The following is a 144179-nucleotide window of genomic DNA, read 5'->3' on the forward strand; positions in this document are numbered from 1 at the left end:
AGGGAACCTCCACCTTGCTGCACTCGCTGGACAGTGCGTCTAAGGTGTTCAGCCCTACCGGGTTGCCTCCAAACACGTCTCCGACGATTGTCTGGTTGAAGGCATATGTGACACTCACCGGTGAAGAGAATGTGATGCCAATCCTGAGCGGTCCATTCTGCATGTTATTGGACCCATCTGAGCCACGCTGCATCGTGTCGTGTTGCAAAGATGGACCTCGCCATGGACGTCGGGAGTGAAGTTGCGCATCATGCAGCCTACTGCGCACAGTTTGAGTAGTAACACGACGTCCTGTGGCTGCACGAAGAGCATTATTCAACATGGTGGCGTTGCTGTTAGGGTTCCTCCGAGCCATAATCCGTAGCCTCTGGCAGCCTGAGGCATGTCATTGACGGTTCCTGTCTCTCTGTACCGACCGCCTTGTCGTCCTCTGCCAATGGCTCCTCTCGGCCGTTGTCAGTTCTCGTCTCTTGGAGCCGTTACTACTCAGCCAGATAGCTCCTCAGCTGGCATCGCGAGGCTGAGTGCATGCTGTTCCATTCCTCCTACCAAGGAAAAATCCCTGGCTTTACCGGGAGTCGAACCCGGGTCCTCGGCTTGGTCAGGGCTACGGAGTCACACACTCTTCATCATTACTAAATTGTGATCTGAGTCTGTATATGCTCCTGGGTCCCCTTACAATCCAACATCTGGTTTCGGAATCCCTCTCTAATCATTATATAATTCAGCTGGTATATTCTCGTGGTTCCAGGTCTTTTCCAAGTATGGTTTCTCCTCTCGCGAGTTTTGAACGGCGTATTCTCAATTACTAGATGAAATTTAACGCAGAACTCAATTAGCCTTTCTCCTCTCTCATTCCCGCTACCAGACCCATGATCTTCCGTAACTCTGTCTGCTGTTCCTTCCCCAATTACAATGCTCCAATCCCCCTTGATTACTAGATTATCATTTTCCTTTACATACTGTATTACACTTTCAGTGTCCTCATATACTCTATTTCTTCATTGTTTACTTGTGACATTGGCTATTACACCTGAACTATTGTCGTTGGCGTTAATTTGCTGTTGACTCCGATGAGGATACCCTATTGGCAGTAACTCACTATCTGCTCTACTATACTATTCATAACGAATCCTACTCCCACTATACCTTTTTCTACTGTTGTTGATATTACCATACATTCGTCTGACCAGAAATCCTTACTTTCTTTCCATTTCACTTGACTGTCCCCCTACGCTTCAATGAGCTTCTTTTCATATTTTCGCATTCCAACCAGCAGTATGTTACCTTCTCATTGGCTTTTCAATCTTTCTCTCATGGTCACTGTTATATCCTAGCCAGCAATGCCACCCGAGCCCGCTGCCAAAAGGTTGGCAGCGTCAAAGTCCGGACGCCGTCCGCATAAGCAGCGCCAGCGAGACAGGAAATCGCCGCAAGTCTGCGCGCGCCACCGCTGGCTTCTGGGTTCTTAAGCGCTGGAGTCGCGAGCGCTAGGACAGTTCTGTATTCGCCGCTCAGTTGTATACTCGCCACCGAATTGTGTACTTGCTAGTCAGTTGTGTGTTCATAGCAGCCGAGTTGTTGTTTGTCGTCAGCCGACGCTGACCTAGCCGCTCCGACTCGAACTAGACAGATTTCTGTAGACCCGGCGTTCGCTACTGTTTCTGTATCTTCGTTAATAAAGATAAGTACCGACTTTTATTTAATCAGAGTGTTTGGGTTTTCCTCTTTCTGTTCACTGTTCCAGCGGACCGGTCGGCCCGCTATTAAAAGTGTGGCGGTGACTTCGTAAGCCGTTTCTACAGCGAATTCCTTGTCGCTACAAACACCGCCACAAAACTGGCGACGAGGACTTCCGAACTCGTGTGCAGGGCTGGTTCAACTTGTTTCTGGTTATACTAATTATAGCGATTAACTTTTGGGGGCTGGTTTACTTTGTGTTCACTATGTCTGCCGAATTACAACAGTTGATCTTGTTACAGAGTCAGCAAATACAATGTCTGGTGGAAGCAATCGCCAAACAAGCGGCTAATCCTCCAACACAAAAGGAACAAGCACAGGCAGCACCACCTTTCCGTGCTTTTGATGCATCAAGAGAAGAATGGCGAGAATATTTCGCGCAGTTGCAGGCGCACATGACAGTCTACAAAATCACGGGTACTGAGCGGCAGCTTTATTTAATTTCCACTGCAGGCGTGGAAGTCTATCGACTACTTTGTAAGCTGTTCCCGGAATCCAAGCCAGAAGCTTTAGACTATGATGTTGTTGTTAACAAGCTTGCTGAATATTTCGAGTCGCGAGTTCATGTGGCAGCAGCCAGACTCAAGTTCTTCAGATTAAAGAAACTGCCTCATCAATCTAATAAACAGTGGTTAACAGATTTACGGGGCCTCACCCGTCAGTGCCGATTTAATTGTGTGTGTGGAGCTTCCTACAGTGATGTCATGTTACGAGACGCTATTACTCAAAACATTGCAGATTCTCGTATTCGTGCTGCTATCTTAAAGTTGCCTGACCCGTCCTTGGAGACTGTGATGAACATCATTGAAGCCCAAGATACTTTTGACTATGCTGAGTGTGAGTTAGATCAGCCATGTATTTCTCAAATTGCCTGTGCTAAGGAAGTTATGTCACGCCCGCGGCCCCGCCGGCAGAGTCAGACTGTAAACACTAGCCGGCCGCGTCATGTTAAACACATTCGTCAGCCGCGTGTGCAAAATGATAGAGTTAAGTCTTGCCCTAAGTGTGTTCTTGCTCATCCTCGTGAACGTTGCCCGTTGAGAAACGCGGTTTGTCACTTTTGTCATAGGAAAGGACACATCCAGACTGTTTTTTTTCGTAAACGCAAGAACAATTCTAGTGCTGCCCAGCCCATGGATATTCATGTTCTTCAAAGCCAGCCCGCCCAGAAGGTCGCGTTTAAAGATTCTTCCACGGTTCGTGTGGGTAATAAACTTGTTCGCAATAAGCCACCCACCCAGCCCTCTGCTATGCGACCCAAGCGTAATTCAAACGCTGTAAAAAGTAATGTACAGACTGCCAGTGAAGCGGGAGTTGTTGTTCCACCAGCCCAACCCACGAGTTGTCGTAAGCAGCGAACACGCGCTAAACGCGCTGATTTTGTGTCTTCCGCCTCCACTGCACCGATCCAGAGACAGTGTAATAAACTATTTGTGAAGCTACGCATCCAGGATATGACCTTCAATTTTCAATTAGACACTGGTGCGTCTGTGACTCTCATAAATAGTGCTACGTATGCGGCTATCGGCCGCCCTAAACTTTCAGCGGCAAAACATTCTTTGGCTACTTATAGTGGAGAACAAATTCCTGTGTTAGGTGTATGTAGCGTGCCGGCCACATTCCGTGGCAATACAAAAACAGTTTCATTCACAGTGCTCCGCGCTACAGACAGTGTAAACATTTTCGGATTAGACTGTTTTGACTTGTTTGGCCTGTCTATCCAAGACAATGTGTTGCAAATTAATTCTGTTGTTGTTCCTCAAGACAGCATAACCGATTTGTGTAAACGATACAGTGACATATTTAAAGACGAACTAGGTTGTGCTGCGAACTTTGCCGCTCATATTACGTTAAAAGATAATGCTCAGCCTCGATTTTGTCGTGCTCGTCCAGTGCCTCACGCCCTCCGGGCACCTGTAGAAGATGAACTTCGTCGTTGGCAAAACAACGGTGTTATTCAACCCGTTTCAGCGAGCCAGTGGGCTTCTCCCTTAGTTATTACAAAGAAACCGTCTGGCAAGTTACGTTTCTGTGCTGATTTTAAGTCGACAGTTAATCCTCAGACTGTCATTGATTCTTTTCCTTTGCCTAGACCGGACGAGCTGATGGATAAGTTAGGGGAAGCTCGTTTCTTTTCCAAAATTGATCTCCGTGAAGCATATTTGCAATTGCCCCTCGACGAGCAATCACAACAGTATTTTGTCATAAACACGTCGTTGGGGTTGTTCCGTTGTCTGCGTTTGCCTTTTGGTTGTGCGTCAGCTCCAGCTGTTTTTCAGCGTTTTTTGTCACAACTTCTGGCTAATGTGCCATCGTGTTGCAACTATTTAGACGATATTGTTGTGTCCGGTCGGACGCCTGCTGAACATTTCCGTAATTTGGAGTGTTTGTTTAAAGTGTTGTCTCAGGCAGGCCTACGTTGCAACATCGATAAATGTTCATTTTTCCTTACGGAGATGGAGTATCTGGGACATGTTATTAATGCTCAAGGCATTCATCCCTCTCAGTCACATTTAGCAGCTATTCGTGATTTGCCCGCCCCTCGCAATCTGCATGAATTGCAAGCAGTTCTTGGCAAATTGACGTATTACATTAGATTTATACCTAATGCATCACAGATTGCTGCACCGTTGCATCGTCTCCGCCGTAAGAATGTTCCGTTTGTGTGGTCAGCTGATTGCCAATCAGCCTTTCAGCAGCTTAAAGAGGCTTTATTGAATGGTCGTTGTCTGGTCCATTACGACCCTAACAAGCCTCTGGTGTTAGCTTGTGATGCCTCTTCTTTCGGCCTCGGTGCTGTGTTGTCTCACCGAGTCGGTAACATCGAACGTCCTATTGCGTTCGCATCTAAATTGCTCAACAAAGCTCAGAGTAATTATAGCCAATTGGACAAGGAAGCGTTGGCTATTGTGTTCGGTGTCACAAAATTCCATCACTACCTCTATGGTAGACCATTCTATTTAGTAACAGATCACAAGCCCCTGACGTCACTGTTTCATCCGTCTAAACCAGTTCCTCAGCAGACAGCTCAGAGACTACAACGTTGGGCTCTTTTGTTATCTCAATACCAGTATGAGATACTGTATCGCCCTACAGCTCAGCATGCAAACGCTGACGCGCTTTCTAGATTGCCGATTGCTGCGGATGATGTCTTCGATTCCTCTGAAGACTCTTGCCATCAGATTGACGCCGATGAGCATCAATCCCTCCGGGATTTTCCGATTGATTATCGTCAGGTGGCACGTGAGACAGCTACGGATCCTCATCTGAGTTTACTATTACGTTTTGTTCAACGTGGTTGGCCGTCCAAGGCAAAGGACATATCGGATCCTGTGGTTCGTCGCTATCATCCGCAACGTCATCTGTTGTCTGTTTCGCACGGAGTTTTGCTGTTACGCACCGAGAATGACCAGCTTCGTGTAGTGGTTCCCCAAGTGCTCCAATCTAAGGTCCTCGACTTGTTGCATCAAGGTCATTGGGGAGTGGTCCGCACCAAGCAGCTTGCCCGCCGTCATTGTACATGGATCGGCATTGATAAGCAGATTACGCAGATGTCTACAGATTGTTCGACGTGTGCCGAACACCAAGCTGCTCCGCCTCAACGCTATTTTGAGTGGGCACGCCCTGCCGGTCCCTAGCAGCGAGTACATATTGATTTCGCTGGTCCACATTGGAATTCTCGTTGGCTCATCGTGATAGATGCATTTAGTAATTTTCCGTTTGTTGTGCCCATGCAGTCTACAACGTCTGCACAAACTATACAGGCGTTGACTTCAATTTTTTGTATTGAGGGTCTTCCAGAAGTTTTAGTGTCTGACAATGGTCCACAATTTACCTCTGCTGAATTTGAAAGTTTTTGTTCTGCCAATGGCTTTCGCCATGTTCTTACTCCGTCGTGCCACCCTCAACCGAATGGTGCAGCGGAACGTTTTGTACGCACATTCAAGGATCATATGGACCGCCTTCGTGCTACGCACTTCGTCAGCAGGCCCTCATCACGTTCCTGTCGTCGTACCGGACCACGCCACGCGACGGCCCTTCGCCTGCGGAGCTTCTCCACGGCCGTCGTCATCGCACCCTACTACGGTTGTTGCACCCCCCGGATCGACCCGCCGCTTCTGAGCATCGCACGCGTTTTCAGCGCAACGACGCCGTTTTTTTCAGAGTTTATCACGGTCGCCGTCGTTGGGAACGTGGTACCGTGATAAGTGTCCAGGGTCGCGGTTTTTATACTGTTCAAGGTGCTACTGGGGTGTACAGGAGGCATCAGAACCAGTTGCGCCGCGCTGGCCGCCCGGATTCTGCCGCTCGTTCTTTGTCCACAGATTTGGTCCGCGGCGGGTTCCAGCCGCGCCTTCCGACTTCGCTGCCGCCCCCAGGGCAGCAGCAGCAGCCGTCGCCGCTACCACGCCGACAGCCCGTCCCGTTGATGCCTCCCGCGCAGCTTCATCTGGGAGCGCCCCAGGTGGTCGCTCCGGCGCCTGCGGTCCCTCTTCAGTCGCCACCGCCTTCGGAGCTGATGGACGTCGACCCCTCAGCCGGGCCGCCTTCCCAAGCGGTGGCTGTGCAGCCTGTCCTGCAGCCGCTTTTCTTGGGCACCCCCAAGGAGTCTGACACCGCAGCGCCTTGTCCGGCGCCCACTCAGCAGCCGTCGACGCAGCGTCAGGAGACGCTGCCTCTCTTCGTGGGTCCCGACGCCCCGTCGCGTCCAGTACCAGAAGCTGCGCCCCTTGAATAATTCACTATACACGGTGAGTCACGTAAGACGGTAAGACGTAACACCTCTTTTATTTCTTTAAAGTTTGATCCATGTGTCAAATTTTTATACACTTCACACGTTCCACAACATAGTGGTTACCGTGAGATTGATCAATGGAACACGTAACTAACTAACTAACTATCGAAACGAGGTTTTCCACAATTGATAGTTGGTGAGGGGCACGTAATGTTTTGTATGGACAACACCTTGATCTATGGAATCAACCGAGGTATTGAAACAAGAACCTAAAAAAAAACAAAAAAAAAAAAAAATTAGGACCGTATATTTCTCACAGCTGCATTGAACAGCTCTTGTAAGGGCAGTTTCAGTGATATAGCGCCTTTAATATTGACGTTGAAATCTTTTACAATGCGGCCAGAATCGGCTACTGCAGTGCAAAGAAGACCTCTCATGCGAGACTCCGTCTTTATACGCAGCAAGACAGGCCTACGCTACTAACGATGAGGTGAAACCTCCTTTCCTATACGACATAAACACAGGGTCATCTATGGTTCAAATGGCTCTGAGCACTATTTAAACCTAACTAACCTAAGGACAGCACACACATCCATGCCGGAGGCAGGATTCGAAACTGCGACCGTAGCGGTCGCGGGGTTCCAGACTGAAGCGCCTAGAACCACTCGGCCACAGTTCATCTATGGTTTTCGCACATGGTACTATGGCATACACTAGGTTCTGGCGATTAAGATAGAGCTTAGAAGAAATATTTCAAACGTTTGTACGTATCCAAGTTTTGTGGAAATAACAGTTTCGTCAGGCGGTTTTCCATCTTAAGTCTCCTCATTGCTCCTTAATGGTCGGAGCCGATGCAGAAACGCCGCTCAAATTCAAATGGTTCAAATGGCTCTAAGCACTATGGGACTTAACATCTGAGGTCATCAGTCCCCGAAACGCCGCTCGTTCGTACTTTATAATAATAAATAGCCCTATTCATCGAAACAAAGAAACTACTGTTTTAACTTCCTTAGATTTAAAAAATAATAATAACATCTGACCTATCTTTGCCTGGAGACGTCTGAATGCTTCTTGAAGGTAAAACGACTGCTGTCGGACAAATGTTTCTATAAATACCACTCGAAATTGTAACCAGATAGAATACAATTTAAAAAAACTAACAATTTTATTCAGAATTACTGGGAACGTATCACCCATGAAATAAATACTTTTCTTAACGAAACGTATTTTTATACGTTACTTAAGCATTTGCTCAAATTGTTTACCATCGTCCGCGAGGCACATTTTCGGTAGTCATTCGAGAACTAAATGAACCTTTGGACGGACAAAGGCTATATATATTTTTTAATTTACACAATGTATTAATAAATACATAAAATATATCAGGGAGAAAAATGTATGTATATCACATGTTGTTACCATACACCTAGAAGAGTAGTTGCTCGGTTTACTTCAAAGTTCTTGGCCGATTTACTTCAAATTTCCACTCTCATATGAAACAGTGAAGGAAATTAATGAAAAATGAAATGTCTAACAAACGAAACATATCGTGGTAAACTGACTGTAATTCCTGTCACGAGAATAAACTGCAGGAGAAATACCCGTCTTGGAGGTAGATAGCGGGACGAGCGAAAGTCCGAGAATTTGACAGAAATACAATTGCAAACTCGTATCTATTGATTAGCTGCCAGCGTTATATATGCAACGGAACAAAACTGGCCGTGAAGAACCTATTGCCGAACGTAATGGAGGCCATCATTATCACGGGATATGCCCCAGATGGAGATGTATTCATTCCTCGCATTCCGTTGATATCCAGTGATTTAAATATGCCCTTTGATTTGCAGTGATTGCAGCTTTCCGTAAGGCTTGTATTCGCTATGAGTACCAACAAGGCACAGGGCCCATCATTTTGTGTGGCAGATATTAAACATCCCGGGCAACGCTGGGCTCTGCGTCTTGCATGTAGTATTTGCGTGCACATTCAAAAGTGAGTACACTACATAAAGTCCTCTTTCTGTATATTGGAGATGGGTATAGATCTCTTCCCTTGTCTGTAGAAAACATCAATATGTTACTTACATTTCATATGTATGACCAAAAATGCACCAGACGGAAACTCATAATGGCCCCTGTTTTTCAGTCAAACTATTCGAATTCCATGATGGGAGGTACTTAATTCGGATGTGTCAGAAGAACTATGACCATTGCAAACTGTGAGGACGGGGCGTGAGTCGTGCTTGGGTAGCTCAGTTGGTAGAGCACTTGCCCGCGCAAGGCAAAGGTCCCGAGTTCGAGTCTCGGTCCGGCACACATTTTAATCTGCCAGGAAGTTTCATATCAGCGCACACTCCGCTGCAGAGTGAAAGTCTCACTCTGGGAACTGTGACCATTACCGAAAACATAGGCAGTTCACCATGGGCTGATATATAAGGCTATAAGCAAGGGAAAAATCAAAATTTTTCATCCAGGAGTTTCTGTAAACTCGTCTGAGGACAGGAGAGCCGATTGTCACGCACGCGCTGCCATTTCTGCAGTCTAGCGCACTGGCCAACGCTCTCGCTGGAGCAGGCAAAGAATGTAATCGTTCATTCTCTCCAGACAGGCGGCGCGTGTCCACTGCGGTCGTGCTGCCAGCCGGCTGCCACTGTGTTTCTGCACATGGAACATTCTGCACGAGCTCTACCTGTCTCCTACGTTCCAAATTTCGTACTAGCTCTCCTTCATACCATGCTGGATTGGCGCCTGTGGAAGATAGTGTAGCGCTGCAAGGGGTACCAAATTTGTCGTTAAAGTCAGTAAATCACTCAGCGAACAGTATTTTTCAGTACAGGTATTTCGCTCATTCCAAACAAGTGTCGATTCGTAACGTCATCGTCCAGACGCGAGTTGACTGTAATCTGAATCCATTTTAGCAAACTAATATTTACTCTCAGGCGATAAATTTCATTGATTATGAAATACAAATTCTTGAACTTTATTCAGAATCGGAAATGTTTAATTAGTAATTGCATGCCATAATTTATCTGTTTAATAGAAAGGAGTTTTGATTTCTGTATGCATAAAAAAGTGTGAACTTATGTGCAGCTTTTGCTGAGACGAGTTATCACTAAGAGTGCAAAAGTGCGCGTGTACAGTTCGTTCACCTGTGCGATCAATTTTATTTTTATGATTTTGACTCGGATGGAGACAAATCCGGTTCCAGTTAGACTTTATGTGAGATCACGTTATTACAAGAGAGTCGTGTAGCCCATTAGGGAAAACTGAAACTTGCGCGCCCGATTTAAAATACGTTACACGCCAATGCGTAATCGAGCTGTCCTGTAAATCACACAAAATAGTTACAAATGCGCTTTGACTCACTTCACTAAGTTGGAAGTTAATTTTGAGACAAATACTGATTTTGACAAAAAATGAATCGAAAGTTTGTTTAAAATATCGAGGTTCAGTTTTAATTGAGACACGTTTTGATTATGTTGCCTAGCAACACTTTAATGCAGCTTAATTAATTTATCAGAACGATTTACGGCGCAGTAAGTCCCATTACATATACAAAATGCTACACGTGACCGCATGAGAGTATGAGAGTGTTTTTCTTTCCATAAATGCCAATAAACCGGCAGTTTCAAAAGCTACATCACCAACTGTTGGGTAACTTCATTGTATCACTGCGGAACTTATTATATAGTGCCTCTTCATCAAGAGATCTCAAGAAGCCGGGACAAACAAGGAGACGACTAAAAGAAGAGACATCGGTAAAATAGGACATCACTCACAAATGGCTTGTATACAGCCTAGAAGATTGTTTGTAGAATAATTGTGTCGAAAATGAGTCGAAAGTTATATTACAGGCTGCCGCTGTAACGTAATATGGTTTCCCACTCTTCTTTCGCTGCAGTATGCTCCAGCTTTATGATCAGCAATGATGTCGGATGCATTGTGCGTCCCACATCTACACCTACATACACAATGCACAAGCCAGTACCCTGTACCACTACTAGGCGTTTCCTTTCCTGTTCCACTCACAGATAGAGCGAGGGCAAAATGACTGTCTACATGCTTCCGTATGAGCTCTAATCTCTCGTATCTTACCTTCTTGGTTCCTACGAGAAATGTCCGTTGGCAGTAGTAGAACCGTTCTGCAGTAACTTTCTAATGTCGATTCTCTAAATTTTCTCAATAGTGTTCTTCGAAATGGATCTCTTCTTCCCTCCAGGGATTTTCACTTGAGCTCCTGAAGCATCTCCGTAACACTTACGTGCTGATCGAACCTACTGGTAACAAATCTCGCAGCTCGCCTCTGAACTGCTTTGATATTTCCTTTCATTCCGACCTGGTGCGCATCCTAAACACGAGCAGTGCACAAGAACAGGTCGCACCAGCGTCCTATATGCGGTCTCCTTTACAGATAAATCACACTTTACTAAAATTCTCTCAATAAACCGAAGTCGACCATTCACCTTCCCTGCCGCAAGCCTCGAATGATCGTCTCATTTCATATCCCTTCGCAACGTTACGCCCAAACATTTAAACAACGTGACTGTGTCAAGCAGGACACTACTAAAGCGGTCTCTGAACTTTACCGGTTTGTTTTTCCTATTCAGCCTCTGAATAGCACAAATAATGTTGGGAGGGTGGTAAATTCTAGTGAATGGGGAGTTATTACAAATGGAGTCTTACAGAGTTCAATTTTAGGTCCTCTGCTGTTCCTTATTCTTGTAAATGACCTCCCTCTTAATGTTCAGCAAGCGGAACTAGTACTTTTTGCAGATGACACGAGTGTTATAATAAATCCCATTCAAGAAAAAGCAGCTGAAGATATTGTTAAGTATGTCTTTCAAAGAATTATTAAGTGGTTCTCAGAAAATGGTCTCTCCCTTGATTTTTAAAAAACTCACTATATCCAGTTCTGTACACCGAATAGAGTCATACCGACAATTGATGTAACATATGAACAGGGCTCAGTTAACAGGGTAGATTTCTTCTAATTTTTGGGTGTTCACATTGATGACAACTTGAACTGGAAGAAGCATATTACTGAGCTTCTCAAACAACTAAGTTCAGCTTCTTTCGCTCCTCGCATAATCGCTAGACTTGGTAATAAACAGATCAGCCTCCTAACGTACTTTGCATATTTCCACTCAATAATGTATTATGGAATAGTTTTCTGGGGTAACTCACCACTTAGACATAAAGTATTGATTGCACGAAAGAGAGCCGTGAGAATAATTAGTGGTGTTCACCCAAGGACGTCATGTAGGCACCTTTTCAAGGAGTTAGGTATTTTAACTGCACAATCAGAGTACATATATTCGCTAATGAAATTTGTTACAAATAATCCATCTCAGTTCGCGAAGAACAGTGATGCTCATACGTACAACACTAGAGGGAAAAATGACCTTTCCTATGCGTTAGTGAAGCTGTCAGTTGCTGGAAAAGGAGTACATTATTCAGCAACAAAAATCTTTGATCATTTTCCCAACAACATAAAGTGTCTGGCAGGTAGCAGATCAAGTTTTAAATGTAGCTTAAAATCATTTCTTTTGGACAACTCCTTCTACTCCATGGACGAGTTTCTGTTTCAGAAATGGTAAAAAAAAAGATTGTACCGCTAGATGTAGTTGCATATGTAGAACTAAAAATTTCAGTAATACAAATATTAGCACTATTCATGTGTGTATATATGTCTTGTAATTTGACCTGTTCCACATCATATCGATAAAATAATAGGGAAAATGATCTACGGAACAAAACATAACTAAAACTAAACTAAATTAATTTTCATTTTTTCTACATTTAGAGCCAACTACCATTCATAACACCAACTAGAAATTTTGTCTAAGTCATCCCGTGTCATCCTACAGGCTCTCGTCTTCGACACCTTCTCGTTCGCCCCAGAATCATCAGCAGATAACCGCAGATTGCTGGCCACCCTGTCCACAAGGTCAGTTCTATATACAGAAAATGACTGCGGTCCTATCATACTTTCCTGAGGTACTCCTCACGATGCCCTTGTCTCCGATGAACACTCGCCGTCGAGGACAACGTACTGGATTCTATTGCGAGGGCAGTTCAATAAGTAATGCAATACATTTTTTTCTGAAACAGGGGTTGTTTTATTCAGCATTGAAATACACCGGGTTATTCCCCAATCTTTTAGCTACACAACACTATTTTTCAACGTAATCTCCATTCAATGCTACGGCCTTACGCCACCTTGAAATGAGGGCCTGTATGCCTGCACGGTACCATTCTACTGGTCGATGTCGGAGCCAACGTCGTACTGCATCAATAACTTCTTCATCATCCGCGTAGTGCCTCCCACGGATTGCGTCCTTCATTGGGCCAAACATATGGAAATCCGACGGTGCGAGTTCAGGGCTGTAGGGTGCATGAGGAAGAACAGTCCACTGAAGTTTTGTGAGCTCCTCTCGGGTGCGAAGACTTGTGTGAGGTCTTGCGTTGTCATGAAGAAGGAGAAGTTCGTTCAGATTTTTGTGCCTACGAACACGCTGAAGTCGTTTCTTCAATTTCTGAAGAGTAGCACAATACACTTCAGAGTTGATCGTTTGACCATGGGGAAGGACATCGAACAGAATAACACCTTCAGCGTCCCAGAAGACTGTAACCATGACTTTACCGGCTGAGGGTATGGCTTTAAACTTTTTCTTGGTAGGGGAGTGGGTGTGGCGCCACTCCATTGATTGCCGTTTTGTTTCAGGTTCGAAGTGATGAACCCATGTTTCATCGCCTGTAACAATCTTTGACAAGAAATTGTTACCCTCAGCCACATGACGAGCAAGCAATTCCGCACAGATGGTTCTCCTTTGCTCTTTATGGTGTTCGGTTAGACAACGAGGGACCCTCCGGGAACAAACCTTTGAATATCCCAACTGGTGAACAATTGTGACAGCACTACCAACAGAGATGTCAAGTTGAGCACTGAGTTGTTTGATGGTGATCCGTCGATCATCTCGAACGAGTGTGTTCGCACGCTCCGCCATTGCAGGAGTCACAGCTGTGCACGGCCGGCCCGCACGCGGGAGATCAGACAGTCTTGCTTGACCTTGCGGCGATGATGACACACGCTTTGCCCAACGACTCACCGTGCTTTTGTCCACTGCCAGATCGCCGTAGACATTCTGCAAGCGCCTATGAATATCTGAGATGCCCTGGTTTTCCGCCAAAAGAAACTCGATCACTGCCCGTTGTTTGCAACGCACATCCGTTACAGACGCCATTTTAACAGCTCCGTACAGCGCTGCCACCTGTCGGAAGTCAATTAAACTATACGAGACGATGCGGGAATGTTTGAAAATATTCCACAAGAAATTTCCGGTTTTTTCAACCAAAATTGGCCGAGAAAAAAAATGTGTTGCATTACTTATTGAACTGCCCTCGTACTTAAGAAGTCTTCGAGTCACTCATGTATCTGGGAACCTATTCCGTACGCTCGTACCTTCGGTAACAGTCTGCAGTCAGGTTCCGTATCAACTGATTTTCGCACATCTTGGAATATGGAATCTGTCTTTTGCCCTTCAGCCATTGTTCGCAGTATGTCATACGAGAAAAGGACAAACTCTGTTTCACAGGAGCGATGCTTTCTAAAACTGTGCTGATCCCTACATAAGTTTTTTGGTCTCTAGGAAATTTATTATATTCGAACTCAGAATATGTTCAAGCATTCTGCAGAAAACCAATGTTAAGGATATTGGTCTGTAATTTTGCGGGTCCGTCCTTTTACCCTTCTTATGTACAGGAGCCACCTGTTTGGGACTTCGCGTTAGGCTAGAGATTCGTGATAGATGCTGGCTAAATAAGGGACCAATGACGTAGAGTACTCTTTGTAAAACCGTTTTGGGATTCCATCCGTATCTGGCTACTTATTTGTTTTCAACTCTTTTAGTTCTCGCTCTATGCCAGGGATGCTTATTACTGTGTCTTCCTTACGGGACTCTGTGCGGTGGTCAAACGACGGTGTGTTTGTACGATTCGCCTGCGTGAACGATTTCTTAAACGCGGGATTTAAAACTTCGACTTTCGTTTTGTTATCTTCAACTGCCACTGCACTGCGTTCCTTGCTACAATTTCGGCATACTGATTTTGTTGGAACTGAGCGAGGTGGGCAGTGGAAAGACAATGAGCTCATGTTCGAAAGGACATCATTTCAACACCCTGTCCAGCCACCCACTTTTAGGTTTTCTGTGGGTTCCCTATATCGTTTAAAGCAAATACTGTGACTGTTCTACTGAAAAGGACGAAGCCGACTTCCTTCTCCAAACCGAATGTATTCCGTGTCTACTGACCTCGTCATCGGTGGGACTTTAAACCCCCATCTGGCTTCCTTTTTTTTCATTTTATTGGATACCTTGGTGAACTGGTATACTGAGAAAGTCCACCGATGTTTTATAACGGTGTAGCTCAGTCACATTCCGTGTTATGCCCTTAGGATGATCATTGTTGTCTCTCCGTACTTCTGAAGTGTCAAGCGCTAGTAGAAATCCCTGTTTGGGCAGTCATATAGGCCTAGAGATTTTCTGTGATTTCCGTAAATTGAAAAAGGTGAACGCCACAATGTTCCCATCGAAGAGGTCTAGGGTAATTTCCCTCCGTATCCTTCGCCTGTACATGTCTGAGGTCCATCTCTCATAACTTCGTGATCAAGTTATAAAAAAAAAAAAAAAAGCAATTCCTTGTGTGTACACAAAAGTCTTACCCATGCTTATTCCGAATATAAAACTTGCATCTTAGCCAGTGAATTACATCGCAGGCAGTACTAATGACGATAACAGTTTTTATATATTTAGCAGTTAGGTATCACATAGTTCTTCTTCTCTTCTTCTTTTTTTCCTTCTTCTTTTAAAAATAAGACTGATTTCGAATTTGCAAACAGTCCATCTTCAGATCTATTCTTACTACAAAATAACTGCCTTTTATCATGGAAGACAACTTAGCCCTTTAAGTAACGAGTCAGGTTGCAACATTTATATCTCTTAAGATTGACTGTTTGTAAAAGCAAAACAGGTGGCTTTTTTTAATTAAATTTGCCATGCCAGATATCTTTTCTGACAGAAATCTATATCTACATCTACATCTACATGGATACTCTGCAAATCACATTTAAGTGCCTGGCAGAGGGTTCACCAAACCACCTCCATAGTTCTCTATTATTCCAATCTCGTATAGCGCACGGAAAGAATAAATACCTATATCTTTCCGTACGAGCTCCGATTTCCCTTATTTTATCGTGGTTATCGTTCCTCCCAATGTAGGACGGTGTCAACAAAATATTTTCGCATTCGGAGAAGAAAGTTGGTGATTGGAATTTCGTGAGAAGATTCCGTCGCAACGAAAAATGCCTTTCTTTTAATGATGTCCAGCCCAAATCTTGTATCATTTCTGTGACACTCTCTCCCATATTTCGCGATAATACAAAACGTGCTGCCTTTCTTTGTACTTTTTCGAAGTTCTCCGTCAGTCCTATCTGGTAAGGATCCCACATCGCGCAGCAGTATTCTAAAAGAGGACGGACAAGCGTAGTGTAGGCAGTCTCCTTAGTAGATCTATTACATTTTCTAAGTGTCCTGCCAATAAAACGGAGTCTTTGCTTAGCCTTCCTCACAACATTTTCTATGTGTTCCTTCTAATTTAAGTTGTTCGTTATTGCAATACCTGGGTATTTAGTTGAATTTACGGCTTTTAGATTAGACTGATTTATCGTGTAACCGAAGTTTAGCGAGTTCCTTTTAGCACTCATGTGGATGACCTCACACTTTTCGTTATTTAGCATCAACTTCCGCTTTTCGCACCATTCAGAGATCTTTTCTAAATCGTTTTGCAGTTTGTTTTGTCATAAAGAGAACTGCGTATGCTAACGTATGTGGTTTAGGATATCTGTATCTTCAGAATTAGTCACCGTGACGTTCAGCACGTCCACAGCATTTCCACTCCAGCGACGTGACTGGACTGAACCGTCTCAGCTGATAGTTTCCCGGTTTTCTCCCGGGTCGCCCTTGTTTGTCCTCTTTTATCCGGAAGGCATCTCAGATCTGCCGTATCTTCCGTCCCCCTCGCTGGTTCCGGCAGATCTGGCGGTCGTTCTCCGTGCTGCTGACATTCTGTTCTTTTATCAGCTCCGTGAAGTGCCCTCGGTTTCGGCGCTGGCCGCCCCGCCAGTTTTAAAATGAAGTCGACGTCCGCCGCCAGTGTTCTGGCGCCAGTCTGGCGCGCCCTGTTTACGGCAGTGGACCGTTGTTTGGAGCCCTGCTACCGCAGCGTTTGATGACACCTTCTGCTACGAGCACAAAGAACAAAGAAACACAAGCCGTCCGACAGAGATCTTCGGATGGAAGACACTATCTACAATGAAGTACTGCGCCAAACTATTTCATCTTCCCCACCCCGAAAACATTCCAACTTCACTGAAAACGTAGGCGTCGTATAGAATGATTTCCGAAACTCAGTGAAGAAGTGAAACATTACAGTAAATCTAGGGAAATGTAATGCGATTGGGAAGAAAGTTGGGTGTGCTGCTACCACGGCAACGCAAAAAAAAAAAAAAAAAAAAAAAAAAAAAAAAAAAAAATATGCTAGATACAAACAAGGGTCTCTAAAATCTAATCGCAACTTCTGCACATAGCCCAGCCCCACAGCCGCGGTCCCTATCGCAAGTTTATGTGATGGCACTCGACTATGAGGTAGCTGGTTCGATTCCTCCTGGTGCAAAAATTTCGTTGCTAGTATTCGACAGAGAAGAGAAGATAGGTTATGCCGTAAGTTTCCCCATCATCAGACTCTACACCCCAGTCGTCGGTTAAATTCCAGACATCGCATCAGTTTCGCGAACACTGAGGGCATGTTGATGGTATGTCCGTCGGATGGACACGTTACAGTCGCTGTCACACTAGACAGCTACACTTTCTTTCTTTCTTTAGTTTTGGTTTCGCGCAGCAAAGACAGCCAACAGCAGTTACATAAGCGTCAATGAACATAATTCCAATTTTCACAGTAGAACAATGAAAAGAGGTCGGTGTAGAAACGTAAGTTCTTAATACAAAAAAAACACTAAAACACTAAAAGACAAACACCATACAACCAGTAGTAGTGACAACAGTTCCAAGTTAACATTAGTATAATAGGCACAACAAGCACAATGATAAGAATTCTAAGTGGAAAAATACGTTCGTTACAAAAATTTTTAAAAGCCCAAAATTACAGACTCAGGACTCGAACAGGGCCGGTTCCGACAGCTACACTTAGTATACCTAACTCGTAAACCTCTCGAGCGACGTCAGTCATAAATAGCATGTACCCGGCGGCAACCCACATGAGTTGTTGATACACTACATGTTTGAACGTCCTTCAGCAGTTGAGGGAAGACGAGAGAAGACTTCAGGATCTGTTTGTGCAAATCATTTACCGAAAAATATACGAGGAGCGCCATTGACACACTGGAGACAATACAAATTCATATGTGTCCAAGTTACTAAATGCTCGTCTTTTCGTTGCTTACAAATTGTGGCAACAATTCCTAATAACGGAGTTCGCATCTAGAACGTTCAGTCAAGATCGTCCAAAAGTTCCCAACCCAATTGAAGTCTGCTTGCCCTGCAGCTGCGGGACAGATGACACTAGTAGATGGTACAGGGGTGTGAACAGAAGGCTTTACAAAGTGATATGATTCCAAGGTGATCAGATACGTGTGTACTTCCCATGTCTCGTCTCAGCAGAACGTTAGCCGTTGAATCATCGAAATACGTTCAGTTCCCGAATGAGATCCCTGAACATTCCTCAACAAAGCAGTGGCCTAGGTAGAGTTCGTATATTTTTAGTATGATGAAGTATTATTATTTCCACTTTCGTCCTAATTTTACTCTCATAATTGATAATGTAATGATGTGTAATGAGAAAACAATATTTCATTTGTAAAGAAAAATGTTTGTGATAAAACTATTTGCTAAATATTCAAAGACTGTTTAACATTACAGAACTTCCAGAACTTTTAGAAGTGGTGAATGCAAAGTCACTGAGAATAAATGATGGAAAGCTGCTCCTTCTTCCTGTGTCATCGCCTTCTGTCGTTAGGACCTCAAGCTGAGTAGATGTTAAGTTTCGTAGTTGCAAATATATTTCATCGATAAAGGTTATTTAGATCTATCTATTGGTCGGCTATGTTATTGCTGCAAGCCACTACCTTTTCTCTTAATCATTTATGTTGTGATTTTCACATGCTGCAGGAAGAAGCAAGCAAGGTTGGCAGCGGATTGTTTGGACACGAACAATAGGACATAAGTACTGTCCTTTTGTTAACTGCTTTTCAGCTGAGTGCTTGAATCTTCCTGAGATATTTATTCCAATTCTTTCTCGACTGTATGCAATATTTTGCAATTAAAACAGAATAGATGTGATAGGTTTCCGTTTCCGAACAATGACGTTTGCCAGCTTACTCAGTGGCCTAATACCACGCGGATCTGCAAATAAACTACGCGAGGATATATTTCTATAACGTAAATTCTTGTACAAAAGCAGGGAACTTTCACGTGACGCACCACATCGTGCGCTTCGTAGTAACATTACCCACACTCGACAGAGGTTGCCTTCATTCGCGGCTGTTCTGTTGTACTGTTGTTGTTGTTGTGGTCTTCAGTCCTGAGACTGGTTTGATGCAGCTATCCATGCTACTCTCCTGTGCAAACTTCTTCATCTCCCAGTACCTACTGCAACCTACATCCTTCTGAATCTGCTTAGTGTATTCATCTCTTGGTCTCCCTCTACGATTTTTATCCTCCACGCTGCCCTCCAATACTAAATAGGTGATCCCTTGGTGCCTTAGAATATGCCCTACCAACTGATCCCTTCTTCTAGTCAAGTTGCGCCACAAATTTCTCTTCTCCCCAGTTCTGTTCAATACCTCCTCTTTAGTTAGGTGATCTACCCATCTAATCTTCAGCATTCTTCTGTAGCACCACATTTCGAAAGCTTCTATTCTCTTCTTGTCTAAACTATTTATCGTCCACGTTTCACTTCCATACATGGCTACACCCTGTACAAATACTTTCAGAAACGACTTCCCGACACTTAAATCTATATTCGATGTTAAAAAATTTCTCTTCTTCAGAAACGCTTTCCTTGCCATTGCCAGTCTACATTTTATATCCTCTCTACTTCGATCATCATCAGTTATTTTGCTCCCCAAATAGCAAAACTCCTTTACTACTTTAAGCGTCTCATTTCCTAATCTAATTCCCTCACATCACCCGATTTAATTCGACCACATTCCATTATCCTCGTTTTGCTTTTGTTAATGTTCATCTTATATCCTCCTTTCAAGATGCTATCCATTCCATTCAACTGCTCTTCCAAGTCCTTTGCTGTCTCTCACAGAATTACAATGTCAGCGGCGAACCTCAAAGTTTTTATTTCTTCCCCATGGATTTTAATACCTACTCCGAATTTTTCTTTTGTTTCCTTCACTGCTTGCTCAATATACAAATTGAATAACATCGGGGAGAGGCTACAACCCTGTCTTACTCCCTTCCCAACCACTGCTTCCATTTCATACCCCTCGACTCTTATAACTGCCATCTGGTTTCTGTACAAATTGTAAATAGCCCTTCGCTCCCTGTATTTTACCCCTGCCACCTTTAGAATTTGGAAGAGAGCATTCCAGTCAACAATGTCAAAAGCTTTCTCTAAGTCTACAAATGCTAGAAACGTAGGTTTGCCTTTCCTTAATCTTTCTTCTAAGATAAGTCGTGAGGTCAGTATTGCCTCACGTGTTCCAGTATTTCTATGGAATCCAAACTGATCTTCCCCGAAGTTGGCTTCTGCTAGTTTTTTCATTCGTCTGTAAAGAATTCGTGTTAGTATTTTGCAGCTGTGACTTATTAAACTGATAGTTCGGTAATTTTCACATCTGTCAACACCTGCTTTCTTTGGGATTGGAATTATTATATTCTTCTTGAAGTCTGAGAGTATTTCGCCTATTTCATACATCTTGCTCACCAGATGGTAGAGTTTTGTCAGGACTGGCTCTCCCAAGGCCGTCAGTAGTTCCAATGGAATGTTGTCTACTCCGGGGGCCTTGTTTCGACTGAGGTCTTTCAGTGCTCTGTCAAACTCTTCTCGCAGTATCGTATCTCCCATTTCATCTTCATCTACATCCTCTTCCATTTCCATAATACTCTCCTCAAGTACATCGCCCTTGTATAGACCCTCTATATACTCCTTCCACCTTTCTGCTTTCCCTTCTTTGCTTAGAACTGGGTTTCCATCTGAGCTCTTGATGTTCATACAAGTGGTTCTCTTATCTCCAAAGTTCTCTTTAATTTTCCTGTAGGCAGTATCTATCTTACCCCTAGTGAGATAAGCCTCTACATCCTTACATTTGTCCTCTAGCCATCCCTGCTTAGCCATTTTGCATTTCCTGTCGATCTCATTTTTGAAACGTTTGTATTCCTTTTTGCCTGCCTCATTTACTGCATTTTTATATTTTCTCCTTTCATCAATGAAATTCAATATTTCTTCTGTTACCCAAGGATTTCTACTAGCCCTCGTCTTTTTACCTACTAGGTCCTCTGCTGCCTTCACTACTTCATCCCTCAAAGCTACCCATTCTTCTTCTATTGTATTTCTTTCCCCCATTCCTGTCAATTGTTCCGTTATGCTCCCCCTGAAACTCTGTACAACCTCTGGTTCTTTCAGTTTATCCAGGTCCCATCTCCTTAAATTCCCACCTTTTTGCAGTTTCTTCAGTTTTAATCTACAGGTCATAACCAATAGATTGTGGTCAGAGTCCACATCTGCCCCTGGAAATGTCTTACAATTTAAAACCTGGTTCCTAAATCTCTGTCTTACCATTATATAATCTATCTGATACCTTTTAGTATCTCCAGGGTTCTTCCATGTATACAATCTTCTTTCATGATTCTTAAACCAAGTGTTAGCTATGATTAAGTTATGCTCTGTGCAAAATTCTACCAGGCGACTTCCTCTTTCATTTCTTAGCCCCAATCCATATTCACCTACTATGTTTCCTCCTCTCCCTTTACCTACTATCGAATTCCAGTCACCCATGACTATTAAATTTTCGTCACCCTTCACTATCTGAATAATTTCTTTTATTTCATCATATATTTCTTCAATTTCTTCGTCATCTGCAGAGCTAGTTGGCATATAAACTTGTACCACTGTAGTAGGTGTGGGCTTCGTATCTACCTTGGCCACAATAATGCGTTCACTATGCTGTTTGTAGTAGCTTACCCGCATTCCTATTTTCCTATTCATTATTAAACCTACTCCTGCATTACCCCTATTTGATTTTGTGTTTATAACCCTGTAGTCACCTGACCAGAAGTCTTGTTCCTCCTGCCAGCGAACTTCACTAATTCCCACTATATCTAACTTTAACCTATCCATTTCCGTTTTTAAATTTTCTAACCTACCTGTCCCATTAAGTTATCTGACATTCCACGCTCCGATCCGTAGAACGCCAGTTTTCTTTCTCCTGATAACGACATCAACTTGAGTAGTCCCCGCCCGGAGATCCGAATGGGGGACTATTTTACCTCCGGAATATTTTACGCAAGAGGACGTCATCATCATTTAATCATACAGTAAAGCTGCATGCCCTCGGGAAAAAATTATGACCGTAGTTTCCCCTTGCTTTCAGCCGTTCGCAGTACCAGCACAGCGAGGCCGTTTTGGTTATTGTTACAAGGCCAGATCAGTCAATCATACAGACTGTTGCCCTTGCAACTACTGAAAAGGCTGCTGCCCCTCTTCAGGAACCACACGTTAGTCTGGCCTCTCAACAGATACCCCTCCATTGTGGTTGCACCTACGGTACGGCCATCTGTATCGCTGAGGCACGCAAGCCTCCCCACCAACGGCAGGATCCATGGTTCATGGGGTAAGCTGCTTTGCTGCACCCAGAATATCTACTTCTATGTTTCTCATCTTCGCAGTTGTTCTTGGTTGGAATTCAGGATTATCTACGCCGTCTCCTTTGCTGAAGGAGTTTCGGAAAACCGTGTTTAATAACTCTGCTTTAGTAGCACTGTCATCAATGACTTCAGCGTTGTTATCGCGTAGTGAAGGTATTGTTTGCGTCTTGCCACTGGTGTGCGTTATATATGACCAGAATCTCTTTGGGTTTTCTGCCAGATTCCGAGACAGACTTTCGTTATGGAAATTATTAAAAGGATGTCGCTAATTCTCAAATACTGGATGAATATAGTCTGGATATCTGCACATTGAGAGGTACACTGGGTCAAGATGTAAAGAGTTCCTAACTGTAGTAGTTGTACTAGCGTGTTAAATCTTTTAAGGACTATACCCCTTAATGAGTGGTTTATGACAGCATTTTAAATTTTTAAATTTGGTCAATAATTATATGAAACGCTGAAAATGAAATTTTTTGCTGTCCCTGGCAAAGTTGCGTACACAATTTGAAAAGATTAGACGCTTGGAGGGAAATATGAGAACTGTTAAAAAGTAACGTGCAGGGCGTGGAAAGGGAAATGGTATGTTTAATGACATCTTTTCGCAGTGAACGACAAAGAGAAACAAATAGAACTGAGAGTGCTGCTGATGAAGTCTACAAATCGACATGGTTTGCGTTTAACAATATGGGCTTCCTGCAGAATAAATTCCGCTAAAAAAAAGGCCCATATTACAATTCAGCTTTAAAGTCAGACGTTAATTTTGCACTGCAGCACTGTTTCCTGCGTTTTAAACGAGAGGTCGTCCACCGGCCTCGCTTCCTCCTTTTCTTCTCGGATGATCAGCTTCTAGCAGTAAACTAAATACTGCACATGGGACGACTGCTAAACCATCTTCTTCTATCATTATATCGGCCAGTGAAATTGTAACTAAAACAGTATTTTATGACAGCAACAGAATGGGAACAAGCTCGACTAGTTATCACAGCCAACTGCGATTCCACATGGCCGAATACCTTGACCACAACCCCCTTAATGTTATTTGGTTTGTGGGGTGCTCAACAGTGCGGTCATCAACGCCCGTACACATTCCCAATCTGTACAGGATCCATTCTAGCCACTTCCATGACTAATGATGTAATGATGAGGACAACACAAACATCCAGTCCCCGGGGAGAGAAGATCTCCAACCTGGCCGGAAATCGAACCCGGGATCCAGAGCTAGCTACGCTAGCCACTAGACCATGAGCTGCGGACACCACAAGCCCTTGGTTTGATGTCGACGAAAGGCCGAAAGCCAATGTGTTGGCGACCAACGTTCGGCCAAAGCCTTTGGCTGTAATTTGTTGGCTTTTGTTGGCCTAGTGTGTATGGGCCTTTAGTAGTATAGATTGCGGTGTGTTGGTGATACAGAGTTGCTTCAGAATATCCTTCCATAGTTTTGATTGCTGCTGAGTGACATAATTCTGGGGATATTGAGCCTGTTGTGGTCTGTTATTGTGGGTACCAAAATTGTTGCTATTAGTTGTTCCACTGTCATTAGGAACAGAAGTCGCTAAAAGCATTAGAAGCTTGCTGGGTGGTTTGCTCGTTGGTGAGACAGTCACAAGGGGATCGCGCCTACATGTCATCACCGATTTCGTCCAAATTTAAGGCAGATTCAGAGCCTGGCCAGAAATGAGAGTGGCAGAAGTGGGAGCTCCAGATGGTGAAGAGTTTAGAAAAACTAGCATTCTGGCGCGAGTCGAGTGAGAGATGGGACGTTTCCGTTAGCGCCAATTCCAGGAAGCAGTTGGCGCAGCGGAAAGAGTGCAGAACAGTCATCTCGGGGTCGTGGTGTCGAGTCCATACGTGAAAACTTTTTTTCAGTTTTTACGTTACTGCAAATAAACCGAAATAATGTTCAATGTATAGTATTTATTACATCTTACAAAAGGCACCAAAGAGAAGGGAAAGGAAAATTTAAAACTGGAAACAAATTTCCAGGAATAAATTATAGTCGTACCTGAGAACTTCGTACATGAAATTAAGTAACTTTATTATTTTAGTTGATGATGTACACGTGCTGGGGAATCAGGTATGCCGGCCGTTGTGGTCGATAGGTACTGGGCGCTTCAGTCCAGAACTGCGCTGCTGCTACAGTCGCAGGTTCGAATCCTGCCTCGGGTATGAATGTGTGTGATGTCCTTAGACTAGTTAGGTTTAAGTAGTTCTAAGTCTAGGGGACTGATGGCCTCAGATGTTAAGTCCCATAGTGCTTAGAGCTATTGAAACCATTTGAATCAGATATTTTCTCAGGACCTTGGACAGGTCATAAGCACCGCATTTTTAGAATTACGCGGTTGTTTTAAAGGTTCTACAGAAAACAAACTTGGTTTACTTTCGTAAATGGTTCGCTCTCACGGCATAATTTTTTTGCAAACCATGCCTAACCCACCATCTCGCCAAATACTGGCGAGGATAGCTCGTGACGTACAGTGGAAGGTATTCGGCGCAGGCTTCTCTAGACGTGATTTCTTTTTCTCTCTTGGTGACATAGGAGCAACTTTTAAGCTTTTTAATCAAATAAAAATAGACATCGTACGGTTGCACTAGCGGAGTGCATTTAGAGAGCACTATTTTAATACTGCCAGATGAGAGTCCTTCTCCATCTTGAAAAATATCTTCGTATAACGGCGGATTTGTTTGTATTCCCTACGAGCCAAAAATGCTACTTTTTCTAACCGCTTCGTCATCTGAAGCTCTCATCTGTGTCACTTTTCTACCCAAGCCCGGCATATGCCGTAAATCTGAACGAACTCGATGCTGAGGAATAGGCGTGGTCCCCCATGTCAGGGTGATGAGTGCAACTGTTAGTCCCTCGAATGGTTTTACCCCTAACTTTCCACACTCGTCAGGAGGTTAGAAAACGTTTATAATCATCTGCAGCAGTAAGCCATAATAAACTGAGTGTTCGAGAGGGGGTCATGTAGCATCGCGGCTTTGTAGATGAGCGGTTTTTGTAGTATCATTTTCGGCGAATCTCTGAAACCTTAGCGAAAGGGTAGCAAATGTCGCCACTCTCCAGTCTAGCAACCACTCCCCGCACCAGTCAAAAACCACTTCTCGTTCCAACCAGTTTTCTGACAAGCCGCAAACCCGTATGTCTACTACAGTTCATGTACAGTAACACTTCATATACAGTAACACATACAACACTGTAGATTTATCTGGGTTAGAGGCTGAGTTAGCTCTGAGTCCACCAAGGCAACGTGTTGCGCTCTGCATGTCCATAATTCCCACCCCTCTCGTAATCTCCACCAAATATCCAACCTACATGTATTGTAATGTGTGTTTCATAAAAATAAAAGTCCACGTGATTACACTGACGCCTTGTTTCCGGTATATTCACTGTGGAAGTTAAGCATATTGTTGCGGTTTTCAATGGTACGTCGTTCAGTAGCGAATGCGTCCGAGCGCAGTATTTTTGCTGTATCGCATCTGCCACAGCAGAACTGGCGCCAGCTCCGAAATGTACGCACTGCGAAGTGGCGCCAGCGGCCGCCTGCCAGTCCCAGGGGCAATCGGTCGGGGGGACAGACGGACAGACCGACAGAGCGCCGGACCGAATTTCATTCGCGTGTCGGACGCTGCTTTCAGTTCAGCTCTGACAGCTTTATGGCCCCGGCATAAATTCCTGACCCGCCCCCGCGTTCCTTACTGCACAAAGGGGGCGACGAATGGCGCCGTGAATTTTCGTAAATTTTCATCTCAAGGGAGGTTATCAGAGAAGTCCAGGGTGGAGCGTGAAAGGGAAATGAGAGCGACCGGAGCGAATGTTCGCTGGACCGTCCTTGCAGAGACAAAGCTCTCGCCTAAATAGCACATTCATGAAACGAAATAAAAAGGCCTATTTATTCGGGTAACTTTGTGAAAGAAGCAGTTGTTGGAAAATACTCGTATTTGAAATGGTGGGGAGGGGGAGGGAGCAGGGGATGGGGGGGGGGGGGGGGGAGGATATTGGAAGCCGTCTTAAATTACAACTCTTAATGCTTTGTGTGTTCAAGCTGCTTCTGCTGCAGCTAGTGAAACAACGTTAATTCTAGCCACTGTATACAAAGGACATCACCGACACGGCAAAGCACAACTTGATAGTACACCGGGTTATCCTTATCATACGTAAACATGAAAGCTAAGGGACAAGTTAAGGGCGTTGTAATGGAAGTCAGATCGGTTTTTAACAGTGTTCAGAAGTAGAATCCATGAACAAATACTTACGACGCAGAGTGAAGTCAAGCGACATTCTGCGTTTGCAGACCATTTAAAAGAAAGCAGACACCAGCCACCCAAGATCGAGTGTCTTCAAATCCTGCACCAAGCCTCAAAAGACAAAAAGATAAACCTTCTAGAGCAAGTTGAATAGTAAAGCATTTGCATTCACATAAAGAGTTAGTCCATAAAGATGGGCTGATTACCAGAAAGCAAACCAATTTCGACTCTATTCTACAAGAGTTTAAAATGTTTATCTGAGTAGCATCCTGTTTCAAGAACACGTATCTTAAGAAGCATGCATAATCAACTTTATAAACGTTTCCAACAATGTTTATACTGCTGAGTAAGAAGTCTCCCTATGTCTTGTATCTTGTAAGAACTTTACACGAGATAACTGTGGCAGCTTAACTATGAGACAATGTACTACATTAAATTTCGTTTCACAACCCCTACAATTTTATTTTAATCATTTCACTGTTACTGGTAACACCGTTTCACGCATAACTGTTATTTTGTTTATGCAGGCACGTATTTTAACGGATAATCCACATTAATACACTCGACAGTCGCTTGACGAGAAAAGAGTGGCAGCAATGCTTGCCCTAAAAAGTGGATTCTTACGTAAAGAGCTATACGCACATTAACTTTATTATTTAAATTCCAAAATTAGGATTCCTTTTTAAAAGTAAGTTTTTAAGAAAGTATAGGCAATTGTATCAATTTGTCGCACTATTTTTGAAGAAATATTAAGGATACGTACAAGAGCGCCACCTAGGGAAGATTACCTAGTCAACCGACAGCACAAATGTTATGTAGTTTGCATGCGAACTTGCTGGACTGCAACGAATTATGGCTCGTAGTTTCAAAACTTCTAAGTGTGGTCCTATGCATGCACTTCTTTGTCTACTGACGCCCATGTGTGTAAGGCACATACAAGAGTCCCCAAACGCAAATTTTGCAGTATGTTGAAAATTTCTGATGATGCCCCAAAAGGAAGAAAGGCATCAATAACAGTATTATTTCCCCTACAACTAACACTGTTTTCTCTCGAAATACTACGGATGGTTCCTGTACCAGATACGCCGTGGAGTGGGAATAATTGTAAAATTTTTGTTGATTCTAAAGTTGGACGAGATAAGCGAAAAGTTATTTGTCTCCAACAGCAGCGAAAAGTTATTTGTCTCCAACCGCAATTTAGTTTTACTCGTTACAAACAGTGGTTACTTACAATAACTCTGCTCTTAGCACAATCTGATTTTACTCTTAAACTGAGCAAGTATCAAACCAACGTTGACAATGGAAGATACAATTAAAGGATAGTTGCTACTTACCATATAGCAAAGATGCTGAGTCGCAGACAGGCACAACAAAAAGACTGTCAAACAAAACTTTCGTCTAAACCGGCCTCATCAGAATTAGACAAAACACACACACATACCACTATGTCCTTTCTGTGCAGCTCGCTGACGCAAGGTAAAAGAAAGTAAATTCCACTTCGAGTTAAGTCAGTAATTTAGACATCATATTCAAACACATGAAAAGCGAATTGCTCAGATTTCGCATAGAGCTACCGCGTACTGTGAAAACTCATCTCTGCTCCAAGACGACAGAAGACCGCAAGTAGACACGACCCAGGTTGTCAACGAGGCACTGTGCAAGCTGCTGGTAGCTGCGAAATGGTGTGGGCTGTGTTTACATGGAATGGACTGAGTCCTCTGGTCCAATTGCACGGATCATTGACTGGAAATGGTTATGTTCGGCTAATTGGAGACAATCTGCAGCCATTCATGGACGTCATGTCCCCAAATAACGATGGAATTTTTATGGATGGCAATGTCACCGAGCTATAGTTGTTTGCGACTGATTTGGAGAACATTCTGGACAATTCGAGCGGATGATTTGACCATCCATCGAACATTTGTGAGACTTAATCGAGAGGTCAATTCGTGCACAAAAATCTCCACAGGCGACACTTTCGCAGTTATGGACGGCTATAGAGGCTATAGCTCAGTATTTCTGCAGGGGACTTCCAACGATTTGTTGAGCCCATGCCATGCGGAGTTGCTGCACTGCACCAGACAAAAGAAGGTCTGACACGATATCAGGAAGTGTCCCACGGCTTTTTTCACTTCAGCGTAGTACCAACGACCGAGAACGGCCACAATTGTTTCTAAAACTAGGAGAAAAGGCAAAAAACTTACCCCTTTCTGCAGTCGCGAAGCACGTTTAACCTAGACGAAGTTCATTCTGAATTGAAGCCATGTTTTCTTTTTTTTTCTATTGGTCGATTTGTCCACATCTTGCATTAGTCGAACTCATTGGCTGAGGAAACGTTGCCCAGTATTATACAGACATAAATCCCATAAATCTGACTTGGAATCTTATAAAGACACAAGATGCGCTGTCATCGTATGCCAAGCATATAGCTCACAGAGATTTAAAAAGGAAAAAGAAAGAAACACCGTTGGCCAGTGTGTCAGTAGAACACCGGAGACAAGATCACGTTACGAAAGTGACTGCTGTTTCCTGGATGACAGATGCTTCGAAGGGCGATGAATACAGTAACAGAATTCGGCTTGGACTGTAGCAACGAGTGGTCAACGTCGAGACTGCAACAACCGACGACATTTCCAGGATCCAAATGACGAAGATCGTCGCTTTAGAAGTTCACCTGTACGCTTAGCACTTTCAAAAATACTATTGTTGTTATCTCCCTTTTTTTTACCACTCTTAAACACACGATAGAGAACATACGTCATCCTGTTGCGTAATATGCACCATAGAGCAATTCGAAACGGCTCGTCATTCCAGTCCTTCCACTTCATCTAATGAGAGTTGCGAGTGGTCCTTCTTCTGTTTGCAGTGCCATTAACAGAAACGGAGCACTTCAAGAAGATTGCAGAGCCCCCCGCAGAGATAACGGCCGTCGAAAGGAGATTCAGTCCGGCTGCGTACGATTTTTGGGCCTTCTTATTGCATCACGAACAAGAATATCAGTGGGGCGGCGTGGAAAACGGCCACATTTTCGCGGCGAGATTCCACTGCATTTTCAAGTCTGCCCGAACTCTCGAAAAAATCAGTGGTTCATTCCTATTACGCTAATCTGCAGGTTACACAAACATCTTTGATTCCGAATATTCTCTGACAAACCTCGATGACCATATACAGCCACTGTCACTAAAATACATCATTGCTAAGTTATTCCAATGCCTGTCACCTAAATGTTTTATTCATAGCCTTTATTCACTGCTCTTCGTCAGTCTATTTATTTTTCTCATCGCACAGTGTTCCACTGATCATCATTTTACAACCTTTTTAAAATAAGCCTAAACAAGAAGCTGCCTTATATTTATCTCAGTTTAAAGAAGCAATATAGAAATCTTCTGATTTATTATTTTGACTGTAACAAGTGTTAAAGAAAACAATGTAAACAAAAATTAAAATTAAATCTTTTTCTTGAGGGGTAAATCTTGACACCTGTAATTATATGAATAAGATTCAAGAATAAACTACACTGGTGTCCATAATTAAAGCAACAAACCGCTATTTCCTCGTCTTTTGTCTAATTCATGGACATACAAACTCAACAGTTTTCCGAGTAATCTTGATTCCCCTAGATTAAAAATAGTGGGCTCATAAAATTTATAAAGCATACGAGAGCTTCTCAAAATAGTTCAAATGGCTCCAAGCACTATGGGACTTAACATCTGAGGTCATCAGTCCCTTAGACTTAGAACTACTTAAACCTAACTAACCTAAGGACATCACACACATCCATGCCCGAGGCAGAATTCGAACCTGCGACCGCAGCAGCAGCGCGGTTTCAGACTGAAGCGCCTAGAACCGCTCTGGCACAGCTGCCGGCCGAGAGCTTATGTTGCAGTAGTTTCACAACAGGTGGCAATGATTATCAATCCACGACTACGGCATCATCAGGTATAGTAATAGTTGTTAAATATACAGGCTGAGTCAGCTGCCACTATCGATGTCGTTTCAAGCAACACGCAATGTTATATCTGACCTTCAAAAACCACGCGCGAGGTTTTCGCATTCTCTCGCTCGCTATGTGCAGCCTATTTGTCATGCAGAAAAAATGAACAGGATCTTTTTGTAGGTACTGGGATGCATTTTCGCTGAAAGCCACTGTTACACCTCCACTCTCACGCTCATACCTCACCTGTCAAGATTTCTCGTATGTTGCGCGTGGCACTCCTATCACTGTACAGAAATTTCCGACTACAAGTATTCAAGGTATTAGACCCTTTTTGATCTCTTTTGACTGAGCTATTACGCCGCCAACATATTATGATATTCCGATAACTTTATTAATTTAAACGTGCCCGTGAGGGTAATGAAAGAAAAACAACTTCTGTAAACATTGCGCTAAGACTAATTACGTTGACAGTACCAGCCAAACATAACCCTTACAAGTTCATTTGTTTCGTAGTCAGAAAGCCTGACGGATAAAACGATATAATTGTTTATTTTATGCTGTTAAATTCCCAACTTAGGTAAAATTTACACAAACGTCAATTGTACAGTTTCGTAGTGTTCGACTAAACCGGAGACATAATAAGACCAGTCAATCAAGATCAAGAAAGGTCGAATGTGGAAAATACTTAGTGCAGTCGTGAATTTTTGTACAGTGGTAGGATGGAGTGTCATGATCAAAATGCTAGTAATGCTGACGGTTGGGGGCTAAGCGAGGGAGTAAGGATGCCTTTGAAGGTCGCTTTTGTACGTTTTTCTTGAGTAACTCTTAAATTATGGCCCCTACCAAAAACGTATCCCAATACAAAATGTAACTACATTAAATTTCCTACAAACAGTTGCTGTTCATTTTTTCAGTAGCACTAGTAGCTTGCGTGTATCGAGCGAAAGAATATGACGATCTCGTGCGTGGTTTTTGAAGGTCGCAAAGAATAACACCGGTAGGGGCAGCTGCACCACCGTGTATAAGACAAAGATAAGCTTAGCACCACTTTATACATAGGCGTCGACACTAAGTGAAATGAAATTACGTGTTTACATAGAATGCCGTAAAACCTGTGGTCATCATGGAAACCGAAAGTCACAATTCCTCCCACTTGCTAAACGTGGTGCTGGCCGCCGAGCCCGAGCGGTTCTAGGCGCTTCAGTCAGGAACCGCGCTGCCTCGGGCGTGGATGCGAGATGTCCTTAGGTTAGTTAGGTTTAAGTAGTTCTAAGTCTAGGGGACTGATGACCTCAGATGTTAAGTCCCATAGTGCTTAGAGCCATTTGAACCATGTTTCCTGCACGTGGTAAAACATGTAGCTAAAACACCGAGAAAGACTGAAATCAAACATTTCGTCGACGCCAGAAAGTTGGTTACGTGGTACTTCAAACTTTGTGTTTGTATCAGACCAGGATTCCAACCTTGTATGCTTCCATTCTTGAAATGAACAAATGAAAACAGACAGGAACCACAAGTAATAAATTTTGATTTTAAAAATGTATTCAAGCATGCAAATGCCACAGGAATATTTGAGCCGAGCACCCTCAGAATGATACTGAAAGAATCAGCCCTTTAAGATTACTGAAACCAAGCATGGCATCAGTGATTGACAGAATTTTTATATGTTGTAGGCCTATATCGAATGCTGTTGCACATAATTATGAAGTATCCCATGTTTCTCTAAACCAGCACTCCTCTTTGTAAATAAGGTGAGCAAATAATGTGGAGAATTATAGACCAGTATATTTCGTGTCCGATTATTGTATTATTCTAGAGCATATGCTAAGCACCAACAATATGATGTCGTTAGAAAAAAAAATCTCTCCTAGAATTAGCAAACCTTGGGAAACACAGCTCGCTTCTTTGGCTTCTGATATATTGCGATCAGTAGATGCTGGTGTACATGTTAATCCAGTTTTCCAAGTTTTCATAAAGACATCCATCACCGTACTATTTCGTCTACTAATAATCAAGATAAGACCGCACCATGTGACTTAGAAACTATTAGATCAGTAATATCTTTATGGAACGCAGCACATATATAGATAGTGAGTATTTAACAGAATGTAAAATAATACTGGATTTGCGCAGAACTGGTCATATTCTAGACATGTACAAACGACGTATTCACAGGTTCAGCATGACTCAAAAATTTTTCGCTGTTCGCTGTTTATCGTATCAGCGTGTCTTGAGTTGTCTTGAGCCTTGCTTCCATTATCAAATGCAATGTCAGAGTTGTCTTTCTCGTGAATTCTGTTACCCCAGGCCAAAATTTTCGTTACAGCCTTTATTTGCGATTTTATATACCTGCAAATCTATTTCAACGTACCATGTAATCATTTTTCACCTCTAAGCATTTCTCGTAACATTGCAGTGGCTTTTTCAGCCCCTCTGCACAGAGGTTCTACGTCTGGGTGTTTGAAACAACCAACAACGGCCGTCTTGAGTTCCCCGTCATCTTCAAGCCTTTGTCCACCAAACCCGGACAACAGTTTCAGGGATGCTAATTTTTGATGCCACCTCGAAGTTTTGTGTGTGTTTAGCAGTACACAGCAGCTGATTGTTGACTCACATTCCATGAAACCATCAAAAGAACGACACTTTAATCACGAAAAACGGTAGCCGTCATTTTACGACTCGACATAACCTTCTCTTTTCGACTCTGGCACAGGTGAATTGTGTCACTGCACAGATTGTTGCGCTGCTGTACAATATCCACATCTCACTGTCGGTAACAAGGTGAGAGAAACATTTTTCACAATGCTTATCCGCTCGGCATTCTTTGCTCTTTGTGTAAAACTTTTCGGCATCCATCTTGCATAACATTTGCTATAAGCAAGTCTTGGCTGTCATGTAAATACCGGAGCGTCCAAAATCAAATTCGTGAGGCAGAACACCACTGATACATCGATCAGATCGCAGTTTCTGGTTGATTTTGAAATGATTCCATCGTTCCGGATACTGGGCCAGCCACTCTCCTCTTCGACTCTCACCACTTTTACAGCAACTTTTTAAAATATCGACAACATGTCTAGCGTTCCATTATCTTACTGTCAACTCAACATCTAATGAACTTAAGCAGATGTTAGTCGTTTTACAAACAAAAACCAAATTACGCCATACACTTCGCAAGCGACGGAATGAATAGTTGCTTAGGTCATTGACGTTTGCTTTCCCATCATCATACGCCTTCTGAACCAAAACAATAGCTATGTGGCTTCATAGGTAATCAAAAAATGACATTGCATTCGTGCAACTTTGTTCTGAGCCGCCAAAATTTACATATGAGTAAGCAGTCCTCGCTTCTCGAATATACTTCGTATAAATGAGTTGTGGAGCATCTCTACTGACCTCATTGTCATTGATGCTTCCATCGCTCCTTAAAATACTGACTGTCGTGACTACTATGAAATGATATACTAGCGTATATGGAGGAAGCAACATAAAGAAGATGAGATGCTGCTAATAGTAATTACAGTAAGAATTTTGGCATTTACGAGGCGGACAGTTATCAAAAAGCATATACTGAAATGGTCACCGACCAGTTCGTAACAAAGTGAAACAGTAGATTAATGCTAGACACCATCTGCTCTAAAAGAGACACACATAGTTCTTGAAAGGAAGAAGATTATTCTGCGCGTAATTTCTCTGAAAGAAGTTACGCCGTTTTGGGTTGAGTTAAAAGGCGATCAGAGCAAGACGCTGCAGAGAAACAGTTCAGCAGATAAGAATGATTTTACACTACCACATATTCCAGCCAGTAATAAAATGAAGGCGGACATCCCATTAATAGAGTAAATTTTACATGATGTGTTAAATTTTACGCAATGCCTGTTAAATTACACTACCGGTTTAGCATCAGTAGAGATACATCTTCATTAGGTGATGAATATAAAAAAAGTACATTGTGTCTCTTCGTTACGTGAAGCTCACGTCCGAGAATTTACGATAATCCAGTTTATAGTGTATTCTAATGGATAAGAAGTAGGCTTTATTCATAGTATAACAAGAATCTGTCCAAAATGTGAAAATAGGACGCAATAATGTGCTTCATCTAGTACATCAGCTATGCTCGTCCGAATTGTAACATGGTAACGTGTCTTGTAGTAGATATCATGGGATACCTTATTATGGTAGAAGTTCTAGTAAGGCTGGTAAGCGTCTGATCTCTCAGAATTAAGTTCCAACGTAATTCGTCCCAAAGAATAATGGCATAAAACTGAGGGATAGGGAGGAGACATAGCGGAAAACTTTAAGTCATCAACTGTGTATGCATCACGTGTCATAACAGTGGCTGCAGTTATATAGGTATGGTAGTATTTCTACTTAGGTTGGTGAGTGTCTGATCTCCCCAAAATTGCCGTTAATGAGCAGACGAAGTCCTGCAGAAGTCTGCTATCCAATATTGATTGTCTACGTACATAATATTTACGCTACTCACACACTTTACTGCTGCATCCCTACAGGACACTGTTACTCTTTGTCGTTGTTCCTGTTTTCGTTAGACTTTTTTATTTACTTCCGTTCTCAATTGACGTAACTGGACATTTTTAATAAATTTTCTTGTGTGCTCTTCAGTACTATGGATGCGCTATACGCTTGTTGGTTCTAAAAATAGTGCAATACAGCATACAAAAAATTTATGTTATTAGGTAATTTTTTTGAGTGTTACATCATCTTGGTGTTTTAAAGTTTTTGTTTCGAACTATGTATGTCTTAAAAATAAAAAATCCTAATGTCTATGTAACTCGTAGTAGTGCGTAAATTAGATGCACTGTAAAGCCAGTCCCCGCCTTTTTCGTCACAAGCAGCATCAGTTCGGTCCGAGACTCGCGCTAGCACCACCTTGCACACGTGGCTCGTAATACCGACCCATCAGTGCTGGTTACGCTGGCGCTGAGCACAATTCTATGCTATGAAGGGTGGGGTAAGACATTCGAGGCTCTACTGTACCTATCTGTCGAAGTTAAGACATGTACATAGGTGCCCAAAATTAAAGTAACAAACCACTATTTCCCCATCCTGTGTCTAATTCACGATATAATTACACAAACTGTCAACAGATATCCGTACGATCGCGTTCTCCGTGGAAGGCGGCATTCCGCTCAACAGACAATCTTACTGACGATGACGTCACCTATCAAACAGGGTAGAGTTTGCCATGTAGTCCCACATTCACAGTCACTGTCTACACAGTCACAGACGGTGCAATCTGGTACAGCGAAGACGCCTACCAGATTCTGCAGTGGAGATCCATAGGAAGATTGGCAGCAGGACAGTCGTAAACTTATGTGGCCCGAAGGTTTAATGTGAATCGTTCTGTTGTTTCTCGGATGTGGCGACAATTTATAGCAACCGAAACAGTACATCGAAGAACAGGGCAGGGCCAATCATGTGATATCAGAAAAAGAGGACCATTTTTTGTCTGCAAGAGCACGACGGTACTACGGCCTTAATACCTTACGGCTACTAGCATCTGACCTAGCAGTATCCAATGGACGTGTTGTATCGAGGCGAACGGTGCACAGAAGGCTTCGGCAGAGTGACCTTTATTGCAAGAGACCTGCCATATGGGTACTGGATGGTCGAACAGTGGACCACTGTTCTTTTCATGGATGAGTCCCGATTTGGTCTGGAGAGAGATTCTCGACACATCCGCATCTGGAGGGAACGTGGAACACGATTTCGGGACCCAAACGAATGTGGGAAGAGACCGATATCGAGGAGGATCCCTAATGGTGTGGACAGGAATCATGTTGACCACTCGAAATTTTACGTGTGACTCGGCTAGCTTTAACTGCTCTTAGGTATCTTGACGATGTCTTAGGACCTCATGTGCGGCTGTTGCGAGGTGGTGTGGGCCCAGACTTCGTACTGATGGATGATAATGCTCGACCTCATAGGGCACGGGCGGTTGACGTTTTGCTCACTCTCCCGATTTGAATCCCTTAGGGCTGCGCGGAGTGGCCTCACGGTTAGAGGCGCCATGTCATGGAGTGCGCGGCCCTCCCGCCGGAGGTTCGAGTCCTCCCTCGGGCATGGGTGTGTGTGTGTGTGTGTGTGTGTGTGTGTGTGTGTGTGTGTTGTTCTTAGCATAAGTTAGTTTAACTTAGTGTGTAAGTCTAGGGACCAATGTCCTCTGCAGTTTGGTCCCTTACGAATTCACACACACACACGCACACACACGAGCACAGTAACCAGTTGTCGGAATGTGTCTGAAAACACGTTAAGTTGAAAAAAAATATTATTTTGTCTACCGTCATGCATATTGCAGTTGTTTACTTTCTGTAGTATTTACTTTACTATCGCCTGCAAATACTGATTTGTGGCAAAATAATTCAACCTTGCCGAATTTTCGTTTTTTGCTTTAGTATGAGACACCAGTGTAATAGAGAAACCTAACTCTGTCGCCTATTCAGCGGCAGAAAAACTACCCATTTTAAAATTGTGGGCATTTCTCTAGGTAATAAGATTTTACCCACAGCTCCTATTTTCTCAGCAACTGTTTTATATACTTCAGAATAAAATTCAGTGTGCATCAGAATACGATGTTCACACACGCATAAGAAAGTAAAATTTGAGTATGCAGTAATACGAGTACTAAAATTATGGCATGCAAATGATATGAGCTTGTCCGAGCTGAGATACACTATGTGATCAAAAGTATCCGGACACGTGGCTGAAAATGACTTACAAGTTCGAGGTGCCCTCCATCGGTAATGCTGGAATGCAGCCTTGATGACAGCTTCCACTCTCGCAGGCATACGTTCAGTCAGGTGCTGGAAGGTTTCTTGGGGAATGGCAGCCCATTCTTCACGGAGTGCTGCACTGAGGAGAGGTATCGATGTCGATCGGTGAGGCCTGGCACGAAGTCGGGGTTCCAAAACATCGCAGAGGTGTTCTATAGGATTCAGGTCAGGACTCTGTGCAGGCCAGTCCATTACGGGGATGTCATTGTCATGTAACCACTCCGCCACAGGCCGTGCATTACGAATAGTTGCTTGATCGTGTTGAAAGATGCAATCGCCATCCCCGAATTTCTCTTACACAGTGGGAAGCAAGAACGTGCTTAAAACATCAATGTAGGCCTGTAGCCGGCTGGTGTGGCCGAGCGGTTCTAGACGCCTCAGTCTGAAACCGCGCGACCGCTACGGTCGCAGGCTCGAATCCTGCCTCGGGCATGGATGTGTGTAATGTCCTTAGGTTAGTTAGGTTTAAGTAGTTCTAATTTCTAGGGGACTGATGACCTCAGCAATTAAGTCCCATAGTGCTCAGAGCCATTTGAACCATTTGGAGGCCTGTACTGTGATAGTGCCACGCAAAACAACAAGGGGTGCAAGCCCCCTCCATGAAAAATACAACACCATAACACCACTGCCTCAAAATTTTACTGTTGGCACTGCACATGCTGGCAGATGACGTTCACTGGGCATTCGCCAAACCCACAGCCTGCCATCGGATCGCCACATTGTGTACCATGATTCGTCAGTCCACACAACGTTATTCCACTGTTCAATTATGCAATTTTTACGTTCTATACACCAAGCGAAGCGTCGTCTGGCATTTACCCGAGTGATGTGTGGATTATGAGCAGCCGCTCGACCATGAAATCCAAGTTTTCTCACTTCCCGCCTAGCTGTCATAGAACTTGCAGTGGATCCTGATGCTGTTTGGAATTCCTGCGTGATGGTCTGGGTACATGTCTGCCTATTACACATTACTAGCCTCTTCAACTGTCGGCGGTCTCTGTCAATCAACAGACGAAGTTGGCCTGTACACTTTTGTGCTGTACGTGTCCCTTCACGTTTCCACTTCACTATCACATCGGAAACAGTGGACGTAGGGACGTTTAGGAATGTGGAAACCTCGCATACGGACTTATAACACAAGTGACACCCAATCACCTGACCACGTTCGAAGTCCGTGAGTTCCACAGAACAGCCCACTCTGATCTCTCATGATGTCTAATGAATACTGAGGTCGTTGATATGGAGTACCTGGTAGCAGGTGGTAGCACAAGGCACCTAATATGAAAAACGTATGTTTTTGGGTGTGTCCGGATACTTTTGATCACATAGTGTAGTTATTAGCGATGAGACACATGAATAGATCAACAAATTCTTAAATTCCGATTGCGGAATTATGATACATCCAAAAATGACATCATCACTAAGTACCATAAGTTCCTTATGTGGACGATGTAACCAAGAGGAGATTTGGTAGCGTCACGTGGGTGAAAACAGTTAAATTCTACTAAGTGATACCAGTATCAACAGTGTTATGCACCTGTGGATGTTAGGCACCAACACCAAAATGGGATGCAAGAGCAGTTGAGTGAATGCAATGGTGCCACGAAGGACTCTTCGTTTGAACATTAAATTCGCCTTACATCTAAAATATAAAGATACAAATAAATGACCGAAGTTCAGAATAATGTAAGTTAAATGTGAATCTGAAATGTTAAATATGATGTTGAGACTGAAAGCATAGGACGTGAAGAAAGCTACAACAACACCCGCAAACCAGAAAAGAGGTCACAGAGAAACATGTTTAAGAAAGAGCGGGTATCATCGGAAACTGTTCTTATTTTATAAACACTTGCCAGAGATGAGGTAAAATGGGAGTCTTAAAAGAAAAAGTGGCAGCCAAAGTCAGTTTATTTTTGATCAGAAGTTTATTTTAATGATTCCTTCTGTTGAGATCATTTACTCCTTGTGATCACCACTCTCACACAGCATCGGTCAGCTGACTCCGTTGGATCGGGTACATTTTCACTTGCAACTTTTTTGTATAATCGCTTAAAAATAAATGCTTTTCCTTATTTTCGTATTAGCTTTTGGTACAAATATGGGTGTTTTGCAGCGCTGGCCCTCTCATTCCATATTACCCTAAAATTAATCCGTCCTGTTATTTGAACCTTTGATAAACGCAAACAAAGTATAGTCGTTCATTATCTGTACTCGCTCAACAATGAAGAGATCGAGTAACAACAGCTCTAATCGTTCAGCCAAGGTGTTTCGCCACATGTGATTACTGAAATTAAAACGACCGTGGTAACCAATAATCTTGCCTCCCTGTCGTTTGCGATAAAAACCCACGTAACGCACGCCTCACATCGCTAGATATGTGTCAGTGGTGTAGTGAGCATTCGAGCGTGATCGGAAGATAAAATGAATTATCGAAATTTCATAAATGGCGTACTGTCAAAGAGCTGCTGTTGTGAGTAGTATGAGGACTGCCAAAATTTATCGGGGTTTGGTTCAACATAGACGAACAGATAGTCAAATTTGATATTCCAGTGCATACTGCACTGCAGAGCAATTGGGTAAATCCCACGACAGTAGCGGCCAGAATTAATGAATTATTGGGTATCATAATTTGCAATTTCAAAATCTCCAGAGATGAAGCAATTATCTACCCTATCAGAACTTAAATAAAATCTAATTAGACTTGACGTAATATCAGCCAGCAGTAAGTTGTTAATGTAGAGAAAAGGTTAAGCTTTGCAGTTCGCGAAACGTAAAAAAGTACACTACTGGCCATCAAAATTGCTACACCAAGAAGAAATGCAGATGATAAACGGGTATTCATTGGACAAATATATTATAATAGAACTGACATGTGATTACATTTTCACGCAATTTGGGTGCATAGATCCTGCGAAATCAGTACCCAGAACAACCACCTCTGGCCGTAATAACGGCCTTGATGCGCCTGGGCATCGAGTCAAACAGAGCTTGGATGGCGTGTACAGGTACAGCTGCCCATGCAGCTTCCACACGATACCACAGTTCATCAAGAGTAGTGACTTGCGTATTGTGACGAGCCAGTTGCTCGGCCACCATTGACCAGACGTTATCAATTGGTGAGAGATCTGGAGAATGTGCTGGCCAGGGCAGCAGTCGAACGTTTTCTGTGTCCAGAAAGGCCTGTACAGGACCTGCAACATGCGGTCGTGCATTATCCTGCTGAAATGTAGGGTTTCGCAGGGATCGAATGAAGGGTAGAGCCACGGGTCGTAACACATCTGAAATGTAACGTCCACCGTTCAAAGTGCCGTCAGTGCGAGCAAGAGGTGACCGAGACGTGTAACCAATGGCACCCCATATCATCACGCTGGGTGATAACGCCAGTTTGGCGATGACGAGTACACGCTTCCAATGTGCGCCAAACACGGATGCGACCATCTTGATGCTGTAAACAGAACCTGGATTCATCCGAAAAAATGACTTTTTGCCATTCGTGCACCCAGGTTCGTCGTTGAGTACACCATCGCGGGCGCTCCTGTCTGTGATGCAGCGTCAAGGGCAACCGCAGCCATGGTCTCCGAGCTGATAGTCCATGCCGCTGCAAACGTCGTCGAACTGTTCGTGCAGATGGTTGTATCTTGCAAACGTCCCCATCTGTTGACTCAGGGATCGAGACGTGTCTGCACGATCCCTTACAGCCATGCGGATAAGATGCCTGTCCTCTCGGCTGCTAGTGATACGAGGCCGTTGGGACCCAGCACGGCGTTCCGTATTACCCTCCTGAACCCACCGATTCCATATTCTGCTAACAGTCATTGCATCTCGACCAACGGGAGCAGCAATGTCGCGATACGATAAACCGCAATCGCGATAGGCTACAATCCGACCTTTATCAAAGTCGGAAACGTGATGGTACGCATTTCTCCTCTTTACACGAGGCATCACAACAACGTTTCACCAGGCAACGTCGGTCAACTGCTGTTTGTGTATGAGAAATCGGTTGGAAACTTTCCTCATGTCATCACGTTGTAGGTGTCGCCACCGGTGCCAACCTTGTGTGAATGCTCTGAAAAGCTAATCATTTGCATATCACAGCATCTTCTTCCTGTCGGTTAAATTTCGCGTCTGTAGCACGTCATCTTCGTGGTGTAGCAATTTTAATGGCCAGTAGTGTAATAACATGTTACCACACAGTTATTAGGCGTCGATCAATTGATAGGATACTTGAATCGTAATTTCTAAAATCATTGGCCGAAGAGGAACCAAAATATTGGCTATTTGGGTTTGTAGGATCTATGAGTCTGGAGACATACCATCAAACTATAAGAAAAATATCATCTGCGCAATCTAAAATATAGCAAGTGTAGATAAGTATGAGAAATTTCGTAAAGCCAACTTAACACCTTTAACATCCAAGTTCATGACAAGAGTGACATAAGAAGAATAGAGAAGAAAATTGAGAATCTGTTATATGATTGGCTTTTGGAAACGTAAAAACACCCAGAGAGCCATTTCTGACGTTGCGCTATTAAGAGTACTGTGCTACAATCGTAATCTTTGGTTAGCAAGTTTTAGCCCAGAGCCAGCCACTGCACGCCAAACTGCACGCGTGCTCAATGTACCGGCCGCGTTTCAGCCGAAACTTGATCTGTCTCGGAAGTACTCGATACGGAGCGACATTTCATGTGGTAGTGTGATGCGGCACTGTTGCTTTCGGCATTTGAACTCGGTCCGAACAAACCTCGGAAAGTTCAACTGTACCGACCGACCGCCTTGTCATTCTCAGCCGACAGTCATCACTAGTTGCGGATAATGGGTGGGGGGGGGGGGGAGGGGGAGGGGAGGCGGCAGGTGGTCAGCACACCGTTCTCCCAACCGTTGTCAGTCTTCGTGATCGGAGCCGCTACTCCTCGGTCAACTAGCTCCTCAATTGGCCGTACAAGGTTTGGGTGCACCCCACTTGCCAACAGCACTCGGCAGACCCGAATGGTCACCCACACAAGTGCCAGCTATAACGATACAGCCTTTCCCAAAATTCATATCAAATGTCTGATACCACCTTTTGTCATATGTATCCGGATAGTTATCGGACAATTCAGTGCTACCTAAGGCCTTGTATGTGTGTCTTTATATATATCATTCTGTCCTCTTTGATAAAAAAACTTCATATTCATTGCGAAGGCGCGTGGAATGTTCTGGAAGGACGTGCGTTGTCGTTGTTATCGGTGGATTGTTGTCGTTGATAAAATTATGTGCATATACTAAATTAAGGAACTAATCAAAAATTGAAGAAATAAGTCCTTAGCTATAAATAACTAAAGACTGCAGAGATGTTAGCATGAAAAATCAATGCTTCTAATTAACAAAATGGTAATCTAAAAATGCAGTAACAAAAGACCTCACTATCTTGAGAAACAGCTTAAAAGTTGTTACCAAACGATGTATTTTCATTTGTTATTTATTTTTATGTCTTCTTCTGTAATTAATATTCCTTGTACTCGTAATTACATTTCTAATTAACTCCAATTGTTTACATCTCATAGTTTTCCAATTTCCACAATGTGAGGCCTTATTTGTGCATTTTATGTATGTAATCGGATAAAGCACGAGCTCTGTACTACCATTGTATATTAGTAACCAAATCCAAACTGTAATTAATTACTTAACTAAAATAATACAATAAGACACTATTGTAAATAAAGTTCAGAATGATTTTCTTACGGAAAACTAAAGATATTACTATAAAATATTGTCAGTGAATATTGTATTTTATACCTTATTCGGCTGTAACTTCAGCTCCTTTACGTTTTGTAAATTTTAATTGTGACATCAAAATTGTAAAAAATTAATAATGCTTTATTTTGGAAGCTATTGTTAAAATTCTATATAAAGCGATGCAACGATGCTGCGACAAGTCAGTTTTGAAGTTACTTTTGGAAGTCAAAGATATCAGTGAAGTATGTCCGTGTTTTGTTTACGTGATGAGTGTGCAGTTCGGATGTCAATTAATGTGAATAAATTTTGTGAAGCATGAAAATTTCGCATTCATTTATCAATGGACCAGGCAGATGAAACTTAAGTAACATTCAACATGAATCGTTACACAGCCAAACCCGACATTGCTTAACTTCGATGATCTTACGGGAACCCGTGTTACCATTGTGAACAGGACGTTGGCTCTTCCGGCATATGGTTCGGTATTCTTCGAAGTATTTCTCGTTATTTTCTTGTAGTTTAAAGTAAGTGTAAACGAATGGTGGTTATCGCAATGGCACATACACTCAGAATGAGACAGGATAGCGATGCAATGCCACGATCATTTAAATGTGAGAGGGAATTTCAAAGAGAAATATGAAAACTCTCAATGTCTACTGCGCAGCCGCGTCGACGCCAGGCACTTTGTTTGTGTTATAGAATGGCATTAAACCTCAGTGCACAGGGAATTTAAGGATTTATGAAAGACAAAACAAGTTGGAGATCTAGAAAGCCGCAAGGCTACACAGCAAGCCGATCTCAACGTCAATGAAAATCATTGTGTTTGTATTCGTGCATGTTTCTTTGTGGAAACCAATGTGTTTACAGTCCGTTCTATTGTTTCTTAGTTTTAGTTGGCAATCAACTGTAGGGGCCCGTTATCTAAAACAAACTACAAAGTAGGGATCAAAATTGCCAGATCTAGTAAACCTTCCAGCGACTGCGAGTTCATTAAAGAGTGCATTGTTGAGGCAGCGGATTTCGTGACGCCACAGGAGACACAGAAGTTTCCGAAATTAGTCTTTCGTCACAAATAATAACTAGCAGCGTAGCTGTCTTGGTGGCGGACGTCTACACGCAATTAATTGACAACGCCAGCAAGCTCATTGCATTCTCGATCGTTTTGGACGAGACAATCGACATTCCGGACGCAGCACAGATTGTAATTTATGTTCGTAGAGTCGACAGCAATACGCACGTGACACAAGATCTGTTAGATCTGGTACCAAAGAAAGACACAACGAGAGGAATAGGCATGGTGAAAACTGCTGAAGAGGCAGCTGAAGCCTTTGGCTGAACTGAAACATGTTGGTGTCAGTTACCACCGATGGAGCGGCAGCGAAGGGCACAAAATGGACTCGCAGCATTGTTGCGCAAAAAAACAGTGTACAACGATCAACAGACAAATTACTCATCGTTTCCTACATAAGGAAGCACTTTGTGCTAAATTTTCAGGGGTGCAGCGCGTCATGAGACTGGTAGTTTGAATAGTAAATTATATAAAGTCACATCAGATACTACATTTTCAGTTTCAACAGCTTATAATGGAACTACAGGAACTGTATGGAGACGGGATTTAATACTACGAAGTACGTTGATTAAGTAGAGGGCGTGCCTGGAACGATTTTTCGAGTTAACGCCTGCTATTGCTCAACTTATGAAGGAAAAAGGAAAGCAAGAACCAACGTTAGAGGATCCGGAATGGATTGCATACCTCGCACTTTTATATGACTTAACTGCACACTTGATCACCCTCAGTAAGTCATCGCAAGGTGAGAAGCAGTTAATACCTAATTTAATGGGAAATATGGATGCATTTAAAATGAAAATATCATTGTGGATGAGAAAACTTTAAAAAAAAAATCACCGTCCATTTCCCCAAACTCTTTGGTTTTAAAGAGAATGCGAGTTTTGGACAGTTCATTTCGGCATTGGAAGAAGTAGTGGAAACGTTTTCAAATCGTTTTTAAGACACTGCCAACCTCGCATCTGTTTTTGATATGTTTTCAGGACCATTTCTCGTACCTGCTGAGAGCGCCTTTGTTCATTTACAGATGGAACTGATCGATTTGTAGTGTCATTCCCAATTAAAAGACAACTTCTATTACTTTAAAACTGTCCAAGAGTCCTACGAAGATCTTCCTCGGGAAGAGTTTCGACACATCCATAATGAAGTTGCAAAAGTGATATCCATGTTTGAACCAGTCTATATTTGTGAAAGGTTTTTGTCCATAATGAAACTATATGTCACGATTACCTGGCAGTGAGTCGATATTTAGTACCAGTTATCAGTTTTTTTGGGTCTTCAGCGAACCAAAAGTAACTAAATAATGATGAAAATTTTGTTTTGTTTCTCATATATTTTGTTGAGAGTCGAAGCCATGACACTGTCGATAAAAAAGTGCTAGGTAATATTCTTTTTTCTTTTCACATGTCGTTATGATACCTTTTTCCATCTCTAAAGGCATTCGATCGAGACCATTTGTTTTTGCATCATTTTCTATATCTCAGCTGAAATGTTGCAAGGGTCTTACATGGAACTACGTGGTTCGCACAATATTACTGACGTACTGTGGCTGCAGACTTAACTTTTTTTTTATTTTTATGGGTACATGCTCTTTTACCAATAGTCAGGGACAGTGCATGCCAAGGGACCGCCCGCATACCTAGTTTCTGGACAAACCTGCGGTAGCAAGTGAGGTCGCGTTTGTGACACGCGCGCCTTCCTGGGGTGTGTCATCAAAATGACCCGTTACTCGACGTGATGATAGCGTTCGACAACTTAGGAGGCGCCGTATTGATTTTTTCGTATTTCGTGTTTTTTTTATTATTATAACTTGCGTTTCGCTGCAGTGCGCCATTTCAAGGCAATAACGCGTTGAAGATTTATCACTGACAACTCACCCTTGGTAGAGAGTGGGACACATAAAAGTAGCACAGAGACATCAAATGGTTCAAATGGCTCTACGCACTATGGGACTCAACATGGTTCAAATGGCTCTGAGCACTATGGGACTTAACAGCTATGGTCATCAGTCCCCTAGAACTTAGAACTACGTAAACCTAACTAACCTAAGGACAGCACACAACACCCAGCCATCACGAGGCAGAGAAAATCCCTGACCCCGCCGGGAATCGAACCCGGGGACTCAACATCTGAGGTCATTTGTCCCCTAGACTTCGAACTATTTATACTTAACCAACCTAAGGACATCACACACATCCATGCCCGAAGCAGGATTCGAACCTGCGACCGTATCGGCAGCGCGGTTTCGGACTGAAGAGCCTAGAACCGCTCGGCGACAGCGGTCTGCAGACCTTAGTTCCAGGGCACAAAAACACAGTAGAGAAAAGGAAATATAGTACTAACCTGACTATAAAGCACTAAAGCACTCTGTCTTCAGGCCACAAGTGGCCCACTGGGACCATCCGCCCGCTTGTCATCCTCAGTTGAGGATGCGGATAGAAGGGGAGTGTGGTCAGTACACAGCTCTCCCTGTCGTTATGGTTTTCATTGACCGGAGCGGCTTCTATTCGGTCGATTAGTTAGCATCACGAGACTGAGTGCACCCCGAAAAATGGCAACAGCGCATGGCAGCCTGGACGGTCACCCATCCTAGTGCCGGCTATGCCCAACAGCGCTTAACTTCGGTGATCCGTCGAGAACCGGTATATGCACTGCGGCAAGGCCGTTGCCAACCTGACTATAGCAGACACTGAAATCTCTTGGCAGTTTTTGGCCCTGATCAGCAAGTTACTGAAGGCGGCTCAACCTGGACTGCTGGAAGAGCTGCACTCTCATCCGAAATATGCTGCAATTCTTGAAGATTATGAGAGCTGTTGCGATACATCTTAGATTTGAGGGTTCCCCACACAAAAAAGTCGCGCTCTTCACATCTGATCTCTGATCCTGGGGCGCCTTGAGATTTGGATGCCCACCAGACCACACCATTTTTAATCAAATCCTAAACAAGACCAAAATATGTTCAGTAAATAAAAGGCATTTGGAGTTCGAGTCACCATATGTACGCAAAATATAAACGTAGGTATCTTCTTACCTACTATCAGGCCATGGCAGTTGTCAATGGGTGTGCTCAGAGTCTCTAGCATTTTTGTAAGACGTTGCATGAAATTTTAAAACTGTAGAATGATAAACAGTTGTCTGCCAGACGCAATTATTCTATAGGAAACGTTTTTTGGTATATGTGCCATCTGCACAGTTGTACTAAAAGTCCAGCAAAGAGCTTACGAGTGAAACTTCCTGGCAGATTAAAACTGTGTGCCGACCGAGACTTGCGCACACTCCGCTGTAGAGTGAAAATTTCATTCTAGCTTACGAGTGATTTATTAATTTGTTAACAAAAGTATTACGTGCTAAACTTCCTTTCACAGAGGTTAGATATAATTATTATATAGCTTATTTTATGAATATGAATATCCAACTAGAGTCATCTAGATTAAAGCAGTGGTTTTTACCAACTGCAGACATCAAGATCAGTACTACAGTCATCTAGACTTTACACGCCGCAATTAACCCCAAAAAAAGTTTTACTACGTTTTTTTCTGCTGAACACACTCAGTATGATATCGGTCTTTATCTACCTATAGTCAGCGCCTTAAAGAGGTGCACCTCACTCTCTATATGGCGGCTGTGGCGCTGAACATAAATAATAGATCTGAACAACAAATAAAGTATGTGATGATTTATTTCATAAAAGGCGTAGCAACAAGGACAATCAGTGTTAACATTATTATTGTAAAATTACGTTGTTACGATTAACTTGTTAGGCTCCAATTGAAGATACTAGCCACTGCAGGACTTCCCTTCGACTTCCATCTGAAACTTTCGGGGAATAGACGTCAGAATGGAGAAAACGCAAACAGTCCTCTCATATATGACTAGAATACGTTTAGTTTCTGTTAACTTCATTTCATTCTTCATAAAGCTCGATTAAAACTACTCTGTAATTAATGTAATTTTTCTTTGACTTTTGTTGTTGCACGTTGAGTGAATTTAAATAGTGATTGTATTATCGTCTCTCTAAGAAGAACCGAAACCTATTATTAGATTACTGCTATCTCGAAATTTACTAGTACATACTGACAGTATCATAAATTCATGGACACTTAAAGTTCTATAATTCTTTGCAAATATTAGATTCTTTCTTTACACTGTTTCACAGCAAATTACACTTTGTTGTTCTATCGAAATACATTACAAAATGTGTAATCATGATGTTTAACGAAGAAGTAATGGTTTATCAAATAGCAAAATAAATACAATCTTTTTATACACTGAAAAAATTTGCTTTATTGTAAACCACAATACGGAAGCCATACACAATATTCACTTGAAAATGACCATGCATTGATGATCACGGGGTACCTATCCGTTCTCTACAGCGAACCTACGGGCTACCCCGAAGAGAAAAAATTACTGTTAATGGACGCGTAGGCCATGGTCTGTTATCAAATAATCTTGGGAAATTTTTTGTTAGTGAATAGAAGTTACCCATCTGCCTCTTAGAAAATAAACCGAAGAAAATCAAAGATAGAAGACACTAAATCTCTCGCTGCATTTTTACCCAAATACCTCTCTGTCAGCTGCTTGGACAACTTTGTATTGTCTGCTTGGATGTTATTTACTTCACTTGCTATGGTTTTTAACACCTCCTTCATGGTAGCCATTTGTGGTAATAAAAATCCCATCTCCCAGTGGTACTTGTGACACAACTGGCTATATTTAAGAATGGAAGTTGGATTTTTAGCCGCTAGCAGCATTTGAGTCGCACACGTTTCGATGCGGACACCGAGATTACACGGCCTCAGGACCATGCTAGGCTGTGGTGGATGTGACGGCTAGCAGTTAGCGGCAGCTCACTGCGCCACGTGGATGTCCAATGGAGGCCAGGCGGTCAGGCCACGTGGAATTGTCAAAATTCAAATTAACGGATGTGATGTCATGTCCATCATTAGTGCACATTAAGAGACTTCATATACTGTTCACATTTGCGCACCTACAGGTATAGTGAAGGAAGATACGTCAAAGTGTAGATTCTGCCAGTATGTAGATATGAACTGTAATCGACATATGTGTAAAAATTCAGCACCGACAAAGTCTTTTATAACCACAATTCCGAATATCTTTAATAACTTTTATATTATTTAACGCACAAATGAGAGTGAGCACTTAAACTGTAGCTCTGGTGATGCACTTGGATTTAGACACTCACGTTCCTGACACAATTAATTAAGCTGTGAGACGAATTTTAATTGAAAATCGATATAACATCTGATGCAAAATCAGTATGAACGCAGTATGCATTAAGGACGCTGTTTCACACCATAACCAACATTTCGTTCCGGTGTAACCACAAGCGCCAGAACGAAGAGGAAGAATGCAAGACAAGACAAGGCGGTGCGGAGACGTCAGTCAATAGCCCGCTGATAAGGACCACGCCGCCCCAGGAACGACCTCTGCAAGAACTGAACATAAGCGCTGCTTCTGCAAGCCTCGGGGCTCAGATCGGCTCAGTGTACGGACATTAGTGGAACGTATTCGCGGAGCATAGCAGAGAACCTTGCAGAGAGTGCTACGATCCATATCCATTGCCTGTTTGGATTTTATCTATAGCGACGAACATAACTTGTTTGCATGTCGCCCATCGTATGTTGTTACGTTCTTTGGCAGCACGCATCCAAAGTGAAAGTTAAAAGAACATTTCAATGTATAATGCTCACTGTAACAAATAATTAATATGAATTTCCGTTAATTGAATTTCAAAAGGACACTTAATTTTGTGAGGAAAAAGATAATCATGAATTTTGCTATTATAAATGATTATTCAAAGAGTGTGAAATACTATCTGTGGCGGAGGATGTGAAAACCGCCACAGGAGATACGATATGTAGTCAAAACTGACAAAGACTGTACAAGAATTAGTTAAGATATAAACAGGCAATATATTGTAATAGAATTGATTGTATTCTGCACGGACTGAATGGGAGAGGAACCCGTGGCGTTGCACTAGGCTCTTAAGTAGTCTTCATTTGTCATAAGTCGATGATCGACGCCATTTGTAGCTGGGATTGTAAAAGGTGTGTAAAGATTTTAATTGTTTCTGTTAAAATATATTTATCTAGTAAAATTTATTTGTCACAATTACTGCAAAGTTCGCACCGGACATTACCCATTTTATTTAGAAATTTCAGCATTTTATTGGATATCGCTGGTGGTGCGGAGCTGCGCCGCGAGCGAGCAGTCTGCAGCAGCGGCAGATTTAAATATACGATCGCAATAACGACCACGTCCTAAAAAGGGTACAGGTAGAGGTGAACGAAAATAATAAAGTGTTTCTTTTCACAGCATTTCAGACGCAGAATAAAAAGAGATAGTAGATTTTATCTTGTGCATTCACAGGTGGATACAAGCTGCGGCTTTTGTAAATTTTCATTCAAAAAAGTGATAAATTCTTAACATATCATAAAGTGTATTTAAAAATGGATAATTTTCATGAGAGCTTAGCAATATAAAAAAGAAAACATTTTCATATGGTAAAGATAGTCATGCTTCAAAGCTAGTCGGGGTATATCCAGTTAAACAAAAATCCACTGCAACGTGAAAATGTTTGCTAAGTTCGATGGACAATAATATTTTCATTCTTGCACAAACAGCTTTAGTACTTGAATAAAAGTATAACATGAATAATTATTTTGGAATATTCAAAGAAATTCATTTTTATTAATCTGCAACAGAATATTTCATATGTAAAGTAATAATGACAGATGAAAAATTTATTGCAACCTTTCATTTCTCATGTCCATCCATGTATAAGTTAAGTTCAATCTCAACGGTTCCCCAATCAAATTAAACGCAAAAAGCAAAGAAAGTTTAAATCCAGACGGTCAACTAACGAATAATTAAAACAGACAGAATCGCATTAAAGTGCGACTACTCCTTGTAAATCTCCAAGTTAAGTATTATCAAATCTGCTTTATAGAAATAAAACTACTAATGTTACTTGCTTGAATTGTTTGGACGCTGTGCTTCTGCTGAGCCAGACAACGATGGCGCGGCATTTGTACTTGTGTCAGTGCAAATGCAAGGTCAGGAATCTGCTGCTACGCACTCGGCCACTCCGCCCACGTGACGTAATGGCTCCCCTCTTGCCTCAGGCGGTGTGGCCGGCAGCAAATATCAGCACATCCAGAAACTCCGAACTTGCCCTCCAGAGCATTCTTCTCTTGCCCTTCTCATGCTCACCACGTGGAGAGCCGAAGGGTAACAGTCAGCAGCAGTCGTCACAGTAGAGCCTCAGCAGCTCCAGTCGCCCACGTAGGATGGCTCTGTCGGTGATGGAGGACTCAGACCTGGGAGGCCGAGGGATCGCGCCCCGTTGCGGACGACGTCATCCAGAGATCAGAGGCTGGCCGCCCCCCTGCTCCCTGCACACGTGCAGCGCCGAGTTCCGGAACCACCTCGCCACAGTTGTGGCGCGATCGTACAGCAGAGCTTGGGGGTTGATTCAGATGGCTAGTAGGCTCTTGAAATTCATCACTGAATTGGTCGTCGCGGTTGGCCCGCAACTTAAACAACCGGCATTCTCTCTGGTTCAGGATGCAGACAAAATGACGACACGACTGCTTGTCTCGAACCTCTGGGCGCCATTACTTACACTCCTTTTCTTACCTCTCTGACGTAGTCCCTTTGGAGGGGACGACTTTAGTGTTCCTTAATAATTATAAAGTCAGCTTTTCCTAGCCTGTTTCAGCCTCCACACCGAGGTTTCTAGGCGCAACGTAAAGGTTCTTCATAGCACATTAGTGGACTTTGTTGCGCCTGATTAATCCAAACCCGTCTACACATTGCCTGAGAACAACGTCGTAAGCCTACCTCGCAGAACCGTTTGCTTAATAATAACACTGTCAGTACCCACTGTCCGATGTGTCCATGGTACCTTTAATTTCTACCTTGCAGCCATAGCTGCGCCAAATTTTTAAACATTCCCCAAATCTGAGTTTAAAATTACTCGCGGTGCAGCACAGCCAAGCTAGTTGTAACACTCAGAAATATTTCATGTAGGTTCACTGTGGTCTTACACTGAACCACCAAAGAAACTGGTCTAGGTATGCATATTCAAATACAGAGATACGTAAACAGGCAGAATACAGCGCTGCGGTCGGCAACGTTTGTATAAGACAACAAGTGTCTGGCGTAGTTGTTAATTCGGTTAATGCTGCTACAATGGCAGGTTATCAAGATTTAAGTGAGTCTGAACGTGGTGTTATAGTCGGTGCACGAGCAATGAGACACACCATCTCCGAGGTAGCGATAAAGTGGTACGGAAACACCCAACTGGCAACATTCAGAATTCCTCTAAGAACTTCAAAGTAAAAAACTGTAGTTACCGTTCTTATGTTGTAAATATTTCAGTATTAAAAAGAAAACTGAATTTTATCTATTGTGCATTACAAGATAATAACATTATTGTTCGATTATATTGCCGCAAGATATCAACGTTAGTGATCGTATACAAATATCGGTTAACATGCTGCGTGTTTGATTCCTAGGTAATTCCCAAGAATGTTTGCCTATTGAAGCCGTGGGCTCCAAACGATAGATATCGAATGTGCGATTCTAAATCGAGCAGCCGACCCGAGCGGACCGCTGCTCTCTGCACCTGGCGTAGCTGATCGCCGATAGCTCTTCGGAGTGGTCACTAACAAGCTGCAAGAGGCATAGCTGCCGGTGACGCTCTTCTGAGTGCCGCGAACCAGCGCAACCCGCTTACGCTTCGGAACGCTAAGTGGCAGGAGCTTCGGCTCAACACTCCGCAACTTCGGTTGCAAACCCCCCAGCGGGACTCTTCCGTTCCTTGGTCGGGTTTTTCAGTGTCAGGGGCCCGTTCACGTATAACCCTGCGCACTGTAGGCCGCTCTTTTCTACCCGCGCTCTCTTGCGCCGCGCATTGCACTTCGTGCAGATAGATCGTAGGGACTCCCACCTTCCGTAGGATCACAATATACTGCACTCTCGCCGAAAAAAAGCCAAAGTTGTCGTTTCGAAAAGAGCAAAACCGTCGTACACCCCTCCCTAACCAAATAAAACTTCCCTATGCAGGAAAGATGTCGGATCCTTCCTGCATATTCCCACCAGTAACCCGCAGCAAAGCTGCAGCACAAGAGGCGGTGATGGCTGTTCCCGCCAGCATTTCCGTCCCTGTCTCCACCTTCCAAGAGGCAGTTGCCTCGAAGGACCAGCAGACTGCGGATCAGCAACAGCTGATCGAGCTGCTGATGGCGAGAGAACACTCACAAACACAAGACACACAAGCGCCTGCCGCAAACACGAGAGATATGCCCTCGCTCTCACTTCTGGCGGCTCAGGCACCGACGGACTCGGAGCCAGAGATGACAGAAGACCCTAACAACTCCGAAGACGGACCGTGGCAGCAGGTCGGTCCACGACGCAAACAGCCAACAAACACACAAACAAGTGAGTCCACAAACTCACGAGTCAACGGCCGAGTGCTGCTGTCAACTCCGACAACATCGCAAATTAGCAACTCAGGGAACAATACAAACTACCCTGCGACTGCATCACACACAAACAAACAAGCAGCTACGCAGAACCTAGTCATTATACACCAGTCATTATACACAACTACGGAGACCTTAGTTTTCCAAACAAAGAATTTAATACGAAACACAACCCCACAACATTCGACTCAAAACTCACCCGGGACCACGCCACACTGTACGTGGCAAACAAATCAGACTACTCGAATCTGCTGGACTTTCTGAATGAAAGAAAGGTAGAACATTTCACGTACAGGACACTCCTAGAAAAAACACAGCAGTACGTGATCAAGGGGATAGACTCACGAACCCCAATCGAAACGGTACACGAGGAACTCACCGCCCTCGGATGGGAGTGCATTAGTGTAAACCGAATGACAGAGTTCGGCACAGCGAGATCATCTCACAACTACATGGCGGAGGTGGCCGACACGGCCAAGTCCCGCGACCTGTTGAAGTTAATATTATTTCTTCACATGGTCGTCAATGTAGAAATCTACAACAGCCGCCCCCCCTCCCCCCCGACAATGCCACAACTGCCAGCACTTTGCGCACGCGGGTATCCAATGCGATCTCGCTCCTCGCTGCCGCAAATGCGCTGGTGGTCGCACGACACAACAGTGGAAACTCCCCAACACAGCACCACGCAAATGCATCAACTGTGGAGCGGCCCACCCGGCCAACTACAGGGGGTGCATTGCGTATAAAGAAGCTCTGAGGCGCAAATTAGAGAAGCACACCAAAACTACCGCCGCCACAGCTCCGAAACAGCCCCCGCGTCCAGTAAGAAGTGGAATATTCGTCGCTGGAGTGGTCGCTGACTGCCCCAGCAGCGCAGGACGGTCAGAGGAGCCTCAGAGCTCAGGACACGCACAACACCACCAGCACCAGACACACAACCAATACACACAACACCCAACACCACATCGGATACACCACACAACACCAACAACAACACCACCCTACCTCCGAAGATCGCGAACTGCAGCCCACCACAGGCTACAGAAGACACACTAATACAGGGCAAACCACAACGCCAGAGAAGGAGAAGGAGAAACAGGAGGAACGCCGGCCGCTGTGACCGAGCGCCTCTAGGCGCTTCAGTCCGGAACCGCGCTGCTGCTACGGTCGCAGGTTCTTCAAATGGTTCAAATGGCTCGGAGCACTATGGGACTTAACAGCTGTGGTCATCAGTCCCCTAGAACTTAGGACTACTTAAACCTAACTAACTTAAGGACATCACACACATCCATGTCCGAGGCAGGATTCCAACCTGCGACCGTGGCAGTCGCGCGGTTCCGGACTGCGCGCCTAGAACCGCGAGACCACCGCGGCCGGCGGTCGCAGGTTCTAATCCTGCCTCGGGCATGGACGTGTGTGATGTCCTTCGGTTGGTTAGGTTTAAGTAGTTCTAAGTCTAGGGGACAAATGACCTCAGATGTTAAGTCCCATAGTGCTTAGAGCCATCTGAACCATTTTTGAACAGGAGGAACACGACCTCACCACAACAAGCACACAGACAACAGGACACCAATCCTCACGAGCACAGTTCGGACACCAACACAACGACCCACACAACACATCCAATCGTCACTGGAACAGCTGAGACACAAACCAGCCATCACCAGACGCCAACACAAGCCCCAGTGGCCGCCAACACACCCAACAACTCACAGGCCGACACGCCAGACATTATGGAGACATTATTCACTGGACTCACGGCGACCGAAGTAGTCATGAAGATTATGGGGTGTGTCACACAACTCTTCACGCAGTTCATGTCGGGCTCGCTCAACTGGACTAGCATCCAAGCCACTATCATGCCACTACGAGGTGCATTCAAGTTCTAAGGCCTCTGATTTTTTTTCTCCGGACTGGAAAGAGATAGAAACATGCACATTGTTTTAAAATGAGGCCGCGTTCATTGTCAGTACGTCCCAGAGATGGCACCACCGTACGGCAGATGGAATTTTACCGCCAGCGGCGAGAATGAGAACTGTTTTAAATACTTAAAATGGCGACGTTTTCCTTACTTGAACAGCGTGCAATCATTCGTTTTCTGAATTTGCGTGGTGTGAAACCAATTGAAATTCATCGACAGTTGAAGGAGACATGTGGTGATGGAGTTATGGATGTGTCGAAAGTGCGTTCGTGGGTGCGACAGTTTAATGAAGGCAGAACATCGTGTGACAACAAACCGAAACAACCTCGGGCTCGCACAAGCCGGTCTGACGACATGATCGAGAAAGTGGAGAGAATTGTTTTGAACAGATCGCCTCCAGAGCTGGCATTTCTGTGGGTTCTGTGCACACAATCCTGCATGACGACCTGAAAATGCGAAAAGTGTCACCCAGGTGGGTGCCACGAATGCTGACGGACGACCACATGGCTGCCCGTGTGGCATGTTGCCAAGCAATGTTGACGCACAACGACAGCATGAATGGGACTTTCTTTTCGTCGGTTGTGACAATGGATGAGACGTGGATGTCATTTTTCAATCCAGAAACAAAGCGCCAGTCAGCTCAATGGAAGCACACAGATTCACCGCCACCAAAAAAATTTCGGGTAACCGCCAGTGCTGAAAAAATGATGGTGTCCATGTTCTGGGACAGCGAGGGCGTAATCCTTACCCATTGCGTTCCAAAGGGCACTACGGCAACAGGTGCATCCTACGAAAATGTTTTGAAGAACAAATTCCTTCCTGCACTGCAACAAAAACGTCCGGGAAGGGCTGCGCGTGTGCTGTTTCACCGAGACAACGCACCCGCACATCGAGATAACGTTACGCAACAGTTTCTTCGTGATAACAACTTTGAAGTGATTCCTCATGCTCCCTACTCACCTGACCTGGCTCCTAGTGACTTTTGGCTTTTTCGAACAATGAAAGACACTCTCCATGGCCGCACATTCACCAGCCGTGCTGCTATTGCCTCAGTGATTTTCCAGTGGTCAAAACAGACTCCTAAAGAAGCCTTCGCCGCTGCCATGGAAACATGGCGTCAGCGTTGTGAAAAATGTGTACGTCTGCAGGGCGATTACGTCGAGAAGTAACGCCAGTTTCATCGATTTCGGGTGAGTAGTTAATTAGAAAAAAAATCGGAGGCCTCAGAACTTGAATGCACCTCGTATTTACACCACTACATGGATAATCACCACACCAGCCCCGAAACGCAGACGCTAACACAAACTCACAGATCCTGTTTTGGAACGCCAACGGGATCGCAAACAAAAGAGCCGAAATGGTCGCGTTCATGGAGCGAAAGGATATCCGAATCGCCCTAGTCAACGAAACACTGCTTACGCCTCGCAAACAGCTAAACATCCTAGGCTATTGCATTTATCGTACCGACCGAGCGGATGGTAGGAAGGGAGGCGGTACAGCAATCATCATACACAAAGACCTAGAACACACGAACATCGAGCTCACTGAGCTTGAGAGACTAGAGGCCACGGCCGTCAGGGTCAAGTTCAAAGGAGCCAACACCGAACTGGTATCGCTGTACAATCCTCCTACAGACATAGTAATACGCGATATCAGCACAGTTCTCAACAAAGCTGTTTCTCAAGGAGTTCCTTGCGGGTTGGGGGAGTGGCTATGTACGTAAAAAAAACAGTATTCCATTTGAGTCCATAGACGTATCACGACACTGCACTGAACAGATATTTGAATGTTGTGCAGGGGCAGCTGAATTTAGTGAAACTAAACTTCTAATTTTTGTTGTTTATAGGTCCCCTAACTCCGACTTCAGAGTATTTCTGCTCAAGCTAGAGAGGGTTCTTGATTCACTTTGCAGGAAGTGCCAGAAATGAGTTATATGTGGTGACTTCAATATTAATTTTGTATATGATGGTGCAAGAGGAAGGGTGTTGGTAGATCTAAATTCATATGATCTGATGCAGACTGTGTTTTTTTCCAACTAGGGTGCAGGGGAACAGTAGTACAGCCATAGACAATGTTTTTATTCATTCTTCATTACTAGATGGTCGTTCTGTGAGTAGAAGCGTTAATGGCCTTTCAGACCATGATGCACAAATTTTAACACTAAAACGCTTTTGTACTCAAACCAATGTCATATTTAATTACAAACTATGTAGGAAAGTTAATCCAACAGCAATAGAGAGATTTTAAACCTTGTCATGGAACAATAGTGGCAGGATATTTATAGAGCCTATAACATAGATGATAATTGCAATGCTTTCCTTAACACATTTCTCATGCTCTTTGAGAGTTGCTTTCCATTAGAACGTTCTAAATGGGGTACTAGCAGTAATAAGCAGCCCAGGTGGCTGACTAGTGGGATAAGGATATCTTGTAGAACAAAGTGGGAATTATATCAAAATGTTAGAAGTACTCACAATCAAGCTACAGTAGCCCATTACAAACAGTACTGTAAGGTGCTTAAAAATGTTATTAGGAAGGCAAAGAGTATGTGGTATGCAAATAGAATAGCTAATTCACAGGATAAAATTAAAACCATATGGTCAGTTGTGAAGGAAGTGTCTGGTCAGCAGCACAAGGTCGACGATATAAAGTCAGTTCACAGTAAAAATATTTCTGTTACTGATAAATCAGATATATGTACAGTATTTAACAATCATTTTCTGAACATTGTTGGTGAATTAAATAAAAATTTAGTTTCTACAAGAAATCATACAACTTTCTTGCAAATGCCTTTCCGAGATTGATGTCTGAAATATTCCTCTGTGATACAGACAAGAGGTAGACTGAGTCAATAATTAAATCACTGAAGACTAAGGACTCTCATGGTTATGATGGAGTATCTAGCGGAATATTAAAGTACTGTGCTGCCAATTTTAGCCCTGTATTTAACCATATTTGTAATTTTTTCTTTAGGAATGGTTAGTTTTCTGAGCGATTAAAGTACTCAGTAGTAAAGCCGCTTTATAAAAAGGGAGAAAGGGCTAATGTAGATAATTTTAGACCTATTTCTATGCCATTTGTGTTTGCAAAAGTTGTTGAAAAGGCTGTGTATGTAAGGATAATTGATCATTTTATATCACACGATTTGCTATCAAATGTACAGTTCGGCTTTAGAAGTCGTCGTTTGACAAATGAAAATGCTATATTCTCTTTTCTCCATGAGGTACTGGATGGGCTAAACAAAAGGTTTCGAACGCTTGGCATATTTTTTGATTTAACTAAGGCATTTGATTGTGTTGATCATAAAATATTGCTCCAGAAGTTGGACGATTACGGAATACGGGGAGTAGCTCACAATTGGTTCTTCTCTTACTTTACCAACAGGCACCAAAGGTCATTATTCACAATGTTCATAACGGCTGTGATGTGGGTCTGAGTGGGGTACTGTCAAGGAGGGGGGAGGGGCGGGGGTGCCCCAGGAATCAGTGTTGGGGCTTCTCCTGTTCCTTATTTATATAAATTGTATGCCCCCTAGTTTTTACGGGTAACTCTAAAATATTTCTGTTTGCTGATGACACTAGCTTGGTAGTAAAGGATGTTGTGTGCAACATTGGCTCGGTTTCAAATAGTGCAGTACATGGCCCAAGTTCATGGCTTGTAGAAAATAAACTAACGCTAAATCACTGTAAGACTCAGTTTTTACCGTTTCTAACACACAATTCAACAAAACCTGACGTTTTAATTTCACAGAACGAGCATATGATTAGTGAAACTGAACAGTTCAAATTTCTAGGTGATCAGACAGACAGTAAGTTGTTGTGGAAATCTCACGTTCAGGATCTTGTTCAAAGACATAATACTGCCATTTTTACTATTCGAACGGTATCAGAAGTGTGTGATCGTTCGACACGAAAATTAGTCTACTTTGCTAATTTTCATTCGTTTATGTCGTATGGTATTATATTTTGGGGTAACTCTTCCCATTCTAATAGGATATTTTTGGCTCAGAAACGGGGGTTTCGGGCAATAAGTGGTGCAAGTTCACGAATCTCTTGTCGACCCCTGTTCACGAGTATGGGTATTTCGGCATTGGCCTCTCAATATACACTCCTGGAAATGGAAAAAAGAACACATTGACACCGGTGTGTCAGACCCACCATAATTGCTCCGAACACTGCGAGAGGGCTGTACAAGCAATGATCACACGCACGGCACAGCGGACACACCAGCAACCGCGGTGTTGGCCGTCGAATGGCGCTAGCTGCGCAGCATTTGTGCACCGCCGCCGTCAGTGTCAGCCAGTTTGCCGTGGCATACGGAGCTCCATCGCAGTCTTTAACACTGGTAGCATGCCGCGACAGCGTGGACGTGAACCGTATGTGCAGTTGACGGACTTTGAGCGAGGGCGTATAGTGGGTATGCGGGAGGCCGGGTGGACGTACCGCCGAATTGCTCAACACGTGGGGCGTGAAGTCTCCACAGTACATCGATGTTGTCGCCAGTGGTCGGCGGAAGGTGCACGTGCCCGTCGACTTGGGACGGGACCGCAGCGACGCACGGATGCACGCCAAGACCGTAGGATCCTACGCAGTGCCGTAGGGGCCCGCACCGCCACTTCCCAGCAAATTAGGGACACTGTTGCTCCTGGGGTATCGGCGAGGACCATTCGCAACCGTCTCCATGAAGCTGGGCTACGGTCCCGCACACCGTTAGGCCGTCTTCCGCTCACGCCCCAACATCGTGCAGCCCGCCTCCAGTGGTGTCGCGACAGGCGTGAATGGAGGGACGAATGGAGACGTGTCGTCTTCAGCGATGAGAGTCGCTTCTGCCTTGGTGCCAATGATGGTCGTATGTGTGTTTGGCGCCGTGCAGGTGAGCGCCACAATCAGGACTGCATACGACCGAGGCACACAGGGCCAACACCCGGCATCATGGTGTGGGGAGCGATCTCCTGCACTGGCCGTACACCACTGGTGATCGTCGAGGGGACACTGAATAGTGCACGGTACATCCAAACCGTCATCGAACCCATCGTTCTACCATTCCTAGACCGGCAAGGGAACTTGCTGTTCCAACAGGACAATGCACGTCCGCATGTATCCCGTGCCACCCAACGTGCTCTAGAAGGTGTAAGTCAACTACCCTGGCCAGCAAGATCTCCGGATCTGTCCCCCATTGAGCATGTTTGGGACTGGATGAAGCGTCATCTCACGCGGTCTGCACGTCCAGCACGAACGCTGGTCCAACTGAGGCGCCAGGTGGAAATGGCATGGCAAGCCGTTCCACAGGACTACATCCAGCATCTCTACGATCGTCTCCATGGGAGAATAGCAGCCTGCATTGCTGCGAAAGGTGGATATACACTGTACTAGTGCCGACATTGTGCATGCTCTGTTGCCTGTGTCTATGTGCCTGTGGTTCTGTCAGTGTGATCATGTGATGTATCTGACCCCAGGAATGTGTCAATAAAGTTTCCCCTTCCTGGGACAATGAATTCACGGTGTTCTTATTTCAATTTCCAGGAGTGTATATATATTCCTTACTGCAATTTCTTGTTAACAATATTTGCTTATCACCAAGAGTAAGCAGCTTTCACTCGGTTAATACTCGGCACAAATCAAACATGCATTTGGATCGGACTTCCTTAACTCTTGTGCAAAAAGGTGTCCAGTATACTGATGCATCCATTGTCAATAAGCTACCACGCGAATTCAAAAATCTTGGCAGTATTTCACGCGCATTCAAATCCAAACGGAAGAGTTTCCTCATGGGTCACTCCTTCTATTCTGTCGAGGCGTTTCTTGAAAAATTAAGCTGATTCTTATTGTATTGTTGATGACGTTTACTTAAACTTATGGACTGACTTTTTCGGGTTCATAAACATTTATTTTTATCTGTTATTACTTTTATGTTGTAATTTCATGTACTGACACGTTGCATGACGTTGGAGATTTGTTCCTCAATTTGGTCCTACGGAACTTGACGTGTAAGTAAATAAATAAATAGCACCGCGGGTAATCGCCGCTGGAGATCTAACCGCCACTGGAACTCACGAATACGAACCTCCAACGGCAAGACACTACAAGAACACGCACTAGGACAAAATTACAATATACTTGGGCCGGATGTCCCTACGAACGTGCCTACACAGGCCCGATACAGGCCAGACGTGCTAGACATAGCCCTCATCAAGGGCATCACCTGCACATTCAACCTTATGGTTGAAAACGATCTGGACTCAGACCACATGCCTGTAATACTGCATACGGAAGAAACACTGCAGGACGCAGAACCATGCAGGATACTGAACTACAAACGCGCGAATTGGACACTGTTCAAGGAAGCGCTTGGTTGTCGTACTCCTGACACCCACGAAATTAACAACACCCAACAAATCGATGAGGCTGTGGAGGCTCTTACTACTGCCGTCCATGACGCAATGACTGACACCATTCCACGTACATCACCAACACAACACTCGACGGCCCTGCCCCAGGAGATCCTGGGCCTTATCTCAACGAGAAACCGCCTCCGGAGATACTGGCAGGGTACCAGGCGTCAGTTCTATAAACTGCACGTCAACAGACTCGAGGCTATAATACGGGACAAAATACAAACATTTAGAAACGAACAATGGGGACAGAAACTCACTGGGCTAGACACCACACATCTTGGCGTGTGTAGCTAGGCAGACACTTCAGCAGGGAGCAACATTACATTCCCACTCTACAAGGACCAGACGGCCCAGCTTACTCTGCGTCGGAGAATGCAGAGCTTATGGCCACAACACTTGCAGCGTCTTTAATGCCGAATCTGGCTCCTTCAGATCCAGTATTCACACTTGAAACGGACCAGGAGGTTACACGTCTTGTAGCCCAATCCACGCGAGACGAAATTAGACGCACTAGCACAAATGAAATTACACGGGCTATCAAGCATACCGACGTTAGGAAAGCCCCTGGGTCTGATGGCACTCAAAACCGTGTCCTCCAGGGGTTCGCGGATAGAGCCGTAGAATACCTTACACACATAACGAATGCCATCCTAAAACACAAACACTTCCCTGACTTTTGGAAGGCGGCCAAGGTCCCGATGTTCAGGAAGCCAGGGAAAGACCACTCCCTCCCACAAAATTAACGACCCATCAGTGTGCTGTGCTCGCTCAGCAAGATTGTTGAGTAGGTAATATTAAAACGCATCTCTACGCTCTGCATCGTCAATGACACCCTAAGATGGGAGCAATTCGGCTTTAGGAATCACTACACAACAACACAACAACTCCTCCGCGTAGTCGAACATACACTCCTGGAAATGGAAAAAAGAACACATTGACACCGGTGTGTCAGACCCACCATACTTGCTCCGGACACTGCGAGAGGGTTGTACAAGCAATGATCACACGCACGGCACAGCGGACACACCAGGAACCGCGGTGTTGGCCGTCGAATGGCGCTAGCTGCGCAGCATTTGTGCACCGCCGCCGTCAGTGTCAGCCAGTTTGCCGTGGCATACGGAGCTCCATCGCAGTCTTTAACACTGGTAGCATGCCGCGACAGCGTGGACGTGAACCGTATGTGCAGTTGACGGACTTTGAGCGAGGGCGTATAGTGGGCATGCGGGAGGCCAGGTGGACGTACCGCCGAATTGCTCAACACGTGGGGCGTGGGGTCTCCACAGCACATCGATGTTGTCGCCAGTGGTCGGCGGAAGGTGCACGTGCCCGTCGACCTGGGACCGGACCGCAGCGACGCACGGATGCACGCCAAGACCGTAGGATCCTACGCAGTGCCGTAGGGGACCGCACCGCCACTTCCCAGCAAATTTGGGACACTGTTGCTCCTGGGGTATCGGCGAGGACCATTCGCAACCGTCTCCATGAAGCTGGGCTACGGTCCCGCACACCGTTAGGCCGTCTTCCGCTCACGCCCCAACATCGTGCAGCCCGCCTCCAGTGGTGTCGCGACAGGCGTGAATGGAGGGACGAATGGAGACGTGTCGTCTTCAGCGATGAGAGTCGCTTCTGCCTTGGTGCCAATGATGGTCGTTTGCGTGTTTGGCGCCGTGCAGGTGAGCGCCACAATCAGGACTGCATACGACCGAGGCACACAGGGCCAACACCCGGCATCATGGTGTGGGGAGCGATCTCCTACACTGGCCGTACACCACTGGTGATCGTCGAGGGGACACTGAATAGTGCACGGTACATCCAAACCGTCATCGAACCCATCGTTCTACCATTCCTAGACCGGCAAGGGAACTTGCTGTTCCAACAGGACAATGCACGTCCGCATGTATCCCGTGCCACCCAACGTGCTCTAGAAGGTGTAAGTCAACTACCCTGGCCAGCAAGATCTCCGGATCTGTCCCCCATTGAGCATGTTTGGGACTGGATGAAGCGTCGTCTCACGCGGTCTGCACGTCCAGCACGAACGCTGGTCCAACTGAGGCGCCAGGTGGAAATGGCATGGCAAGCCGTTCCACAGGACTACATCCAGCATCTCTACGATCGTCTCCATGGGAGAATAGCAGCCTGCATTGCTGCGAAAGGTGGATATACACTGTACTAGTGCCGACATTGTGCATGCTCTGTTGCCTGTGTCTATGTGCCTGTGGTTCTGTCAGTGTGATCATGTGATGTATCTGACCCCAGGAATGTGTCAATAAAGTTTCCTCTTCCTGGGACAATGAATTCACGGTGTTCTTATTTCAATTTCCAGGAGTGTATAACACACGGCTACAACATGAACAAAGCTTCAGGGGCCATGTTCCTGGACATCGAAAAAGCTTTCGACCGTCTTTGGCACAACGGCCTTATACGCAAACTAAGCGAAGCTGGTTTCCCGGACGGACTCGTACGTCTCATACACTCATATCTCACGAACAGATGTTTCAACACTGACGTGCAGAGCAAACAATCAATACAACACGGTATCCAAGCTGGAGTACCCCAGGGAAGAATCCTAGGGCCCATCTCGTTCAACCTGTACATTAACGACTTCCCAGCAACACAAAAAATGACGTGAGCCATCCACGCGGATGACGCAGCCATCCTTGCGCAAGATTGGAAACCGTCGAACATTAATTCACGAATACAGACGGCACTCAGAACTGCCGAGCCTTGGTTGGAACGATGGCGTATTAAAGTAAACGTCGACAAGTGCGAAGCAGTTCTGCTTACATGCAGACCGAAACTAATGCGCAAACATCAACACAGTAGACAGATAACTGTACATACACGCCCAATACGTTTCCGAGAGAAAGTCAGATATCTCAGTGTCTGGCTGGACCGGAAACTTACATGGGGGGACCACATCGAATACGTTGCCAACAGAGCGCACGCGAGGCTAAAAAACTCTACCCAATGCTCAACAGGGAAAGCACACTGAATAGGAGGGAGTCGAGGTCCATATACATGACACGGATTAGACCTCTGATGACGTACGCAGCTCCCGTCTGGGGATATGCAGCTCCTACACGCCTGCGCCGCCTGTAGATCATACAGAACAAAGTGCTACGAATCATTAGCAATGCTCCACGCTACACACGCACTGTGGATCTGCACAATGAATACCTCCTTGAAACCCTCAAGGAAGTATTCAAAAAACACGCCACACGACTGTACAGGAACTCGAGACACTCGAACAATCCTTTCATCCTTACTCTGGGAAACTATGATCACAACCATAGGTAGAATCCTAAGCGGCCAAAGACACTACTAGCTAGGGCATAACCACCTATGACAAGCTACCATACACCAACAAGCGACAAACGTCGGCAAGCCCCTGCATATCAGCAACGTTGACTGGATATACCAGCTACTATTAAAGACGACCAACAGGCTACAGCAGGGAAACCGAGGAGCTCGCCACTGACGCACAAACAAATCACCAACGTCACCCCACAGTGTGCATCTGATATATGACCTATCGGACACAAAACGATCGTGAAACTGTTACAGTTTGCTGATGCTGACCAAGAGATCAACACCGGAATCCAGCAGCAGCCGCCGAGTAACAGCACCGCACAACATCAAAGGTATCGACATCCATAATACCCACTACTAACAAAACCTACCCTTGCATGACCTGTCGCAGGCAGCAAGAAATCTGCTGCTGCTCTTACTACCCGACCCAACTAACCCAGAGGTTTTTTCCCCTTGGCTCTTGCCTTGGCACTTTTTTTCCTCTGCCCTTCAAACCGCTACCCTTTGTTCGACTTTCGACCCAATCTATCTGCAGATGAGCGCGTATCGATGGTTAACCATAACCAGACGTACGCAAACATCGCTATACCCACATCCTGCGACACCTCACAAACTAACCCTTATGCAGACATGGCAGTAGACCTCTTGAGATGGCCATCATGCCGGTATGGGCGTGGAGGGGCTCCACCTCTTGTTAAAATAAATTCTAAATCGGTCACGCGACTGTGGGGGCGGGCGCTATGAGCATGTTTATCGTGGCCACTACAGCAACAACAAAGGAAGAGCGTTACTAAAATAGCTGTAATTAAAAAGGAAACGACTTACTCGTCTTCAACGTTATCGTCATGAGAAAGTCCATTTGACGTGTATGCTACGGGAAGCATTCCCTTTTTACCGTAACTCTGCCAATGTCACGCAAAAATATGGGTAGAGTGTCACATTTCCGACAAAAATTCAAACTAATTTCTACATTTCATAAGCATGGAATTAGATTCTTCGACTTGAGGTAATCGGCCGAAGAAACGGTAACAATACCATACATCCCGCTCACTACCGTCATAAATCGTTTGGGCTTTCCTAGCATCTCACAAATAATTTGTCATAACGCCCGCCACCACAGTCACGTAATCGATTTAGAATCGCAAGTTCGATATCTATCGTTTGGAGCCCGCGGCTTCGATAGGCAAATATTCTTGGAAATTACCCATTCCTATGTATCGATATTTCGATATATCGCTGTGTGCTCTCCTATACAAGTTTGTTTTGGTTATGGAGTCGTGTTTATACGCGTTGGATGTAGTAGGATTATTTGTTGTGTAAACGAAGTCATACGAAGACTGAGGATGTGCGTTAGTTGTTGATATGGCGTAGTCACACGTTTCACTATATAAATACGTGTTTTTGTCTGAGTGCTTTCCTCAAATTATTTAAATTATGCAAGCTATGGACTCGGCAGAAAGTTCGCAGCAGTGCTCATCTGCCGAAATCGACATGAAAGAGACTACGGAAGAAAATGCCGCAAAGAACATACAGCGGAAAACTCCAGTTTGCCTGATTATCCTAGGAATGGCAGGATCAGGAAAATCAACTCTTGTGCAGAGGCTTACATTGCATTTACATGCGAAGAAGAAGCCTCCCTATGTGATCAATCTCGATCCAGCTTGTCATGAGGTTTCCTATCCAGCAAATATTGGTAAGTTCATCTCTCTACTAGTGTAACGTTGAAATGATTTGTAGTGAAATAAAACTGCATAATTTTTTCTTCAATACGTTTACAAAGAAAAAAAGCATTTTGTGCGATACAGTGTAGTACCAGCTAAAGTGTTTAGTTTGATGAAATATTGATTTATTTTTTCCCCCTTCAACATGCGTGAACATTCTGTGTACTAATAGGTTCTAACAGAATAAATAAATTTAATGGGTAATGTATATCGACATTAGTGTTAGGCCTGCTTAAGCAAATCAAGTTCCATGGAAACAATTTCTACTAGTCCAGAGTAATTGAACGATGTTTTTCATAACTATACGTCAGTCTAGCACCGTAAGTGTTTAACAGTGTAAAAAGAAAAAAAATGAGATTTGTCTCCATTGTTTACTTGTAGATTAAATGGTAGGGTACAGCACCATCAGGATAAGTGTTACACTCATAAGTTTGTAATTTTTCTACACCTTAAGGAGATACAACTTTTTATTACTTGGGTCGTTAGCAATCCATACAGTTTTTTGCAGATACAACCTGTAAACAAAGATAGGCTACATGAAATTTTTTAGTCGCGGGGATGATGTCTCTTGAAAACAGTGTAAAAGTGCACTGAAACTTGTAGTCAGTAACCCACTATTACAAATTATTAAATTGAAGTACTAATCAGTTTTGATCTCAAGGATTTATTAAAAATTAATACTCACATGTCAAAATGGTAACTGGTTTCGATTTTATCAAAAATCATCTTGTGAACAGTTACCAGTGGTGTCCTCCAGCACCTAGTAATGCTCAAGCTGTTGTCTCTGTTCACCATCTGATGAGACTGGTCTGTAGTTGATTTCTGATAAAATAGGAACCAGTTACCATTTTGATGTGTTATTAATTTTTAATAAGTTGGGTTGGGGGTTGTTTTGGGGAAGGAGACCAGACAGCGAGGTCATCGGTCTCATCGGATTAGTGAAGGAAGTCGGCTGTGCCCTTTCAAAGGAACCATCCCGGCATTTGCCTGGAGCGATTTAGGGAAATCACGGAAAACCTAAATCAGGATGTCCGGACGCGGGATTGAACCGTCGTCCTCCCGAATGCGAGTCCAGTGTCTAACCACTGGGCCACCTCGCTCGGTTTTTAATAAGTCTTTGCATTCAAGAGTGATTAGTATCGTAATTATCTGTCAGATCACTATTATTTTCCAGCAATGTTTTCAAAAGTTACTGTTATAACTTATTTCGACAATCCCCCTCCCCCTTACGTTCAGTACATTTTTTGTGTGTTTTGACTTTTTGGACATTAATTCAGAGAAATGCTAGCGCCTCAAGCCATTTTTCAATGTTGTATTTAGTTTTATTCTTTGTTGTATAGATTTGTTATGTTACAATGCCTGACGAAGCAGTTTCGGGTTAACTGCAGTCACTAGCTACAACTCTACAATTGAAAATTAATACTTATTCAGACAAATGTTAATTGTACCTCCTAGTGTAGGATAACGTGACAAGGATGTGAGGGATATTTGAATTAGAAGAGACAGGAAATTTTTAGTGTCCTAATTAATTAGAAAATGAAAACAAGTATGAGTTTGTAAAACAATTCTGGACTTGAGTAATACATACATTACTAATGCTGTATATGTTGGAAACAGCCCATTCAAAACCAAACACTTTGTACCTTACTGGGCATTACAGAAGCATCAGATTCCACCCATCTCCTTTGACCCATGACATCATCAGTGTGGCAGAAATGGCTACTTACAGCATACGCAAAATGACGACAATGATATCACTACATACACATGCCAACGAATGTAAACACAAATAAGAATGGCACAATAACATCTCACTTCAAAAATAAAATGAAACTAATGAAACAACCATGGAAAATTGGGGGTTTAGGGCGGGGACAAGCTAAATAAACAACAATAAAAGAACATCACTCGACCCCAAAACAAAAAATATAAAAAAATTAATTTATAGCAGTCTGCTACACCAACAAAACCACAGGAATCTGACACTTCTCTTGACCTATATAGGTCAGGCGCAGCTGCTGATACCAAAAATCAAGACCTACAAGCCCAAAAAGTGGAATCGGAGATTTCCCTTGATGTATATAGCGCAACCGCAGCTATCGATACCAAAAAACCAACACCTACAACTCCAAAAAATGGAACCAAAGCCCCAACAACTTAAAAACCCAAATACCTCGGATTCACTACACCAATTAAAACCCAAGTGACCAACTGTAAATATATGACACACAAAACATCACAAGTACTATAGAATGAAAAACCTAAATAATAATTACTTACCAATAAAAGCCTCTGGCAACACACACACACACACACACACACACACACACACACACACACAATGCCACATGTACATATCCAGGACCTGAGCCTCCTGCACTCTCGAGAACCTCATGTTCTTGCCACAAACATGACACCTAATAACATATTCAGCAATAAGAACGAACATCTGCAGAAAGTGTGTGACAGTCATCATATCATCACCCATCTCAGAACTTAATGGTATACTCAGGAACTTCACTGCCATATCCATACCTAACAAAAAAGCAGTTGGCATAGTCCATATCAATTCAGGCAGGCTAGAAAAAAATCTTACCTTCATAGTGTCGGATCTTACTGAATTTAGCATACGTTAAAATGAAGGACTAAGTAAGGAAGACGAATTTTTTTGTATTCTCCAAAAAAATTTCTGCTCTGAGGTACAGCCTTCCAAAGATGACATTGCACATACCATTTTGAAGATGTGAATTTTGGAAAAAAAAATTAAAATGCTATATCTCTGGAACAGTTCTAGGTTTGCTGTTTTTTATTAATTTGAAAGATAATTGCTTTATGATTGATTACAAAGAAATCCTGCATTTGGACTTATCTGTCAAAGTTCTTTTACTATAGCATTGTGAACTTTTTTTGTAATTTAGGGGAAAAAAATTTTTTTTTCAAAAATGCCATTCCATAAAATTTTGATTTTTTTCTGTTGATTACTACCATATAGTTTTACATTCCCTGGAAAGGAAATCTTCCACTTTTAGGTTTTATAAACAACTGAAATTTTTACTATACATAAAAACTGTTTTATTACCACATTATCACATAACACGCTCATAAAAATCCAAACCTAGCCTTATTTAAAATAATTTTAGTTTTGAAGGATGAGTAAGAGACTCATTTTTCAAGCATTTTAAATGTTTCCAAAGTGTATGTGAAAGATCCAGTGACTTAAAGGTTTCAATTTATATAACTTCTGTGCACTCTGTTTTGTACTGAAATTAGGCATTCAGTGAACTAAAAATGTGTTCCACTGCTTCAGTATTGTCCTTTGATATAGAGTGATGCCTTGTTGTTGAACCAATAGCAACTAGAGCACATACAATCTTCGAAACATTGTGTACAGGAAGTCAGTACTGATGGCGTTGTGCTGTCCTTCAGCTGGAAACCAATATCCAGTAGATGGTCCATGTGGTAGCATAAAGTTCACCACAATTTTGTTTAACTCATAACTGGTGTCAATAATCTCTGCAGTACACCAGTCACAGTCATACACACTCACCACAAACATCCCCCTTCTCAGATTGTGTATCTGAATATTATCCTGCTGTTCTGAGGTGTTGACTGAACAAACTAAGTTTCTTCTTTCTTGCTCTTTAAAGTGCATGCAATATGAGTTCACCCATCACTTTGAGTCCAAAAATGTGTCTTCTGAATTCATTTCACAGGAGTAGCTTGTTTGGACCCTTCTTCTTTTTTCTGCTCACGGATTTCTTCAATTTCCTCTTTGGAGAAAAGAATGAGGGCTGTGGATGCGTAAGATTTCATGACTCTCGTAAAATCTTCAGCAGTCTGAATTGCAGCTGTATTTGGTCTGGAAAGATTATGTTTTGCAGCATGGTGCTTCAGCAGGCCTCCTATACCATCACAAGGCCCCTTCCCGGGACCCGTAGCACTGTATACACAGTCAGTTGGCACAAGCAACTTACTCAGTCCAAACAGCAGGTAACGATTTTTAAAATGACTAGGAGCACCATCAGAAATAATGATGATCTTCTCTGCCCCTGTTTGCAGTTGAAGAATTTTGCGCATTGCTAGCAAAGCATATGCTGAGTCATGTCCTGTGTCATCACTTATAACTGCAACACTTGTGGTCTTGTTTTGAAAATATGTCACTCCTGTAAAAATTGAACCTGGTCATTACTCCAATGACACCCGTGTACTTCTTGTGGGAGAATTACAGACCAGTTCTCAGCAAAATCACAGTGAAGCACTAAATATAATTCTTCAGCCTTACACACCCTTTCACTTCTGCAATGTGTTGTTGCAATTTCTTCAGATGCTGGTGTGTGACTGCTTTCACTGACCATTTACCAAGTTCATCAATGAAACTGTCAAAGGCAACAGTTTTCTTAATTGGTTTATTTCCCTCCCATGTCGCATATGTAATTTCCGAAGAGTTATCTGCTACACCTTCCAGGCCAAGTTTCTGTAAAGACAGTCCTCCCTTTCCAGGGCATTCACCACATTCTTGAAATGAACAAGTCTCTTGCTTTACATCACAGACTACTAATGACTTCACACGCGCAACTAAGGTGTCATATGTCACATGTTTCAGCAAGTTCTTCAAAGTTACCACACGAAGTTCAAAATTTACATAGTACATACATAAACAGACATCTCTAGGAGGGGTGGAACCACCCATCTAGGTCGTACAGCATAAAATTTTGATCTTCCCATATGTGAAGTTGTATAGTTGCTCTTATAAATTGCAAAAAGTTTCTTTAATACTGTGAGTTATGTACCTCTTCATACTCACAACTTTTTGACCTTCAGCTGTTACAACTATAGTGTCTTTTTTGTTGGCACTCTATTCATTTTCTTCTGAAGATGGAATTTCTATTTTGAAGAGTGTGGTCAGTTTTGCTGTAGTGTATTCATCCTTATCTTCAGTAATTTCTCTGCACTTTCTTGATGCATAGAGCTTATGACTCATCTTCACTGTCCACAGTTTCTTAACAGGACTAACACCTACCTCTGTGGTTGACTGATTCAGGGTATTTAATTCTTCCTCTATTGATGCAAAATCTGCATCATCTGCACCATAGGAGGCTTCACCTTGTTCAGATACTATCACTGTTGTTATTCTGTCAAGACATTTAGAACACAAAAAGTTATCACTGGAAACATCTTCACTTTAAAACAGAGTCTTCAAATAAGAACATTTATTCCCAACCTGAACAAAGTCTGTTGTTTTGTTTGTCTTATACAGGGTGTCCCATTTATCTTGACCACCCTAAATAACTGTTTTTCCAGATGCAAATTACGAAATGTTTCAAGCAAAGGTTCTTTAGCCATCAGGGGCACATCAATCAGCATGATTGCCTTTGATGCAACTTTGTTTTTTACAAAGATGTGAACAGCAGTATGACTTTTTTTAAATGGCACCCTGTAGTTTTTATTTGGTAATTCATTTCCTCTCCTCAAGACCTATTCGAAAATGTATTATCAAAGTGTACCATTCACTGAAACACAATGTTATTAATTACAAAACACAACATTGACATTGATGCTCCCAGCACTTAGTGCTGGTACTCGGGGTAATGGAACACATCCACATGCTGACATTGACAGAGGACAAATGTAAACGTAAGTAGAATGCACACCCATCATTCCGTCAACTATCATCAGTTGAAGAGTTGTATGAGTAGAATGTACACCAACAAAGAGAAGGTAGAAAAGCTACTCGTCTATGGGGAATGTAAGTTAGCAGAACAGTAATTACAATACTGTTTTCTTACATACGGGTACATTTAGTACAGTAGTTTAGTCCTTTTAAATACTGTTGTGTAGAGTGGGCATACAGTAAAGGCTGTCCTTCATACAAACAGCATCGACATAACGTTTCTTTTATTGTTGTTGTTGAAGGTAGGCAAAATGCTATGCAGGTAGCGGAACTGTACAGAGAGCGATATCCTGACGAGAACCCACCTTCCCGATAGATATTTTGTCGTCTTCTTGCGACGCTTCAGGAAACGGGAATTTCAACCCACGACAACGCAATCATCATGGTACTCGCACAGACGAAGCTGCCAGTGTTATTGTACTCACTTCCGTTGCTATGAATCCACATGTGAGCACGCGACAGCTTGAACATGAGATTGGCATTCCTAAAATCAGTGTACAACGTATTCTTACATGTCACCGATTCCATCCTTACCATGTACACCTACATCAAGAATTGCATCGGAATGATTTCCAGAATCGTGTACAGTTCTGTCAGTGGGCACAGCAGCAAATCCTCACCAACCCAAACTTCTTCTCCAATGTTCTATTTACCGATGAATGTTCCTTCTCAAACAAAGGACAGGTAAATACAGGGAACATGCATTATTGTTCCAGCGACAACACACGATGACTTAGATAGGTGGAGCATCAGTGTCGATAGAGAGTTAACGTCTGGTGTGGGATGCTTGATACTACAATTGTTGGTCCTTATTTAATCAATGGTAGTCTAAATGGCACAGTGTATGCCAACTTCCTCAGACGAATTCTTCCACCTCTTTTGGATGAAGTGCCTCTAAGAACCAGATGCTTATGTGGTATCAACATGATGGGTGTCCAGCACATAATGCCTTGTGTGCACGTCATGTTTTGAACCATAGGTATCCTGCCAGATGGATTGGTCGAGGTGGAACAGTTACTTGGCCTGCTAGGTCTCCTGATTTAAATCCTCCGGATCTTATTCTTTGCAGATGCATTAAATATGTTGTCTGTCACAATATTCCAACAACACCAGAGGACATGCAGGAACATATCGTGCTTGCTTGTAATTCTCTTCAGCAGGCGACACTGGAAGCAGTAAATAATTCTTTCATTCAACGAGCTCACCAGTGTATCTTTGTCCATGGTCACCACGTTGAGCACCTTTGAATGTTCTACTCCTGGGCAATGGTACAGGAGAGTCAAAGTCAATTTTTTGTTATGTTTTTACTTGGTTTTCATATGTTTTCTGACAACTCTAGCAAGTGAACAAGTTTGTGATTCCAGGCTCAAAGTCAGTGTTGCGTTATGTAATTAATAACATTGTGTTTCAGTGAATAGTTAATTGTGATACATTTTTGAATAGGTCTTTAGGAGAGGAAATGAATTACTGAATAAAAAATACAGGGTGCCATTTAAAAAAGTCATACCACTATTCATATCTTTGCAAAAAACAAAGCCACAACGAAGGCAGTCATGCTGATTGGTGTCCCCCTGACGGCTAAAGAAAATTTGCTTGAAACATTTTGTAATTTGCATCTGGACAAACAGTTATTTAGGGTGGTGAAGATAAATGGGACACCCTGTATATCACTCTTTTATGGATATGCAAATAGTGAGCACACTTCACTCTCCAGTGGCCCCAGTCAGAAGTCATTTCAAACAGTCCTTTTCACAAAACACGCTGCTACTGTGTCAACTGGCAAATTTCTCACGAAAACACAGAACTCACTGGATGGTCTCAGATTTCTTAGAAGCCTCTTCAGTAAACAAATTAGCACTGAACAAATACAATACAGAAACCTGCAATCAACAACCACGACAAAGAAACTGACAGAAACTACAACAAAGTTTAAGAAATATCTGCAACAATGAAAGTGAAAAGAAATAACTGCAATAAAGAAGTTATTAAGAAATAACTGCAACAAAGACAATAAAAATAAACACTGTAACAAAGAAATTAGTAAGAAACAACTTCAGTGAAAACATACATTACCCTTGAAAGTTGAAAAAATGATTTTTTAAAAATAAAACTCTTTAACTTAAAAGTGGAAGCTCTCCTTTACAGAGAATATAGTACTACATGGTACTAATCTACTAATCAACATAAAAATATCTAACTTTTCAGGATTGGTATTTTTGGGAAAAAAACATTTTTTCTGTAAATTATAAAAAAAATTCAAAAGGCGACAGGAAAAGAACTTTGACAGTTATGTCAAAATGGAGGATACCATTGTAATCATAAAGAAATTATCTTTCAAATATAAATAACTCTAATAAAATATATAGAACTGTTTTAAACAATTTTCCGAAATTCGCATCTTCGGAATGGTGTTCGCAGTGTCATCTTTGGCAGCCTGTATCTTGAGTCAGGAATTTTTTTGGAGAAAACAAAAAATACATGTTTCTTACGTACTCCTGAATTTTAACATATGCTAAATTCAATAACATCCAAGACTATGAATGTAAACCCCCCCCCCCTCCTGCCTGAAGTAATACGGATTATGACAGTTAAAAAAATTTGACTTCTTTCTGCACAACAAACACCAAACTAATCAGATATAACAAAAATGCCAAACACATAAACAGAAAAAAACCTTATTAACTCACTGAAAACACTTCCACAACCCACGTTACCGCACCAGCTACATATTTCAAAACCATGTTAGCATGATGACAACCAAACCCAGTACTACACATTAAACTCAGCATGTTCACATCCACTGCCAAGGGGCACCAGCAGATACAACACAACATCTACAGACACAACCAACTCAAAAACTTCATGCTGTAGTGATGTTGTCACACACCACAACACCGTTACCTCACAGATCTAACCAGACGGGTGGAATTGGACGCTTCCGTTGACCTCCTTACTGTACTAGGTAGTGCAGTGTTTAGGTCAGTGGGCTCTCGGTTTGATGAAATGGGAGTCAAATCCTTTGTCCAATCTTCCAGACTGCACAACATAAGCCTCCAGAAACTGTTAACAGCCTTTGAACTCCACACCTCGACTAAGGTCAGAAGGAGCAGCTTATATACTCCTTGCAGGAATATTTGAATGATGAGTATTTGACTATCCTTCTGTACGTGGACATTATGGTTTAATAATATATTGCTTGCATAATTATTGTCTTCCAGATAGGCAAAAACTAATAGTCATTTCATTTGGAGGCGTCAGACATTTGGGTTCGTGGGAAAAACTTGGCCTGATAAGAATCCATAGAGTGATCTATAGTCACAATTAAGAGATTGTGTAGGCTGCTGTTTAGCACAACCCTCTCTCTTGCACATGGGTATTTGCACAAAAGACCAACATCAGCATGGTATTGTTATGTGGCAACTGCCCCCTCAAACCACCTGTGACTACACCAGGAGATCCAAGTCCATGATTTCAGTGCACCAGCAATTTTTTGTCAGATTTTCTTAGAAAATGACACTGTCTTCTAAAATGTGTCTTATTTTCAAATGAATCATGGTTCCGTAACAACAGACTTATTAGTTGCCACAATAGTAGTTATTACATTGTGTATAAGTCCTATTGAGTGTGAGGAACAGATTTTCAAAAAAAGAGGGGTGTGGAATTATGGAGAATCATCCAATTTATGCTGATTTCTTTTACTCTCATCTAATTGAAACATGCAGTTTCTCCAAGAAGATCTCTCTGTTGTTGGAACATAATGCAACTCTTGGATTGATGCAGGGTGTGGTTTAATTTGGGCCTTCAGTACTGTGTATCACCCTTGACTAATTACATCATCAAAGTAGCAGACATAAATGACTCATCAGAAAGTACAGCATCTGTCATTACTCATCTACTTTACTGTGAGTTGCATGTTAATGATAGATATAGGCATCTTGTATCAGGTGGATGGGGACCAGGGAGGACTCAGGGTATTGTGCCAATCTCTCTAACCAACAAGTTTGAGGTGCTCTCTCTCAGCAAAACTGAGCCAGTGGGATTCAGTTCGCCTGTTTTGGGGAAACCTATTCCATCCAGTGTCAAGAGGAGAGAAACAAAAAAGGGTAAGGCCTATTAATCATCAGCAGTGCAAAAGTAGGGCGAATGGTGGTACCTCTTAGGGAAATGGCAGCAAGGGACACGAAAGGACACCAAGTGCACTCAGAGCGTATGCCTTCAGGCCTCATTCAACATGTTGAAGAGGCTATTCCAGCAGCCATTGAGGGGACAGGGTGCAACAAAATGCAGATTGTGGCACACATTGGAACAAGTGATGCTTGTCATTTCGGCTCCAAGGTCGTGCTTGGGTCATTCCGGCGACTGACAGAGGAGGTTGAGAAGACCAGCCTTGTGCATGGAGTTTCAACAATGCTCACAATTTGCTGCATTGTCCTCAGAACTGATCATGGCCCTTGGTTCTGAGTTAAGTGCAAGGACTGAACCAGAGACTTCTAAGGTTCTGTGACAAGCTAGGCTGTGGCTTCCTGGACGTGCACATAGGGTTGAGAACTGTAGGTTCCCTCTAAATGGGTGAGGTGTGCTCTACACACCTCAGGTAGCTGACTTTGTTTGGGTTGCACACAAAGATGATTTTAGACTAGGTGACACTCCATCCAATGTGTGAGATCGAAAGAAATGCCTCCCAGGTGAGAGTATAAAAATCCTAATGGTAAACTGCTGATGTATTTGCAACAAAGTGCCAAAGTTTAAAGAGCTTGTGAAAAGCAGTGAAGCTCAAATTATACCAGGTAAAAAGTCTGGTTGAAACCTGAAATTGGTAGCAGTGAGATTCATGGGAAAAATTTAAGTTTCTATCGAAAGGACAGGCAAATGGGAAATGGGGGTGGTGTATTTTCCGCAGTTGACAAGAAACTCAAATCCACCAAGATAGAAATTGTAGCTGCATGTTAGATGGTAGAAATTGAAGCTGCGTGTGAGATTGTTTGGTGTGACGCATTATCAAGGATGGGCATAAAATGCTAACTGGATCCTTCTGTCGCCCACCAGACTTGTCTCCTGATGTTACCGAAAACTTTAGAGAAAATCTGAACTAGTATGTAAGTTCTCCAGTCATACTGTAATCATCAGTGGTAGACTTTTATCATCCAACAATTAATTGGGAAAATTACAGTTTTGTTAGTGGTGGACATGATAAGATATTATGTGAAACTTTACAAAATGCATTCTCTGAAAACTACCGAGCACAGTTAGTTAGGAATCCCACTCACGATGGACATGTATTGGATCAAATAGCAACAAATAGACCTGACTCTTTGAGAATGTCCATGTTGAAACTTTCATTAGTGATCATGACACGGTCATGGCAATAATGATTACCGAAGTACAAAGGGCAACTAAACAAAGCAGAAAGGTATATGTTTTCAGTAAACTAGATTTAAAAAATCAGTATTGTCATGTCACGGTGAGGAACTTGAAACTTTCAGCACAGGACAGGAGCACATAGAGGAACTGTGGCTCAAGTTTAAAATAATTATTGACCTCGCACTGGGTAGATATGTGCCCAGTAGAAAAGTCCATAATGGGTGGGAACCTCCATGGTATACAGTCACAGTAAACACACTTCTTAAGGAACAGAGATTGTTGCAAAACAGGTGCAAAACAAATCGTAGGGTTATAGATAGAGACAAGCTGAATGAAATGCATTTACCTGCCAAGAGAGCAATGTGTGATGTGTTCAGTGACTACTGTAGCAGGATACTGTCAAATGATCTTTCACAGAAACCAAAAAAATTCTGGTCATATGTAAAGGCTGTTAGTGGCACTGAAGTTAGTGTCCAGTCTCTAGCGAATGAAACTGGAGCTGAAATTGAGGGTGTTGTTGTTGTGGCCTTCAGTCCAGAGACTGGTTTGATGCGGCCCTCCATGCTTCTCAATGCGCAAGCTTCTTCTTCTCCAAGTAACTATTGCAACCTACATCCTTCTGAATCTGCTTAGTTTATTCATCTCTTGGTCTCACTGTATGATTTTTACTCTCCACACTGCCCTCCAGTACTAAATTTGTGATCCCTTGATGCCTCAGAACATGTCCTACCAACCGATCCCTTCTTCTAGTCAAGTTATGTCACAAATTCCTCTTCTGCCCAATTCTATTCAGTACCTCCTCATTAGTTACTCGATCTACCCATCTAATCTTCAGGATTCTTCTGTAGCACCTTAGAGATTCGAGCGCGCACGGAGGCTTTCCAGCAGTTGTTCTTGCTTTCCAGCAGTTGTTCTTCCCACGAACCATACACAAGTGGAACAGGAAAGGGAGGTAATGAGAGTGGCACGTAAAGTGCCCTCCGCCACACACCGTTGGGTGGCTTGCGGAGTATAAATGTAGATGTAGATTCCAAAAGCTTCTATTCTCTTCTTGTCCGAACTAGTTATCATCCATGTTTCACTTCCATACATGGCTACACTCCATACAAATACTTTCAGAAAAGATTTTCTGATACTTGAATCTGTACTTGATGTTAACAAATTTCTCTTTTTCAAAAAGGCTTTCCTTGCCATTGCCAGTCTACATTTTATATCCTCTCTACTTCGACCATCATCAGTTATTTTGCTCCCCAAATAGCAGAACTCATCTATTACTTTAAGTGTCTCATTTCCTAATCTAATTCCCTCAGCATCACCTAATTTAATATGACTACATTCCATCATCCTTGTTTTGCTTTTGTTGATGTTCATTTTATATCCTCCTTTCAAGACACTGTCCATTCTGTTCAACTGCTCTTCCAGGTCCTTTGCTGTCTCTGACAGAAGTACAGTGCCATCAGCAAACCTCAAGGTTTTTGTTTCTCCTCCTAGGTTATAATTCCTACTCCGGTTTTTTCTTTCGTTATCTTTACTGCTTGCTCAGTATACATACTGAATAACATTGGGGATTGGCTACAACCCTGTCTCACTCCCTTCCCAACCACTGCTTCCCTTTCATGCCCCTAGACTCTTATAAGTGCCATCTGGTTTCCGTACAGATCGTAAATAGCCTTTCGCTCCCTGTATTTGATCCCTGCCACCTTCAGAATTTGAAAGAGAGAGTTCCAACCAACATTGTCGAAAGCCTTCTTTGAGTCTTCAGATGCTAGAAACATAGGTTTGTCTTTCCTTAATCTAAGATAAGTTGTAGTGTCAGTATTGCCTCACATGTTCCAACATTTCTACAGAATCCAAATTGATCTTCACTGAGTTCGGCTTCTACCAGTTTTTCCTTTCACCTGTAAAGAGTTCATGTTAGTATTTTGCAGCAGTGACATATTAAACTGATAGTTCAGTAATTTTCACATCTGTGAACACCTGCTTTCTTTGGGATTGGAATTACTATATTCTTCTTGAAGTCTGCGGGTATTTCACCTGTCTCATACATCTTGCTCACCAGGTGGTGGAGTTTTGTCAGGGCTGGCTCTCCCAAGGCTATCAGTAGCTCAGATGGAATGTTGTCTGCTCCCGGGGCCTTGTTTCGACTTAGGTCTTTCAGTGCTCTGTCAAATGCTTCACACAGTTTCATATCTCCCATTTCATCTTCATCTACATCCTCTTCCATTTCCATAATATTGTCCTCAAGTACATCACCCTTATATAGACACTCTATATACTACTAACACCTTTCTGCTTTCCCTCCTTTGCTTAGAACTGGGTTTCCATCTGAGCTCTTGATATTCATACAAGTGGTTCTCTTTTCTCCAAAGGTCTCTTTAATTTTCCCGTAGGCAGTATCTATTATAGCCCTACTAATATATACCTCTACATCCTTACATTTTCCCCCTAGCCATCACTGCTTAGCCATTTTGCACTTCCTGTCGATCTCATTTTTGAGATGTTTGTATTCCTTTCTGTCTACTTCATTTACTGCATTTTTATATTTTCTCCTTTCATCAATTAAATTCAATATCTCTTCTGTTACCCAAGGATTCCTACTAAGCCGGCCGGAGTGGCCGAGCGGTTAAAGGTGCTACAGTCTGGAACCGCACGACCGCTACGGTCGCAGGCTCGAATCCTGCCTCGGGCATGGATGTGTGTGATGTCCTTAGGTTAGTTAGGTTTAAGTAGTTCTAAGTTCTAGGGGACTTACGACCACAGCAGTTGAGTCCCATAGTGCTCAGAGCCATTTGAACCCTTTTTGATTCCTACTAGCCCTCATCTTTTTACCTGCTTGATCCTCTGCTGCCATCAATATTTCATCTCTCAAAGTTACCCATCCTTCTTCTACTGTATTTCTTTCCCCTGTTCCTGTCAGTCGTTCCCTAATTACTCTCTTTGAAACTCTCTACAACTTCTGGTTCTTTCAGTTTATCCAGATCCCATCTCCTTAAATTCCCATCTTTTCGCAGTTTCTTCAGTTTTAATCTACAGTTCATAGCCGAGAGATTGTGGTCAGAGTCCAAATGTGCCCCTGGAAATATCTTACAATTTAAAATCTGGTTCCTAAATCTCTGGCTTACCATTATATAATCCATCTGAAATCTTCCAGTGTCTCCAGGCCTCGTCGGTGTAGACAACCTTCTTTCATGATTTTTAAACCAAGTGTTAGCTACGATTAATTTATTTCCTGTGCAAAATTCTACCAGGCGGCTTCCTCTTTCATTCGTTATCCCCATTCCACATTCGCCTACAACTTTTCCTTCTCTTCCTTATCCTACTATCAAATTCAAGTCCCCATGACTATTAAATTTTAGTCTCCCTTCACTATCTGAATAATTTCTTTTCTCTCATCATACGTTTCTTCAATCTCTTTGTTGTGTGCAGAGCTACTTGGTATATAAACTTGTACTACTGGTAGGCGTGGGCGTCGTGTCTATCTTGGCTACAATAATGCGTTCACTAAGCTGTTTGTAGTAGCTTACCCGTGCTGTTTGTAGTAGCTTACCCGTGCTCCATTTTTTTATTCATTACTAAACCTGCTCCTGCATTACCCCTATTTGCTTTTGTCTTGATCCTCCTGCAACCAAACTTCACTAATTCCCACTATATCTAACTTCAATCTATCCATTCCTCTTTTTAAATTTTCTAACCTACCTACCCGATTAAGGGATCTGACATTCCACATTCTGATTCATAGAATGCCAGTTTTGTTTCTCCTGATAACGATGTCCTCCTGAATGGTCCCTGCCTGGAGATTCGAATGGGAGACTATTTTACCTCAGGAATATTTTAGCCAAGAGGATGCCATTATCAACCAACCACACAGTAAAGATATATGCCCTCGGGAAAAATTACAGTTGTATTTTCCCCTTTCTTTCAGCAGTTCGCAGCACCAGCACAGCAAGGCTGGTGGTTAATGTTACAAGGCCAGATCAGTCACTCATCCAGACTGTTGCCCCTGCAACTACTGAAAATGTTGCTGCCCCTCCTCAGGTACCACATGTTTGTCTGGCCTCTCAACAGATACCCCTCCCTTGTGGTTGCACCTATTGTACGGCTATCTGTATTGCTGAGGCACGCAAGCCTCCCCACTAGCAGCTAGGTCCATGGTTCATTGGGGTGGGGGGATTTAGGGTATCAAAGCAAAAGCTGGAATTATTAACTCCATTTTCAAATGTTCCTTTATAAAAGAAAACTCATGAGAATTGCCTCAATTTAATCCTCATACCAGTGGAAAGATGAGTGAAATAAGTATAAGTGCCAGTGGCTTTGAGAAACAGCTGAAATCATTGAAATTGAACAAAGCTCCAGGGCCTGATGGAATCCCTGTCAGATTCTTTACTGAATTTGTGGTTGAGTTAGCTCCTCTTCTAACTATAATCTATTGTAGATCCCATGAACAAAAAATAGCGCCAAATTCTTTGAAAAAAGCATAGGGCACACCCACCTACAGGAAGGGTAGTTTAAGTGATCCACAAAACTACTGTCCAACATCCTTGACTTCATTTTGCTGTAGAATATATTCTGAACTCAAATGTAATGAGGTATATTGAACACAATGACCTCCTCAGTGCCAACCAGCATGGATTCCAAAAACACCGATGATGTGAGACCCAACTTGCACTTTTCTCACATGACATACTGAAAGCTTTGGATCAAGGCAGTCAGGTAAATGGAGTATTTCTTGATTTCTGAAAAGCATTTGACTCAGTATATCATCTACACTAACTGTCAAAAGTTTGATCACGTGGGGTGTAAAGTGAAATTTGTAACAGGATTGATGACATTTTGGTAGGGAGGACAGAGCATGTTATCTTGGATGGAGAGTCATCATCAGATGTAGAAATAACTTCAGGTGTACCCCTGGGAAGTGTGTTGGTACTCCTGCTGTTCATATTGTACATTAATGACCTAGCAGACAATATTAATAGCAACATCAGTGTTTTTGCAGATGATGCAGTTTCTGTAATGAAGTACTACCTGAAAGAACCTGCATCAGTATTCAGTCAGATCTTGATAAGATTTCAAAGTGGCACGGAGATTTGGAACTTACTTTAAATGTTCAGAAATGTAAAACTCTGCACTTCACAAAATAAAAAAAACACAGTATCCTATTACTATAACATCAGTGAGTCACTGTTGGAATCAGTCAGCTCATCCAGACACCTGAGTGTAACACTCTGTAGGTATATGAAATGGAATGATCACATAGGCTCGGCCACAGGTAAAGCAGGTGGTTGACTTTGGTTTATTGGCAGAATACTAGAGAAGTAAAATCAGTCTACAAAAGAGACTTCGTATAAATCACTCGTGCAACCAGTTCTAGAATATTGCTCAAGTGTGTGGGACCAGTACCAAATAGAGCTAACAGGGGATATTGAAAGTATATAGAGAAGGGCAACACGAATGGTCACAGGTTTGTTTAATCCACGGGAGAGTGTTACAGAGGTAATGAAAGGACTGAACTGGAAGACTCTTGAAGATAGGTGTAAACTATCCTGACAAAGTGTTAACAAAGTTTCAAGAATTAGCGTTAAATGGTGACTCTAGGAATACACTAAAAATCCCCTATTTATCACTCACATAGAAATAGTGAGAATAAGGTTAAAATAATAACGGCACACACAGAGACATTCAAAGAATTATTCTTCCCACACTCCATACGTGAATGGAATAGGAAGAAGGCTTAATAATTGGTATAATGGGATGTACCCTCTGCCATGCACTTCATAGTGGTTTGCAGAGAATGGATGTAGATGTGGAAATCTAATTTGTGTAACGTACATACCGAAGCAAGCGTTACAGATCACATTTGTTAGCTTCACCTGCTCGTAAGAAACTGTCACCTTTTAACCTAATGTTGACATCAGACTACCCTAAAGATCAGTTTGTCACCACAGCCTACATGCAAAATAATAATAATAATAATAATAATAATAATATTTAAGCAAAAATATTATTGTCAGTGTTTCGTTAACTTTTTGTTTGTGCACGTATGACATCACACACAGAACCATCATGTTGTGGATAAAGCAAAGTATGGTATCTGTGTCTTTCATCTGTTGGTTTATGATAATCTAAGGTAGCCATGTTTGTAGAAAAGAATGCAAACATTCATAATATGTACATAATCACTGTATATCACATTTCTACCCAATTTTGTTTCACTGTAACTAGTGGTGATGCCAGATTCCAGCCTTATGGCTTGGCCAATGGCCAGAATGATTCATTGAGTATGGGACTATGACTCCCTCTAAAATAGCCACAGAAAATGAAAGATAAATAAAAATAAATAAAACAAAATGTAACAGTGGAATGTCAATTTCCAAAACAAATGTAAAAGGTAGTGAACAATTATTCTGTAAGCAAATGGCATTCCATTTTGCTGCCAGAAGTGTTTCCACAAAAAGAACAGCATTGTGATAAAGAAAACAAGAAAAACAAATTAATGTACAAGCCAAACATGATTGTAACCAAGTTGTTTAATAAAAATGAAAAGAACCATATTACGGTAAATGTCACATTGCAACATCAGTAAACCATATATGGCTTGCAGTGATGCCAAATAGCAAGTGTCTTAGTCAGTGAACTTGACATTGTTGCTGGATACAGGTTTGACAGATCTCTGGTTTCCAAGTGACTGGGAACTGCCACCCGCCATCTGTAGGTGTGAACTCAGTGCATGCTTGAGCAACCACTGTGCAGTGCTAAAATGTTGGCTCTCCCAGGGAACGGGGCTATTGTCTTCAGTGCGCAGGTCATGAGAATGGTACAAAACTCAAAGAAAAAGGGAAAAAAGCTTAGAGAGAGTCTGAAAAATTGGATCTCCAACGTCTGTAACTTTACTCACTGTCAGTGTTCAAAATTAAAATGAAAAAATGTCATGTAACTGCTTTTAGCTGCTGATAAAATAGTTTGTTTATACAACCAGTTTTGAGTCATCTGACTATCATCAGGTTCATAAAAGCATTCACAGCATCATGTTACATGAAATATAAAATCATTAAGTGACAAAGCCATGAACAATACACTGTCATCATATCTTAGTACAAACTACATCCAGTGTGTAAAAACTGTGCTATGGAATGTACACATTCATGTTAAATAGATTCACAATGTAACTTATATTACAGTGTGATGGCATTGTATTGTTATTACTTGATGATAACAATTTTATGTTTCACCTAACATGATGCTGTGAATACTTTTAAGAACCTGATGATGAGCAGATGACTGAAACTGGTCATATAAATAAAGCATTATATCAGCAGCTTTTATAAAGAACTATGGGGCACCATCTGCTCGAAATGAAAATGTAACATTTTCCTGCTCATTGTTTCTGTTTAGTGATTTGGTTGCCTGCTCCACAAGAATATTTTAGGCCAATTCTCCATCATGATACCATCACTTTATTTAGGAAGCTCTTTTTCACTGTAAATAGTTGATATTTAGGTAGTTGTAGAGGGATCAGTTAAGTGCTTTATGAAGGTATCACGATTACAGAAATGAAATAATACTACAAATAGAAGATAAATAGCATAATTTAGTTAGTTTGTAAGTCATGCTTGGGGCATGACATAAGATTATTCACATTTCTTGATAAAGCATGCTGAACTACTCCTGCAACCTGAAAACACATCACTGGGTGTGAGGCAATAATGTTTTCCCACTCTTGTAGCTTTTATTGTTGTACCTTGTAGTTTTTCCTGTTCAATGATACATGTTGGTAGGATTTTTATGTGGCTGTGGCAATCAGCTTCCTGGAGTAAATGTCCTGTAAAGGCATACAAAAGCTGTTGCTGTGGTGGAAAATGGTTGCAGCATGCAGTATATTGTGGAAGTGTTAAGAACTAAACCTTCCACAATTTCCAAAACCCTACGAAGGTACAGGGAAACTGGAGGCTATGCAAGGAGTCCAAGTTCAGACCCGAGAAGGACCACATCAGCAAGAGATAACTACTTCTTTCAACTTCAAGTTATCCACAACCATCGCACCACCTTGTTGGGGCATGAAACTGGCTCTACCAAGTTCGAGGAGTGAGTGTTAGTGAAAGAACCGTTCGGAGAAGAGTTCTTGTATGAAGGAGAGATTCATACTATGACTTGGCCTGCTTGTTGCCCTAATCTGGATACTGTTGAGCATGCATGGATAGCAGTTGGGGAGAAGGACCCATCAGCACTATTAAGAGACCTTGCAGGAGTCCTCCCGAAAGCTAGATGATTTCTCTAGAGAACATTGAAGAATTAATCACGAGCATGCCAGAAAGAGTGGATGCTGTTATTGGTACAAGAGTAGGGGATAATACAAGGTTTTGAAGATGCGAAGAGAGGTCTGTGATGTGTAGAAAACTGAAACAGAGGTACATTACCTTCATGAGCTTCATCAAAATTTGCTTCAGATGTGAAGCCAGTCATGTTACTTCTGCATCTGTGGCTTAATTGTTTATAATAATCTGTTTTCATTGCTAAACTTGTAGATGGGACTGAACCACAATATTTTATTATAAAATAGTAGTAGACTAGTGTCATTAAAAGTGTTTGGAATTTAAAATAAAAAGTTTTTAAGAAATTGTATTTTTTGTGCCTGTCGGTGTAGTTACCAATTTTTTTATTAACGCTTTAGAAGCTAAATATATCTAATGCAGGCTGATTGTTTACACTGAAATTATGAACAGGAACATTTGTTTGACACAAAACATAAGGCAAGTTAGTTACATATGAGAAAACTGTGTGGCATTTTGTAGAAGACAGCACAGGTCCTAATAAGTTTTGAGAAGACTTGCAGTTTGATTCTGGAATCATATGACAGTGCCACCTGCAGTAAAAAGCTAAACTTGGTGACAATTAACTGTAGCTGCAGTTGTGATTATGTATCCCAAAATTATCAGCTGTATGTATTCTGCATATTATTTTACTTATGGAATTATCATCTACTGGAGTTAATACTTACTTGTAAAATTAACTGAATATGCTTAAAATGAAAATATATGTTTCATTCTACATATTTTACCATGGTTTCTTTGTTCTTACAGATATAAGAGATACAGTGAACTACAAGGAGGTCATGAAGCAATACGGCCTTGGCCCCAATGGTGGCATAGTAACATCACTGAACCTGTTTGCTACAAAATTTAGCCAAGTTGTGTCGCTGCTTGAAAAAGCAGGATCACAGTATGATTTGACAATACTTGACACTCCTGGGCAGATTGAAGTATTTACATGGTCAGCATCAGGAAACATAGTCACTGAAGCTTTGGCTTCATCGTTTCCTACTGTTGTTGTTTATGTGATGGACACTGTTCGAAGTGTTAATCCTGTCACTTTTATGTCGAATATGCTGTATGCATGTTCCATACTGTACAAAACAAAACTACCTTTCATTGTTGCAATGAACAAGGTAAGATTTATTTTTCTAATTGCAAAGTTATTCATTGTCTTGTTAGTTAGTAACATATTTTATGTAACTACATCTGATGCTTTCAAGGTTGACATTGTGGAGCACAGTTATGCTGTGGAATGGATGAAAGACTTTGAGGTTTTCCAGGAAGCTCTGGAATCTGAAACGACATATATATCAAATTTAACAAGGTCGATGTCTTTAGCTTTAGATGAATTCTATAGCACACTGAAGAGTGTTGGAGTGTCAGCTGTTAGTGGTGCTGGTATGGATGAATTTTTTCATTTGGTAGAAAAGGCAGCTGAAGAATTTGAACAGTGAGTCAAAAGTTCTCTTTTTATTTATCACACTTAATCCATAATATGTAATTAATAGGATAATGGGGAATTTTTGGAAGTAAGAAAAATGAAATGAGTTTAAAAAAAAGTACTCAACATTCAGAGGAGGTGCTGAGCTGTTGAAAGGCACATAAACAAGAATTTGGACATTGTAACACAGCCCAAACTTTTTTTTGTTTTTGAGCGTAATAGAAAGGGATGTATGCAGACTATGTCTCATAAGATGAGTTATGATTTTCTTGTTCTTGTGTATGTATACAGTGCAGTACAATATGTACTAGTCAAAGTGTCCTATGTGCAATGGATGGTTGTCTTTACTTATTCATTGTTAAGATGTGGGTTAATTTTGTTATGGATTATTTCATGGCACCCTAAGTCATCAGTTGAAATACTTATGTACAAGCGTTGAAATGTCACCTCAGAAGCAGCATTGTACGAAAGTGAGTCATGGACTGAAGAGAAATCAGAATAAAAAGAATACCATCACTCTCATTTGTTGCTTAATTTTTCAAATAAAATCTGTATTCTGCTGGAAAATATGTACATTAAAAAATTCTCATCACTCTAAAGAATATGACCATTTTGTTTTCACTATCAGTGATTTGTTCATGTTCAGTATTACCATATTTCAGCTGTGTGATGTATCAACAGTGAAAGATTTCAATGTGGTCCACCTGTGTTTATACTTTGCAAACCACTTGTGGACTGTGGCATGGCATAGTAGAGGCTAGTCGTGTCTGGTTATTCCTTTCAAAAAACAGTGTGTTGTTCTGTTTCACAATTCCTTTGATTTCAGTTATGTAATTGTTTATCATATGTATGCTAGAGGAAGTGGTACATTCTTAGGACCAAATTTAAGATCACAATGTTTTGAGTTGAGTTGTTACCATAAGATGTAAAATGCTTTTACTCCATTCTCTCTTATCTGGGCTAGATAAGAGTAACAAAATATATAAGATTGAGAGAAAGTAACTTGACACATTTTTACTTCATTGTATATTTACCAGGTGTTTCATGGACAGTAGAGCTGTCTTGCTACTACTGTTTGTTCTGGTTTGATTAAATGCATCTTCTGGGTGTTGGAGTGTCTCCACCATTTTTGTTCATCCACATTATGCTGATATGCAGACTTAATCACTGTGCACAGAGTTGCTGTCTGTACATGCCTGTACCACCTTGCACATTTTCACAATAACTAACATAACGCTGACCTGCTGTCTGATGGGACTGCTTATACAGTTAATCAAAGTTGCTCCTGTTATCTGACAGCATCCACATTTTCACCACCTGGAGGGATTGTGCAACAATTTTTGGTTTAGCAGACACTGTCGTATACAGTGACAGGTTTTACCAATATTCAATATAATTAGGCTTTAAGTTGGAGTAGAATTTTCAAATCACATAGAACTCCAATGACTTTGGATCTTTGCATTCCAACTATATTGACTCTGGCTTGTGCACCATTTATGTTCTTGTTATTTTGTATGCAGATCTCAGGTTACAGAATTTTGTTTACTGTTTCTAGCGTGCTGTTGCTTAATTTAATGGAATCAGGTGTTTGCATGGTTTCCAAGTATTTGGTTTTGAGGGTGTTTGTATATTGGCCATATGGTCGGAGTCAATCATAACAATTGTCAGTTTGTTACTGTAGGTTTTCTCTGCTTTTGGCTGCAAGTACAACATTATTTGTGGCATCTTACTTCTTATTTCATGATAAAATACCTGTGACTTACTTCTTTTTCACTGTGTACACTACCCTATTTTTTGTAATAGTAATTAATTTTAAGCTCCATCTGAGGTAGGTTCATGTTAATACGGGTTCTGAGTTTCTGTTGTAGCACTAATTTCACATCAAGGAGAAGTGTGCTTCAAATCCTCGTTCTGTCACACACATTTAGATTTTGTAGGGTTTTCTTCAGCAAGTAATTGAGGACGTTGGGTCAGACTACTGCTCATAGATACAGGGGTTAGCACAGGATAGGAATCCATGGCAGGCCACATCAAAACATTCAGAGGACCAATGCAAAATAAATAAAAAATAGAAAAGATTGATATACTACATCACCCTTGTCCTATCTGAGCTCAGCTTCTATCAGTAATAATCTTATCGCTGATGTGATCTTAAACTTCAATTCTTCCCAAATGGCCCAGCCATTCATCTGCAACATTCTCAGATATATTGTGTTTTGTCACCGGAAGAAGTAATTCATGGTTCCAAAAGCTAAGAGTTTTGTGAGTATTATGTTGTGATGTGAATTGTGTCATTTGCTTCAAGGACTTGCAGATCAGTTACAGAGGCATCTTTTCATCATAAACTCCAAGTCAACAATTACATTTTTTAATAAAATGTAAAACCATTGAAATATAAACTATTGAGGACCAAGTCATTTAGGTTGACCTGGCACAGCTGCAATATTTCTGCTGGTGCCTAAAACAAACTACCACTTAGTACTCAGTGGGGTGTTCCAATTTTATTTGGTTCCTCTAGTAGCAGAAGCGGCATTCTATGGTTCAGTTGCACTGGGACATTAATGTGTAACAGGGCTGCAGACTTGCACCTGTACACAAATGTAATATTAATTATATATATTTATATAATTTTTTTTCTTTTTTTTGGGGGGGGGGGGGTGATAAACATGGTCAGGGTCTATTTTTGTGTCCAGTTGTGTTTATTTCTACACAGAGAAACCTGCAGTATCAAGACAATAGATACTTTATTAGTTGTGTTTGTCCTTTGAAGCAGTTGGTTGTAAAATATTGAGACCTTTGTAAAGTCTATTGCTAAAGAGTGACCTCTAGTCTCAGCTTGATAGCCCATATTCCCATGGAGAGTGGCATGTAATTCCGAGCAGTCACTAATTAAATGGTTGTAACAGCAGCACCAAAATCCTCTTACCCATTGTATTTTTTTCTCCATCATTTCTTTTCAGACAATACAGATCTGCTATTCTGCTATAAATATACCATCGTTCATATACAGAATGAGTTGCATAAGACATAACATTCCTTTTATTTCATAAACTGTTCAAGCTACTGAAATGAGCTTTTCAGCAAATGGTGGTATGCAGAGCAGCATGTAGTTTTGTTGTATGGGTAACACTCTCATGCATTTTAATTATAAATTTCTGGTGTTTAAGCATATAGAAATTACAGATCACTTTCTTTGACACCTCATCCTCAGCACTGTAATGCAGTATAGTGATAATTATTCAGGATAATTTGGGAGAGAAGATGCATGAATAATTGAGATATTTTCAAATGTGTATTCTTTCTTCAAAAGTTTATCCAACTTCTGGTCATAGGTACTGCAGGACTGTTTACTTCTTACAACAGTTGTAATGTTGGTCTGCTTCGAAGACAAGTTGGCATTTTCCCCCCCTGCATTTCAAATTTTTCTTGCAGAATAATGTCATTGTACTACTGAAACCCGCTCTGGTCCATATAATCTAGAAGATTATCAATACATTGTAATGCAGTACAATGACGACAATGCCATGCCTTTATCCCCATTTCCACATTCACTGTTCTCCTCTTTGTTTTGTTGTGAAGGAGCGGTCACAATTTCGGTGACATATAATAGAAGCTGGGTTCACATGTGTCAATCTTCAGCAACTCATTCAGGGTTTCTTCATTGATATCATTTGATCCCATTTCCAGTTTCATTATTTGTTCAGTTTTTATTTCTTCATCAGGGAAATGTTGAAAAAAATCACTTGCTTCCATATCTGGAAGAATTTTCCTACATGTTCAAATTGGTGTATGTGATCTGACTTCCTGACAGGCATCTACAATTATCTTCTTCTTCCAGAACGCCACCAAATCATCCTCATCATGTAGCATTCTCAGTAGACCACCTTGGTAGAACTGTTTTACTGATGCAGTTATGCTTTGGTCCATTGGCTGTATAATGGCAGTGACGTTTCGAGGTAAAAACAGAATTCTGATGAGACCATCATCAGATACAACAAGCCTCATGTTGGGATGTGAAGGGGCATTATCATACAAGAGAACAGCCTTTTATGACAATCCTTTCTCTTCTAGAAATTGCCAAACTTGTGGTACAAAATGTGTGTGGAGCCAGTTTTTGAAAAATTCACAATGCATCGGTGCTTCTTTTTGATTGTAATAATGCACAGTCCTTTTTGTTTGTAATAATGCACAGGGAGATCCTTAGCTCTGGTATCCTGGAACGCTCAGGATTTTCTTGATATTCCAATCACTGGTAGTTTCACTTTGTGGTTCCCAGAAGTGTTAGTGATGCACAAGATTGTAACGCATTCTTTGGACAGCTTATACCCGGAAGCATGAACTTTACTCTCAAAAGCAAGGATTCTAGATGGTAAGACATTTCCAGTACAGATAGCTTTCGTCTGCATTATAAATTTGGTCTGGTGTGAAATTCTCTTCTTCCACAAATTTGTGGAACTCTTCCCAGAAGGAATCAGCTGCTGCAACATTTCACTAAGTTGCTCTCCTTGCACAGTAAGTTTGTTTACCCCGTGACATTGTTTGATTCTGGTTAGCCATCCATACGATGCGTTAAATTCTCTCTCTAGCTGTAGAGCTCCATGAATAAAATTAGCTTTTCCAACACACATTGCACACTGAAACAGTGATACCTTCTTCTCATTTTTGGATAAACCATTGCAAAAGAGGTAGCCTCTAATTCATCAAATGTAGATATTGTCAAGCATTTTCATGCAGATGGTCCAGAAATAGAATCACAGTTATAGACAAAATCCTGTATTTTCTGCTGCATTCCAGTACCACAATCAGCACTTTGTTTTGTAGTAGTTTCCCCCTTTTCAGATCTCAGTTAAATCTGATTTTTGTTTTAATGTCAATGTGTTTCTTTGGTTTCTCAGTCATATCTCTTACGAATTTCTTTTAACTTGGTTTGTTGGGACTTACAAGCTGATTAACATCAGAAAAACAAGCTTGTTTTCGATTTATGTGGAACTGGCCAGCCAATAACAATGGAAACTGTACTCTGTTGTCAGTGGCAGTCATTTAAACAGTGAAAATGGCACTCATTTCTACACAGCGGGTTGTTATTACTATTTGCTAGAGTATTGCATTTTTTGTGTGCACAAATAATCCACACACAAATAATTAGAAGCACACAGTATTTGTTAATATTTCTTATAAAATATTTTTCACAATTACAAATATTTTCTTTCTATTAAAAAATTTGTTCTTGGTATTGGATACATTCTGGCAAAAAAGAAAGGTTGTAAGAACACTCCCAACAGTTTACTATGAAAAATAAGAATGAATCTGTATGTATTATCAAAAACAAACATCAACAGTAAACAAGGGTTTTTTATTTAAAATAGTCTCATGGAGCTACATATGGTGCTAGAAAACACAAAAGTGTTTCCCTTCATTCAGCCAATGCGGAACAGAGGTGTCATAATACTAAGATGGGCACCTGTGGTTTGTTATTTCTTTGGAGTAATTTCTAGAAACATCTAGTAATAAAATTCATTTTAGTGTGGTACCTCTTGGTGTGTTTTATTCATTAATTTTTCAAATTCAACTTTGTGAAACATGTTCACAAATATTACGACCAACATTGCATTGGATACACTGTTCCATTCATTTCTGGTGCTGATTTTGAGCAACTTGTTTAATTTACGCTTGCTTTGACAATATTTTTACAAAACTTTGCACATCTGAAACACACACTTTTCTACAAGCATTGCAAATTCTGAATGGGGAATCCATGATAATTAGCTAAAGTGCACTCATGAGGCAAGCCAATTGGGAGATAGTATGCAGTAGCCAGTAAAAATGGCTGAATATAAATGATTTCTTTTGACAGATGACACAAATTGATTACATTTGTTTTTTACCTGTATAATTCCACAATAACATTTATTCATCTCAGTTATTATGAATTTTTTAAGTTGGTTACTGATTTTCATATTTGTATGATTGGAAAAAACTAGATGTGCTGACAGACTGACCTGTAGCAAAGCCAGTGGCCTAAGTTAGAATGGAACGTGGCAGTTTGATTGTGAACTGGCAATGCCAACAAATCCCAACACAAAAATACACACAAAAATCTCTGCATCATTTCTAGGATTTCAGACATGGAAAAAGCACTTGATGTCATGGAGTCAAATACCTGAACATAACAGCAATTAAATAGTGAATTCATTGTTCAGTGGCACAGTCAGCAGACTGTTAAGCAACTGTATAGTGACACTATTTGGATCAAATCCCACTTTCAGCATCATTATTTTTTTTTAATCAATAAGAGAAACAAAATTGATGGAACAAACGGTTTATGGTTCTTAATATGATTTTTTGACCCTCAAAAGGAAACAGCATGTGTATTCTTTACCACTTACTATTCCATCCAAAGGCTGTCCACTTCAGTGGCCATATGTATTGTGTGAGGGAGGGGGTCTATGATGTGTGTCTTTTTGTATAATTTTCCCATTGGCAGCTAGGACAACATTTGAAGGTCATGGAATTACTTGGAACATGGCCCGACCAGTTTTGTCGCATGGTCCCTTTTCTCTCTGCCCATACAGTTTTGCTGGAACTGGACTCTGGTGCAGAAGGAAGCCATTCGAAAACAAAAATGTCATGGTGTTCTTCCAAGTTACTCTTGCACCATAACTGACATGTGTATTAGTAACTGAACCTTCTGGAAACCGATTAATCCATAAGTATATAGCTGTCATACTGATGGGATAACATTATCCATAATATGATTATAGTGGGCAACATGAAGTCAGCCATCTATCCTGTTGGTGTCCCAAGTCTGTAGAAACACATCCCTTTTCAGACTGCCACCTCCATGTAGCCACTGCAGTATGGCTTGTGAATATATTTGGGGTCAAACCAGGCACCATGTAGTCTGTATACTAGAGATCAAACACAGAGCAAGTACGAGTCTACGAGGCAATGGAGCACAGTCGTTAGCAGACTGGACTTGCATTCAGGGGGGCATGTTTAGCTATTCTAATTTAGGTTTTCCATTATTTCCCTAAATCACTTAAGGCAAATGCCAGGATGGTTCCTCTGAAAAGGACATGGCCACTTTCCTTCTCTGTCCTTCCTTCATCTGAGCTTGTGCTCCATTTCTAATTACTTTGTTGTCGACAGGACATTAAATGTTAATTTCCTCCTCCAAGTACGAGTCTAATGTTGAGGGTTGCATACCTTAGAAATCGAGGTTCCACTGTTACCTCAATACTGTATTAATGTTCTGTGTTCCATGATATCACTTCCTACTCATCGACTAGTTCTCTCTTAGTAAAGCTAAGTCATGACATGTACAAAAGTTGAATGTGCGATCTTGCTCTTGTGATGTTGCACTGATAGGTTGAAATGACAGATTGTCAGGATCAGATGACTTCTAACAAAGGTGTGTTTTGTGAGGATGTGGAGGGTCCAAGACGAAAATTAAGTGATGCAGTGTATAAAAGTGCAAATGTGCACAGTTACAGGAAGAGTGATATTTGGGAAATGTTTGATGTTGTAGGTCACCCTTCAGATGAAAAACATACAAAGTTCATCCAGTGCAAATAAAGTGGTTGTATTCTTGTTTATTCTACATCTACCATGAAAAATGAATGTGCTCCATTAAAGGAAATAGGGTACAGAGTGGTGTCATTGTTGTGTCCCTGTAGCCTAAAAGTGCACTGTTTTTGTATTCTTTTAGCCATGGCAACTTGCATCTATGGGCTGCTAGCGAGTTGTGTAGCTTATCATTCACTTCTGAAATTTTTTTGAAGACTACTGTAAATGTTTTTAATAGTTAATCACCATGTAAAGAATAAACTTAGTCCTTATGTCATATTTTCTTTGTATTGTCATCACAGGCTCAAAACTGTGTGTATGTCAGTGTATTTGTAGATGTACTCTGAACAGAGAGTGAATGAGTAGGCCTGTGGAAGGGTAGGCGAATGATCAGCTTTGGTTTATTGGGAGAATTGTAGGAAAGAGTGGTTCACCTGTAAAGGAGATCACATATAGGATGCTGGTGTGACCTTGTTATAACTTCAAGTTGAACAAATATATTTCAAGGAAGACGCAATACATGAAAGTCACAGATCAAGTAAACAGAGTAAGACATGTGTACACTTTAACACTCAAATCATAACCGAGTCCGAGTCTAGCGGCCGCTGGCTGGCTGGCTGGCCGCTTAGGTGGCACCGCTGCTGCATGGTCGGCAGGCAGTGCCACATGTAGAGGACGCGTGTAAATGCGCGGCGGCACTTTGAAAGATTGGCGAGTCACAATACTTCCCCCCCCCCCCCCCTTTTGAAGTTTTTGCACAGGTCTTGATGGAGGTGGCCTGTAGATTGCTAACGTCCATAGGTGTTGTTTGACTGGCCGTAAAGTCTCGAGGAGTAGGCTTCCCGTACGGACGGAAGTGTCCCTGATAATAACTGGTCGAGATGACAGGAGACATGGGGGTCGAATCTGCTGGGGCCCCGTGCACCAATCTGCCCCTTGTGGCAAGTCCGGTTGTTATAACAGGAGACATGGGCGATGTGTCTGCGTCCATAGGAGAAGGAGGCGAGTAGAGTTGCTCTGACAGATGATGGTCATCTGGTTCCTGCATGGGCACGTCTCCTGGTGGCGGCAGTTCTTGTGCTGGCACTGATATGATGGTGAGAGGACTGCATTGTGAGTAATGAGAGATTCCAGTATCCCGAGTGTCAGGTAGAGCTGAAGGTGGTGTAGTGGCATCCGGAACAGGCGTTGCCGGCACACGAGGCCGAAGCTGGTCCGAATGACGCACTGCAACACCCGTGTCCATCTGGATTTTATACCGGCTTTGCCCACGGTGTCGTAAGATGTACCCAGGACTCCATTTTGGCCGCCTGCCATATCCCTGTACCCATACAAGGTCATCAGCAGTGAACCGGCTAGGCGAAGGGACCCGCAGCCGTGAGGTGGAAGGCCGCAGAAGATGAAGTAGCATGCGGGGCTGTCGGCCATGTAAGAGCTCAGCCAGGCTGTGGTCAGCCAGAAATTGGAGAAGCGTGTCATCAGCAGCAGAAGATGTCGGGAGTTTCCTCATCTGAGCCTTAAATGTGCGGACCAGTCGTTCAGCCTTACCGTTTGATTGTGGATGGAACGGAGGGGCCGTGACATGCATGACGCCGTGATGGGCACAAAAATCCACAAAATCGGAAGAGGCAAATTGCGGACCATTATCAGTAACAAGAAGGAAGGCCTTCCAAAGAGAAAATGAGAGCTAGAGCATTGGTGGTTGCCGCGGTGGTAGGCGACGTGCAACGGACAATGAAAGGAAAGTTAGAGTAGGCGTCAATAACAAGAAGCCAATAAGTACCTAAAAAAGTCCCGCAAAGTCAGCATGAATATGCTCCCAGGGCTTCTCAGGCGAAGGCCACGGTGACAAAGGTGACTTAGGGGCGGCGGCTTGTGGCGCACAAGGGCCACAGGCAGCGACCATATGTGCAATTTCAGAGTCGATGCCAGGCCAGTACACATGACGACGCGCCAGAGATTTTGTGCGAAAGAAACCCCAGTGCCCTTGGTGAAGGAAGCGCAAGACCGAAGCACACGAAGCCCGCAGGTATCACAACACGTGGCAAAGCATTTTCGGTGGAAAGGAGGATAACACCATCCCTAGCCGTGAGGCGGTAACGCAAAGCGTAGTAGTTCCGCAACGGATCAGAAGTCTTAGCGGACGGATGATCTGGCCAACTCTTCTGAATACAGCGTAAAACCCGGGAGAGGGTAGGGTCAGAACCCGTAGCCGCCACCAGCCAGTTCCCAGTGATGGGGAACCTGCCCACAACTTGCTGCTCGGCAACATCCAGGTGGAAACACAAAAGTTCGTCCCTATCAAATGCCAGATCAGGACCCATGGAAGGCGAGACAGTGCATCAGCATTTGCATGTTGAGCCGTCGGCCGGAAATGAATCTCATAATTGAAACGAGACAAGTAAAAAGCTCAACACTGGAGGCGGTGTGCAGCCTTGTCGGGAAGTGATGTTGATGGATGAAACAAGGAAACAAGTGGTTTGTGATCCGTAACAAGATGAAATTTGGATCCATAGGGAAAAACACCAAACTTATGAAGAGCATAAATAATGACCAAAGCTTCTTTTTCAATTTGAGAATACTTTGTTGGGCATCCGTGAGCGTTTTGGAGGCATAAGCAATGGGTTGTTCAGAACCGTCAGAAAAACAGTGAGCAAGGACTGCACCGACCCCGTATTGAGAGGCGTCCGTGGCAAGAACGAGATGTCCAGGTCGATAAGTAGCCAGGCACGGGGCCTGTTTCAGCATAGTCTTCAATTTCTGGAAAGCCGCATCGCATGACGAGGACCAGTGAAAAGGCATGTTCTTATGCAACAGGTGATGCAACGGTTGAGCCACCGAAGCAGCAGACGGTAAAAACTTGTGATAGTATGCTATTTTCCCCAAGAAGGCCTGCAGTTCCTTAACAGATGTAGGACCAGGAAGGGTATCGATCGCAGCGACAGTTTGCTGAAGTGGACGAATGCCAACCAGAGAGAGTTGAAGCCCCAAGTACGTGATAGATGCCTGAAAAAATTTTGATTTCTGAAGATTAGACTTAAGACCGGCAGTCTGTAAGACATGAAAAAGTGTGTGGAGATTTTGAAGATGTTCGTCAGTGGTGGAGCCAGTGACAACAATGTCGTCCTGGTAATTTATACACCCAGGGACAGTGAGCAATAATTGTTCCAAGAATCGCTGAAAGAGAGCAGGGGCGCTGGCAACCCCGAATGGCAATCGTTGGTATTATAGAGGCCGAAAGGCATGTTAAGGACCAGAAACTGCCGGGAAGCAGCATTGAGAGGAAGTTGATGATAAGCTTCTGACAGGTCACGTTTAGAAAAATACTGGCCTCCAGCAAGCTTAGTGAACAATTCTTCAGGTCGAGGCATAGAGTAAGTGTCGATAAGGCAGTGAGCATTTACAGTGGCTTTGAAATCGCCACAGAGACGAATATCACCATTTGGCTTAGCAACGACAACAACAGGAGAGGACCACTCACTGGAAGTGACAGGAAGCAAGACCCCTGAAGCAGTGAGACGATCCAGCTCCCGTTTGACCTGATCATGAAGGGCCACAGGAATGGGCCGAGCCCGAAAAAACTTAGGCCGAGCAGTGGGTTTGAGCGTAATATGAGCTTCAAAGTCATTTGCACTCCCTAACCCAGGAGAAAAAAGGGACGAAAATGTCATCGACAAGGAATCCAATTGAGCATAAGGAATAGCATCAGAGAAGATATTGACAGAGTCATCTATGGAGAACCCAAAAACGCGAAAGGCATCGAAACCAAAAAGATTCTCCGCGTTACTATGGTCGACCACAAATATGGGAACAGTGCGAACGACAGATTTGTAAGATACCTCAGCATCAAATTGTCCCAAGAGAGAAATCTTCTGTTTGTTGTAAGTCCGTAATTGCATAGTGACAGGTGACAGGATTGGAGAACCCAACTGAAGATACGTCTGAGAACTGGTGATAGTGGCAGCAGAACCAGTATCCACCTGCATGCGAAAATCTCAACCAAGTATTTGGACAGTGAGGAATAACTTCCCTGAAAGGAAAGAAGTACAATTGACAGACAACAAAGAATCAGAATCAGCGTCATGTTCATGAACATCATGTATGCGGTCGGATTTGCAAACGGATGACACATAACCCTTGTTTTTGCATTTGTGACACACGACCCAATGTTGTGGACAATCTTCTCGTGAATGTTTCGTAAAACACCGCGGACATGAAGGAAGTTGCCATGGGTTTTGCTGCAGTTTCTTAGAGGTTTGTTTACGGTTAGGGCGAGGCTGCACTTGGGAGGGTACTGCGGCCATGTCGGTCAGCGGGGACACGCCACATGCCTCGTCAACATCGCACAGAGGTTGTATTTCCCCGACGTCACCCCATGCCTCTATTTGCGCTCCAGCGGTGCAATAAATTTCAAAAGACTGAGCGATGGGTAGGCCTTCATCTAGAGTCAGATTTGCCAACTGAAGGGCATGTTGCCTAACTTCTTTGTCGGGCGCTGATCGGATAATAGCATCCCGTACCATGGAATCGGCGTAGGATTCTTTATGAACTTCAGTAACAAATTGACGCTTTCTACTGAGGCTGTGAAGTTCAGCAGCCCAAGCCGGATAGGATTGATTCGGTTGTTTTTGACAATGATAAAAGGCAACATGAGAGGCTACCACATGCGTTTGCTTTTGAAAATAGACTGACAGAAGTGAGCACATTTCAACAAAGGGCAAAGACGCAGGATCTTTCAAAGGAGCCAATTTTGACAACAACCGATACATTTGAGCTGAAATCCATGAAAGAAACAGAACTTACATATTTGTTCGTCCGCGACATGAAATGCCAAGAAGTGCTGTCGAAGACGTTTTTCGTAATCAGACCAGTCTTCTGCCGTCTTGTTGTAAGGAGGAAAAGGAGGTAGAGACAACAATGAGAGACGCCTCGCATTTGATGCCGCAACGAAATCACGAATCGCATTTGTGAGAAGCATTTGCTGTTCTATGAGACCTTGCAATAGTTGCTCTAAAGTAGCCATGGAAACATGTGGGTCAACGATGGAAAAGAAAAATCACTACCTCATCGCCAATTGTTATAACTTCAAGTTGAACAAATATATTTCAAGGAAGACGCAATACATGAAAGTCACAGATCAAGTAAACAGAGTAAGACGTGTGTACACTTTAACAGTCAAATCTATAAGTGAGTCCGAGTCTGGAGGCCGCTGGCTGGCTGGCCACTTAGGTGGTGCTGCTGCTGCATGGCTGGCAGACAGCACCGCATGTAGAGGACGCGCGTAACTGCGCAGCGGCACTTTGAAAGATCGGCGAGTCACAACAGACCTATTCTTGAGTAGGGCCTACTGCTTGAGTGTTTGAGATCCGTACCAGATCGGATTGAAGGAAAACATCGAAGCAATTTAGAGGCAAGGTGCTAAATTTGTTACCAGTAGATTTGAACAACACATAAATGTTATGGAGATGCTTCAGGAACTCAAATGGGAATCCCTGGAGAGAAGGTGACGTTCTTTTCAAGAAACACTGTTGAGAAAATTTAGAGAACCAGCATTTAAAGCTGACTGCTGAACAGTTCTACTGCTGCCAACATACATTGCGCATAAGGACCACAAAGATCAGATGTGGGAAATTAAGGCTCATACGAAGGCATGTAGAAAGACGTATTTCCCTCATTCTATTTGCAAGTGGAACAGGAAAGGAATTGATTAGTAGTGGTACAGGGTACCCTCTACCATGCACCATACAGTGGCTTGTGAAGTATTGATGTAGATGTAGAAATACTAAAATAAATTTACAGCATTTTTTGAAAAAGTTCTGTACGTATATAAAAATAAATTAAATAGACTCAGGCTGCAGTTATGAAGTTACAGATTTTTGTTTCAACCTTGATGACAGATTATGGTTATTACTGTATGTAGCAGTGTTCCTACCAACAACAGTGATGTATAACTACACACACACACATGAGACAGGAGAGAGGGGGAGGGAGAGAAATGTATGTATATAACAATTCAAAACCATACCCTGGATCCATTAGACCAGAAAGGATTTAGAAAAGGCTGATATAAGTCCATTAGACATTTTCAACTTAAACTCATAAAGACAAAAATTAACAAAGGGGTAGCATTGTCAGAGAATGAAGTCAGCACCAAACCAGGGACAAAGTGGACTGAAGAAAGAAAAAGTATCCATAATAATAATAATAATAATAATAATGTTGGTTATATACATTTCTATATAAATGCATCTATAAACAGAATAATATTCACTGCCCAACAGTTGCTAATGTAGTGACGGTGCCGCAAGTCCTCAGTTATACTTGCAAACTCAAGTACTTACTCTCCGTTCCGCACTGATAGTGTCCACTTATACCCAAGACAATACTCAAGTGATAAGTTTATGGGTGTAACTGGGCAGTGGTGGAGGCTCACAAGTCATATCTCCGATCTTACAGAGACGATGAATTCGGATATGACATCACAGGGCATAGGGCCCGCTTGTGAGTTTAAAGCGAGTATATAGAACTCATTTTTTATCTCTAGTATACTTGTACTGGAACATCATGCACTGTGGAAAATACTTTTTCATGGGAATATATTACATTCTGCAAGTCGTCATGGATTTTCCCCGGCAAGCACTAACTGGTAGAGTTGATTATCATCATGAGCATTCCCTTGACAGCTACACACTCATTTTATCATCCAATCTCCCAAAACTGACACCAAACTATGTCATCTTATTGGGGAAATGCAATATTATGTTTCAGTTGCACCGTGTATATATAAGAATTTTTCCATGATGTGTTACAAGTTCGTTCTATTGGACTGGAGTTGTTACATACCAATGTCCTGTTTCCAGACACATACTTGTTTCTCCAGTATCACTATGTCATTTTATCCAGCATTGCATAGTGTGCCTTGATACTCCATACTGTGCCTTGTGAGCAGCTCATCTGGAGGTTGGGTAGCACTGGTCGCAAGAAGGATAGGAAGGAGGTTATTAGTGATGGAATCGTCAATGTTAGCCTCTGACACCTTCATCCACAAGAGCAATTATGTGGTCACAGATAGCTTATTGACAATGAGGTATGGCTTGTGAAAAAAAGTGACTGGACTCAGATCAAGGTGGTTCAGGTAGCTGAACTTCAAACATGTACCATCATTGGTATTGTAGAATGAATAGTGAAATGATAAATGCAATTCACTTCTTTACTTTGTCAGTCACTGTACCAGAATAGTTTTACCACATGCAGGGCAATGTATAGTTTCCTAAATTACTCCAGATTGTGTTGTCCTTTGGTTAAGGCAATCCTACAAGGAAGCGAAGCAGTTTAGCCCCTCTAAATGCATCCATACGAGGTTTAGATGATTAGGCCTTGGTTTTTGAAAAAAATCCAAGTCCGCTGTAATCATGTTTGAGCACTTTACTTCATACAGCTGGTGAGTTGGCACAGTGATTACTTGTCAACCAGGACATCATGGGTTCAAATCTCCAGACTCACATTTTTTTTCCCCATATGTATAATTAATGGTCTCCACTATTAGTCAAAAGAAATGTACATGTGCCAAAATGTCTTCTGTTCAGTGTGCAAAAGTGCAGAAGATTTGTGAACCTGACACATTGTTGAGACTAAGTTCAGGAAGACGCTGTCTAAACGATGATACAAAGTTATATGAGGTGTGATTATTTATCTGTGCTAAATCTGAGATCTAGTGACCTGCACCCTTTTATTAGCATTACTATTGAGTGCCCCCCATCAGTGTGGTAAAGCATATGGAATCATCTGCTCAACAGATGAATCCTTCCCTTGCCATAATTGGGTAATATAATCTTCAAAATACAGCAGAGTTTTTGCTGCTTCTGATGTTGTGCAGCCTGAATAAAAAATCTTTGATGATCTTCACTTAAAACTTCTGGGCAGATACGCTATGGTCGATGTATTAAAACTCTCCACTGATGTTTCATCTCCAGTTGCAGGAGACATCCTCCAAGGTAAAGCTGCGAACTGCAAAGATAACTCGAGGAAGCACTGATTATATAGGCATTGGAGAGGGCACCGCTGTCCATCATGTGGCGTCAGCTATGAGACTGTCTCTGTAATGTCAGCATTCTCAGTTGAAAGTAATTGATTGTCACGCTTCTGGTGCAACGCTGACATCCAGATTTTATCCAGTTTAACTTGTTCCTCTTTCCTGTTAAAATTATTGTGGTGTTTGGTAATCTCAATAGTGTCTCTATATATGCGCACATAATAATACGAGTTTTTAAATATAACGCTTGTCTCGCTGAATTTTATTTCATGATTACCTTCCTGGTAAACATGTTCCGATACCGCCGATTTATCCATGTGACCCAGGTGGGAATTCCTCTTATGTTCAACAAGATGGGTGTTAACACTTCTCTTTGTGGTACCGATACAAACCTGTCCACAGTGACAAGGGATTTTATATACCCGCGGTGTAGCCAAAGGATGTCGTGCATCTTTTTCCGATATTAAATATTCTTTTATTTTCCTGGTGAGTCTGAAAACAGTTTCCATCCCATATTTGCTTAATACTTTCCTAATGCAATCTGAGACCTTACTAATGAACGGAGTAAAAACCTTGCCAATGGGCAGCTGCTGTTCGTCGTTGCTCCTGATTCTGTGCCTAGAGTGAAGTGCTCAATCTATCTCCTTGCTAGAATAGCCATTCTTCACAAAAGTCAACCGTAGATGTTCAGTCTCATCATTTTAATAAACAGGTTCACAAATTTTGTATACCCTGTCGACCAGGGTTTTTATTACACCTCTTTTTTGTCTAATGTGATGGTTTGAATCTTCACGCAGATATCAGTATGTGTGGCCTTTCTATACACCTTATGGCCCAACATTTTGTCCTGTCATTTAATCACAGACATATCCAGAAAATTCAGTTGCCCATTACTCTCCGGCTCCATAGTAAATTGGATTCTATGATTAATGCTGTGTCAGGGCATCCAACACCTGTGCAGCATGTGTCCATACTGCAAAAGTGTCATCGACACAGCGATAGCATCTGGTTGGTCTCTTACTGGCAGTCTGCAATGCCCGTTGTTCAAAAGTCTCCATAACAAGTTAGCCACAGCAGGACTAAGAGGACTGCCCATAGCCACCCCATCAATCTGTTCATAAAAATTACTATTTATTGGAAGTAGGTTGTGGTGAGGCAGTGTCGGAATAATGTCACAATATCAGTAGGAAAAATATGTGCTATGCATGAGATAGCTTCTTTTACCAGAATCATGGTAAATAGCAACACAATATCAAAATTAACGAGGATATCATCTGGGCCCATGCTCGTTTCCTTTAACTTGTCAGTGAAATGAGCTGAATTTTTAATATGACTGTCAGTTCTACCAACACAAGATTGCAGCATTGAGGCAAGGTGCCTCAGTGGGTGAGACTGCCTACAGCACTGAGAGTTGGCCTCAAAGGAACCTCACGTTTATGCATGTTAGGTAATCCATAGAGTCTAGGTGGATATGCTTCTGTTTTACAAAGCAGCTTCCTATCATTGGAGGAGAAAGAAGATGCTTTCATCTGGAAGGGTCATTTTTAAAATCTTCATTGTCAGATCCTTTTGAAGTTTTTTTGTAATTGAAAGGAACCAAAATATCATTGATCTTTCCATGATAGTCCTCACTCTTCAATATGGTGGTGGCTTTATTTTTATCTGCAGTAAGATCAATAATGTTTTAATCTGCGTTGATATCCCTCAGCACATTCCTTTCTGCCTGCGACAAGTTACTGTTAGGTGGCTTACATGTACGTAAAATCCTAGCTGTTTCCATCTCAATTACATCAGCGGACTGCTGTGGAAGCTAACAGATACCTGCCTCAGTACTTGTTACAATATGCTCAGTGGGTATGTTTTGGGGCATCACAGCAAAATTGCATCCTTTGGCTAGTACAGAAATTTCAACTTCTGACAAATCGTTATCAGACAGGTTGATAACAGTTCGAGAATTGTCTGCAACTGAACCCCCTGAAATGTTCTCGTGTAAGTTAACAAACTTCTTCTTCTGTCTATTTACTGATATTTCTGCATTAACTTTCATAGTTTTCAATGTTAGACCGTCAATCTTATTCCAATCATCACACTGAATAGCATTACCAATAACCTAGTGGAGATCAATAAACTTACTGCTGATTCTGCCAGTAAGATGGAATGTTGGGCCGTAACATGTTTAGAAAGGCCACACATACTGATCATTATCTGCATAAAGATTCAAACCACCACCTTAGACAACAAAGATGTGTAATAAAAACCTTGGTAGATAGGGCATACAAATTTGTGAACCAGTTTCTTCAAAAGATGAGATTGAACGTCTGTGGTCGCCTTTCATGAAGAATGGCTATTCTAGTAAGCAGATAGATCAAGCACTTTGCTCTAGGCAGAGAATCAGGAGCAACGACGAACAACTGCTGCCAATGGCAAGGTTTTTCTTCCATTCATTAGCGAGGTCACAGATCACATTAGGAAAGTATTAAGCAAATATGGGGTGGAAACTGTTTTCAGACCCACCAGGAAAATAAAAGATATTTAACATCAGAAAAAGATGCACGACATCCTTTGGCTACACTGGGGGTATATAAAATTCCTTGTAGTTGTGGACAGGTTTGTATCGGTACCACAAAGAGAAGTGTTAGCACCCATCTGGTTGAACATAAGAGGAATTCCCACCTGGGTCACATGGATAAATCGGCAATAGCAGAAAATGTTTACCAGGTAGGTAATCACGAAATAAAATTCGGCGAGACAAGCATTATATCTAATACCTCACATTATTATGCGTGCATGTATAGAGAGGCTATCGAGCTCAATAAACATGATAATAATTTTAACAGGAAAGAGGAACACATTAAACTGGATAAAATCTGGATGTCAGCATTGCAGCAGAAGCATGACAATCAATTACTTTCAATCGAGAATGTTGGCATTACAGAGACAATCTCATAGCTGACACCCCATGATGGGCAGTGATGCCCTCTGCACTGCCTATATAATCTGTTTCCTCGAGTTCTCTCTGCAGTTTGTAGCTTTAACTTGAAGGATTTCTCCTGCAGCTTGAGACGAAATGTCAGTGGAGAGTTTTATATATTGACCATAGTCTGTAAGCCCGAAAGTTTTAAGTGAAGACAATATCGGCCGTGAAAGCCTACATAGTTTGATGATTTTCATCCATTTGCTAGACTTTGATGGAATTAATTTATTAACATTAGATTATTACGATCACTCCTTTTTTGTGCAGAAGTAAGAGGCATCCCATGTGGATGAGCCAACAGAAAATTTTGACACCCATTTTTTCATATTTCCTACCATCTTTTTCAATTCACAGTGTGACTCACATCTACTGTGAAAAATTAACTGCACAACATCAGTATAGAAGGATGTTTTCCATATAGTAAATCTCTCATGGCAAAGAAGAAGAAGAAAAATACTTTGGAACTTAAAACAAAGTGGAACATCTGTCCATTTACATAGAATGCCTAGAGGTTGACATTTCACTGACAGTGACAATCATAAATTTGCTGTTAAGGTCGTATGTAGTGTATCAGTAGCTAATAATAGCATATTTTATTTGTAGGAACACTTACATGTTAGAATAGGTCTTGACCATTTTTTTCACAACATTTCAAATAATAATTCCTCTTCTGCATATTCACAAAATAATCTGGAAAAATTGCCTGTTGCCCTTCATTCACATCAGTACTATACCATACTGTGACTCTAGTATTGATTTTATGCTGGTACTTTTGTGCTAACAAATGTGTATTGGTGCATTTTGTGTATCAAGATAACAAAAAAAATTGGTGATAACATTCCAGCCACAGAGAACTTTATCCTCGCACTAATGCTTCTAATGTCAAGTTTTGTCTTAGCTTCATTTATCTCCAATCTGTATTCTTTGAAAAGTATGCTAACCATTACATTCTGCAGTTGTTCAAAGTCCCCTTAGTTAAGTCCAAAGGGTTATGTCACCTGAAAATCTTAGTTTTGTATCTCCTTCCCTTACACTTTTATACCTCCTCTGAATGTGTATAATGTAAGAAAAAAATAGATTGTTCCTTACTGTAAATATGACACATTAAATTGCAAACAGGCACAGCTAAAAGACACTGACACGTAAGCTTTTCGCCACAGCTTTCATCTGAAAAAGAAAACAAACATTCATTCACAGAGGCAAGCACACCTGACATACACATGATCATCATTTTAGGCAGCTCGGGCCAGAATGCAGCTGTCGTTTAGAATGGAAGCAGCAGTCTGGAGGGGGTGGGGAAAGGGAATGGTAAGGGATAGCACTGTATGGGTGTTGGGGGAGGGGGGGGGGGGGGGGAGAGAAGAGCACTATCTGGTGGAGGGTCCAGGTCTAGACTGCCAGCAGGCACTGAGACGGGAGGCTATGGGACAGGGAGGGTGGAGGGATGGATCAAAAAAGTAGAGGCATGGGGAAAGATTGGCGAGTGCATTGGAAGAGAGCAGCACACAGAGAGGGTGGAAGATAAGAATAGGGAGGAGGTGAAAGGATGGAGGGGATGAAAACAGTTGGGTGGAGGGTATGGGGAGAGACTTTTACTGAAGGTTAAGCCAGGATAATATCAGAAGTCTTGAATGTATTTTAAGGGAACTCAAGGGTAACTGCCACCTCCACAGTTCAGAAATGCTGGTGGTGTAGGGTAGGATCCATGTAAAGAAACAGCCATTGAAATCAAGCATGTTATGTTCAGCTGCATGTTGTGCCACAGAGTGGTCTACTTTGCTCTTGACCACAATTTGGTGGCAGCCATTCATCCTATAAGATGGGTGGTTAGTAGTCAGACCAATATAAAAACCTGGGCAATGATAGCAGCGAGCAAGTGTATTGCATGGTTACTTTCACAGTGGCCTGGCCTCTGATGGGGTAGGATAAGCCTGTAACAGGACTGGAATGAGAAGTTCTAGGTAGGTGATTTTGGCAGGCCTTCCACGGGAATATGATCTATGCAGCAAGTGGTTGGCATGATAGTAGCATATGGATGGACAGGGATGTTGTGGAGGGTGGGTGGGTGACAAAAAACCACTTTAATAGGGGCAGGAAGAACTTTTGGTAGGATGTTCCTCATCTCAGGGCATAATGAAAAGTAATCAAAGCCCTGGAAAGGGATGTGGTTCATTTGTTCCAGTGAGGGGTGGTACTGGGTGATGAAGGGGGCCTCCTTTGCGGCTGGTTCTAGAGGATGGTGTGAGAATTGGGGATGTGAGGGGAAATGGCATGAGATATGTGTGTGTAGATTAAGTCTGGGGAATAGTGCCTGTCTGTGAATATGTTGGTTAGACCTTGGCATACTGGGTAAAGGAATTCCTATCATGGCAGATACGCCACCCCTTTGTGACCAGGCTGTATGTGAGGGATTTTTTTGGTATGGAAGGCATTACAATTGTTGAAATGCAGATACTGTTGATGGTTTGTGGGTTTAATGTGGACAGAGGTGTACATGGAGCCATCAGGGAGGAGGAGAAGGACAACATCCAGGAAGGTGGCATGCTAGGTTGAGGAGAACCAGGTGAAGTGGGTGGGAGAGAATATGAAGAGGTTGAAAAGCAATGAAGGTAGAGTGTTTTGGCACTGAGTCCAGATCATGAATGAATTGGAACAAGACCAGGATTTTGGCGTTTTGGGATGCAATTAAGATCTCCTCCAGATGGTGCGTAACGAGGCTGGCATAGGAGGGTGCCATGCATGTGCAAATGGCTGTGCCACAGTTTTATTTGTATATCATGCCTTGAAAGGAATTATGATGAAGTTGCTACAGTGTTTGAGGAATGAGATGGTGAGTTTGAAGACTGAACAACATTGGGAAAGGTAGTGTTCAGCAGTGGTAAGACCATTGGCATAAGGCATAGTGGTGTACAGGGAGGTGGCATCAACAATGACTAGTCGAGATCCAGGAGGTAAATAGGTGGGGATTGTGGAGAGTCGGTGAAGGGAGTGGTTGGTATGTTTCGTGTGGTGGAAGGTGACCAGTGGCTAGGGGTCACCTGCCAGGAATTCCTTACCTCCAACCTAGCCTCACCATCCTTCCCAAGGTCCCTTCCTCAAAACACCAACCTTTCAGCAGAAAAAAGGACAGCCATATGCGACCTCAAAACAAATCCTGACCTAATCATCCTACCTGCAGACTAAGGCTCTACTATTGTTGTTATGAATCACAGTGACTACCTGGCAGAAGGCCTCTGCCAATTATTTGACTCCCCCATCTATAAACTCTGCCAGAGTGATCCCATCCCTGAAGTCCAACATAAAATCCTATCCCTACTTAAGCCTTTAAGCCCTTTCCAGAACCTCTCCCCTCAATCTTTTTCCTTCTTCGCCCCACATGACACCCTGCAAACCCAACTTCTACATGCTCCCCAAAAACAACAAACCCAACAATCCTGGACACCCAATTGTGGCTGGTTATTATGCCACCACTGAAAGAATTTCAGCCCTCACTGACCCACACCTTGAATCATTTGTCCATAATATAATCTCGCATATCGAAAATACCAACCACTTATTTCACTGACTCTCCACCACCCCAATCCCTTTACCTCCTGGGTTCCTACTTATCACTGTTGACACTACCTCTGTTTGTGCCATGGTCTTACCTTTTCCAACGTCCTTCAGACTTAAAACCCACCATGTCATGCCTCATACCACTTACTAACTTTATCGTAACTCACAACTACTTTTCCTCTGAAGGGAAAGTATACAAACAAATCTGCAGCATGGTCATGGGCACTTGCATGGCACCCATGTATGCCAATCTGGTTATGGGCCATCTAGAGGAGACCTTCGTAGTCTCCCAAAATGCCAAACTTCTAGTCTGCATCAGATTTATTGATGATATCTCCACAATCTCAACTCAGTGGCAAGACACCCTATCTTCATTCTGTCTCAATCTCAACACCTTCCCTCCAAACTGCTACACCTGGTCCTCCTCAACTCAGTGTGCCACCTTCCTGGACATTGACCTCCTCCTCTCTGATGGCTCCATCCACTCCTCTGTACATATTAAGCCCACCAACCACCAATGGTACCTGCATTTCGACAGTTGTCATCCCTTCCACACCAAAAAATCACTCCCATACTGCCTGGCCAACCAAGGACAGCGTATCTGCAGTGACAGGAACTCCCTTACACAGTATACTGAAGATCTCACCAAGGCCATCACAGACAGGCACTATTCCCCAGATGTAGTCCATAAACAGATCGCTCACCCCATTTCTCCTCATACCCCCAATCCTCCTCATACCCCCAATCCTCCCACGACCCCCTAAGAACCAGCCACAGTGGAGAGCCCATTTTGTCACCCGATACCACCATACACTGGAATATCTGAACCATATCCTTCCCCAGGGCATTGACTACCTATCATCATGCCTTTAGGTGAGGGACATGCTAACCAAGATCCTTCCCACCCCTACTAAAGTGGTGTTCTGTCACCCAGCCAACCTTCACAACATCTTAGTCCATTGCTATGTCACTCACAAGCCCAACCCCTGGCCATAAGGACCATAGGCCTGTGGAAGACCTAGGTGCAAGACCTGTCCGACCCACCCAACCAGCATTTCCTATTCCAGTTCTGCGCAAGGTTATCCTACACCATCATAGGCTGAGCCACCTGTGAAAGCAGCCCTGCAATGTACCAGCTCTGCTCCAATCATTGCACAGCTTTTTATGTTCGTGTGACTACCATCCAACTGTCCAGCAGGATGAATGGCCAAAGACAAATTGTGACTGGGAGCAAAGTTGACCACCCTGTGGTTCTACGTGCAGTTGAACATAACATGCTTGTTCAATGGCTGATTCACTACCCAAGCCATCTACATCTTCCTCTCCATCACCAGTGGTTACCCTGACAACACATTCTCCACTCCTGTAATTATCCTAGCATCAACATATAGTAACAATCTGTCCCCACACCCTTTACCCAACCAGACAGGGCTTTTCTAACCCCCCCCCTCCCCCCGCCCCCCCATACAGTGCTATCCCTTACCATTCCCGTTCCCCGACCCCTCCAGATGGCTACTCTCATTCTACATGACAGCTGCATTCTGGCCCAAGCTATCGGAGGTGACGGTCATGTGTGCATGAGGTGTGCTTGCTTGTGTAAATGTATGTATGTTTTCTTTTTCTAACAAGGACTTTGCCGAAAGCTTATGTGTAAGTGTCTTTTAGTTATACCTGTCTGCAACTTAGTGTGTCATCTTTACAGTAAGTAGCAATCTATCTTTCCTTTACATTTCTCTAGACCCCTGAGTGTTACAAAGGATCATGACTTTTTTCAGTTAATTCTTCCGTAACTAAAAAAATGTGGCTAGTCAAAAATCGGTTAGAAGAGTCACCTAATTGTAATACCCTTCATCAGTTAAGGTGAAACAGAATGGGTCAAGTGGGAAATCAGCAGTAATCCTCACTTAATTTTATTCCCTTCAGTCATTTCCTCACATTTACTGAATGAAACCATGTTTGAATTTGAAAACCGTTTTTTTGCTCCTGTCATGTTCCAGTGCTAGAACAGTAAATTGTTTTTCTTTTTGTATTTTATTGTAGGTGAGCTTTGTTATCATGATGCAGATATGTCAAAAAAAGTGAAGTTTTTTCCCTTTTATTTCAGAGATTATCGTGTTGAATGGGAAAAACTGAAGAAAGAGAAACAAGAAGAACAAAGAAAGCAACAAGAAGAGAAGTTAGAAACCTTAGCAAAGGACAGTGAGCAGGGAAAGGGAGAACCTGTTCCACTAATAACCCAGATTAGTGCCGGAAGGGAACTATCTGAAATTTACCTGAAACATCCAGCAAATGAGAGCAGTGAGGATGAAGAAGGCGAGGAAGATATAGTACAGAAGAATGACGAAGGTATTGTCAATATTAAAACTGTTGTTGCTCCAATTCTTACTACTGTTACTACTACTACTACTACTCTTGTTGCTGCTGCTAATGCCACAACTCTCTTGCTGTTACTCTTAGTAGTGGGTAATTTCCCAATTTAAAGTTGTTAATAAGTTCCATGACAAAAGTTAAAAGTTACCAAAAATATCCACTCTTAATGTAATAAATGGTATTTTGTGGTCTTCAGTCTGAAAACTGGTTTAATCCATGTCTCCACACTACTCTTTCATGTCTACGTGTCTTCATCTCTGAACAGCTGTGGCAACCCACTTCCATTTGAACCTGCTTACTGTATTTATCTCTTGATCTTCCTCTATTATTTTTACTCCCCACAACTCACTCATTACCAAATTGAACATATCTTCATGCCTCCTTTCTTTTAGTCAGATTGTGCCATAATTGCCCCCCCCCCCTCCCCCAATTTGATTCAGTACCACCTCATTTGTTACTCAGTCTACGCATTTGATCTTCAGTATTTTTCTGTAGCATGACATTTCAAAAGGTTCTATTTTCCTCTTGTAGTAACTGTTAGCTGTCCATGTTTCAGTTATGCACAACGCTACACTCCTTACAAATATCTTCAGAAAAAACTTCCTAGTAATTATATTTATATTCGTCTGGCTCTAGCTGCAAGACTCTGTGGTTATGTGTGTGTGAGAGTTGTTTTTGCGTGAGTATGTGCACTTGTGTATGTTGTCTACTTTTGACAAAGGCCTAGTTGGGCGAAAGCTAACTATCAGACAGTCTTTTTGGAGTGCCTTTCTGCAACTCAGCATCTCCACTATATGGTGAATAGCAACTATCCTTTCCATTATATTGTTACATTCCATCCTGGATTTTCCATGGCTAAATTTATACTCAGTATTAAGAAACTTCTCATAGTCATAAATGCTTTTCATTCTATAGCCAATCTGCATTTTAAATTCACTGTACTTTGACCATCATCAGAGATTTTTGCTGCCCAAACAGCAAAACTCATCTACTACTTTTAGTGTCTCGTTGCCTTCAGCGTCACTTGATTTAATTCAACTATATTCCATTATCCTTGTTTTACTCTAGGTGACATTCATCTTATAACCTCTTTTCAAGACACTATCTGTTCCACTCAACTGCTCTTCCAAGTCATTTGTTTTCTCTAAGAGAATTACAGTATCATCAGCAATCTTCAGAGTTTTTTTATTTTCTCTCCCTGAATTTTAATTCATTTTCAGAATTTCTTGTTGTTTTCCCTTACAACATGCCTAGTGCACAGATTGAATAACATTGAGAATAGGCTACAACTCTGTCTCATTTTATTGAAAATCATTTGGTAGTGTTCATCTGAAAGAGCATGTGATTCGTATCACATGTAATGCCCTCTTGTAAGGCCAAAATAGATTGTGATTTTCAGTAAAAAAAATTAAGGAACAGCTATTTCACACTTTTATTAGTGATGCACTGCCACCAACACCCAATCAATTAGTTTTTTACTAGCCAAGACACTAGGTTTAACTACACTACTGGCCATTAAAATTGCTACACCAAGAAGAAATGCAGATGATAAATGGGTATTCATTGTGCAGATATATTATACTAGAACATGTGATTACATGTTCACACAATTTGGGTGCATAGATCCTGAGAAATCAGTACCCAGAACAACCACCTCTGGTCATAATTATGGCCTTGAGATGCCTGAGTCAAACAGCGCTTGGATGGCAAGTACAGGTACTGCTGCCCATGCAGCTTCAACACGATACCACAGTTCATCAAGAGTAGTGACTGACATGTTGTGACGAGCCAGTTGCTCAGCCACCATTGACCAGACGTTTTCAATTGGTGAGAGATCTGGAGAATGTGCTGGCCAGGGCAGCAGTCAAACATTTTCTGTATCCAGAGAGGCCCGTACAGGACCTGCAACATGCGGTCATGCATTATCCTGCTGAAATGTAGAGTTTTGCAGGGATCGAATGAAGGGTAGAGCCACTGGTCGTAACACATCTGAAATGTAACGTCCACTGTTCAAAGTGCCGTCAATGTGAACAAGAGGTGACCGAGACGTGTAACCAATGGCACCCCATACCATCACGCCGGTTGATACTCCAGTATGGCGATGATGAATACACGCTTCCAATGTCCGTTCACCGCGATGTCACCAAACACGGATGCGACCATCATGATGCTGTAAACAGAACCTGGATTCATCCGAAAAAATGACGTTTTGCCATTCGTGCACCCAGGTTCGTCGTCGAGTACACCATTGCAGCGCTCCTGTTGTGATGCAGCGTCAAGGGTGACTGCAGCCATGGTCTCCGAGCTGATAGTCCATGCTGCTGCAAATGTCGTCTTCGTGCAGATGGTTGTTGCCTGCATTTCTTCTTGGTGTAGCAATTTTAATGGCCAGTAGTGTAAAAGTTAAGTAATGGTAAAGTTCACTTGGTCACAAAATAATCACTCACTGCATGCGACTTGAATATTCATAGTACCAACTGACTTCAAAGCCCTGAATTATTTCCAAGTGTTGAGCTCGCGTCAGCAAAATGTTTTAAGTCCTATAAATGCTCTGTGGTACTCTGGTCACCCAAGTACATGGCCAGCCTATAATCCTGATTGCTCACTGATAAAGGTTCTCCAGTTCTGGTATGCAAGCTTATTTAAAGACTTGGTCACATGACCACTGCTCTACTCAATACATTCACTTACGACGTGATTGCTATTCAGGATACTTTAAAATAATTCCACATACTGTATATACAGTGAGAATATATAATAAATACTCTTGGGCAGTTATCAAACTTGTTACAAAACATTAGTATCTTACTTTTTTTAATAATAATTAACTTAATGAAAGTCATGCTACATCTGGCATTACAGCATGATGATATTCAATCCATGAGTTTTAAATATATTATAAACATTGAATTATGGTTAAATAAACATCATTAGATAATAAGCTGGGATGCTCGCACTAACTTTATGTAATGTGCTCATGTGGAGTAATGCATAGTTAAGGCACTGTTTGCATATAACTAAATAAATTGTTTATAATTACTAACAAATTTTTTCAAAAGTAAAGGTAACTTATCATAATTACTGGTATCATCAGCTTGCATTTGATGTATAGCACCTGTAAGTTGCATAATAGGTTCAGTTGTTATAATTTTTATAAATCATAATAATTGTAAATTTTTATAAATTTTTTAATTGTTGTGTTTAGAAAGAAGCCTCATTACTGTGATTCACAAGCTGTATTTAGATTCCTCTCAGCATGCCTATAAGTCATTTTATGTATCTTCAGTAAATATTATACTTCTGACTCTATATTCAAACTTTCTGGGGCCACCATCTTAGATCACTCAGCACACTTGCTGTCTGCTGTTCCCACACTACCCCATCCACCTGGAAAATTCCCACTGAATGCTGCTTCCTACCTGAGCCCATCTCTTCCTGGGCCTTGTGTTCCTCCCAGCAAGCTATGGCCATCTCACTGTGCAATGGCAGCAAGCATCTCGCCTTACAAAACTTAGTCCTACTAGACTTTAAGCGAGCCAGACACTTGAAATGTGACAGCAGAACCACTTATATAATCTCATTATTAATACTCAAATTTTCACAACATTCTGTTTTTCATGACGAATTCCTACTTTAAGATGTCTAGGACATTTGTATTGGTTTGCCATTCTCCTATTACATAATTTTCTTTATTTTATTAAATGAAAAGCATAATAAATTTGCAATTTTAATCAAGATGTCATTGTCAAAGTGAAAATGCAATGTTAAGATGTCAACTTACATTGTCATTCTGGGCAATATGTCAATACTCATGTACTTTTCAAAGTGGTGCATTTACAATTTGTGGCTATTCATCTTGCTTATGGCATTTAGTTTTCCTAGAGACAATAATATTAGTTACTAACAAGGAGATAGAGGGGCTGGCCAGTACTTACCTCAGCTCGGTACAGCCGATAGATACACAAAACAGAACAGAAAATTTATGTTCTTAGCTTTCGGAACTTTGTTCCTTCATCAGGGAGGAGAGAGGGGAAGAAAGGGAAGAAGGGAAAGTGGATTCAGTTACTCACAATCCAGGTTATAAAGCAACATGGAAAGGTAAACAGGGAGTGTAGCAAGGATGGAGGCTTGGTTGTCAGAGGGAAGCCAAAGATATTCTAATATATAATATTTCTATATATTATTATTATTATGTGCGATTGGACCCATACGGATCATGCAAAGCTTTTCCGATTCAATTTTTTAATTCTCCAAACTTCTCTCATTCTTTCCCCATGAATTCTCTTTCTTTCCTCTGTCCATTTTGTCCCCTGTCTCTTGCAAACTTCATTCTCGGGTTGTACTTTCCAACTATTGATTTTTTGCCTGTATACATTTCTGTTTATAACTTCTGAAGAATTTATTTGTGCATTTGCTAGATCTGTTTTGGTTTCTTGTATCCAGGGTATGGTTTTCAATTTTTCAATGTATATTAAAATTTTGTGGGAGAGTCTGGGTGTTGGGAGTCTGTGGATATGACCGTAAAATTTTAGTCTTCTTTTCCGGATGTCTGTGGCGAGGTTAGATAATTTTTCTGTAGTTTTCCGAGACTGTAACCTGTATCCATCTTCCGTTCTTTTTGGGCCAAGAATCTTTCTGATAATTTTGCGTTCCTCTTTCAGGATGCCTTCCAGGTCGCCTTTTCTATCGAGTGTGAGTGTTTCACTGCCATATAGTGCTTCGGGCTTGATTACTGTATTGTAGTGTCGTATTTTTGAGTGAATGGAGAGACACTTTTTATTGTAGATGTTGTGGGTTTTCCAGTATGCTCTTTTCAGTTTTTGCAGTCAAACTTTTTGTGCAGTTTTCTCTCCCCCTGTGGGTTCTAGGACCTCGCCTAAGTATTTAAAGAATGGAACTCTCTCAGTTTGTCCATATTTTGTAGTCAGTTTTTGAGTTTCAAATTTTTAGCAGTTGAATTTGGTTTTTTGGAAGGAAATTTGTAGCCCAACTTTTTCGGCGCATTCTTTGAGAATGTCTATCTGTTTAATTGCTGTGGTCTCGTTTTCTGCTAGAATGGCCACGTCATCTGCAAATGCCAAGCATGAAATTTTAATACCATCTTTAGATCTTCCTAGTTGTATAGGCTTCCAGTAATTTTGATTCTTCAGTTCTTTTTCCCATTCTCGGATGACTTTGTCTAAGACAAGGCTGAAGAGGAGTGGAGACAAGCCGTCACCTTGTCTGACGCCGGTTTTGATCAGGAAGGGCTCTGATATTTCACCCAGGAATTTTATCTTAGAAGTTGTGTTTGTGAGCGTTTCTTTGATAAGGTTTAGGGTTTTCGGATCGAGTCCTAGCTCCTCAAGGATAATAAAGAGAGATTGCCTATCGATTGAATCATAAGCCTTTGCGAAATCAACAAAGGAACAAATGATCGGACTGTTTCTGACTGCTTTGTATTTTAGTGTTGTCTTCAAATTGAAAATTTGTTCTGCACAGGATCGGTGAGGGCGAAAGCCAGCTTGGTATTCACCAATACTGTGTTCGAGTTGTTCTTGTGTTCGTTGAAGAAGACAAGCTGAGAGGATTTTATAAGTGACTTGGAGAAGGGAGATTCCTCGATAGTTGTTTATATCTGCCATGTCTCCCTTTTTATGCAGTGGATGAATTAGGGCGCATTTCCAATCTTCTGGTAGTTTTTCTGTCTGCCAAATGTCTGTGATGATTTGAGTGAGTTCTTTGAGGGAATTTGGTCCAAGATTTTTAAGTAGTTCTGCAGTGATATCATCTTCTCCGGATGCCTTGTTGTTTTTCAGTCAATGAATATGTCTTTGGATCTCCTCTAGTGTAGGTGGTGGGGATTCTGGATTTGTGTAGATAGCAGTTTCTTGAGGGAATCTTGAAGAAGGTTCAGGGCAATTGAGGAGTCCGGAAAAGTATCTTGCCAGCTCCTCACAATTTTCCCGATTTGTGAGCGCTAGTTTTCCATCTGGTTTTCTGAAACATAGATTTCGTGAGCCGTATCCATTGATTCTCCCAGCAAAGGTCTTATAGAAGTCTCATACATTATAGTTACAGAAATTTTCTTCAATAGACTCACACTGTTCCTTGAGGTACTTCCTCTTGACTTGTCTGATTGTTTTTGCCACTTGTCTTCTGATGTTGTGGAAGTGATCTAGATTTTCTGGGGATTTTTTACTGTTATACTTCAGAAAGGCTTTCTTTCTTTCTTCCAGCGCTTTTTCACATCCAGAGTCCCACCAGGGGTGTTTTGTGTTCTTTTTCAATGGGATCAGTTCTTTTGCCTTCTTTGTAATTTTTGTTCGAAATTTTTCCCAAGAGTCAGCTGGTTCCTTTTCCCACTCCTCCTTCAGATTGGTTTCTTTGATTGTTCGTGTGTCAAATATCATCATGTGTGTTTTCTTCGGGTAGAATTTTTTTGGGGTGAATTTCACTTTAATGCGTGTTAAGTAGTGGTCTGAGTCAATGTTCGCCCCTCTGCGGACTTGGACATCATGGATCTCTTTCTGTACGAAATAGGAAATGGCAATGTGGTCAATCTGATATTCGCCGATCTCTTGTATGGGGGACCTCCAGGTCTTTTGTTTTCTAGGTTGTTTTTTTTTCTCAAAGATGTATATTTCTGTATATTAATATATAATAATTCTAATATATAATATTAGTTACTGTTGACTTAGTCTATGTTACCTGTTGAATTTCTCTTTCAGATAGGAACTCTGTAAGTCTTGTCTTGTAATGCAAGTCACGTTCACTTAGCTTAACTTGAAATCTTAGTTGTTAAAACGTGCATGCATCTTTCCCTCTTTCAGATTTAGAAGAAGAAAAGGAAAGAGAATCATTCATGAACTTTCTCAAACAACAAAAGAAGATACAGGAGCAAAGAGTTGAAGCTGCAATGGAACAGAATAAGAATTAAGGAGTGTTTACAATTTTGTAATTGTTATCATTTGTGAATAATGGACCCTGTAAAACTTTTCAAATTTATATGATTTTAATAAACCACTTATTTTTTGTAGAATTTACTAGAATGCCATACCTATCTTGCCATTTATGAAACACTAATGAATATTGTAGATATAAAAAAAGTGCAAATGATAACATGCCATACATAGATTTATAACTTGAAAGAAGAAACACCATTGAACATGTATGAGCATAAACACTACCATTGAAAAACTTGTGTAGCATACACCATTATTTCGTGTGTGAAATGGCTGTTGAAAGCTACGAAGTAATTCTCACATAATGATTAAATTATCAGTGAAGATATACTGCTGACATTCTTGAGATACATGGGAGAGCTGACCAGGACATAACTATTCCACCTGATATGCAAAATGTGAAAAACAGGCAAAATACCATCAGACATCAGGAAGAATTTAATGATTCCAATTCCAAAGAATACAATTGCTAGCAGATGTGAATATTATGGAACCATTGGCTTAATAAGACATGGCTACAAATTACAAACGGAAATTATTTCATTAAGAATGCAAAGAATGATAAAAACTGACCTTGGTGAAGATCAGTTTGGTTTCTGGAGAAATGTAGTAAACGTGAGGCAGCACTCAATCTACAAATTAAAAGATAGATGGAAAAAAAAGGCAACCAACCCTACATTTATAGCATTTGTAAATTTATATAAATCTTTTGACCTGAATACACTTTTTAAAATTCTGAAAGCACGAGGGATAAAATACAAGGAGCAAAAGTTATCTGGAACTTGTATGGAAACTTATGTGTGTGTTTTTTTGGAAGCCAACTGTTATAAGAATTAAATGACATATAAGGGAATCAGTAGTTTAAAAGGAAATGAGACATGGTTGTTGTGTTTGCCCAATGTTATTCCATTTGAACATTGTGCAAGCAGTAAAGGAAACCAAGGAAAAATTTGGAAAAGGAATTAAAGACCAGAGAGAAGAGATTTTCTTTAAGGTTTGCTGACACTGTTGCAGTTCATTAGAGCTGGCAAGGGCTCAGCTAAAAGAAATGGATACTGGACTGAAAAGCGATTAAAGTATTGAAGTGCAGTTGAAGGAAATCAGATGATTCTGAGAGAATTGGATTAAGAAATTAAGACAGTAAAAGTCATATATGAGTCTTGATATCTCAGCTGTAAAAAAAAAAGATGACTGAAATAGAGAGGATATAAAATGCAGACTGGCAGTAATAAAAAGATAAATTTGTTAACATAAAATTGTGTCAGAAAGTCTTTCCTGACATTATTTATTCTAGTCCAGATAAGAAGAGAATATAAGATTTGAAATATGGTACTACAAGAGAATTTTGTATCCTGCCTGGATAGATGGCATGTGGTTCTGCTCCTGTGAACTGCTTCTGTAATATAGGCCAAGAGTGAAGGAAGCGAGTAGGAGCAGGAGAGGTGAAGCAGTTTGGTACTGCATGTAACTTTAACACTTTTTACTAGAGTCTGAAACACAAATAAATATCAAAGGCATACATAACTTTGGCTAGGATGAGCACATAGGTGTGAAGCTGTAGTCCATGTCTAACCTAATACAAAGTCTCAATAGCAAGCTAGCCCACTCGGTAGTCGAAGCGATATTTCCAGTTCATCTGCTCTTGATGAAATGTAACCGAAATCAAGGCAGCACTCGCTGAGCTCCACAGCGTCAGCCAGAGGGCGCTGTTGTGCTGTGGTCAGTGTGAGTCTTCTCTCATAGTGCCAACTTACAAGAACATGCACCTACGTTGTGGCATCGTAACTATTGACACCACACCCTCTCCCCCCTGAAACAGTGCACCATTGTGGAATAGGGCTTCCGACAGCAGGAAGAGGGACCCAGGGGCAGCGCAATTAAGGGGGCAGACAGCTGAACTGCCGGGACATGCTGCCCACCCACATCCCCGAACTGCTCGCGAGGGGGCGAGGAAAACGCCCCTTGCTAAAAGTGCCCAGTACGCACACCTCCACTGGGTATGCTCAGATGAAGAGGCAGAGCAACAATGTCCATGGGCGATGGCGGTGGCGCCGTGGTGTCAGCCTCAGTGTCCATCGGCTCTGGTACCGCGGAGGAACCCAACGGTGATGGCAGCCGGAGGTGGGACCGTGGCAGGGACGAGAGGCACCCGCACAGCGTAGCAGACTGGACCAGCAGCGCAGGCAGGGGTGCCCGCAACATAGGCGCAAGCAGCAGAGGCGCTATCAGTGAAGGTGTGGGCTGTGGTGGTGGAAGCCGCGAGGCATCCATGTCTGGCGGAAAAGAACCAGCAGCAGAAAACTGAGGACGGCACAAACGGATCTGGTTCCGGTGTTGCTTGACAGTGCCGAAGGTACCAGAAATTACAAACAAGGTGCAGCCAAACTGGCGACGAATGCACTCCTGCTCCCAGCGCTACCTGCCAGAGAAAACAGGATAGAAAACCAAATCATGCGGCACCAAGCCAGAACGCGGCGAAGCAGTGGGAGCATGCAGCGGCAGGTGCAACAGCTGCAATAGCGACCGATGCGTGCAGCCATGTAGCAGTTCTGCTGGGGAATGGGCGCTGCGCGGCAGGGAGCGATGTGAAGCAAGGAAAGTCCATAGCGCACGCTCACAAGAGTGCGTGGCATGCAACTTGTTCAGCTGCGACTTAAACGTACGCACAAAGCGTTCAGTCTCGCCCTTCGACTGGGGGTGAAACGGGGCTGAGGTCAAATGATGAATGCCATTAGCAGCACAGAACGTTTCAAACTCGGAGGACACAAATTGGGGGCCATTGTTAGAGATAATAACTTCAGGAAGGCCCTCAATGCAAAAAATAACCATCAAGGTGCAAATAGTACTGGCAGATGTGGTAGAAGACATAGGTACAACAAAAGGAAAGTTGCTGTAAACATCAGTGACTATCAAGCAGCGGGTGTCCCAGAAAGGACCTGCAAAATCAATATGAACGTGCTGCCAAAGTGCAGTACGAGTCAGCCATGCAAAGCAGCACTGGCGGGGTGCAGATTGGTGCTCCGCGCAAGAGCAACAATTAGCAAGCAAATTCTCAATTTGGTTATCAATACCAACCCAGGTGCAGTGACAACATGCTAATTGCTTCGTCCGCACTATACCCCAATGACCAGCGTGCAGTAAGCAGAGGATTTCCGACTGCAATGAACGAGGTACAACCACATGAGACTGATCATTGTCAGTTCGTAACAAAATAACACTGTGGTGTACAGACAAGTTGTGACGTTGTGCAAAGTAACGTCGAACAAGGGGATCACTAATTTACGTAGCAGCTGGAGGCCATTAAGTACGAATATACTGCAAAACAATGTGAAAAGAAACATCGGCGGCTGTCGCAGAAGCAATCCACCAGAAAACCATCAGCGAAATTCTTATCTTGTAAATCGATGAACATGCATGGCAATTTGGAAGAATCAAACACTTTGTCAGGACTGATGGGTAGACAAAGCAAAGCACCAGCATTGCCACGCTGGGCCGTAGGTCGAAACAAAATTTCATAATTGTAGTTAGCGTATACAAAGTTATACAAAAACAAAGACCAACATTGCGACTTTTGTGTAGTAGGGGCTGGAACTGGCTTGGATGGGTAAAACGACAACGTGTAAGGGTATGATCGGTGACTAAATAGAAGTTGCGACTGTACAAAAAAATCATTAAACTTGGTCACTCCATATACAATAGCTAAAGCCTTTCTCGATTTGAGAATAGTTTTGCTGGGCAGAATTGAACAATTTAGACGCAAAAGCAATCGGGCATTGACAGAAGTAAAGCGGTGCGAGAGAATCGCTCCGATGCCATGAGAAGATGCATTGACAGCCAATACAACTGGTTTGGAGGGATCGTATGGAATCAAACAGTGATCACCCAAAAAGCAGATTTGAGCTTGCGCAAAGCAGCATCACATTCCAAAGACCAAACAAAAGGAAAGGCACTGCAATGTGCACTGCGTTTGGTGTAAACCGAACATAATACGTAATTCTGCCTAACACAGACTGAAGTTCTTTCAAGTTCCTGGGTGCTGGCAAGTCCCTAATCGCATGGAGAGGGGACGGTGACAGGTGGATACCCTGTCCATTAATCATGTGTCCTAAATACTGAATCTCAGTTAGAAAAAATTTGCACTTGTCTCTGTTACGCTTGAGTCCTGCCTGCAAAAGTACAGTAAATTCTGCAGATGTTCGTCAGGGGTGCGACCTGATACCACAATATTGTCCAGATAATTGGAACAACCAGGAACAGTGGCACACAACTGCTGCAAGTAAGTCTGAAACATAACAGGAGCTGAAGCACAACCGAATGGAAGGCAGCAAAACTTAAACAATCCAAGGTGGGTGTTGACCACAAAACATCGCTGTGTCTGTTCATCAAGCGGAATTTGAAAGTATGCGTCCTACAAGTCAATCGTGGAAAAGAATTTACCCGCACCAAGCTTATCAAAAATGTCTTCAGGACGCGGTAAGGGAAACATAGCTACCACCGTCTTAGAATTGACTGTAGACTTAAAGTCAGCACAAGTACAGAGCCGACCATTTGGTTTTTGCCACACACACTGTAGGCGAAGCCCATTGCGAAGCAGAAACAGGTTCAGTGACACCACTGCCTTGCAAACACTGAAGTTCAGCAGCTAAGACATCGTGCTGTGCGTGCGGGACTGCGCGTGCGTGCCAGAAAATAGGCATAGCATTGTCTCTAACTACAACATGTGCTGCAAAGTCTGTGGCACAATCAAGGCCATCAGAAAAGAGTTCAGCAAAATCATCGCATAGTGCGACCACACTGACTGCATGGTGACAAGCATTGACGCAAAGTACATTGTCCCGAATTGCGAGGCCAAAAAGTTCAAATGCGTCCATGCCAAAAATGTTCAGAGCATTAGTAGAGTGGAGCACATGAAAAGATACTGTTTTCGTCGTTGCACCATATCTGGCTTGCAAAGTACACAGGCCTAGCACCAAGATTTCCTGTCCAGTAAATGCAGTCAGCGTGGAATGCGAACGACGAAGTGGGGGTGAACCAAGCAAGTCATACGTCAATCTGTTGTGAAAAGAAACAGACGCACCAGTGTCCAGCCGCATGTGAACAGAATGTCCACAAATGTTCAAAATCACAAAAAGTTTATTCGAATCACTCTGAATTCGAAAGGAAGCACCTGGAAAAACTTGTTCATGCACACTACGAGCTGTAAAAGCATGTGAAGCAGAAGGCTTTGAAAAAATGGCATTAATGTCCATAGGCTGATGATTGGAACTATGACCACGTCAGTTTCCATTGCGGTGTCGTCCCTGCAATTCACGCGAACTTGCAACAGTCTGAGAATTAGTGAGTCTCTTACTTCACACAGCTTGCACATGTCCTTTCTTATTGCAAAAATAACGCTGTGCATGGCGGGATGGGCAAATGTCACGTGGGTGGGCACGAAAGGAGTTCGGATAAGATTTCAGTTTCTTAGTGGGTGCCTGGGTGGAAGTTTGTTTACTCGCGTGCGAGCAGCACGGCGTGGCTCCCTTTGCTGGGGCAGTGCGGGAGGGCATGTGTTGTGCCTCGCTAACAGTACACACACCCGAAGTCACGTCAAATGTGGAAGTAGCCAAATCTAATGTATCTTGTCTGTCAGCAAGTCTACTACTTCCTGCAAAGACAGGTTTTTAAATCTTAGGAGTTGTTCGCGGATGCAGTGATCTGCCACAACCTGCACTATATGTCCCAAATCATGATATCCACATAGGAGAGTCCACTGGAGCAATTAAAGTCACAATTAAATGTTAGTCCCTGAAGGTCAGCTAACCATGATTTATTTCACTGAGTAGGGCCACGCCGGAGACGGAAAAATTTGTTGCAAGCAGTTATCACATGTACACTGTCACAGAAGTGTGAGTTTAAAGCTTCTATCACTTTGGCATATGTTTTAGTTTCAGGATGGGTGGTGGGAAACAATTTTAGGAGCACACAGTATAACACATCACCAGCGTTGGCAATGAAAAAGGCAAGCCGCTCTGTACCTGGTATGTTATATGCGGCAAGGTGGGCCTCGAGCTGAGCAATGTACTCTGGCCAGTGTTCAGAATCTGGATTGAAGATACGGAATGGCGGCGCTGTAGGCATCATCTGTGGCACAGGCGGGGGCGTCGGAGGCCCCGAGGCAGCTGCAGTTTGTAGTGTGACAAGTCCATTCACAGCAGCGAGCAGCTGAGTCATTTGCTGAGCCTGAAACCGTACAATATCGGACAGCAAAGTCTGTTCCTGTTGCGAAGCCATCGTTGACACAAAATGATTTCTTAGAGTGAAGGGTGGGAGCGCACATTCACTCAGTTACAAACAAAAAAGATAAAGCAGTACCAAGCAAGAAACATCGGTAAGGGGAGAAAAAGACGGCACTCTCTGAGCTCCACAGCATCGGCCAGAGGGCACTGTGGTCACCATAGTTAGTCTTCTCTCGTGGTGTCAACTTATGAGAGTGTGCACCTGTGTTGTGGCATCATAACTATATTGACACCACAGAGAATACAGAAGATGGGGTAACTAATGAGGAGATAATGAATCGAAATGGGGAGGAAAGAAATTTATGGTACAACATGACTAAAAGAATGGTTTGGTCAATAGCACACAGCCTGAGGTTGTGAGGAAAAGTCATTTTCATAATGGAGAGAAGTGTGAGGGTTAAAGATTATAGAGTGAGATGAAAACTTGACTACAGTAAGTAGGTCCAAATGGATGTAGGTTGCAGTAATTGTGCAGAATTGAAGAGGCTTGCACGAGATTACTAGTGCAGAGAGCTACAGACTGTAACCACAACAACAACAACCAAGTTGACTGAGAACACTCCATTGGTAAAGGATGGTGGTTTTCACTTATTTATCCCACCCCTTGACCCATGAGACAGCATTTCACACATGCCTCTGGTGACACTGTTTTTAAATTCTGGAAGTACACAGTGAAGACACAGCTTGGAAGCTGTTTGCTGATTCTTCATCTGGTGTCATTAGAGCCTCAGGTGGGAAGCCAAGACCCTCCTATTTTTGACAAGTCATGGGGAGGTCACTGATCAGTCTTATGGAGTTGCTTCTTAGATCCATTTTGGGATCCTCAGTACAGGTCAGAAGTGGAGTGAGTGCAGTCTAATGTTGGGTATGCATACTTCATAAATCAAAGCATTGGTGCTAAATCAGTGCTAAAGGACCTCTGTCATTCATGCTGTAGTTCCACATGTATGGCAAGTGTGAGAACTGTGGCACTGCAGTCACTTCATACAATTGCAGTCGATGTGCAAATGAGGCAAGGTTATTTTATAGAGAGGAGAATAAGGCACGGAAACCTTTCAGGGGCAAAAAAAGTTTTGAAGAGAAGGAGACATGGGGGAGGCAGTGTCGCAACTTTGACAAACTCTTTAATCCGAGACCAGTTGTGCCAAGGAACCCAACAGAAAAACAGGAGGAAGAGGACCCAAATAATAGTGTGGACCCACGTAACCTAGAAGAGGTGAGAATTGCAATGAGGAAACTAAAGAACAACAAGGCAGCAGAAATGAACGGCATTCCAGCAGAACTTTCCAAGCAAGGAGGCTCTGAATTGGAAATGAACATTCTGAAACTGGTTAATCTAATATGGGAAGAAGAGGAAGTGCATCAGACATGGAAAGAGGGAATTATGTGCCTTATTTATAAGAAGGGAGACCAGATGGTATGCGGCAACTATAGAGGGATCACACTGCTTAATCTGGGATATAAAATCCTCTCTAACACACTGTACGACCAACTTCCAATAATACACAGGGAAATGGGATCGTACCAACGCAATGTGGATTTATGCCCAGTCAGTCAATTATTGACTAGATATTTGCCCCTGGGAGGGGGAAAAAAAAAAAAAAAAAAAAAAAAAAGGAATATGGGGTCAGAACATATCATCTTTTTTATTGATTTTCAAGCAGCATACGATAGTACAGTCAGAGGGAAACTATATCAAGCTCTAGGTGACTTGGGTATTCCAAAAAAACTGACAAATATAGTGAAAATGACAATGTGAGGAACACAAAATAACATAAAAACTGGAGAAATGTTGTCCAATACTGTGGAAATTAAAACTGAAGCATGGCAAGGTGACGCACTGACATGCCTCCCTGTGTGCTTTCCCAATAGCTAGGTATTTGTTTTCTGCTCATTGATATTTAGTCCTGTATTCCTGCCTGCCTGTTCAAATGCAGTGAATGCCTCTTTCATTGCCGTCAGAGTTCTTGCTAATATGTCGATGCTGTACGCCTAGGCCAGTATCTGCACAGATTTATGAAAAATCGCTCCCATATTCAAGATATTTGCTTCTCTCATCACCTCCTCCAAGACAATGTAACTAGCCTAATTGATCAGTTGTTATTTCTTGCTTCTGTAATATAGGCGGGTCGGACATTTTGCGACAGCCGAAATAACGATGGGTTGTTATACCTTTGAAAGAGCCTATCATTTCAAGTACCTGGATTCAACTGTTACAGGGACATGGTGATGGTGAGTTCAGAGAAGACATCACAGGGCTCACAGGTGAGTTTAAAGTGAGTATACAGAGCTCATTTCTCTAATCCTGAGCAGTGGCTCCTCTACTGTGGGCTGAGAAGGTGTTGATGTGATATTTGTAGATGACAGGGTAAATTCTGAGATGTGGAAGCTGCTCTCATGCATTCCTTTAGTTCCTGTAGTTTTTCTGTTATCGGGCTGCATGCAAGTTTAAAGTCTGCTCTAGCAAATGGATCTCAGTGGACAATAGAGGTCAGTGTTGCCGCATTGATGCACTCAGCTAGTGAGTGTACCACAGTCTCGCCACATGAATACACTGGCCAATAGTGCCCCCCTTATCTGGCATAAATATTGCTGCACCTTGACTGTTCAGTCTGTTGTGTACTTCATCTGATAGTGTTTATTACTGTCTCCACTGTACTACTGCTTATGCATCAACAACTTTGCTTTGGTATTGCTTTTCCTCTTCAGTCTCAATTTGGTTTGTGGCTCTTACTTGACCTGTTGACAATGTTGTGTTGAAGGCTCATTGTACTTTGTTGTTGCATAGATCGCTATAATTTGCTCTTGTTATGTCAGGTCCGCTTTTTGCTTAGCCTGCTTGCTTGACTCTGGCATTGGTTTGAGTCTCGTCCGCAGGCGGTTTTACTGCCTGGCATCATCACTGTTTCTCTCCTATTTTCTGAGGTGTGCACCAGCATCCAGCCACTCACTTCAGCCCTTGGCAGACAAACTTCGTGTGCAAGAGGCTGATGCGCCCAAGGGACCAGCTTCCTCCACTGTTTCCTCCTTTCAGTGATGCAGCAGAGGATGGGGACACATATTTGCATCAACTGAAACAGCATTTCAGCCATTTCAAGTCACAGACAATTCATAGCAGTGATCAGTCTTTCTGTCTTGGGCTTCGCTGAACACATTTTTTCTCCTCCAAAAATTTCCGCCTCTGTTTGACCCTGTAGCCCTCTCCTTTCAGGAGATATGCAATCTGCTGACTAATTATTATGCCCAGTGGTACCATGTGGTTGCCTCCAGGTTCAAATGGTTCAGAGCACTATGGGACTTAACATCTGAGGTCATCAGTCTCCTGCACTTAGAACTACTTAAACCTAACTAGCCTAAGGACATCACACATCCATGCCCAAGGCAGGACTCAAACCTGTGACTGTAGCAGCAATACAGTTCCAGACTGAAGCACCTAGAACCGCTCAGCTACAGTGGCCGGTGGTTGCCTCCAGGCTACAATTTTGTCAGTGCCATATACAGCCAGAACGGTCATACCGCATGTGCTTCACTGATTTTCAAGGACTCAGCGAAAAATGTGATTTTATGTGTGCCAGTCACGGCTGTGAAGCTTCCTATGCTGACTCCTTGATTCATGATGTGGTGGTTCAACTGGCGCCTGACCCAGAGTTTTGCATGGCAGCATTTAAGCTGATAGCCTGTCATTAGAGGACATCTTGCAAATCACTCATTCATTCAAAATTACACAGATGGCAGCAGTTCACACACCACCCTGTGCACCAACGCAGTCTCATAAACATAAGATGGCTGCCAGATTTCAGCAGTGTTGTGATTCGTCTTGGTCCAATGTCTCTATGACTTGTGACTCTCCAGCCACCCCTCGATGATGGCTATAGGGGCCAATCGCTTCATGCCTGCAGTGATTTTCCTCTCACTCCTGAGCAGACTGTCCAGATTGTTGGGGGTTCTGTACACGCAGTGGCACGGAGGGACACCTCTGCTCAGTATGTCACAGTTGTATGACCCGGCTCTACCCAGCACTGTGATCACACCTGGACACAGTACACGTGCAGCAGACAGTGGTCCCCCAGGGCAACCCCTTCACACAGAAGTTGTTTTGCATGCTTCACATGTCTCACCAGGACATCCATTTTCAGGTGGACACTGGGGCCATCATCTCTTTGATCAATCAGATGACTTAGGTTTGAATGTGTTCACCTGACTTGTCCCCACCCTATGGAGACAGTGCAATTCCTCTTTATGGGTAGTTCTCTATTGTGGCAACTTACATATGCATTACTTGGCTTTAACATTCTTTGTCGTCAACATTCCGTCTGCTACCAACATTTTTTACCTCAATGCTTTCATGGCAGTTGGATTTTCTATCTTGACACTTTCACCGCATTTGGATTTTCTATCTCAGATGAATTGAAAGTGGCTCCCACTGCAACCCCTTTCCAGGAACTGGAACTCTCTTTCAACTGGATTTGGACTGTGCTTCAGTCTTTCAGGCGCACATCACTTTTCAGCTGGATGCCATGCCTCATTTCTACCATGCCTGACCATTCTGGTGGCCTTGGGGGCTGCCGTGAAGCAAGAATTCAATCATCTGCATGCAGCTGGGGTTGTTGAACATGTCAAATTCACCGCATGGGCCACACCTCTAATCGTTATCCAGAAACAGAATGGGTCTCTTTGTATGAGTGGGGATTTCAAGATGACCATCAATGTTCAGTTGCAGGTAGAAACAAATCCTATTCCCTGGCAAGATCTTACCAAACTGACTGGGAAAGGAAGATTTTTCCCAGCTCAACCTTACTGATGCGTGCACCCAGCTGCCCGTAGATGAGGCATCTCAGAACATTGTTGTCCTTAACTAACCGTTTGGGTTGTATTAGTACAGGAAACTCCCCTTTGGCATTTCCTCAGTCCCTGCAGTATTCCAGTGATTTCCTGAATAGTTGATACAGCATATTTGGCTTATGTCAATTACTTGGATGACCTTATTTTCATAAGATTCTCCTGTCAGGAGCATTTGGAAAATCTCCGCACCCTGTTCACCACCCTGCAGGACACAGGCCCGCATTGTCATTCAGAAAAGTGGAGATTTTTTGAGCCAGGAGTGGCGTACTTGCAGCATTGGCTCTCTAAGGAGGGAATCTGGCCTACCAATCAGTATGTTGTGGCCATCACTTCCTTAACCGGCCTGACGAACTTCCCTGAATTGCAAATGTTTTGGGGCAAGCTCAACTATTATACTGAATTTTTAACCATGGTGTCCCACATTGCACAACCTGTCAATCAGTTGCATTAAAACGGAATCAGTTATACCTGAATCCCTGCTTGCAAGCAGGCTTTTGTCAAATTGAAAACCATGCTGACAGCCACGCCCTGCCTCACTTCCTTTTCTCCCAAGAGTCTGACCCTGGCACAGCACAACTTTTCCCAGATCAGAAAGGAGACCTTGGCAATAGTTTTCACAGCCAAGACACTTCATGTCCTCCATTTTGGGACACAGTTCTCTCTTATTATGGATCACAAGCCATTAGTGGCACTATTCAGGTCACTTTCCAATCTCCCAGAACTAACAGTGAAATGCTTCCAGTACTGGACGTTGTTCCTCAGTGCCTACAGTTATACTATCCTGTACAAGCCAACAGCCCAGCATTCTAATGCTGATGCATTGTCCCATCTACCAGCTGGCCAAGATCCTGATTTTGACCAACAGGAAGTCCTCTGCTTCCACACCGATGCTGAACGCCGACATACACTGGATGGTTTTCCCCTTACAGTTACATGTCACCACTGCAATGCTCCGGGACCTCACCCTGTGACAGGGCCTTTGCTGTGTATTGCATGGCTGCCTCATTATCTCACTCATCGGCTGATGACAGAGCTCTGCCCTTGGAAACAGCTTTCTCACCACCCCTCGGTTGTGGATGGTGTCATCCTTTTGGGTCTACATCTACATTTATACTCCACAAGCCACCCAACAGCGTGTTGCGAAGAGCACTGAGATGGATGTGGTTATTCCAGCAGAACTGATTTGTCGCGCATTGAATGTGCTCCAGGGGGCCATTGGGGCATGTTCCACATGAAGACACTGGCATGCCGCCAAGTGTACTGGCCCAGGATCAATGGTGACATCAAATACATGGTCCGTAGTTGCACAATATACACCTGGCATCAGGCGGCAACACCTCAGCCCTTTGCCTCCAGGCCTACTCCTCACCTCCCTTGGAACTGCATCCATTTTGATTTTGCAGGCCCATTCTTGGGTTCCATGTTGTTGCTCATTGTGGATGCTTATTCCAGTACCCCTATGTTGTGAGCATGGCACCCACCATGATCGAGGCCATCCTTACTGCCTTAACCCAAGTTTCGGCCATTGAAAGATAGCCTTGCACATGGGTCTCTGACAGTGGCTCACAATTCCTGGCCTCTGTCTTTGACGACTTCTGTGCTGCTAATGGCATCAAACGCATCTGTAGCCCTCTGTTTCCCTTCCTGCAATGGTGAAGCTGAATGCCTGGCCCGGACTTTAAAGCACCAGATGAAAAAGGCTACTGTATCCTCCATCACTACAGCAGCCCTTACTTTGTTTTTGAACACTTATTGCATCACACCAGTTAACAGTCATAGCCCTGCGGGGCTCCTCCGTGGTCACCAGCCTTGGAGCTTGCTTCATCTGCTGACACCGTCACCATTGGAACCTCGCTTGCATCCCTCCAAGTGTTGCACCCCTTGCAAAGCAGTGTGGGCATGCTCCTATGGGAGCGCTTAGGCTTGGATACCAGCTACAGTTGATGATTTACATCAGTTCTAACTCAGAAGGGGCGTGAACGCCATCACCAGAACCAACTTCAGCCCCAGACACCAGCATCCCCTGCGCAGCGCCCCTCGCCCACCACCTTCTAGTGCCGATATGATGCAGAGCAGCTAATGTGGACATCCCATTGTTGCCCCTGTGGCTCCCTGTGGATCAGTGGTTCTCCCTGACACGGCCATCTCCAGCATCTCCACTGCCTACAGTCGACGAGACTGCACCTTTGTTCATATCTTTGTTTCATCTTCCATAGCACTCTCTGGAGTGTTTCTGCTCTTATGCACTGGTTTCAGGGAGAGGGGTCTTGTATCGGGCTGCGAGTAAGTTAAATGCCTGCCAGAGCAAATGGGTCTGAATGGACGACAGGGCAGTGTCGCACAGCGTAGTGAGCGCACCACTGTCTCACCACATGAATACACCAGCCAGTAGTGTTCCCCATGCCAACATAAATACCACCACATGTCAGCCACTTAGTCAGGCATGTACTTAATTTGATAGTGTTCATTACTATCTCCACAGTACAACTGTCTACTCGTCGACGAATTCACTTTGATATAGATTTCCTCTTTGGTCATGGTTTGGAGTGTGGCTCATACTCGACCTGTTGACAGGAGTGTGTTGAAGGTTTGTTACATGTAGGTTGTTGCATAGGTTGCTATGACTTGCTTTTGTTATGTTTGGTCCGCCCCTCAGTCAGCCTGGTTGCTCCACTCTGGTGTAGGTTCGAGTCCCGTCCGCAGGCATCTTCTCGCCTTGTGTTGTCACCATTTCTCTTCTGTTTTCTGACATGTGCATCGGTATCCAGCCACTCGTGGATATAGCAGTTTTGGCACAAGCTGTTGTTCAAGCTAGTTTCAGCTGAGTTTCTTTAAGAAAGAAATAAGTTTGTAGAGTTTTATTTGTAATAGTGCACTGGAGATATGAATAGCAATGGCAGAGGTGAAACCAAAAGGCTTAGAATATTTAGAAACATGTTGTAAAGAAAGTTTTAATTGGGATTCATGGAAAGAGCACTCATCTGAAGGGGAAGATGTCAATAATAGCTTATGAAACGTGTTGGAAACTGTGTCCATGGTTCCACAAGGAGGTTAGGTGCATCAGTTCATCTGTACCAAACATTGCAATCAAAACTAGTTCTTTTGCATATTGATCAGCAATGACATCCCAATTCCTGGATTCACAAAGACAACTTACCAAATCTTAAATTTTTTTGCACAGTTTCTGAAAAATAAAAGTGCAAGAAAATATGGAATGCAGTGTGTTCACTCTGTTTCAAACTTAATAGTAGCAGAATGAGATTTTTCCCTCTGCAGCGGAGTGTGTTCTGATATGAAACTTCCTGGCAGATTAAAACTGTGTGCCCGACCGAGACTCGAACTCAGGACCTATGCCGCGAAAGGTCCCGAGTTCGAGTCTCGGTTGGGCACACAGTTTTAATCTGCCAGAAAGTTTTAATAGTAGCAGTTGGCCAAGATTATCTTTTTGAATAAAAAACTTTATGCTTGACCACAGAGAGAAGAGGGAATAGAACTGGTTCTTTCAGGAATGAAATTGAAGTAGCATGCACTTGATGTTTTTCTTCTCACTGAAATGACATGAAGGATAATCTTGGAACAGAGATGAATAATCTTCAGCAAAGTCATAGATTACAAAAACTTGTACCTCTTTTAAGTTATTTTATATAACCAGAAAACTGGTTTGTCCCACTTTATTCACCAAATATAAGCTAACAACAGAAGCAGAGATTCATTATTTTCAAAGTCAATTCCAGTGATAAGCAATTTTATGCTGCAAGTAAGTACATCAACGAATTAATTCAATCTGATAGAGTATCTCTCATACAGGGAGCATGCAATAATATATGCAAAAGCTACAGTGAAAAAACTATGATCTAACAGTAGAATAAAGGCTACTCAGTGTTTCCATACTTGTTAACTGTTGATCATTTCTTGTGATATGAACTGCTAAGAAGATAAAATGGCCATTATCCAAACCACAGTGAATCATTTTGCTGTGAGGATAGCACTGAACTCAAACATCTGCTTCATTTCTGACTGCTTAGAACATGATACAATGGCTTTTAATGATTTCCAGTTGACAATGATTTCACTGTCAAGGGAAAAATGCCTAACCTAAAAAGAGATGGTCTGCTTTTCTGATGGTAGTGCTGTACAATACAAAAACATAAAAAAATTCTCAGGACACGCCTTCAGAATATTGATTGCAAAATTGATACAGAATATCATTATTTTTTCACAAACTGTAATAAAAATGCTTGCATGGACTTGCGGTCATTGTCAAAACACTTGTTGCTAAAGCAAGATTACACAGCCCATTAGAAAATCTCTCTCAGTCTGTGGTCATGTGTGTGTGAGTTGCGGGACAGAGTGAGTGAGTGTGTATGTGTGTTGTCTGTTCTGATGAAGGCCTGTTTGAAAATGAAATCATGACCCACTAAGCAGCGGTAAGTTTTTGCTCAAGAAACCATTCTTGGTATCCACTTTGTATTAAGTATGACAGATGACTACTAATAAACTGAAATAAGTTTATTGTGCCAGTTCAGCAACTGAGAAATCATCTAGAAGACACCATCCAGTGTCTGAATTTCAACCTTCAATTAAGCTGTGGCAGTTATCGACTGCAAGAGGCAACCGCCTCATCTTTGAGAAGGAACTTCTTTGAAAACTGTTGAACTCAGTGTGATCCAAACTCTGTATTCAAGTGGATGTGTTTGTACCAACATGATCAAAATAAAGTTAATTCATTATTAACGAGTGAATACTTAACGTTGGGTTCGATATTACTGTACGTAACATCTCAATCGCCATACTGGTGACCCCAACGCTCACGAATGCCACTTACGATGCCAGAAATGTGTACTGGAACATCACCATGGACAAACAATGCAGCAACCCTTTGTTGGATTTATACGTCCATTGACTTCGCATCGCACTGCATCTGGATGCAGTGTACAGGAAGTATAATTAGTGTGTAAATTCCCGACTCTTGTGTGAATTGTGCTTTTTGGTAACTTTCGTCACCTTCTCACACATCGACAATGCGACCAAGGCGCACACGTCATCTGTCAAAACCTGCTCAATGCATCGGTGATTTCGCTTCCGGACAGTGCAGTGCTCCTTCGCCAATTAATTTGGATGATTTTGACTTGCTTTTGTGTAATGCATTAACTTTGTGCAGTGCTTTGACACTGGACAATCATGCCAAACAATGGACTACAATAAACGGGGACTATGTTGCAAATCCCAGTTTGCACAAACTAGGGCTAAATGGCATGTCTGGTCGAATTCACAAACGCCCGTCATGGCTACCGCGTCTTCCGCACTGCGTGCAAATTCGTTCGACCCGGTTTCCACACAGCCCGTCTTCCAGAGTTCGAATGTTCACGCCAACTTTTCCGCCCCTTCTCCGCACTTGTCCCTCAGTTGCAGCATTCAACTACCAACATTTCTCTCATACCAACTTCCAGTGTGGTTCACGGCCACAGAGTATATATTCTCCTCTTATGGCATCACCGACGAAAGTGAAAAATACCTTGTACTCTTCAGGCACCTAAAGGACTATCATTATACAATTACGGACATTATCTGTGACAATTTGAGTGACAAGTACACCAGAGCGAAAGCCGCTTTAATCAGTGCCTGTCACCAAAATCACAGGAACAATTTCATCAAGGACACCCTACCGATCAACGACAATGCACCAATTACACCGACAAAAATGCCGGCTGTTTCTCAGTGCAACACTGGACATGCCATGCCTCCCTCTACGCGGCACCCGAGCCGCACCGACTCTGTTCGACCGTTACCGACAGTGACGTCATAGCCACCGCCTGCTGGCTCACTGACCTTGACCCAGTCAAAACAAACAGCTGCGTGACATATGATCCCACTACGGCTACCGCACTCGCATCTTGTCAATGACTTGACGGCACAATGCACCCTTACCGCCCGGCCGTTCACTACTTGATCACGCCCGCAACTTGTTCACCCACCCTAGAAGACAGTTTCAGCCATATCAATGCTTCATACAGCAGTGAACGTGTTCTCACTCTGCCGCCGCCGAGTACTGAGTTTCACATTCACGATCGCACACACGATCTCTTCTACTCAAACTGTTACATCTATACTGTGCCGCCGACCTTGTCTTGTATGCCAGGTTACCCTTTGGTAGAGACAGATTCTGATTTCAACCCCATCTTACTCAGTGATACACAGCAGACTGCTTCACGACATATATTTTTGCCTGAACAACTGGAACAGTTACGTGAGCAAATTGCAACATGCAACTTGTTGGTAGAAGATCAGTTACACATGCTGCAGCCGACACCGACCGAGCACGACATGCTTCCACCTCCGACTGCTGACAATCTTTTGCCGTTACTACCAGCTGCAACTAATACCCTGACGATCACGCTACATGGATCTATGTCACAACTGTCATCATCACGCCGCCTCAAGTGGGAATTCTGTCCTTTCTAGTTCCAGACACTTCGTTTCTGTACCACAGCATAATCAGCCACATTCCAGTGCCACTTACTTTGCCGCCCTCTTCACTACCTCTGCAATGTACGACCAACACATCTGCCATTTCTGCTTCAACGAGTGAGCATCTTTCCACTCCGACACACGACCATGCAGCAGTTTCACATGAGCAGCTTGCAGCCTTACGACTCGACTGCAGCGCCGACAGCGACAGCACACACGCAGCTCCAGTTCCATGGAACTGTATCACCTCTCCACCACGGACCAGTAGTTCATCTGCCGATTCGACCTCTTCATGTTCACATTATGTCTCATCGCCTTCCTGCTCCGACCATGGTTTCGCCGACCGCGTCCGCCTTCCACCACCTCTCACCGTCGCCATGCCTCATGCACAGGGCTCATGACCACTGCCCGCTCCCCCCCAACCTTCAATCATGGCTGTTTCGCAAATCAAAACACCAACACTGTCAGCTCCGCTCAGAACATCCTGCCATCTACCGCTGTAACACACTCTTCGTCCACAGACTCTAAGGTGACGCTTCCATCTACACCGAAGTCATCTGCCGCCAAGGTCAGTCATGTGCAGCTTGCTGTTTTCTCCCCTGCTGCGACATCAAGCATCTCTATAACTCCGTCATTACCGCGAGTGTTGCTCATCCGGCATCTCTTACGCAACCTGTTAAGCCACAGCATGGTTGATCCTGTATGTCATATGGCCAATAACAAACTATTACCGGACACATTGCACTTACTGCGGCACTCACCAGCAAATACTTTGGCAATACATCGCATCGCATCTTCGACGCACTCCGCACCTTTGATTGGATCAAAACCCTACTGCACCACACGGCCTCGGTACGACGATGTTCTCCCCACCGACACGTCACCGCCTTCTGCTTCCACCTTGCTATCAGCAGCATGGCACGGTCAACCTGTGGATGCCTTCCGCACCTCCTTCCCTCCGCTGGTCGCGCCTACCAAGACATCGAGAAACGGTCTGATCACGCCTCGCACTGACGCCCACCACGACATGATCGGTCATGCCCACCCACACGATCAGCTGGCCGGGTGCACACATGTCTCTCATCATCCTTACAGTGCTCTGCAATAGCAGCGGGGGTCTCTGTGGCGGTTATCAACTGCAAGAGTTGACTGCCTCATCTTTGAGAACTAACGTCTTTGAAAACTGTTGATCTCAGTGTGTTCCGAACTCTGTATTCGAGCGGATGTGTTTGTACTGACATGATCAAAATAAAGTTAATTCATTATAAACAAGCGAATACTTAATGTTGGGTTCGATATTACCGTACGTAACATCTCGATCCCCATAAAGCCATACTTCTTGAGTAGTAAATCAAGTATGCCAACCATTTCCAGATAGCATACTTCCTCAGAACGTTTGAGTGTCACTGACCCTGGATTGATTATAGTTGCCTTAACCTATAGTGCCAGTGCTCAAATTTGGTGGTAGACTACTTGCTTTCTTGAAAAGAACCATCAGTTGAAGAAATTCAGTTTGTGTTCTGCTGCCAAAGGCACCTGCTGCTTAATTTTTGTTTTCTTTTTTTTCCATGCTTATCGATAGCCTGAAATCTTAGATGTGCTAGCTGATCATATTCCAAGGAAGTTTGAGCCCAGTACGCCTGCTGGAACAGTCTATACGTCCAACCTGAATGAGATATCATAATCATCAGTAAATTAAAAAAGAGTTTAAGTGAAATGTATCATACAAGGAAGATGTCAAGTAACATACTGAAAGAGATTACTTTGTGCAGCTCATTTATTATATTTCTTTTTATCCTGTGTGTCAGGAAAGCTTGCATAATACTTTTTTCTAAAAAAAACACAGATGATGATAATTTAACTTATTGCCATGAAGTTGATCTATTTCAGGTAATTTTTATTTCTTAAATATTTCATCACTTTGTTATAGGATTAATGGATGTATAATTCAAATCTTGGTGCACCTGATACTTTGTCTTGACTTTTGAGGGAAAGTTTTGAATTCACAGTTTGTTCACACATGTGAAAAACACAGGTTTTTTTGAAGAAAGGGAAATTTTTGAGATTTTCCAACTCTCTCCCTCCCTCCCTCTCTCTCTCTCTCTCTCTCTCTCTCACACACACACACACACACACACGCACGCGCACACACACACACACACACACACACACACACACACACACACACAAAATCAAGCAAATGATACAGCATTATTCTGTTGCACATCAAATTAAAGCTTGTGGTGGATGCTCAGGTGAGATACACCAAACAACACCGTATAATCAGGAGTTCATTTATTCACCTCTTCACACAAGTAAGGCTTACAGAGAACCGGATGGTGGAACTACAAAAAGATAATGTTTTTCTAGGTTCAAAGATGATGCTCAGATCGATACTGGTGTCGATCTCATTGGCGCCACATAGCACCCCCCTCCACCCCGCCCCAACCCCCCCCCCTCCCCCCCGCTGTATGGTGTACTCCTGAGAGGCCCAGGGGGGGGGGGTGACTATGGCGTCGGCAGGGGTGGTCCGTGGGAGCCGAACCACAGTCAGCTCAACAGCATCGTCGGGGAGCTTTGAAGGAAGGTCCGGCCACCGAACCTGGAAGTTATTGAAGCGCTTGGCGTCGTACTGGGCGTGCTTGTCGTGCAGCAACAGGTAGGCCGGCAGTTTGCGGGAGGAACAGAGCAACGACGACGATGTCTCCATTCGGTGTGGCGAACACACACACGAAGCATGTCCAGGTCGATGTCGGGCGAGAGGGGAACACACTTTACCAGGTAGCAGGGAATGGCGGAGGTTGGGTCATGAGCACCGGATGAAGGGAAACACATGACGAACAGTGTTTCATCGCATAGTATTATAGAGATGTCATGGAATATGTCCGGGGGGACAGGCACAAACACCTCGAGCGAGGGCACGTTCAAGATGAGGGGGCCATGAGAAACTTCGACATGGCGAGGCAGGCGACGGGGGAGACGTCAAAGGGACCGGAGAAGGGCCCAGCGGCAAGGGCATGATCGAAGGTAAGCTCGACGGGGGGAGCATGTGATTACTCGATGGAGTAGAGGGCGAGGTCAGAGAAGAGCTCGAAGACAGGGGCTGGAAGTCACTCGACTGAGTGAGTACGTCCGATGGGAGTGGTCGGAGCGTCATGAGCCATGACAGTGAGTGGCGTGGTTGTGGCCTGAAAGGGGGTAGAAGTGGGCTCGACATGAGCAGGCTTAAGTCTGTTGAGCTGTAACAGCTGAATCTTTTATCTGGATGTCATAGGTGTTGGCTGAGCGCCGGAGGACTCGGTACGGGCCGGTATATGGGGATTGGAGGGGAGCACGGACAGTGTCATCTTGGAGCATGACGTACTCACAATTGTTCTGGACGTGAACCTTAGGGCGGGAATGGCTGGCAGACGGAGGGATGTGGAGGTTGATGAAGTGGCGTCTGACGAGGTCCACGAAGGAAGGTAAGTGAGACTGAGGGAGAGAAGCAGAAGGGCTCACAAGTTCGCCATGGAGAACAATGTTCTGGCCGTATACAAACTCGGCTATTGTGCCTTTGAGGTCTTCCTTATAGATCGCACAAATGCCGAGTAGCAGAAGGGGAAGGGCCTCCGTCCAAAGAGAGTCGTGGCATTGAAGAGCTGCCTTGAAAGTGCGGTGCCAGCACTCAACTAGCCCGTTACTTTGCGGGTGATATGCTGTGGTATGGATGCGCCGGATGCCGCAAATGTTACAAATCTTGTTGAACAGTGCCGATTCAAATTGTCTGCCCTGGTCAGTCGTGATGATAGCTGGACATCCGAAACGCGATACCCATGACTTGACGAAAGCTCGAGCAACAGTTTCTGCCGTGATATTGGGGAGGGGGACAACCTCGACCCAGCAAGTTGTTCCATCAATAGACGAGAGAACATAACGAAAGCCGTTAGAGGGGGTGGGGGGGGGGGGGGCGACAATGTCAATATGAATATGCTGGAAATGCCCAGGAGGGATCGAAAAGGCGCCAAGGGGGAGTGAAGTGTGCTTGTATACTTTGCAGCGTTAGCACGCGATGCAGGGGCATGCCCATTGCTGGCAGTCCTTGTTGACATTTCTCCATACAAAGCGCTCCACTACGAGGTGGGCGGACGCATGAACATCGGGGTGGGCTAAATTATGCAATGCATTGAAGACAGCTCGATGGAGCGTGGTTGGGATGAGGGGGCATAACGTGCCCGTACTGTCGTCGCACCAGATCTCACCAGAAATGAAAGGGAAGGTGGTGCGGATGAAGTGTAGTGAAGAGATAGAGTCTGAAATCAGGTTTTGCGTGTCCTCATTGGTGGGTTGGAGGTTAGGCAGTTCAGAGAGGTCTAACAGCGAATGAACGGCGTCGACTCGTGAAAGGAAATCAGCAACTATATTGTCAGCACCCTTTATGTGTCTGACATCGGTGATGAACTGAGATCTGAAGCGATGAGGAGGCGGGTCAGCTGGCGGGTTTGAAATGGCCGCAACCAGGGGTTTGTAGTCTGTTAAAACATAGAAAGGGTGACCCTCAACATCAGTCTTAAAATGCTTGATCGCTTTGTAGACCGCAAGCAACTCCCTGTCAAACAGGGAATATTTCCATTGTGCATTGGTGAGCTTGCACGAGAAAAACTACAGAGGTGAAGTTTGGCCGTCGACTGTCTGGCTAAGGACAGCGATGATGGCAGTATCGCTCCCGTCTGTGGTGATGAAAAGCTGTGCATTGGGATGAGGATGCGCGATGGTGCAGGCCTTGGCAAGAAGATTTTTGAGGGAGTGAAAGAGTCAGTCATAGCAGCGGTCTATGGAACGGGCCGAGATCCAGAAGCTTTGGTGCCTGCCAAGGCATCTGTCAGTGGAGCCTGAATCTTCGCAGCCCGAGGTAATTGTCAGCGATAATAATTAACTGTCCCCAGATTGCGCCAGAGCTCTTTGAATGATTAAGGTCTGGGTAGGTTTAGTATTGTTTGTACTTTGTCAGGGGGCGGTGAAATGCCGTCGGCAGAGATCCAAAAACCAAGCAAAGTGACAGCAGATTGATGTAGCTGCAATTTGTCCTGGTTGGTCTCGATGCCTGCTGCCGTAAGAGTGTCCGTAACAGTTTGCACATGTCGAATGTTGGCCTCGATGGAGGAGTTGAACACAAGAATGTCATCAAGATATGCAAAGCAGAATTTTAGTCCGAATAGCACTTCGTTGATGAAGCGTTGCCAGGTCTGGGTTGCGTTTTTCAGACTGAAGGGCATGAATCAAAACTGAAATAACCCAATGGGGGTGGTGATTGCTGTCTTCTCGATGTCCTCAGGAGCCATGGGGATCTGATGGTAGGTGTGGTGTCACCGCCAGACACCACACTTGCTAGGTGGTAAATTAAATCGGCCGCGGTCCATTTAGTACATGTCGGACCCGCGTGTCGCCACTGTGTGATCGCAGACCTAGCGCCACCACAAGGCAGGTCTCGTGATACGAACAAGCACTCGCCCCAGTTGGACGGACGACCTAGCTAGCGACTAGATGTACGAAGCCTTTCTCTCTCATTAGCCGAGAGACAGAATAGCCTTCAGCTAAGTTAATGGCTACGAACTAGCAAGGCGCCATTAGCCTTACAGTGATTGTAATTAAAGTCTCCGGTGTATCGTCAAGAGCGATGTACCACAATGATTGATTAAAGATAAGTATTAATCCAGCTACGTACTTTTCTTCATAGCATTAATTACGTAGCCTGTTCCAGTACTTCACGCCCGTCTGCGTTAGTCTAGCGTGCATTTTCAGCCATCTCGATCTACAAGGTGTTGGCCCAGCTGCCGACACATCAGTAGGCACATTTGCAATCAATGACAGAGAACGTGGTCGCACCTGCGAGGGAACTGTTAAAGTCGGCAATGTTGGATATGGGGTAGGAGTCCATAATTGTTCGTGTCTCTGCACATGCGCCAGGACCCGTCTTTCTTTGGTGTCATATGAATGGGCGTAGACCAGCTGCTGGCAGAGGGTTCGATGACGCCAGAGCTTAGAAGTTCAGAAATCTGCTTTTTAAGGTCGGAGAGGCACTCGGGACAAAGTTGTGGTTTACTGGAGATCAGGGGGCCTGGCGTGAGGTGAAGCTTGTGAACCGTGCCGTTGGTGATACGGAAATGTTGCCGGCGGCACGGGAGGCGGTTTGTTTACAATGTGTGGCGGGCGGGGTAGGTGAGGCAAGGTCATGGTGTTCGGAGCCTCTCGGCAGATCCGATGGGAGCCGAGGTGGCAAAGTGTCCCAGGAATCAACGTGACAAGATGGCCGCCAGCCCGAAGCAGTGGCACCGTGGTCAGGTGAGCTCGGTAGAGCTCGTGAAGCGCTAGTGAGTCCATTGTCCAAGGGTGCAGACTGTGGCAGCACGGTCAGGGGCAAAGCGCTAGGTGCGAGTGCACTGTTTGCGTTGTCAGTGGCGGTCGCACAGCGGCGCATAGGAGCCGAAGTTGTATAGTTTGAGGTGCTGTCCGCGAGGGGAAGGGTAGGAGCTGTCAGTTCAGGAACACGTGAAGCTCGTCGTGCATGCGCATTCGTGTATGGCCGAGTGTCAAATGCTGCCGTGTTAGGGGGTGTGTGGTCCTGTGGAACTGTCAGTACACATTATGGTAGACTTGATAGCACAGTTGCGAGGGGTAGCGGAAGGTAAGCACACAGAGGCTCGTTTACTGGGACTACAAGCAGATTCGGTGCACTTACTGACCTTGCTTTGTCCTTGCTGCAGTGTCTGTAATTCCTTTGCTGTGTTGGAGAGCTGGAGCTGAATTTTGTGGAGCCGGAGGGAGAGCTCGAAGTTTTCCCTGCATAGGCGAGCGACGTTTTCAAGCTCGACAAGGCACTTGTGCGTTGTTTCTTGTAACGTCTTCGACAGAGGCGAGCATGTACGGATAAGATGAGCCCGGACCGACGTGTCACAGGGGGGGGTTTGCTCGACAGAGCACAGGGGAAGTGAGTTTTGGATGGGTGATGAAACACGGTGTTTCGCACTAGGTCCAGTGAAAGTTTGTGGTGTCACAAGAAGCCAATGCCTAGTATAGGTTCGTCAATTTTGCACACTAAAGAAGTCCAATCGAGTTTGCAGTTTGTGGAGAGTGAGACGACGTGTGAAGTTGAACCAGAGCATTGTAGTTTAGTTGAATTCACGGCTTGCAGTGAAGTATGATGAGGGTGGATATTCGATGACGCTAAGGACATGAGCAGCAGTGAAACATCGGCGCCTGTGTCCAGTAGGAAAAGGTATCCCAACGAAATGTCTTTAATGTAAAGTCGTCCACAATTATCCAGTCATTCCCAGACAGAATGTAGCACTGGGGGATGCCTGT

At 43.0% G+C, this 144179-nt stretch overlaps 2 protein-coding genes and 1 non-coding gene across 3 annotated transcripts; all 3 read left to right on the forward strand.

Moving 5' to 3' along the window:
- Nucleotides 1–2873: 2873 nt before the first annotated feature.
- Nucleotides 2874–6478, forward strand: LOC124596156 (proline-rich protein HaeIII subfamily 1-like). Its single transcript, XM_047135185.1, has 2 exons — nt 2874–3003; nt 6066–6478. The coding sequence occupies exons 1-2, from the start codon at nt 2874–2876 to the stop codon at nt 6476–6478; spliced, it is 543 nt and encodes a 180-aa protein (XP_046991141.1).
- Nucleotides 6479–8712: 2234 nt separating this feature from the next.
- Nucleotides 8713–8787, forward strand: Trnaa-cgc. The gene has a single exon. It is a non-coding gene; the product is annotated as a tRNA-Ala (tRNA).
- Nucleotides 8788–66557: 57770 nt separating this feature from the next.
- On the forward strand, nt 66558–119331 carry LOC124549300 (GPN-loop GTPase 1). Its single transcript, XM_047125235.1, has 5 exons — nt 66558–67002; nt 87137–87501; nt 87589–87818; nt 112041–112282; nt 119119–119331. The coding sequence occupies exons 1-5, from the start codon at nt 66744–66746 to the stop codon at nt 119223–119225; spliced, it is 1203 nt and encodes a 400-aa protein (XP_046981191.1). The 5' UTR covers nt 66558–66743; the 3' UTR covers nt 119226–119331.
- Nucleotides 119332–144179: the final 24848 nt, after the last annotated feature.

Source organism: Schistocerca americana, chromosome 1, assembly GCF_021461395.2.
Source record: "Schistocerca americana isolate TAMUIC-IGC-003095 chromosome 1, iqSchAmer2.1, whole genome shotgun sequence".
Lineage (NCBI taxonomy): Eukaryota > Metazoa > Arthropoda > Insecta > Orthoptera > Acrididae > Schistocerca > Schistocerca americana.

What these genes read in the sequence shown, in the direction of transcription:
- LOC124596156 (XM_047135185.1), top strand. Translation starts at nt 2,874, where the DNA reads ATGGATATTCATGTTCTTCAAAGCCAGCCCGCCCAGAAGGTCGCGTTT. An exon ending in CTCTGCTATGCGACCCAAGC is followed by an intron (nt 3,004 to 6,065) that starts GTAATTCAAACG and finishes CTTTGTCCACAG; the next exon opens with ATTTGGTCCGCGGCGGGTTC.
- LOC124549300 (XM_047125235.1), top strand. Translation starts at nt 66,744, where the DNA reads ATGCAAGCTATGGACTCGGCAGAAAGTTCGCAGCAGTGCTCATCTGCC. An exon ending in TCATTGTTGCAATGAACAAG is followed by an intron (nt 87,502 to 87,588) that starts GTAAGATTTATT and finishes GATGCTTTCAAG; the next exon opens with GTTGACATTGTGGAGCACAG. An exon ending in GCAGCTGAAGAATTTGAACA is followed by an intron (nt 87,819 to 112,040) that starts GTGAGTCAAAAG and finishes CTTTTATTTCAG; the next exon opens with AGATTATCGTGTTGAATGGG.